Below are 139,941 nucleotides of genomic sequence, written 5' to 3' on the forward strand. Positions count from 1 at the left end.
CGGATGATGATGAGGATGATGACGATGGGGAAGACATGATGGCCGTAATGGCGAGCAAAAAGTCTGCCAAAAAGAAACATCCGAAAAAGGCTGCAAAGAAGACAGCGAAGGTACAGGATTCGGAGGAAGAAAGTGAAGAGGACGAAGATGTGTCGGATGTGGAGCCGGTTGTAAAGAAGGAACCACCCAAAGTGGAGAAACCAAAGGAAGAACCCAACGTGGTTAAAGAACCGGAACCAACACCAACACCAGCAGCAGTCGAACCGGAAAAGAAAAAGGATGAAAAACATACCAAGCAGGAGAAGGTGAAAGTGCCCGAACCGGAAAAGGTAGTTAGTGAAGAAGAAGCCGACACGGAAGTGAATGAAATGGCCGACAAGGTTGCCGATGAGTTGAAGCTGGATGATGATGGCGATGATGACGATGGTACCGGCGAAAAGGAGAAGAAACTAACACACAAGGAAAAGAAGAAGCTTAAAAAACAACAAGAGTTTGAGAAACAACAGGAAGCGATGCTACGGAAGGGTGGTCAAGGACATTCGGATCTGGACAGTAATTTCACGATGTCGCAAGCACTCAAAACGGGCAACCAGAGCAAACACATGGAACATGCGGTGGACATCAAGATCGAAAACTTTACCATCTCCGCCAAGGGTAATGATCTGTTCGTAAACGCCAACTTGCTGATTGCGAACGGGCGCCATTATGGGTTGGTCGGCCCGAACGGACACGGTAAGACGACGCTATTGCGCCACATCGCCAATCGTGCCTTTGCGATTCCGCCCAACATTGATGTGCTGCTGTGCGAGCAGGAAGTCGTTGCGGATGAAACGTCCGCGGTGGACACGGTGCTGAAGGCGGATGTGAAACGGACCGCGCTGTTGAAGGAATGCAAAGAGCTGGAAGAGGCGGTCGAGACGGGGAAGATCGAGTTGCAGGATAAGCTGCAGGAGGTGTACAACGAGCTGAAAGCGATCGGAGCAGATTCGGCGGAACCACGCGCCCGGCGTATTCTTGCCGGTTTGGGATTCTCTCGTGCGATGCAAAATCGACCCACGAATGCATTTTCCGGTGGATGGCGAATGCGTGTGTCCCTTGCAAGGGCACTTTTCATCGAACCTACGCTGCTTCTACTCGATGAACCGACGAACCATCTCGATCTGAACGCCGTCATCTGGTTGGACAATTATCTGCAGGGATGGAAAAAGACGCTACTGATTGTGTCTCACGACCAGTCCTTCCTCGATAACGTTTGTAACGAAATTATCCATCTGGATAACAAGAAGCTGTACTACTACAAGGGTAACTATACGATGTTTAAGAAGATGTACGTCCAAAAACGCAAGGAGATGATCAAGGAGTACGAGAAGCAGGAACGGCGACTGAAGGACATGAAGGCACACGGACAGTCGAAGAAGGCTGCCGAGAAGAAGCAGAAGGAAAATCTGACCCGCAAGCAGGAGAAGGGACGAACGAAGAACCAGAAGCCGGGTGAGGAGGATGATGGACCGGTGGAGCTGTTGTCGAAGCCGAAGGAGTACATCGTAAAGTTCAGCTTCCCGGATCCACCACCGTTACAGCCACCGATTCTTGGTTTGCACAGTAAGTAGAACGAACGGAACGTTCTTCAACACGACGACGAATCCCTTTCCGATCATAGCCGTAGCAATAGCATGCGGCAATGTCCTGGTAGTTTCTTGTGTTGAAAGCAATTAATACTAGTCTGTTTAGTCATAGAACATTATTTCAGCCAAATTCATACAATGATACGTTTAATTTCTTTTTCCAGATTGCCATTTCAACTTCCCGAACCAGAAGCCACTGTTCGTGGGTGCGGATTTCGGTATTGATCTGAACAGTCGTGTTGCCATCGTCGGTCCGAACGGTGTGGGTAAATCCACCTTCCTGAAGCTTCTGGTTGGTGAGCTCGATCCGGTGAAGGGTGAAGCGAAGCGCAACCATCGCCTTCGCATAGGACGTTTCGATCAGCATTCGGGTGAGCATCTGACGGCGGAGGAAACGCCGGCCGAGTACCTGCAGCGATTGTTTAATCTGCCGTACGAAAAGGCTCGCAAACAGCTCGGAACGTTCGGGCTGGCCAGTCATGCGCACACGATCAAGATGAAGGATCTGTCCGGCGGTCAGAAGGCCCGTGTAGCGATGGCCGAGCTCTGCCTGAACGCGCCCGACGTGCTGATTCTGGATGAACCGACCAACAACCTGGACATTGAATCGATCGATGCGCTGGCGGATGCGATCAACGAGTACAAGGGTGGCGTAATTATCGTCTCTCACGACGAGCGGTTAATCCGCGAAACGGACTGCACGCTGTTCGTGATCGAGGACCAAACGATCAACGAGGTGGACGGCGATTTCGACGATTACCGCAAGGAGGTGCTGGACAGTCTGGGCGAGGTTATAAACAATCCTAGCATATCGGCTAACGCTGCCGTCCTGCAGTGAGAACGTGTTTGTTAGGGGGTTGTTTGGCTGGTTATTTTATTGCTATTAAACTTACCGTACGAAGTCATTATTTTCCGGCAACAAACATATCGCTAAGCATGCATGTTTACTCCCCATCACTGTCCCTGGTGGACCGTGGTGGACCTTCTTTCCGATGACGAACACGACGATTCCATTCGCACACGCTCGACACACCACCGCCGGATGCTTCAAGAATGGGCCTGCGGAACGGTTGCACCTTGCAGCCAAATCGTAGCTGCTGTGATTTCTTCCTGCCGCCGAAACCACCCCCTAGGCGACGCGGTTTCCAACCCTCCAGCCGTCGTTCCCATTCCTCATCGACGAGAATCTCCTTCCCGTCGATGCTTACACCGTGCATTCGGTCGATCGCTCGCAGCGCCTCATCTCGACTGCTGTACTCAATGAATGCGTACCCGCGAGGAAGCCCGGTAATGATGTCGGTGACTAACCGAGTGTGAACAATTGTGCCAAAGGGTGTAAACTTAGAACGTAACTGTTCCTGCAATTAGAGAGAAACAAATGAATGAAACTATTCACAACCACACCGCACTGAAAAGAACGGGGCCCACTATTACCTCCGTGACTGAATGTGCCAATCGACCGATGAAGATCGTGTGCATCGGGTTGCCTTTCACCTTCCGATTCGGTCGGTAGTTGGAATTAATGGCGCGTACCAGCGCACGATCGTGCGGAACTTGGTCCGTTCCATCGATCGATCCGACCTGTACCGGGTCGTAAATATCACGCACATACTTTGACCAGCGCTTCGATTTGGAAGAATCTTCTGCAGAGTGCATCGTTCGGTAAGTAGATCACAAAGCCGTTAGTACGGTTTCCTACGTAGACAAACCTCCCGTGTTTGTAGTTCCCGATTTTGATAATTTTTATCCTGTCGCGATTTGTTTGTTTACGTTTTTTTATAGCACATCGTTTGACGTTAACTTTGTGCGCCAAAACGGGCGCTCACTTTTGAATGAGTGCCTCGTGAGTGATTTGCTTTCGCACAGTATTAGCAAAGCTGGTCAGAATTTTAGAAACGGGGAACAAAATAAAATATAAAATTAAATCGTCAAATCTGTTTGTTTTTGGCGTAACAGATCTGCAGAGGTTGCAATAACGGGCTGCAGGACCCTCGGTCCAGGATTATTCTTCTTCATCGCCAAGCTGCATTAAATCTCCGACAGGTGAAAACTCCATCCAGCCAGCCTACTTGATCCAGTCAACTAGCTCGCTATGCTACATTCCTTTTGTGCCGAACGAGTCACTGACGAGCACCTGCCTGGTAGTACATTAGTCCACCATCTTCATTACGTGCTCGATAACATCCTGCCGATCGTGGCCTCCGTCATCCGCCTGTGTAGTCCCAAACGCATGACATTAGTGCACTGCCGGACGTATCAGAGTGTGATGTAAACTGCATATCGTGTCTTGTTGGAGTCGTCTGTATCGTAGGGGTTTTTGGGATCCCATAGTAAATACCATTCCCCATAACAATGTGTCTCCTGATTTTATTGTTTAACTTTAAGAACTCGAAGTACGCCTTCACTACTAAAGACTAAACTAAAGAAAGAAGAAGGTGTATGAGCTAAGAAGGCCAGAAATCGCAGTCCTAAATTTCTTGAGGTTGTAGTGCCACTAAAGAAGAAGAAAAAAATGTGCTAATCAACGAATAAATAGTAGTGTTGTTCCTTTTTTGCCTCAAAATAGTGTTGACTCATAGATTTTACATTGTTGACTTGATTGTTTATCTGTGCTAATGCGTTGTCCCATGACGTCCCAAAAAGAAAAAAGCTCACTTACAAGGTGCAATAACTCAATGATGGATGAATATGCGATCTGATTCGGCCATCTGTTTCCAGCCACTAGCACGCTAGCACGTGCTCTGCTCGTGCGAATGGATAGCGCTTGATTGATCTCCTTTCGACGATTGTTGTCGAGCGATCGGGCGGTTATATGCAGATGCTGTGCAATATCTCATCCAGCGTTCATTGACGCGAAACGATGCATATTAACGAGTGCCGTACCGTTGACAACACCCCGGGTACACGTGTAATTGGAAGGGTGGACAAGATTCCGTCCAAACAATCATTAGTCGAGCGCGCGTACGTATATATGCATATTATAATGGCATTGTTCGGGAGGGAAGCGATTATTCATCTCAGCCCTTTCTGTGGAGCAGACGAATACGTGCCCTAAGATGATGACGAATGTTATCTTGTTGATGCAGCAAGCAGTCTGTCTTGGTACGATATTTGTACAAGTAGTAATCTCCCGCGCTGTTCCTAATGCCGCAGATCAGTAGAATCAATATGTGTATGTAAAGTTCGTTAACGTAAAATGTTTTTTTTTGTAGTACAATGAATGATCGAACTCATAAACACCTGATCAACAGAAGAGTACCACACCAGCGAAGAAAACATGCAGCTTCTTGGGGTTGAGTTGTACACAACTCCGTTTTACCGACGCACCCTTCGCAAAGGTAAACAAGAACAATGTTTACTATATTGATGCAATCGAATCGATCGTTCGTTTCCGTTGGTACAGTTGGTACGACAACCAGATGGAATCTCAAGGGATGGTGCAGAGGAGACCCGTTAAATAATAGCAGTTGTTGTAAAGTGCTTAGTCCACGACGGTCATTGCCTCGAAAGAATATAGTGCTTTCAGCAGATGCTTCAGAGCAGCTGTTTGATCTTTAAAAATATCTAGAATCTCTAGAATTGATCAGATACTCTAGGAGATATCCAGAAGCTCTTGTGTCACACTGTATTTAAATGTGGGAACAAGATCGAGAACAAAGTTGTTGAGTATCAATAAGATGTAGGTCCGAGCCTAATCCAGACTGGCTCTCATCATATCGAGTTCAATTTGGTCAACATACCTCTCGTCCTTTCACCAGCACTTCAGGGGTTCCACAAGGAAGCAATCTGGGACCGCTTCTATTTATTCTGTTTGTCAACGATCTGTGTGCTCTGTTACCCGACGGTTCCTACCTACTGTACGCCGATGACGTGAAACTGTTTATGCCTGTTAAAACTACCGACGACTGTGAGATACTACAGCATGCTGTTACTGTTTTCAACTTATGGTGCGCCCAGAATTTATTGACGGTTTGTACGGAAAAGTGCTTTGTGATGTCTTTCACTCGGACGCGCTCGCCTGTAAGGTACGACTATCAGATAAACGGAGTCAGTGTAGCAAGAACCAAAGAAATGCGTGACCTAGGCGTTTTGATTGACGAAAAGCTGACTTTTAAGCATCACTATGACAACGTTCTCAACCGCGCAAATAGAACATTAGGTTTACTGTTTAAATCGACGAGGGACTTTAATGACCCACATTGTCTAAAATCTCTGTATTGCTTGTTGGTTCGTCCGTTATTAGAATACTGTTCAATTGTGACTTGCCCGTATACTATTATATCTATAAGAAGACTTGAGACAGTGCAGAAAAGGTTTACAAGATACGCCATTAGAAAGCTAGGTTGGGCAGACGGATTCTCGATACCACCCTACAAACAGCGTTGTCTTCTTCTGGGCATAGAATCATTAGAAGTCAGGCGCAATAGAGCTCAGGTTATCTTTATCGCAGGGCTACTATTAGGCACCATAGATGATCCGTCGTTAGTAAGTAGCATTTCGTTTGCTGTCCCGCGATCGGTATCTAGACACCGACAAATGTTGCATGAACCTCGCACTAACACAGTGTACGGTACTAACGCTCCAATTATAGCCATCATTTTTCTGACTGACTGATTCAATCAATGTTCGTGTCAGTTCGATTTTACGATGTCTATGTCCCAATTTAAAAGTTCTTTGCGTTTATTGTAAGTTCCTCGTTAATGTTCTGTACGATCCTCGTTAAAGCGTTTTCGGTGGACGAATTATTTAATAAACATTAAACATTAAACATCATCGATAACCACTTGAAGTTCGCCCTAGCTGTAGCTTGTTTTTACTTTTTCGGTAGACAACATTTGACAAGATGTAATGATGATGTATTAACCTGAAGATCTTCAAGGATCAATCAGAGGATCACGTTTGTTTTGTGTAGATTTTCTTCACTATTTCTCAAAAAAAAAACATAGCTGTAGAGCATCTTTATCCGATTCTTCCAACAAAAAAAAAAAAAGGTGTAGTAACCGCGTCAAGGGAATGTGGAATACTGATCTCCACTGCCGGAAGCATAGACAAAACTGCGAGATCCAAGGCTGCTGCCGGCACGATGCGCAACCTAATAACCGCAAGGTCATTCGTCCTCTGTTATCTCTGGCCCCGGGGGAAACTTTTACGACGAAGGAGCAGATCTTCCGGCGTTATCATGGCAATGCAAACTGCGCGAACTGCCAATAACGACGAAGACGACACCTATCAAACACACCGACGGCTGATACCGGGGATGACTCTGCTACAAAACGACTCCATCGCACGGGGTTTGGACGATTTCCGCAGCAGCAGGAACGACCCGATAAAAAGGGTGCCCGATTACGATCATACACGCGGCAACGGTTGGGCATGCCCGTTTGTAGCGGTAACGTATCGATCGAGTGGCATGTGCGGGAGCGCACAATCGGCTTCCGTGATTGACAACGTACGAAACAGAACGTTGGCCATCTACCGATGGGGCGCATGCGGGTGTGGGCACAGACCACCGCGTTGGCTCGTGATGGAAGGCACGCTCATCACGTGAAGCCCGCTGGCAGCGAGGCATCGACCGAGGGCACGGCAGGCCTGCGCCTTCCGATCTCCCCGATGTTCCGCTCGGTTGCCGTTTGCTTATCAGCGCACAGGTTTTCGCTTGTGGAGCAACGAATACATTGTGTGCAATTAATTGCTGTAGCTGCAGAAGCGTCAGAAAATGGGCTAAGAATAGTCTCAGACACTGTGGGTGGGTGGGTGCGTTAGGAGTCTGAGAAACGATAAGGCCGGAGGGAGATATCTTTCCTGGGTGCCTTCCTTTTTTTCGAGCGTTGCTGGTGCACGATCACTTATCTATATGGTACCAGCCGCAAGATGAGCGCGTAATCATTATAGTAATAATTAGTAATAGATGAACCACGTGCATGATGGACATGGAACCGTGCACCGGGTCGGAGCTGGGAGCAATTATGACGCGAAGGATTGTAAATCAATTAATGTATCAGCGTTTTTAATGCCTCATTGTTCCTTGGGTATGCCGACCGTACGGAAGCGCTGTTGGTGGCACGGCGCTGCGCGAGGTACCTCGGGCAAGGTGATATATGGAATCAGATGGAGCCTTCCCGCCCGACAGCAGGGAGATTTATGACGGAGAACGCGGGTTTTTTTTTTTTGGGAGAGTGGACGAACGACCACCCGCTAATTCCAACCATCGACGGCTGTTTATCCCCCGATGATTGATTAATGGATGTGTGGCAGAGTTGACAGCAGGGCCCTCGGAGTACACTGATTGATTTCCCGCGTCCCATTAGTCGCATCGTGCGCATGATGTAGCAACTCAGGCCCGGGAACAGATTGTAGCAGACTCCGCAAACAAAAGAGCCTAACAGAAGAACCCTTTTTGGAAAGGAGGAAGATGCCGTCTGGGAAAGATAATGAGTGGGTTTAGATGAATTTATTCACTGGCCGATAAAGATCTCCACGGTGGTGAAACATTGTGAAACCATTTTGCAAACAGGCAGGATACGGTAGACTTTCGAGACAGGACACAACGTACGATAGACTTTATGGAGACGTAAATGTTGGGAGACATTTTGAACCAAACGATGGAGGCTAGGGTGATGTACAGTGCAAGACATCTCACTACTCTTATGGTTGCAAGACCAGCACAATCTACAAAACGTGTGGCAGGCGAGCTGTCCTTCACACCATTTTGGGCGAAGTGCGCCATCCAGATTTTGGCACATGCCAACCACCATGCTTTGAAGTGTCGCTCAGCGTGATTTGACACATTGACTGGCATGATCTGTATTTGTCTGCATCCGTCCACAGCACGTGCCTATTTTACAGCATTTAGCGTATCGTATTCGTACGTGGTGTGGAAGTTATCAACAGTGTATGCTCGTCTGGTAAATGATTTTATGATGTTAGTCGTGCGCTTACAAACTGTTATACGGTTTGTTTAGGAAGGTGAGGTTTTTTTTTTCGTTGCTTCGCTTCTCCAGATATCGCACACCGGATCATCTTCGGTATCTTGTCGATTGAAGTTGCCTAGTGTACCTATCATATGGGCAATAAACCACCACCGCCACGTCTCGGCTGCATCGGGGGAAAGCCCATTCACAATGTAAGTGTACACTTCCAGGTCCCATCATTAGCATGTACAGCAGGTGAAAAAGCAAAAATAAAAAGGAAAACAGTGTCATTTGAAACGATCCGAGAGTACAGCTAGAGCTCAGGAACGTGCGCACGTAATGAAAAACGTGGACGGCAATATTGGATGGGATTAGGCAATGGAGTTGGCCGGGCGGTTGTATAGACATCAAAGAGGAGCGCTTTGTGCTCCGGTCCCGAAACGTCAGACAATCACGTGAGTGGACCACCGGCCAAGCGGTCCAATGAAGAAGAGATCTTTATTAGCACCAATTTGGAAGTAACACTCAGTTTCTTAGTGCGTAGTACAGAAAGGGCGTGAGATAGAGCAAGAATGCGTTATATTTAATGTCACCCATGGCTTGTAGATGACGTCTTCAGTTCGTTCTACTAATGTACTAATGTTTACAAGATCCCCAGGAAATGAAATGCAAAATTCATTCCAATTGACCACACATCAACCGATGGTTTACAACTGTTAGTGCACGTCTTGTAGTACACTACGCGTCATTTGTGACGTACCGCTAGTGTTTGCATTGCCATTCAACGTGACCCAGACGCTGTGTCAGTGCAGATGTTTGCCGAGCATCGCGACCCAGGCACAAGAGTTTCTAGTTCGGTGCTAATCCGCGAAGATGATCATGACCCCATTCGTTAGATTTGGAGTACCGCACACGATAAGCCGTGGCTTGATAAAGCTTAATGAGCCGCATTCGCGCAAGGTCGTTTTCGGCATGGTGTAGACCCGTGGGGATTCGCCGCTTGGCACAGCTTGGTGACAGGGGGGGCACCGATTTCTTCAGGGTTGTAAATCGTGCGAATAGTGTGTTCGATACGTGTTGTCGATAAAGGCCTATAAACGGAGCTAAACGATCGGGAGTTTTCCCGCTGTGTGCGATGTAGAAGGTGTTTCAGGGGAGGACATCTAAAAGATAGGAGGGGGAAAGTCATCAATTAGACCTCATAATCAGCGGAGGTGGCAAATAAATCAGATGCTACCGGCCATCCATTCGATCGCCGGTAAAGATAGTTGATCGATTGTGATGCAAGATGTCATCGATGGCCTAACACGAGCTGCCGAGAGCAATTAACCTTGACAGTGATGCCTGTTAGAATTGCTTTTTTTTTGCCCTATTCGCGACGGGATTCACCATATTCCGGATACCGTTCCACAGCTAAACCAGGAATCACTTTGCAGTGTAATGTGCCTTGTAAATCACTAACTCTACACGCGGTACAACCCACTCGAATTACCGCCGGACTGAAGTGGTTCGGGACGGTCGGTGTGCTTCCGTTTGTCATGCGGTCATGTACACGTTTAATCGATTGTTGTTCAAACTCCCGACCGGTTCCGATCGCTGTTGTTCGCAACATTTCTCCACTGTTTTATTGCTGATGTCCTCCTCCTCAACCCGTGATGGCTCTCAAACATTATTTCGCCAATAAAAAAAAAACAGTGCTTGTTTGTTAAGATCTGCTGTTGGCAGTAAATAATCACGCTCAAGGGGCACATCAGGAGTCGCCGCGTCCTATTGATACCGCTGGTTGCTCTGTGATGTCCGAGCGGCATATTAGCTCAGTGTTTGCACGAGTGGCCCGGAGTGGACGCGGAAGGCCTGGCCTTTGAGGTGTTCTGTCGTAGACATCAAAGTGGGTTCGGTGAGGACGCGTGCGAATGGATCGATATGGTCGGGATTTTCAAGACGGATCAGTAAAATCGACGGAGTCCTGCTCGATTGATACAGTTGTACTGATGACTGGGATGTTCTAGACTGACTTTTTGATGATGTTTTAAAGACATTAAGATGTTGATGTATGTTTATCAGAAGAATAAGATACAATGTGAATAGCCACTAAATTCGTTGGTAAAGCGAAGTTATTCACGGTTACTGTTACACTGACGACTATTCCACCGCTTCCAACTCTAGGGAGATCGTGCAGCACACTTGATTGCAGAGGATGAGATACGAGAAGACCGCTTATCACACAATTACAGCGTCTAATGAGTGGAAGGATGTTCAAAGATGATTTTTAAGAGGCACGGAAGGCAAAAAAAAAAACCCTGGCCTGAACCTGGCTGCAGGGTAGTGGACGGGCTCTGAAAGTCGTGTGCGCGTCATGTTCTTATCATCGCACAACCGCAGCTCACTTTCCTCACTTCGTACGCCGTTCAACACACATACACAAGTGCTTTCCCTTTCCGTCGATCCGACGCATCCGTAGCTCTGTTGCAGTCTGGTCGGGATGTGTGTGTGTGCTGGTGGGGTCCGATTGTCTCTTCCGAAAATCCCGAACACAGCTGATAATACCGCACGATTGACACACGATCGGAACGTCATGAGGCGGAGTACGGCCGGTGGACAAATGGTGGTGGGGGGGTGGTGGAGTGCGTGTACTACGCACACCGTCGTTCGTGCCGGTTGCGCGATCGCTGTACGGATTGTTTTGCCCCAGCGGTAGTAGACAACACCGCCCGTCGCAACCGTAGTGTTGGTAGGCGCTAGATTTTATATAAATAATCAACGGCCGCTCGTACGGTCGAGTGAGTTCAAGCGTGTGCGCCAGCAAAGCATCGTCGCAGCACAACCTGCGCGCGGTCCACAGTCCCGCAGCTAGAGAGAGAGAAGATCATCATCCATCAGTGGAGACGATCATTATCGATCAACGGTTTGTTTCTGTTTTTGTCTGACGTTTGTTTTTTGTCCGTTCGTGTACGATCGGGTTTTCCGAGTGAAGCCGGAAAACTGCTGACAAAAAAAAAAAAACATAAAGAAACAAACATCACAACACACCGATACAGAAGGAAAACGATGGCCCATCTCTCCCACGCTACTAGCACAATGGCACTACACACCGACAGCAACGGTGCCGGTTGTCAAGTTTGACAGCGTGCATTTGCCCAGCAGCCGCAAACCGAGCGATTAAGTGTTTAGCGAAGCGACAACATCCGACCGAATCGGAACTCCTTTTCCCCACCCAACAGCCAGGCCAGGTTCGAGTTTCAATCCCACTATCCGCTCGGTTTTTGACCACTCAGTAATTGCGAGCGGGCAATCAGTGTTGGCGGCAGCAACCAATTTTGTGTAAGTAAAATACGTACCATTCGAAAAAACAAACAAACAAACAGCAAGAATGCCTCATCTCTGTGTGTTCGTTCAGTTCATAATGAAGTCCCCCGTGATGTCCTCATTTGTGATCGATTTCACCTGTGTGTGTGTGTGTGTTCGTGCGTGTCGTGAGCTTGTGAAGTGCGAGATTAGTGATCGGTTTAATCATGTCAAAGATAGCTAGGAAAATTATCACTCGATTAGTGACTGGTGGAGACCAGACTAGGAGATCGCTGGCTAGATGACTGGTGGAGGTGTTGCTAATACGCTTTCAGCACTGAAACTGCAATTGAGCATTGGTGAATCGTAACGAATCCATCAAACCATGGCCTCCCTCCAAGTGGCCAGTTCGTAAAGCCACAATTGACCTAGAAATTAGAAAACTCCTCAACAAACCCCACCTGTTTGGCAAAAATTTGGCATCATTAGCTATTTTGTGAGGTGTTGTGTTGGACCGTACGTACCGCTGTTTGTTGGAACAGGTGGTTTGCAGTTTTGCTACCACAACTCCCGCGTACCAGGTTCGTTCGGTAGACTTCATATTGCGCTAGAATTTATTGATGAATTGAACAGCAGAGTGGAGCACCACGACAAAATGTGGAGAAATGCATTGGATCGTTTTTCGGCCACTCCGGTGAGTGAGCCGTGGTAAAGAGAAAGCGACAAGTTGTTGTAATAAACAGCTGCCGAATATCGCGCGTACATTGGAGAGTGCCAAGTGCTGCTTGAAAACCATTGCACGTGTAAGGCTGATAACCGAAAATTGATGTGTTTTTTTTCGTTGCTGTATCAGAGCAATGTTGGAGATTACCCATTGAACATTGAGGCTTATTTGTGTGCAAGATCGTGCGATCTTATATCGCCCTACAAGAAGTCCGTCGTCTTGACACCATTTTCCTTTACGGAATAAATAATTGTACCACAGTTCGAAATTCTTGATCTACTGCAAACCCCATTGTGGCGTCAAACGATCGGCAAAAATGATACAGCCGTACAATATTTTCATCACCTAACGGCCGCTAAATGGCAGTGACGGAGTGAAGGTTATAAAAGCAACGTGTAAGAAACAGAAGCAAAAAAAAAACACATTCACATAGTTTTCATTCATCGGACGCGGTTTCGGATCATCCGAGAGGTCATCGTGCGCGCGTGATCTTCATCTGCTGTGTTTCTTTTGGTTTTTGTGTGTGAAAACAAGTGTGGCGTGCGGCGGAAAACTGTTCGTGCGTGAACATTTTCTTGCCCTTGCGCGGTGTCCGGTGGTGGGAAATGGGGAGCCGGGACAGATGGCGAGGCATCCTCAACCGGTGGTTGTGTTTGGACATTGGACCGTGATTGTTTTCCCCACGGTGTCGATCGCATCCATTTTAAAAGTCCCGATAAAAGTTCACAAATGTCGAGACGTCCAAGCAACCGCTGAGTCTCGCAACCTTGGATCGGCATGTTGGAAAAGCCCTGCATGTTTGTGGTGTTCTCACCCTTCCCTCTATTCGCGGTGCCATAATCGATTCGGAATCGAATCGAAAGCATCTCCGGGGGGCATACATTAATCAAACAGCTGGCCGTAACGCTAGCGCGGTTATTAGCTAAACATATTGTTGTTGCTCCGACGGAAGTTGACCGCTGATGCGATGATGCGCCGGGAATATGGGCTGGGAAAAAAAAACCACCCACGATTGTCTGTGCAAAGGGAAGGCACAGATAACGCTACCGGAATTACCGCATCTGTACAATGGAACGCCCTGCTATACTGCTGCTACTAGTGGTGGGGCCTGTGCGCCAACAGTTAGATTTGAATATTCAACCAAAACCCCCGACATTGATGAATGGGAATCGCGTAAGGTGAACCTGGGATCGGACGAACACACGGATTCCTTCGCCGAGGAGTATGGGAGTTAGAAGGAAGGGTACGTGATTGTGTTTTGTGAAGGTTTTTTTTTTCCCCTATACTATCAGCCGAGCGGCACGAGATGGCAGTTGGAACGAAATCATGAAAACAACTCATCAAAATGGTGCAGATGTACGAAAGTGATAGTCATCGCAAAATGATTGTGAAACATGTGAGGGGTCGTATGTTTAGAGTTAAGCGAGGATAGAATAACAGGTGAGCACCGTGCAGCAAAACTTCCTACTGCAGATATTTGAGGTGTTCTGAAGAATGTGACTTATCATGGAGCATGACAACCGCATGGAAAGTTTGGCACTGGAAAAAGAGCAATAACTAGTTTGAAAAATATGTTGCGACCTTTATAATAAACTCTCCACTCCGATCATGTGAAGGTGTACTAAACATGCTGAAAAAACACAGCGGCATACAATGGGAGAAAAAAAAAATCTTAAACAATCGAATGATTCTCACGTTTTGCCAAAACCAGACGGTGACGCGAATCGAATCGCTAGACAAACAAAAAAGCACACCGCATTAGCACGCCGGTGTCGGAGGTACTGGAATAAGGTCCAAAGTTTCGTGTGTCACAACAACTTTTATTATTGAATCATTGAAACGATGAAACGATGATTATTTAACCTTGTGTTCCGCTAATAACACACATTGGGGATACGAGTATTCCTTATAAGACGTTGTTTGTTTATATTAACTAAAAGTGTAAAATTTTTCTTTAGTAAATAGGTTCGATAGTCATTATTATTTGTAGTTTAATGTGTGGTTCTTTCGCCAGTAAAATCCACTTACTCATTTCTTTATTCTAATTCTTATATTTATTTTTTCTCTTCCTGTTCTAATAGAAATGGTCGCCTAAACAACGGCAACGTGCTGCTTCACTGAGATCGCATTATAGCAACATTATCGTAGCGTCCTGTTTAATATAGTTCGTACATTACAACCAACCATCCATCACGGAACGCACATAGTACGTGGACGCTTACGGACAGAAAAAAAGAACGAGGCTACTAAGAACAACAACAGTATTAGCATTATCCACCACCACCATCGTCATACATCATCTTCCAAATCTGCTGCAAGGCTAGGCAGAAAGCTAGGCTTAAACCAAAGGAGAAAAGTGATCGTCTTGTAAAGGAAGGACCAATTATTATCAACAGAAACCAATCATGACGGTCAGCAAGGAGTATCTGGCTAACGCCGAACTGGAGAAACCGAACCGTAAGTATAAACCGTGCTTAGTATCGAATTTTGACAGCTTGTTCTATCGGCGTCACGAGTGCTAGAAACCTAACCTCACTCTGCTGCCGTGCATCATAACATCGCGGGTTTCGACCGTGGTTCTGGCGCCAGCACCGTCTGGTGTGTTGTTGCGCACCCCGTCCAACAACACCGACCGTGACATTGAGCGCAACTCAACACAAACGCGGCACCTTGCGGGGGGTTTTTTTTTTGTCGTACCACGGCAAGGCAGGTGCGTTCAGTTCGCTGGCCTTTAGGTGTTTGTTTTGCTCGCAAATGTGCGCTGTGATCGGTGTAGTAGAGCTGCTGTTTTGCATACTTTTTAAGGAGAGGAACATGCGACTCGAGCATAATGCTACCGATCTCTAACCTATACCCGACCGTTCAGTAAGCTTTCAACGAAAGGGTTGCTTCCGGGAGGGGAGTTTTTTTATCCCCATACACCGGCACGTTGGATGCGCCGGAGTGTAAGCGGATAGCGGAAGAGCTCGCTCTAGATCCTGTGGCAGAGGTAGCGCCTCTGTAAGGTCGGATGCGCACTGAAGCGTATGTGATAGTAACGCGCCACCACACATGGTCACACCGGCCCCGCGGGTACGTCACGTGGTTCACGGACGCCGGTCTCGGATGTGTGGAATGCGCGAAACGTGTACCGCAGCATGACGCGCGCTGTAGCTCATCGGTAATGCAATGCACGACGTCCCTACTGCGGGGAAGCTGTCTGGAGAAAAGTGTGCGGAGAATGTTTGCGCACGAGTTGTGACAGTTTTTCTTGCAGGTTAGGAATTCTTCCGGTAACCGATGAACAGTTCTGGAACGCTTGGTCCGGTAGTGTATTGTGGTTTTAAATTAACATGCATTTACGACCGGTCACCCTTTAGTGTGACATTTATTGGAGATTTTCCTACCAGGTTGCTCTTTACACTGTTGACAGGCAGCGGTAATTGCGAAATATTTATAGAATTAGGAGCCGTAAAAGACTCGTCTAAGTTGAACGTAATTGGATGGAGTCAAAAACTACCCCGTTGTTGATAAGTTGATGGGCCTGTTAACGTAGCGCATCAACGATAAAACGAGAATAAAATTATGCCCGGTCCAGGAGAGGAGTTTGCATGATATGAAGGAGTAAAAACGCCGCTAAAATTATACCTCATTACGGGTTCCTGTTTTCGAACGCCAGTTTTTATTAATGTCGATGACTGGAATGCGTTCCTAATTGGTCTCAGTTTTTGGTGTATTGCATCATCCACAACACAGGTCTTTCGCATGGAGAGGAAATTCTGCCAATAATTAACACTTATTAGATGTGTGTTTAGAGTTGCCAGGTGTATCATTAGGCAAGGGATCTACAAGATAGACACGATGACTAACTCAAACGTAATCTTGTCAAGGTGGGGACGAAAGAGGAAACCAAAAACAGTACCATTACCACATCCGTCGGAAGTTGACAAAAAAAACAACCTGATGGCATGCAAACACGCTAATGTTTTGTTACTCATCTTCGTTATCTTGCAAACGTTGCTCGGCTAGCTTTTATCTACCCAACGCCGAGACGTTCCAGTCCTGAGGTCTTCACCCTTATTAGCATACATTGCGGTGCGCAATGTGGTCCACTTGCAACTCAGACACATATCTTCCCTTTTTTTTTTATTTGGCCGCTGCTGGCCACCAATAAATCCAACGCATTACGCTGTCAACCGTGGGCGACAAATCGTTCATTTCCTGTACGTGTGTATGCCAATTGTTCAATTATCGCTTCACGGCGGGAACAATGTGAATTTGCCGAATCAAGATAGAGGGCCACACAATTGGGGGGGGGGGGGGGGCATCATGGGAGCGAGAGTGAGATTTCTTGATTTCCTCATTCAAGGCAAAAGATAAAGATGAATAGACAAAATAAAAAAAAAACGTTCATTTAAATGCAGCACGCGCTCTAAATAACAAAATATACAGATAGAAAGCATGCTGTCGATTCGTTTAACAACAGATTGAAACGTTTCAGTTTCAAATGATGAAACACCTTGAAATATTGTTGACATGAAATATTTCACGCAATTCATTTCACTGGTGTGAAATATTCTACATTCAAATTGAAACATTTCGGTTGGTGAAAATGGAGTGAAAAATTCGGAAAACGGTTAAAATGGTGGATTTGTGTAATGGCGGTGCTTGTAAAATTGATGGTTTGTTTCGTATAATATCCTTTTCGTACACTATCTTTGCCTGACCTGATACGTTTGACGTCCTCTTGCGTGTTTTACATACATTTAAAATTAAATTGCTTTTAAATAATCTAAATTATTCACATAAATCAAGCTAGAATGTCGACGGTATTGACGATTTTGCCTACCATGGATGTTGTCAAGTAAAAAACCAGTTTCTTGCCTGAATATGTTATTAAAAGTGTTGTAAAAATGCATTAAATCATTGGTAATATATTAAATTTTCCAATGACGTACTATTATGACCATGACGTACACTAACTTTGTTTAAGTAATCAACAGCTAATTTAGCAAAAATATGCAAAATATCGGCAAGAACATGTAAATCGTAACATTAAATTAAAGTTCCATCGTTGCGAATTCGAATTCAGACTAGGTTGGCTTAACAACTCTTATCCAGATACCTCTAGAACCGGATGTTTGTTAATCCGTTTTATTTGTGTCTTCAAAAACAAGGATGACTAGCCCTCGAATTGCTAGGTTTTATTGCTATGTTGATGACTACTTGCCACCTTGTTGGTGAAACCAAATTTAGACTATTTCAAAAGTGCGCTGCTTATCTGAGGAAGGTTATAAAAGAGTTCGAATCTCTTGGAAGGGAACCTGTTATGTACCCACTATACTGTGGGTGAAGGTGTTGATGTTTGTCCACTGTTATCATCCAATGTTTTTTTCCGCTTGGCAGCACACCCAGTACAGATCTGCTATCCGTTAATGATCGATTGAAGGTGACGCCTTAGTGTGCTGGTAATGATAATGAAGGGCTGATTCACCATTGTTACCACTATCAACGTTGGTCTGAACCGTTTGACAAACCCAGACACTACTGTACCCGCAACGTTGGATCCCAAGCCCTGTTGCCGTGATCACGGTGGAGCAGGTGGCAAGCTTTCGTCTAATAGTTCGCCGTGTGAGCCGTGTCCGCACTTAGTCCGCTCGTCCAAAACGGGCCATTCGGGGGTGTCCGGTGTCTTCAGAATTCCTGAACGTGGGACGCTCCACGAAACGGTTGCCGATCGCACAAGAATGTAGCACACGCGATAGCTAGTGGCGTGGGCGCCACCTGAGGGACGACCTCGGCAGTCGCGACTCGTCTTGTACTCCGTTGTCCAAACGATCAGCAAACGGCAAATGAACATGCCCTTGCGCGAAGGTGGGCTTTTTGCGTGAGCGAAACATGATGCAGCCGTTCCTCCGGCACTGTTGGCCCCACCCGGGGAACACACCATTATGAAGCGATGAAGATTAATTCTACTGAAGGTTCATCCTTCCGGTTGTGCTTAAGGTACAACACACAAAGCAAACCGGATCTGTTGGAGAAATTGTTTGCGTTGCTCGTGACGATCATTGATATCAGAACACGTCAAGGTGCTCACCGCGTTGGCACGGTGTATCTCAACGATTGTTTCGTGGATTACGAGTGGTAGTGGACTATTTTTACCTACAAACACGGCCGAACTCGCATACAAGAGCTGATGGTGTCTTACCTTTCAAGCACGGGCAAGATGCCGGTGTCGGTCATTTACCGTGCGGAGTGAACGGTTTAACGCTTTTTGGATAATATTTGATTGCGTTTCCTTTCCTGCGTCTCTGTAGCACCGCAAGAGTAGTAACCGAGGCCGAGTGTTTGCTTAGAACGCGGCACGAACCGACTGCACCGTCACGTACATTGCGAGGGTCATCAATGGCCGGCTGGGCGGTTTGAGAACTAGGTCATATGCAACACCTCCACCTGCGCCGCTGTGTGACACGCCGGTGACGCGTTGCATTTGCTCACATTCAAACGCCGAAATGTATCTGAGTGTGCGGTTAAAAAATAACCATACACGCACACATTCTTTTATCGTGGAAGACGGTGTAGTAGGCACGCGTTGCGTCTAGCCGGATGATCACCACGGCAACCAACACAGCGCTTCAGTGAGCAACCGTTTCATGTTCTGCTGCTTCTAAGCAGAACCTCCACTGGTTTTGGCATTTTTTTGTTTTCGTACCATTTCGTACCACTGTGTGCGTGCGTGTGTGATTTGAAGTGTGTTAAAATAGTAAAACGTCGTGGTGCCTTCGGGTACCACTTCCGTGAGTTCGAGTGAGTGCGTATTGGTGGCTGGGTAGGGAAGGGGTCCCTCATCACGAACCGGCGAGGTATTTTGCTTTTGATAGTTGTGTGTGATCAGTGTGTGTGTGTGCGGACGCGCGTTATCAGCAAACCGAAACCGGGTCCGGGTTAGAAAGGCGCGTATCGCACCGCACGAGGGATTAGTGATTCCCGCGTGTGAAGAAGACGCAACGAGACCACCGCTTCTTCAAGGTACGGTGCTGGTGTGTGCGTGTCAATAGTGATCGTCACACGCCCGGGTGTAGACTCGGGCCGAGCAATCAGTTTTGAATGAGGCAGACGCACATTCACAGTACAGTGCATCTGCTGGTGACGGTGTGCACCTTGCCGAAGTCTTGCTGCTCCGTGACGTTCCGAGTTCCTTTGCTGCCAGGGTGACATTTGCACACACGAGGCTTAAGTTGATAAGAGAACCGCAATTCAAACCGCCCCGCACGGAATCTCAACCCTCCCGAACCCCTTCGGAGACGATTGTCTCAGGCGAGTCGATCTGGTCAAGAAAAACACGAACAACCCCGCGAGTAACGGGGTAGGCGGGATTGTATTTACATACCCCAATCATCGTCCCGCGTTCGGGTTGGTCGGTTTTCGCTGAAGTCTGTAACAAAACCACCGGTTCGCGCACCGTACCGTTCCCAGTAGATCGGAAGTGAACGAGCTGAACGGTGTGGTTCGGTATCGCTCGCGATCAGCGATTCGGTTGTTGATGCAGCCTGTGCCCACATCTGACCGCGCCGCGACATTCGCACAACCGTGGGATCGGGGTTTTTTTTTCTTGTTGCCGGACCGTGCTACACGTGATCGTGATCTAAAAGGCGCCCACCAAACAAATCCATGAACATAAATCAGCTGTTGTTGTGCGTCACCACATTGCCCATCGGTGCTTCACGTGCATGCCAGGTGTAAACAAGCCTCCGGAGGCGTGTGCGCCTGTTTGACGTCGAGTGTGCGGGTGACCTGCAGGCCGGAGATGCACCGTACGGGATCTGACCGTACGGAGAACCCGCCCCGGTATTGCCGCTGATCCACGCTATCACGGGTTGTAGCATCTCGCGCAAGACTCGCGTGACCAAGTGTGTGGCTCCACTTGACCGACGAAAACCCCACCCAAGGCCACTCGATTGCTTGCGCCATTACGTGGTGTGTGATGATATAGTGCAGAAAACGGATAGCTTAAACGACATTTAGCACCAGGCAGCCGGGAGACTCGATTCTCCGCAATTACACCCCCCTCCGAGTGGTACCGAAAGATCCGAAGCGGTGCGCGCAGTACGCCGGTTTGTGTGTGACATCCAGCGTGTGTTGAACAAGATGGCAGCGAATCGCGAACGGGCGGGCCATGTGCTCGTGTGGGAGCAGGCAGACATGGCCACGGACGAGGGCATCTTGCCGGCAAGTAAGAATAAGCGTTCCATTACCCGTGTGGACGGGTGTAGGTGTCTCGTGGTAGATGAAATTAAGTGACCATTACACTTGGGAGATACCTCGATACCTGCGCATCGCATCTCTGCCGATTGCATTGACCCACGATGGGTCGCACGGTAGTAGCGGCGGAATGTAAGATTTAAGACGCTCCCATCTCGGGACCGGTTTTGTGTAAACAAGTGGGCTTGAAGTATCGCTCCGGGTACAAAGCATATGTGCAATAAGTTGTTGTTCTAATACACCCAACACCTTTTGGACGAGTGTGGCTTTTTTTTTTCTTGTTCGTGACGACGTGGTACCACACATGCCGATTGTTTGCCTATCGGTCGAAACTCTAATCTGCATGATTTATTGTTGAGCGCAAAGGGAACGTCCTCTACACGCGTTCCGCGAAGCCTACGGGTGTAAGGATCAATCATACAATTAATCAATAAAAAGGCGCCTAACGCTTCGTTGTTCTGCGTTGGGCAGATAATGTGGAAGTATGTCCATTGAGCGCTGTTCTGCGGCGTGCTGATACACGATTAGATTAGAAGCAGGAAGACTAACCGTAATGACTTCGACTCCTTGCGCCCCGGTACATCATCGTTAGCACACTGATCGATTGGGTGGGATCAAGCGGGATCCAAGCTCGATAACGATAATGTTTGGAAGATATTTTAACCATATAGGTCAATTCCGCACATTCAGCTGATGGGTGAGGTTAGCTAGATCAGAGTCACGCTCAATCAGACCCATCGCCCCCGTGATAAGTGGGTGACAGTGGACGTGTTTTGTAATCTTGATATCGGACGTATCGCGAGCCCCAACACGTGCGGGTGAGACGTTGCAGGTCCAGCTGAAGGATTAGAATGGAGTGTGCTGAACAGTGATTTATAAGTGGTCGTCCCCGGGGTTTTTGTCACGCGCTTTCGCGTGCAGTGCAGTCCATCGGCTGGGTTTCGAGGTATCTTCCGAAGTAGGTCGTTGGGATAAATCTTGATCAAGCTCGATCGTCCAATTGAATTAAATTTTCTCCAATTTGTTACTCCTGTTACTGTTGCTATGGGACGATGATGATCACATCTGGAGATACTTCTTCTTCTTCTTATCGGCAACAACAACCGCAAGAGGTCTAGGGGTCTGCCATTTCTGGCTTTCTGTGACTTTATTTACCCGTAGCTGGATAGTCAAAAAGAGATAGAGGGATTGGGTCCGGATGGGATTTTGGTCCAGTCCGTTCGTGTGAAGACCGGCGCCGCTGCCATCATGCCTCCGGACCGCCCCAATTAGAGATGACTGGAGATACAGCTAGATCAAATGGAAGGTGTGTTTGCCTGACGACTGCATTGGGCAAGAATGGTGAGCAGCAAGTTAGTAGTGTAGCAGCAACGTGTATTTGTTCGTCATCTGCTCAAACAACACCGGATATGCTTTTGCGCGGGTGTGTTGTACGGGGCATGGCATCGTAATTCTTTGTCAGGTTGGGTTGATAAAGGCGAATCCGTTGACCTCCGCTAGAGTGTTGCATATCTTGCAATGCTGCACATTGCGCTGGTACCTGCTTATAGCTGCAGGATTCTGTAGATCTAACGCAGAGGTTATCTGTTTATCCATACTAAAATCATGCAAAGTAACAGCGGGTGTTTGTGCGAAGACGTATGGTGAACTAATGTCGGTACCATAAATAAATCCGCTTTGTTTCGTTTTCACCGGACCGGTCGGCAAATACATGCAATGTTGCAATTTTGTCCATCGTGTGTTTTTTTCATCCGTACGGTTGGATGATGATGACCACGATGATGGTTGATGGCTGGCACGTGCGCACTGTTGACTGAAGCGCAAAATATAACGTTACCAACATTACGGCGACACATCGGTCCCGAAGCCGATCCTTCTTCCCACGATCGTGGCCTGCCGGTGGACGCCAGTTGTTTTCGTGCAGGTTTTCATTAACGTTTCGACTCGTGCCGCGACACGGTTCGGGTTGAGTTTGGGCATTGGGTGCCGTTGCCAAAAGCAAATCAAACGGCATGCTGCAATTACCAGCATTGACAAATGAGTGTCACTTATGAGGCGAGCCGGATGGTAATGGGTTCTTTGGCGCTTTGTTTGGTTTTGACAGTGAGAGAGGGAGAGTGTTGCATTTCACAGTGGTTTAATTTATATCACGTTTATCAAGTGTTTGCCGGATTGCCAAAATTATATTGCAATACTGCACTTTTTGTATGTTAAATTTTACAATTATTCCACTATGTGGAGCGATGATCCATGGTGATTGGAACGATCGGGTGATCTCTTTCGATCGAAGGTTCTCCAAATGTTCCCTTAATTAATACACAAATAGTCATGATGAATATATTTAGGCGCTCAGATAAATAGGATGGGCCCTGAAGAAACATTTCATACATTTGAATGACTTCACCGTTTAATGATACATAATGGTTAAATTGGTCTTGTGATCACTTATTCACTTCACCACTCTATCATTTATTAAATTGGGACAAATTTACTTCGAAATGTCCCGTAAGGTGCAGATCATTAAAGACGTCTTGAAAAATGATTGCATATCTTCAGGCGTTCAAGAATGCCGAAGTCATTGATGCCTAATTGGAATCTCTTTATACATTTCAATTTCTTCATTGAATGATACATAGTGGTTGAAATAATTACTTATTCATCATCACAAATTCATAATGTTCCATAATTTGTAGACCAACATTTTTAAATAGTGATTGCATATGTTTAGGCGTTTAGAAAACTCAAAGGCATTAATGGCACTATTACGATAGTGTTACTCTTAAATTCCTTCGCTAATAAAAATTATATCTCTCTTTTCATTTCACAGAACGGTTCGGTACTCGACATTACATCGTTTTCATGCTGTTCCTTGGCATGGCGAATGCGTACGTCATGCGAACGAACATGTCCGTCGCGATCGTCGCGATGGTAAACCAGACCGCTATCGAGAAGGATGCCGAAGTGTTCGACGACGAATGCCCCGATACGGACTATGGTGACGATAACAAGGATGACGAAAAGGATGGCGAGTTTATCTGGAGCACCAGCATGCAGGGATACATTTTATCGTCCTTCTTCTACGGCTACGTCATCACGCAGATCCCGTTCGGCCTGCTGGCCAAGCGGTACGGTGCGATGCGTTTCCTTGGCTGGGGAATGCTGATCAACTCGGTGTTTGCGTTCGTGGTGCCGGTAGCCGCCCGACAGGGTGGTGCCGGTTGGCTGATTGCCGTACGCTTCATCCAGGGACTGGGCGAAGGTCCTATCGTGCCGTGCACACATGCCATGCTGGCGAAATGGATTCCACCGAACGAACGGTCACGCGTTGGTTCGATAGTGTACTCCGGCGCACAGTTCGGTACGGTAATATCGATGCCACTGTCTGGGCTGCTGGCCGACCACGGGTTTGACGGTGGCTGGCCATCTATATTCTACGTGTTCGGTATCATCGGTACGGTATGGTCGATCGCATTCCTGTTCACCTGCCACGAGGACCCGGTGTCACATCCCAGAATACGGGAGGATGAGAAGAAGTACATCCAGCAATCGCTTTGGGGCAATGCGTCCGTTCACATTCCGCCGATTCCGTGGATGAACATCGCAAAGTCGCTACCATTCTACGCCATCCTGCTTGCACATCTTGGCCAGAACTATGGCTACGAAACACTGATGACGGAGCTGCCCACTTACATGAAACAAGTCCTACGATTCTCCATCAAGACCGTAAGTAGTCCACCTGCTGCATGGGAAGAACTAAAGGATGGGTAGAGAAATGCTAACCGTACCGTTTCTTTTCAGAATGGTGTTCTGTCCGCCCTGCCCTATCTGGCGATGTGGCTGTTCTCGATCCTGGTCGGTTGGGTTGCGGACTGGATGTTGACGTCGGGTCGCTTCAACCACACCTGGACGCGCAAGATCTCCAACAGCATTGGCCAGTACGGTCCAGCGATCGCACTCATCATCGCCTCGTACACCGGCTGTAGCCGAGCGCTCACCGTCGCCATCCTGACGATCGGCGTCGGTTTGAACGGTGGCATCTATGCCGGGTTTAAGATCAACCATCTGGACATTACGCCCCGGTACGCGGGCGTACTGATGGCATTCACCAACTGTTCGGCCAATTTGGCCGGTTTGCTCGCACCGATCGCCGCCGGTAACATCATCGAGGGCAAACCAACGATCGCGCAGTGGCGCATCGTGTTCGTGATAGCGGCGTGCGTGTACCTGTTCACCGCCACGTTCTACAACGTGTTCGCGTCCGGTGCCCGCCAGTTCTGGGACAATCCGGAGAACGACGAACCACAGAAGTCCTCGATCGAGGCCCCGGTGCACAGTGAGGTGAATGGTAGCAACGCTGGTAGCAATGGTACGGCGACCGCAACACTAACGCACCGGACGCTCAATGAGCAGTCGTCGTAGGGTTAGCACGCGGTTAAACGGAGTCGATATTGAACATATCAGTCCGCGCAAAAAAAAAAAGAAGAAACATATCAGTCCGCACGCGGTCGTATCAGTTAGCGAGTTAGAGAGCTATAGTGCGGAAACCGTTGTATTTATAAGGGGAAAAACGAATATTTCTTTGATAATGTAACGTACGATTGTATTTTTTGTTTTGGTCATCACCGTTAAATGCAAACGGATAGTTGTAAAATGTTGGGTTCCATGCTTTGTGGATTGTTTCTTACCCTTTGTAATTGCGCGTGTTTAAGCTGCAATTGGGCTTGTTATCTTTTTACGTCTTTAATCCGTGTGGAAACTTCCTTTCTTTTTTGTTCATATTTCTCATCAGCAAATTTAGTTTGTTTGATGCTAAACTGATTCTCTTTGATATGTTTCCTTTTGTTTTCTCTTTGCTTATTTCTTCTTCTTATCAGTTTAATTTGCTTTATGAATTTCGTTTTTTTCCATAATTTTTTGTTACAACTTTTGTTTGACGCATGCCTTAGGGTAGGCATGCACATAACTATTGATATTTGTTTATCGCTAACCTGTACGCTCCGTGTGAGAGTGTGCTTGTAAATAGTTTCCCTAGCGACTAATCGAGAACATACTACCACTAATAGGCCATAAATGTCCGGATCGTCCAAATCCGAACCGTTTCCGGTATCCATAGGGTTGTGAGCGTTTGCTTTAGGAGTTTAGGCATGCAGAACCTAACGAAACGCAAACAGAAGCTGTAGCATGTAGAGAGGTGCACGAGAGCGTAAGAATGAGGAATGAGTGTAAGCGATTGGTGTGCAAGAATGTGCGAGCAGAGGAAAAAAAAAAAAACAATGAAATGTGCGAACAAAAGACGCTCATTAATGTTAAATGCAATAAAAAACCCTTCTTACTGAAGGTAAGATATAGCACATCAACACCGGTGCAAACCTAAACGCAAACAAAGATGATAATAAAAACAGAACCGTTAAGGATAATTTTGTTACAATGCGAACAAATGCAAACAAAACAAAACCAAACTGTCTCCATGCCCCCGGCTTAATTGAAGTTATTGCACCGAAAATCCGTTCTTATTGTTGCTGACTGGAAGGGCTGGAAGGCTACCGGTCAGGATGTATCGCGCTGTTAACATAAATTGACGTAATGTGAGTACATAACTCAACCGCCTCACTTGTTTCGTTCTGTCGCCTGGCTGTGAACGCGTCGGTGAGAGATGTTGTTTATTCCTTTTACGGGTACCGCCGGGCTTCCGCATCATCACCGTCATCGAAACCAATCGAAGTCGAACGCGAACGCCAAAGTTCCGGAAGCGAGACATTTACCGATGATGGCAACTACGGTGGCGTAGCACGCGAAAACTTGTTGCTTCCCCCTTCCCGTCACCCGTTGAATGGTGTGGGAATTGATTAAGGAAAGCATGTACAGTTCAATACCCGCATGGCATACACGGTGCTTGCTAGTTTTGTGATTTTACGAGTATGTGTGTGTGTGTGTGTATTGAAGTGTTTCTCTTGCGGGTTAAATTGAATTTGATTTGAAGGGGGTTAATTTTTCGTTCCAGAACCGATAACGAACTGGTACGTAAAATTAATTAATTTGTTTCGATTTTTGAAATTTATTTCTTTTTCGCCTGCAGGTATGCAATCAGCACGACCATTATGACCCCAAAATGTATGCAATACACATGGATCAATACTGTTTACTAGATTGGAATTGATTTTTAATGTTGGTTTTACAGGAAGGAAAGTAATAGAACTTTTTTGGTATAATTTTATAACAAAGTAATGCTTTAATGTTAAATGCAAAACAAAAACATGTTGAGCTTTTGCGAATCACTCCTGAAAGCTTAACACCAAGTGTACATTTAATGAATAGTAGTACTTGGCAGTATTAAGCTTAACACCAAGTGTACATTTAATGAGGTATAATGTATTATAGTACAAATAGGCCTAATAGACACCATCTGTTCAGTGCAATCCCGCCTAACTGAACTGCGAATTGTTAATTGCACAAATTAATTAACAATCAATGTCTCGCTACCTCCCCGTGGCACGGTTTAGCGTCCGCGAGGTGAAACGTGATTCCCACCTTCGATCTCCAGTTGCAGTTGCCCACTTTCCCACTCCCGGGATGCGCCAGTTTTTTTTTTTGCCTTCACTTTGATTCCCTTTGTTTCTTGCACCCGTACCCGGCTTGTACTTTGCTTGTTCGTCATTCTCCTGGCGTTTGGTGCAGGCGGTTTGCGGTGGATTATGCAAACAAAATCGCACCTCGATACGGTTCTGGTCACGTGGTTACGTTAGACGTTTGCGTTGCCCTTGCGTTTGCTAGCGTTACGATAACTGGCACCGGGATGCACCGGCCCGCACGCTGTGTACGAACCGGGGCCGATGGAATTTGAAGCATTTCTTGATGGTCGAGCGGAATCGAGAGGATTGCGAGAGTGGAAATGGTGTTTGGTGCATCGTGCAATGTCTGATTAGTAAGTTGTTGAACAGTTCATTTGGAATTCATTTACATTTGCGAGGCTATTCAATTGTGTAAAAGTGTGTCAAAGTTTAAAAAATAATATATAAAAATTTCAAAGTCTAAAAGTCGAAAACGAAATACCAGTTACAGGCAAGATGGGTGTCTCCCGTGGGAATTCATCTGGTGGGGTGTGATCGATTAGCGTTTCATTTGTCACGTGGTGGTAATAAAATTAGCATCATAATTTTTAACCACCGAGTATTTTACCGTTTCGCTTTATTCTCTCCGGTCCGCAATGACACACACCCGGTGTGGAATTCATTTGGCCACAGAACGCTTTAGCAGATGTTAATATGCGCAAGGGCAGCGAGGGAACTGTGGTGATTTCGGTGAGAAAATGGCCGGCTGACAAAACTCGATCGTTCCCATGCGATCAGCACTGTTTGCTTTTACTTCCTACGAAGATTTACGTTGGCCGACGTGCGGTACACGATTCTTTTCTTTGATGGTTGCATGCAGAGATGTTTACAAAAAATCGGTTTCAACTGTGAATGGCGCGTGTCCGTGAAGTTACGCTTGAAATGCATTCGATACGTCTGGGATTGGATGGGTTTGGAAAGAGTGGCGTGATTTGTGGTATGAATTGATTTGTCCGGTGGTCTTCAGCGGCATGAGTGGCTTTTGTTGTCTTATGGATATCAACTCGAAAGATGGATGAATTCTGGTTGACCCCATCATCCATTTACACCTTGGGCTGTTACCTCAAAGGTTAATCCTCGTATGTCCAGGGTTGTTGAAATACCGCTTAATAAATACGTTGAGATGCATCCCAATTCAACATACCTAACATACCACTAAAAGAAAGCATCACGAATGACAGCCCATTGTTCGACTGTGACAGGCACTGTCAAAACGCCAACTGTCAGTAGATCGGTATACTAACCGACGCCACCGCGTGGATCAACACTCGCGCAGTTGGCAGAAGCAATCAGTGCCAATTATCCATCCGTTCGTGCAACGGGGCGTTCGGTCCTGATTATGGTTTCAGCCGTTGGTTATTGTAACTCCTTATTGGCTTCGAAAACGGTATGTTTTTTTTTTTTATTGCAAAATTATCAACAGTGTCGCACAGTGGGCGCGTGATGGGACGGGTACGAGGAGTGCCCGAGCTGGTGAGGTGAGTGAATTAAGCCGCAATTACGATGGCGGCATATTTGTAGTAGGCGCTGTTTCTGACTCTCCCCCTCCCCCTCCCCTACCTTCTTAACCTCAAAGGTTTGTTGGGTGAGGGTTTACGCTTGCGAATGGGACTTCACGTACAGCTGTGGTGTGTGCTCGCCTTTTGGGTGACCGAGTGCACCACACTCTTTTGACGTTTTCGATGGCAGATTCATTCGGTGCGTGTATTGGATCGGTGGCTATATGGAGTGTGTGCTTTGTGGAGCTAGTGGGAAAAGTATTGGAAATGCTGTGTGGAATGTGAATGTGAATTATTTTCTAATACTAAGCTAGATACTTACATAGGGTGAAGGAACAAAATACCTCATAACAGTATATAAATATGAAGTGTTCTAATATTTTTTCGTAATATCTGGAATCTGCAATACGTAATATTAGCAATATCTGGTAAAAATCTCGTCACGAGATATTTTTCATACAATTTATTGGTACAGTCATTTCCCGAGTTACACGTGAGTTACGCGTATTCGAGTTACGCGAATATCAACATTTTCACAATTCGTGTAATTTTGAATATGGAATAAATTTTTTTAATTGTCAAATTTCAAATTTCCTCACAAAAACTTTATTTTTTAATATTATAAGCAATAATAATGATAAAAATTTACTCTAATTGTCGCAATAACCTTAAATTATTATTGTGAATCGTAACGTGAAAAGAAGAAATCGATCGCAGAATACTAAATTTAAACGATACGATTTAAACGATATAAAGGGAATTCGAGTTACGCGAATTTTTGCTTCGGGCATTATTTGCGTAACGGGGGGAAAAGACTGTACTTGTCTGGAACAGTAACAAATTATTAGCCGAATGTTCGCCCAAGTGTATTGGGGGTTGGTATCTTGATATATTGGGCTATATGAAATGGATTTCTAGTTGTTTTTTTCCTTTTATATAGTAAAATACATCAGTGAAATAGTTGTTCAAATGTTCCTTATTTGCTAAATGTTTCCTTATTTTTAAAGGTAAATTCTAACTTTTGTTTTGGGATCAGTTAAGCTATGAAAAATGATTAATTCACTCTATTTTTACGAAAGTAATTCATTCGTTCTTTTCAAGAACCGCAAATTGATCACGATTCTGATTCTTTTGGTACAGCTCTAGTGCTCTGCTTAATGAATCGTTTGTGAAGAGTCATTCGTACGACTCTTTAGCGTGGAGTCATTCAAATCTGGAGTCTACTCTCACAAGACGTAATAAATTCTCATAAACATAAATTCTCAAAGATTAATGTGTTGCTCAGATTCAGGTTACTTCAATGAATATTTAGTTGAAAGATTCATTACGATTCATGAATCGGAATCAGATTCACCCAACAGTAGTTCGTTTGTATTCCGATCCCTCTAGGGGTTTTGGTCCCTTAAATAAACCGAGGGGCCCGTCATTCGATCAGATTCTCCACTGACCGACACACGCGGGCAGGTTTACCATTTGCCACGCTACATCTTTGGCGCTTTGGCGATTCCATAATTCCGCTGGAACAGCGTTATGAAGCAAAAAAAAAAAAAACAAAGCAAAACCTTACATCTGTGCACGGAGCACACACGGACAGCAAAAAAAGTACTGTTGGCAAGCAAAAAAAAATGAACCGAAAATGCGTACAAAAACAAACGCGCAGCAAACACACCAAATTGACATGAATGACGCTGATGAAGCTGTACTTTTATGCGCAATCATAACCTGCGACCTAACCAAAAGGGATGCGGGTCGGGTGGGTGGTAAGCGCACGGAAAAGGACACGCAACAAGCGAACTGGAAACTAGCAGTTTTACACGATGCAGCGGCAGCGAAGTCGCGACGCTGGGAATGCGGTTTGGCAATTGGCATCAAATGAGCGCGGAGAAGTGCGGACGAAGTGAGCAAAAAAAAAAACAAGAAGCGCTCAACAGAAATGACAAAATATAAGGGCAACCCGATGTCGATCGGATCGGTGCATGCCGTGGAGTTGAGGAGAAGGTGTGTAAGGTTGGATCAGCTTCAGCTTCTGCCCGCTGGGTTTTGGGAGGTTAAAATAACTTGGACGGTGAAGATGGGTTTGCCTTTTAAAAATAAATCTTTCCTGTACAACTGTCACCGGGTTTTTATTTACAGTATCTCCACGCTCTTCGACAGGTGCAAATGATGAGCTAATCAATCTCGGTACATTGAGCATGTCCTCCTAGCGCATGGCTTTAATTATTAGTATATTTTGTTTGTTAACGAACATGTTGCCGGTTGGTCCTTGCCTGTCACACTCCTGGGAACGGTTCGGTACACGTATCCGGCACTGCACTTACCACTGCTGGTACGCTGGCCCTTTCGCTAATTAAAACGCCACACGGGGCCGTCGCCGGTGATCGATTTCGATTTGCGAATGAATTGATTTTAATTGGCCGACTGGTGCGTCGCCGTTGGTAAGTCGAGTTTTATCTTTCTTCATGTGTGTTGTTTGCTTGTTTTTTTTTTGTTTTGTTTTTGTTTTGTTTGTCCGTGTGTGGTATGCTGTGTTGTGTTACTGTACCGTGCGGCTTGTTCCTGTTTTCTTCGTTTGCGAACAAAAAAAAAAAAACAAAACGTTAGCTTTGCAGTTGTGTGCAGTTCAATGCAAACATGCAGCGGATAGCTTCCCGCTGGATAAACCGCATGCAAACATGTTGTTTGCGCCCGATACGGTGTTTATTACTGCTGGCGCTACCATATACGATCGCATTTATCGATGGTTGCGCGGAGGGAAAAAAGGAAATAAACAGAAATGCTAATCCAATCGGGTATTTAGTTAGCGCTTTTTTTGGGATTTTTGTCTCTCCGATGAGTAAGCTTTGTGTGTGGAGCTTTGTATTGAGATAAAATATTTGATTTTTTATAGATGACAAACGTTCATCCTACGTGAAACATTTTTTTATCTAGCTAGATGATTAAGCTAGGGTAAATTTGCATATTTTTTTGTAGAGTTTACACAATATTTTTTATAAGCTGGCAATTGTTGATTTTATTAGGCATAATAATAAACTATCGTGAATTTGACTGGTTCAAATACCGCCTCCCTTTACTTTTTGTATGTATATTTAAGAGAAGAATATTTGATTTTTATTATAGTTTTTTAAATTACGTAATTTTGTTTAAGTAAGCGGAGTACACTTACAACGATCATCCTAAAACAATTAAAACATTCAACTTATAAAAACTCCTAGTGTAGCGAATTGTGTAGGAAGCACTGTATGCTGCGCGAGAGAGCGTTTCATCGAACTCAGAGAGAAATGGGGAGAAAAAAATGCGTAAAATGCAGGGTTCGTATGAAGAAGCGCTGGTTAGTGAGGTTTGTTCCTGTTTTAAACAATTTCAGCATCGTGTGTACGTTGTAGTCAGTGGCGGATCAATCCCCTAGGAGGCACCGAGCGGAAAGATAGTTGGAGCCCTTAAAAAAAAAAAAAGTTCAACCGAGGAAGGGGGTCATGATCAAATTTTGATATTGCTGACGGGTTGGGGGGGGGGGGGGGATTGCTTCGAATCCCTTCAAATGAGACGAAACGAAAAAAAGTTGTCAGATGGGGGTTAACAAGTATAACTGGTGGTACATATATGAATACTGATGACTGAGAGGACTTCCCCTTCCTTACTCCTCCCCTTTCCTGTATACGTATAAGCATTTTTGTCGGAATTTGATAATAGTCTTCAAATGGGCCATGATTTTGACTCCTATGATCACGTAGTAGTACTAAATCAGTTAGAACAGCTCTTTTCGAAATTCGTTTTAAATGACTTATTGGTAAGATTTAACTCACTTATAGAGTATATTTCACTATAGACATAACTATTGACAGGTATTTTTCGCTTAAAAAGTAGCGTAAACAATACTTTTGTGATACTGTTGCATCTAAGGTCTAGTGGAGCGTTGAAAGAGACACTAGGAGAGTACATTACAAATATAAATTTTTTTTTTGTTCAACATCAGGAAAGCGAATCTCTTACTCAATGAAATTAGCAGCAATGCGACCGAAAAACCCTGCATTGGATACCGTACCGAATTCTCCGCTAGTGAGCAGCGAAAAGAGGCAAACTTCACCACAATCAATCTGATTTGTAATGCCGTTCGGTTCGGTTCGCTAGCCAGTGCGAGTCAGCGAGTTGTGCTTTTCCACCAGTTTTTCCCGAGCGTGTGTGTGCGTTGCGCGCGTGTGTGCTGCCGGCTCGTGAAGGTGTGTGCTTTTTGGGGCTGTGCGTGTTTGTGTCGCTATGGTGACCCTGGCGGAAGGCGAAATGTCTCGCGTTGTCCAAACCGATGCGGGGTTGTTGTGTCTTAAGATGTTGATGTTGATGCCTGACCCGAACCCAGCCAACTTTGACCTAGAAATGCTCCGGTGTTGTGTTGTGCTCTCCGGGCGGTTGCCTCGGTGTTTGCGTGTGTGTTGCGGGTGTTTTTTTTTCTGTCACCGGAATGAAGAAACGTTTTCGGAGTTTGGAGGAGTCGCAGGTGGTAGGCAGAACAGAACTCAAGCAAAACTTTGCGTCCGCATTCTGTCGCAGGCAGCCCAAACCAGGCAGAAACAAAAAGCGCACACAATAAAGCTCAGAAAAATCTCCATTTCAAATGTCAAACGGTGCGCCGAACTGAGAGCGAGCTGTCGCAACAAAACACGGTGCTCTGTTGTTGGGCGGGAGGGGAGGGGTACGGCCCAGAGAACGAATCTAATTTGCGAGCGGAAATGGGGAAAACGCGTTATCGACCGGCAGAGCAAAAGGGGAGGCTGTATAGTTGAGTAGTTTGTTTTTTTTTTTTGGCTGAGAATATCGTGCACCCGCGCATTTACGCGACATTTGTGTCCGCCAAAATCCCCTTAAAAAAGTCCTCGCCTTTTGCTAACGTTGTTGTGTATTTTTGACTTCCGGAGATCCAAGAGAACACACAATGAGGAAAAGAAAACAATACTTACATTTTAAAACAAAAATAAAAGTACGTTGTCCAGTTTCACAGCACAACCCAACCACGAGAGAACCCCCGTAAAACGGGCTGACCGATATCGAGAACCGTACGACGTTCGCACGTTGTGCTATGCTGGCCAACTCTCCACACTGCGAGGCGAGAAGTGTAGCAGCGAAGAAACGCATTATTGAATTGTGAAGACACGCGGTGAAGCGCATGTGGAGACGGGCGACCACTTCGCCTTCAAGTGTGGAGAGCGAGTAACGAAAAAAAAAAAAATTACAGAAACGGTGGATGAGAGCCGCATATCAGGGGAAGGCAACGAAAAAGGAAGGAAGAAAAATCTCATGCTCATGATTGTTGTGTGTTCGTTTTGTTTGCTGTTCCATCCCGTCCGATATTAGTTTGTTGCTGGCGTTGTGCAGCCGTTCAATTCCCGCGCAGCATCTCCCGATACTGATCTTGCTCGGCTCTCATGGAGGAGACCCTCCAAATACCGTATTGAGCACAGTTGACAAGTGAGAGTGATGCCGTGAGAGTAATGTAAAGCGAGCGAGCGTGAGAGAAAGTGAGACAACAATGCGAGAAATGTGGGAGACTTCCAAGAGCAGTGGGATGCTGGTGAAGATGCTTCGTGCTACTTCGTTGACTACTTCGTACTTTATTATCAGTCGTGTTCAAGAATTCAACAGTTTTAATTAAAGTTTTAATTTTTAATGCGTAAATTGCTAGTGATTGGGGTGTTTGTTTACGCTAATTAGTTTACAATAAGGGGAGCTTTATGGCCTTCAAAAAATGTTTCCATTTAACTATTCTTGAAACTTAATTTACTGAGGATTTTAGGCAAGGCGACGAATTTTAAACACTTTTGTTCATTCGACTTTACTTTGCTGTAGTTCAAAACAGCAACAAAGGTTCATAAACCATTCATATTCTTGCTGAGCTCCAGCGATTTATTCAGTTTCTCACGATTGTCACGGGATCTTTAAAACGCAATCCAAAACTCCTTCTCGATTCAAATGATTTATCTATAACACTTGTTTATTATATGCTTGCAAATTGCTTTACACCTATTGCTAATTAAAGCGACTACCATGAGGCATCCAATTAGCATCTGTATGCGAGCTGGACTTGAAGATGGCACTGTACATTTGGACTGCCATTACGCTTCTTGGTGACTTCGCTATATCTTCTCCTCTACTTGCTGTAAAGTACAGATGTGGTGATCAGTTGTAAATGAATCTCCTCATCCACGACCACCGCTTCGGCATTAATTTGTGCGCTAATTTTGATCTCGAAACGCACCGCTAAAGCGTGAGAGCTATTGAGAGGATACTGGCGTGTATGGGTGGGTGTATGTCAGCTAAGTATCAGCTAATTGTGCCGGGAACTTGCGACAAGCGTGAATTCTACACTACGAGCAACCTCTGTGTGTGTGTTGGCGGTTGCAGATTATTAAATTGATAGAAACGCTGGAAACGTTCACGTCTAATTTTATTCCGGGTAACGCGCTCAGAACGGAAGTTGGTTGGTTGGTTCGAGAGCGGTAAGTGCGGTTAAGTGTCAGAGTGCAATTTCTTTGCTAAAAGTGTCATCCATTGTGACGTACCTTGACGTGCCGTTAATTGATTTTGAGTGTAAAGAATGCGGATTGGCGATGGATTGTGGGTGCATCCAATGGCCCCGTTCCCTGGCCGGGCCTGGAACCTTCAACCTCGGGAAGGAAGCCTTGGAAATCCGACCGTCCGTGGAGGAAGCCACGCAATGGTGGTTTTAATTCGACCTGGGCTCTCGCTGTCGTTGTAAAAAAGAGGCCTTAAAAATTGTGCCCATACTCCTACACGGGTCCACCATTTTGCCTGCAAATTTGCCCTTCTCGCAATGGCGTCAATCGGTGCTGACAGGGTGGCATGACGCGACACACACGCGTCCTTTAATTGAATTAGTTGTCCACGTTTGTGAAAACGGCTCTCGTGCAAGGTGGCCGCGCTACCTGTACGCTGTTTGGTCTAAACATACTCGAACTTGTCAGAACCCGGTACTTTGCTCGCCCGCACACACTCTGAAACGGCAGTCATTTGACCGAAAGTGGACGGTGAGGAATCCGTAGTAATATTTTTCGGGCTCCGGGCTTCCTGGCAGACTGACCATGGCAGAAGTTTTCCAATTAAAACTCCATCCAAGTGGCACACGGGGAGTGGACGGCATCTGTGTCTTCTCCAGCGCCCAGTCACCGTGCAGGAGACGTCCAAGGACTCTAACAGCACAAACAAGAAGCAAAGGATTAGCAACCGATCCCACACTCCGCCCGGTTTGGTACATTTATCTTGCAAGTTAGTTTGTGTTAGTATTGCTTTTGTTGGGAAGAAAAATTGAAAAATAATTGAATCGATCCATAATACAATGCGGGACTGTTTTCCTTATAAATAGATATATTTTCTGCACCGAATCGTCTTATCTTGCCAGTAGAAATGGGGTTCAATTGGGAGTTTCCTTCATGCCACCAGGCAATTAAACTTTTGACATTCGCGTAATCGATTTCTCATTACGCTGCTGTTTTGTTCCCACGTAGAATAACAAGAACTAATTAAGAATAATTAATTATTGGAAAGATTCGAGAGCCCTGCAATGAGAAGGTGATGATGCCACAAAATGGAGTTTGTGAGGCAGCTTCTGTAAATTACCTCCAACGGTATCGGTGCGTACTGGTACTAGTAGTCGTCGTAGTAATAGTAGTAGTATACAGCAATGTACTGTTGCGCTTCAGGCAAAAAGCACACCGTTAACGGTTTGTTTTCCTTGGCTCCACAAGTTTACCGATAAGCTATTCCGCATGTAAGAGCGAACACCGAAACACTTCGGTTTCGGTTCTCTCGGGTTTAATACCATTTTTCTCGCTTTGTGGAGACATTTTCTCTAGCAATGGTGGAAAGAATTTCGATAGGAGTCTCCTGTGTGTGCGAGTGAGAGATTGAGAGTGCTAGGATGAAAAGCAGGAGACGAAGGATAAATCAAGCAGTGGTTGATGAGCGTTGCGTTAGGCGGACATTAATGCCGAAATAAATCTCCCCATGCGAATGTCCTGCTCCAACACAGCAGTACACTTGTTCGCTCTCCAGCCCCGACTACAGCTGTATGGGAGCAGAGCTCCAAAACAGTGCGTGTCAATTTCAATACACTCTCAAACACACACTCTCTCTCTCTCCCTGCTTTTTTTTTTCTTGCTATCCACAGCGAAGAGAGCGTGCCCCGTCGTTCGGATCGTTAGCAAGGCCTGCTGAGTCGCGTCAGTGTTTTGGTGCGTGTTAGTATCCAGCTAGTGTCCTGTCAGGTTCGTTCTCGTCTTCCCGAGCGGTGTACAACCCGGAGCAAAAACACCTGCTGGGTGCAAGCAAAAAAAAAATCAAGCATACCATAGAAACCAGTGTGTGTTAGTGCGTGTGTGTGTGTGTGTGGATGTGTGGTTGAGTGCGCCACTCGCAAAGGGTGTGCAAAGGAGAAGGTAGTGACGGGGTAGTAACGCAAGAGTAGAGTAAAACGCGAGTACCGCGCCAAGTTAGAGTGGTGCGTGTCGTTTGATTTTTATCCTGTCGGTGCAGAAAGCGATAGTGCGAAAAGGAAAGAAAGAGAGAGAGAGAGAGCAAGAGTGTGCAAAAAGGGTGCAATTACGGGCCAGAGATATACGGGTTGCGTTACAGGGGAAGCGTTACGCGCGAAGCGTTACTCACATCCATTACTGTTTGCCACAGCCTACTGTGTGTGTTCCGTGTGGTGAGTGAATTTGGCAAAAGAAGTAGTGCTTTTGTGTGCCCTCAGCACACAGTGGACCAAAACAAAACCGTCGACTCGGTGGTGAAAGAGATGGCGGACGACGATAACACGCTGGAGGAGATCCCGGAGGCGGAGAACAAGAATGCGCTCCGGAACCGTGGACGCAAGGGTGCGCTCAAGAAGAAGAACGTCTACAATGTCAAGGATCATCGGTTCATACCGCGCTTTTTCAAGCAGCCAACGTTCTGTTCCCATTGCAAGGACTTCATTTGGTAAGTGAATAGCGTAACGCATCGTAACGGGTTATCTGGGGTTTATACTTCTGGCATGTGCCGTGGGGAGGGTAAGGCGATTTAGTGTCAATTATGGCTAGCGGTTTACTGGAACTTCTTGTGTTCTTCAGTAAGCGTACGCTCCAGTGTGCAGCAGCGGTGTGACTTTCCACATCACGTTGCTCACGTTCCATGCGAGTTGTTAAGGGTCTGTTCCGCCGTGTGTTATGATTCATATGCAAAACTCTGAAGGGCACTAGCGGTGATGGTGGGGCAAAACATGTACACACGCGGTCCAAACCCACACTGGCCACTCTGGACGAGGTCTCCGCCTGTTTGTGATTGTCTCAGTCGGCGCAACACAGCACAATCAGCTACCGGGGACGGATGCCGGGATTTGGATGTCGGGTTTTGGTAAGGGTGGAGTCCCCCGGTACGGGGCCAGTAATAATTACTGTTGCGAGTCGTGTTAGTACGTTTTTTGTTTGTGTGAGACCCGATCCCCAACAACTGGAACATTTTCTTCATCATGGTTTAGTGCCACTCGGGCCGGAGGTAATGAGCGCGTCTGGTCGGTATGAGATTGTTTTAGGTCATGGTACTAACGTTGCCTGACGGTGATGTGTGATTTCTAGCATGTAGAACAGCATCGGACGTTAGGAACAATAAGGGGGGAAAAACGGGAAAACGGAAAGTCGGCGGGATGTCAGTGTTACAGCTGTTTGAAGCAGGCGGACACGCATTTCTGGATCGTTTTAATCAGTTACTCAAAAGTCATTAACCAACGCCCGCTTAACGACACTTTTAATAGTCCTCCATAATGGTGTGCCATAAAATCCCGAATTTCCAATCCAAAAAGTGTGCTCCAAAGAAAATCTGATACACGTCAACTTTTAAACTTCAGTCGCAAAAAGTCAATCAAAGTACAGCGGGACTTCCGTTGCTGTCTTCGGGATAGATCATACCGAAAATATGACACTTTAATTTACAGCTTGATTGAAATGGAGGTCGTGGTGGTCGTAAAAAAAATGTGCCATAAGCGAACGCACTGAATGAGATGGCCGTAAAGCCATAAACTGACACTTGTCACCTTATGGAGAGGCGGAAAATCGATTTCGGGTTTAATTGCCTATTGCTCCTTTCCTGCCCAAAGCGGGCGGTTGCCAGTGGGAAATGTGTCTTTCCATTGCGAGAAGATCCCGCATCCTAACGCGTACCGTTGGCCGTTCCGTTATCAGCTAATGAGTGGGAATGTATTTGATGGGTGGCCTTAGTGTTCAGTGAAGTGGGAAAAGTGTCACCACCCACCTACCGCGGGCAGTGTCGGGTCTGTTCACCCCCCGTGCTGTGGCTCGTGCTTCTCGTCCCGGCAGATTTCAGGTCGGAAGATAATAAATCACTTCGGGAGCGTTTTGGGGGCATAGCAGCAGGTTGCAAACAGGCGCTGGTCTCCCGTAGAGCCGACGCATGCTGTTGATTTCTCGGCGTTACACGGCGGGCAGGTTGAAGGTTTTTGGGGATAGGGTAATGGTGGCAGAACGGTGGTGTTAAATGTGTTGCTTACTGTGTGGGAAACAGGCTGGCACCCTTGGCAGGACATAACCATCAAGCACTTGGTGGCGACGGTTTTGGACGTTTGAAGCTTACCTTTTTTTTATAAAAAAAAGTTTGTGACTATAATGAGGGAAGAAGGTTCTCGGTTCGGGTTGCCGCGAAATGGAATAAATGAGGCATATTAATTGTCGTGAGTTTATTAGCACAAATCAACAATCTTGTGCTCGAGTCTATTCAAATGTAGCTGCTTTGCGGGGGACGATGAATAATGGTGTGAGATTAAAATTTAAGCTGCGTGTTATTCTATTCATCGCTGATGAATTATTTGCTCACCGAGTGAACAATTAGACATGGAACTCACGGTGGTTATTCAAACACACGCAGCGTTTGCTCCTTTTTTTAACCATTCTGCCCTGCATAGCGTTGTTAAATTTTGAATTCAAGCCCACGCCTACGATTATTATCGAATTAGTGGTTTTCTAATCATCGTTGCTGCTGTTTTTTTTTTGTTGCTGTGTGCTCCGCTTCTTCGCCCACTAGTGTCGAAGCCGTAGACAAGCAGCAGAAGCAGCAAACCAAAGCTATTAGGGAGCCTGGTAGCCGGTATCGACCAGAACGAAACGATCCCCCGAGTCACGCTGATCCGATAATGGGCAAATCGGAAGCCATGCAACGTAAAAACGAATGGCTTAGATATTGCAGAGGGTTTGCCTTTCGGAGGTTACCTTCTTGGTCACGTCAGCGGGACGGAAAACAAATTGGGAAGAGCTTTTAATTGACCTAAAAGCCCTCAACCAATCGAAATTGTTGTGCATGAGAGTACAATTTCGCTTTGCAGAATTATATATTTAATGTTTATTTATTTTAATTATGACAGTTCTTCTTGTTGAAGCGAAAACGAGATGCGTATAATCGAGAAAATCATTAGGACATATTAAATCATATATAATTTTACTACATATTGGAAGTGGCCGCCTGAAGGTATGCAATATTAATATCTTTTTTTGCCATAAATTCATCGAAAATGTAGGAGTGCTACTGAAGGTCGTAACGCAACTTGGAAGAATATGTCACCGAAAGGTCATCAAGTTCTCCGTACACCATCAAAAGTGATATTAATATCAGAGATTGCATACTTGCAGGCGTTTCGTGCTAAAGCAGCTACTCGCAAGATTTTTCTCGATAAGCGCACCATATTTTGTGTCCGTTTGTGTCCATTTTACGACCAATAGCTATTGCACGAACTGTTACCACGCATCTCGTTCGCTGTTCGTCAGCAACTGTTAACAGCTCATTTTTGTTTTCTTTGTTGCTGGACATCAATTCTGACAAAATGAGCTCGATCGTATAATCGATGACATGTTCTTGTTAATATCGCATGAGAACGGACAACGCATCTCCTCCGATGGGTGTTCTGCTTAATGAGCGAATCAAACATTTGCCCACCAGAGAAAAAAAACCGAGTTTGGGCCAAACAAGAGATGACAGTGGGTGATTATCACCTTAATGATGCCGACAAGCGGCCGAACCCGAAAGCACAGCAAATAATCAAATTGTGCTTTACGGTGTTCGGCTGTCGCTTGTTTTTTTGGTACCCCGAATCATGCTTCCTTGTATTCGATTTTGGACACAGCACAGATTGTTGTTTCTTTTTCTGTGTATTTGTGTAGCAGAAAGATGTAATTAAAAATATCGATTTTCTCGCCCCAAAGCACCCGATAAAAAGGGTGCAAGAACACAGGTAGGCGTTGGGTACCCGTCTGTGACATGGTCAGAATGCTTTTCGCAGCTTCTAAAAAAGGGGTTTGCGAATCGCACTCAACACACGCACACGTGCACGGTACACACAAACGAACGGAGCGAAAAAGCAGCAAGGTCCTCGTTTGTGCATCCCGTGCAGCCAGCGTAGCGTCCACCAGACTTTTCCCATTGTGCGCTTTCCCATCAACGACAATCGATTGAATTAAGCTCGCGTGTCACGTCCCCGTGTGCCGGTAATTGCTTCATTAATTAGCACATAATTGTTTCAGCTCAGCGCGTCCCGAGCTGCAGCTGAACGAAAGAATTGACGAATATTATTCGGTACGGTAAAGTATGGCCGGGTATTGGTCTTGTGGCACAGGCGACAAAAAAGATAACAAACCATTGCATAGCTTTAGGCGTTTACTATCATCTGTCAAAGTGACAGCTGACGTTGGAGCGATAGCGGGCTAGTAGCATAACGCCTAGTGCCGGACGGGAGACGGTTCGTAACGCAGGGTGTCCAAACGCAAATCCACCCCCAAAACCGGGGGTGCGCACACGTGAAGAGGAAGAACGGCCAGTAAATAAATTAATGATGGCCATTCGGGGTAGTTTCGCGTACGGCACGTATGTGTTGGTATGTGTAAATAAGTTCCTGCTTTCCGCCCGTTACAGCACACCCGTTACACACCGCTATTGGCGTACGGTGAAATTACCGTGTACATACACATATATTGTTATGCCCGTTTGGTTCATTATTCAAAAGGGATTTGAGGCGTAGTGGAGTGGATTTTTTTCTTCCCTCTTTTGCCACCGTTGCATGCCACGAGCACATTAGCCAACGTTCTGCGTTTTTGTTTGTGTGTGTGTGTGCAGTTGTACGTGTTTCTTCTGCACATTTTGCATATTGATTGCTTTTGTTCGCCTATTGATGGCGTGAAGGGTGTAAATATGTTGTATATAATTGTGGAGGATGTTTGTAACTCTTGTTGGGTGAATGGCTCAAGAATTGTTCGAATGTTGCGAATGTCTCGAGTCTGCCCTATTTCCCAATGCTTATTCTTCTTGGAGAGCGTGCAGTAAATCGCTTTTCCCGCTCACAGCTAGCGATCCACGTCCATGGTTGTGTGATCAAGCATCACTTTACGTATACAGTGTTCGTCTACGGGCACAAGACACTCCAGTGTCCCGTGTTAATTCGAATGATTTAATTCATTTTTCACCTTATCACGATGGTTTGGCATCGCACCGGCACCATTCTGGACACACGCTTGGTGGGCGTTTTATTGTCCCCCTGTCAGGTTGGTCTTTATTGCCGATTGCACCGTGCGCGACCTCCGGTGCGGGGTGGGAATTTGTTCGGTTTTCGACGATTTCTTGATGCGGCGCGCTTGTAAGGAGGCTTTTGCCGGGTGAACAATATCAACAAGTGCACGACAAAACTCATTACAATTCACCGTCATCTGGCGGTTTGGTTGGACAGTTTTGGAAATGAATTAAAAGCACACAATAAAAGCGTGCTTGACTAGCGTTGGGCAGTGCTGGATCTGCTTGCATGAAGGTTTATTTTTGTTTTGCTGCAAATGTTTCGTTTTACGATCCATTTAAACGTGTGACATGCCGGGGGAAAACCATTCGCTTGTAAAAGGTTTACAGGCACAACTTGTGATTGAAAAGTAGTTTAATGTGCAGATAAAGAAAAAAAAAACGGTCCCATCTCCCCAAAAAAGGGACTGTGGAAGCGCTAATGCAAAAACCGCATCGAAAGGGCTCGAGTTGGGTGACGTTCGTCACGAACCGTGGTCCGTAAAAGGGGGCCAAAAATTGCAAGAATGATTTAACAGCATGTAAACGGCGGGTTATAAACCGACGCGAAACGGTGCACTGCAATGAAACAAGTTGAATGGTCAAGCTGCAAGTTGCAAATTGGACATACGAAAAAAAAAAAAAATGAAAAAGCAATCGAAGACGCTAAATGAAAGTAAGCATCGCAACGAGCGAAATGATTTGAATAAAATGTCAGCCTCATGCTTAAACGGACGACATTTAAAAGGAAAAAGGTTGCCCCGGTCCGGATGCTAAGTGACAAGACAAGATGCTACCGAAGCGGGAGGGGAGAAGGGGCGCAAGGGGTGGTTATTGTGAAGCAAAGCGAATGAAATTATCGCTGGGCATGGGCAACGCAAAGACAAAGGCCAACCAAAAAGGGCTCAACAGTGGCCCTGCTACTCGGGGATGTTTTCTGTGCCGCTGTAAAGAAGGAGATGAGTATTTCTGATGTTACTTTCTGTTGGATGCTTACTGTTCGGACGAAAAACCATGTGAATTATATTGCTGTTTTCTTGGGGACTGTTTCAATTGCCAGTGATTTCTCGTGCTTCAAGTTGGCTTTATTTGGGGACATTCGCAATGGAATGAGTTTGTGGTAGGAATTCAAAGAATTTTCGAGTATTTCTCGGGAAAACAGGTGATAATTGGGAAGTGCGTTTGAAGTTTGTAGACATACGGCTTGGCCGTCTTTCTTGAATAAAATTTGAGAAAAATCGATCAAAGTTACGAAAGTTAACTTTAAATTCAATTCATTTGAAACAATATCTAAATCTGATTATAAAAATACAGGCAGTCCCAGAGATACGCGGTTCCTCTTATTCGTGGATTAGGAGATACGCGGTGTTTAGAAATTTGACAGCTGAATTAATTTATAGCACAAAATCTAAACAAAACGTGTAAAACTGGTCTAAAATACTTTACTTTGTCATATAAAACATTTGATTTTAATGTTTCTTTGTTTGTTTCTTTGTTTTAACTTTTGTCGAGTATCTGGCCGAAGCTTTCATTAGGAAAACAATATACACCTTTTGTCCTAGGCTTAACTTGCCATTTGTATGGGGAGCTGTGAGCGGATAAGCCTGGAACTGGCTTAGTGTATGATTCCGGCTAATGTTGTCAGTTTTACCAACAAATGCTCGCTTTAAAATTTGCAAGGTGTAAACTTTCTGTCAATTGTTGTTCTTTCCGAGGGATCATCACAAAGAGGTAGAAGGTTAAATTTTCCTTGTTTAGAGCGGGAGTCTAGCGTTTCGTTTTTCCGGACGAGATACTGTTTGTGCTACAGCAGCCACATGATGCCAAAGACTTAGTCTCTAATTAAAATAGGTGAGAAATGTCATGAAGTTGGCCCATTTGCACTCTGCCCAATTAAAATTTAGTAGTCGAATGTATATGGTGGGAGCGGCAGAAAATCCTTTATTATGAGCTAAACTCAAATATCTTTTCTCACATGAATTCGAGTGCCAAAATAGTCTCAAAAAATAATGATTAGTAAATACTCCCAACTGTTTGTTATTAACATTATTAAATGAATGGGAGGAAAATTTAACTAATTCACGAGAAGTAGTTCGATAAAGCTCGTTTTACCATCCTGAAAAGTTGAAATTCTATGGTTTGCATGAATGAAAAGATGTTTTTCCATTTTTTTTAATAAATGGAAAATGTCTTGAAGTTAACCCATTTTGGTCACCCCACCTCTGCACAATCGAAATTTAGTAGTCGAAAGTATTTGGTGGGAGCGGTTGGAGATCCAGTATTATGAGTAAAATTTAAAGCAGTCTATCTTCTCATATGGGTTCGATGGATGAAGAAGTCTAAAAAATAATAATTAGTAGACAAACTTGATGATTTTTTTTACACCAATCAACAACAATGAATGGGAGAAAAACTTAACTAATTCACGAGAAGTAGTTTAATACAGCTCGTTTTACCATCCTGAAAAGTTGAAATTCTGTGGCTTGCATAAATGAACAGATGCCTTTCCATTGTTATCTTTTTTTTTTCGCCATAAAGAGAATACACTGTTGCACTACCCTGACCACCGTTACAAGCTGAACAAAGAAAAATACGTCCGTTTCTGAAACTGTGAAAACATTACAGCTGCCTGTCGCATTCAGCAGAAGGGATAGAGTATTGACAGCAAAAAGCTCGCAGCGTCAATATTTCGTTGGTGGCCGTACGTGCTCCAGTAAGCGACGTGGATGGGTGGCAAACCGGCCACAATACACATTCTACCGATGCTGTCCGTTACGCCCGAAAACGTGAAGAAGTGGAAGTGGATCATGTCTCACGATGGTGCTTTATCAGGCCAGATGACACAAAAAAAAAAAAACAGGATCGGACGTTAAAGAAAGGAGTAAAAGGCGTCCTCTAAACGGGCCGAAAGCTGGGCCCCGTGCTGGGCATTTATAATGGCATAGACGGCAAACAGCCACCAGCCAACTACACAACCGACCCCAACGAACTGACAGTGAAGCATCAAATCAATTTTCCGAAAACAAAAGTGTAGCAGTGTTTCCCTTTGGTTCGGTGATTTCTGCACGGTACGTGTGATGTCCACACGAGGGTTTTTTTTTTGTTGTTGCTTCTCTCTTGCAAACCCGGGATGGACCCCGGGGCTTGGGAACCATTATCCGGACCATCGTCATCTCTGGCGGTGGCGTAGTATGTAGCACAGTAGCACATTGTGGTCGCTTTTGTGGCGTACCGCAAGGGCGAACCTTGCCCCGTCGGTTCGAGCGTACCCGGAACTGAAGGAATTTTCTGCACGGGAGCAAGGTTTTTCCCGGCTTCTCGGCGCTCCCGCCCGTTTGCTTTCATCGCATCGCTGGTTAGAAGTTCTTCTTGCTAAATGGCCTTTCAATGAATGCGGTGTCCTGTTTGTGGAGCTTGTACGACACACAGACACACACACACACACATACAAGGTACAAAATTGCAGCCGGTCATATGTGCGCTACACGGCTTCGAAGAAGCGAGAAGCGTTATGTTCTCCATCGTTGAATGTCCTTTTCCATGGAAACTCTCCCGCTGCGGAAGAGCCGAAACAAACAGATGGGTTGTTGGATTGAGGAAGACACGCTAGCGTACAGTAAAGCGGAAATGGACAGTGCAACATGATGACTATTGCTACGTATGTGGTCGTGTGTGTGTGTGCCCGTGTGAACCTTCCAACAGTGGATGCAACGCTCTTGTTTCATTCGCTTTGTTTGTTTTTGTTTTGGAAGGCCCATGGTCGGGAAGCGGGGTCGTACTTGAAGTCTGCCGCGCAGGCAATCGATATCCCCATTTTCCATCGACACTGTAGCACGCTTTCGGTCAGCCGTTTTTCATCGTGCTTCGTGAGGCCAGTCGGAGGCATATCAAACCGTTGGTAGAATATTTCATGCTAGAGCTAGCGGTTCCTGAAAGATGGTGAGAAAGCATAAGTGCTACCGCAAGCAAATTATGTTTTATTGCGCCACAAGGTAGGCAATTAAACGAATTCTAAGGTCAGCAAATGTTTGTTTTTTTATAGTGCGCCTAAAAGTATGCTATGTACGTTACAAAAGGAACGTGTTTAAGTACGTTCGTTGGAGATTGATTTATTTGGGACACAATAAAAATGAATAGATAATGAAAACAGTGAGTTTACACATTATAAAAGTATCAACATTCAACAACACTAAAGTAAAGGTGTGGTAATTCGAAACGAGTAGCTAACGTTTGCCTTGCCAAAGCAAAAACCATCATCAATCGATAAGCAGACACACACACCTTTTGTTCGGGCGTTTGTTGGGTTGTGGCAAAAGTTTTAATAACTTTCCACTCCCCGCACTGCCCGTCGCTCTGGGGATAAGTTCATTAAAACCTGAGCTAACAGTTTGGTTTTTGTGGCACGCCCGGCCTCGGGGAAAGTTTTATCAAACCTCTTTTGGGGCGATAAACGGGAAACGACGGAAATGGTCTGGCGAGTTTTACACAGTTTCTATCGTGGTTCGTCTGCTCGGTGTGTTGTGAGTACGGTGCAGTACGATGCAGCACAATGCCACCGTGCTGACCTCAATTTTAATGTGCAAGCCCGTCGTCGGGCAAAAAAAAAGGGTGTCGTCGGAGAAGGGTGGATTCGTTGTCCTTGTTTCCAGAACAACTGGTGCTGGTTTCTGCCGTACCGGAACTTCCCGTGTGTCGACGTGGCTAAATGGTGGATTGTTGTTGTGCCGCACCGTATGTGCATCTGCGCTGTCTTTCGGTTGAGATGAGATTGTGCCTCCGCTTCCGGTTACGCCGTGAATCCGATGACCTCAACCTTGCCGAGCAGGCAAATTAAACTGTTGAACATGGTGATTGCCAACCGGCGGGATATGTTCCGTGGGTAAGCGGTGCAGCCGTCGAGGAGGACGCTGCTCGCAATCTAAATCTAGCGAACAAGCACTTGAGTTGCGGTGCTACCTTGCGCTTCGATCGTTCGATACACATTAAGAGGCGTGATTATGGGAGATATTTTGTTGTTGTTGTTTGCTCCTCGACACGGGCATCCATTTCTTCGCGTGCGGGATAGTGTGCATCCTTGTTGCGAGTTGCATTTCCGCACGAGTGTATCGGTCTGACGTCAGCGACGTGTTGCGCTAACGCTGCGCTGGCATAACCGCTGGAAGACATTTACCCGAAATCGGTTCCATCTACCCCGGGGATGACATTGCGGTCGTGTTCATGATTGACGACCCTCGCTGGTTGTCGCTGGAAATCGATGGACAGGCTCTGCGGTATCTGCTGAAGAAGACATTAGCGGGAGTCGCTTGGATGCTCAGTAGTCCAATGCTCAGTAGGAGGGAAAAGACTTGGCCAGGCACCACCAGCCAACCTGTCAACCGTTGTGAAATCTCGCACCCATACCCGGCAGAACGATCTATCTTGCTATCTTATCTCCGTGCACTGGCGAGGTTTTCCATGCTGCACGAGGAAAGCACCATTAGCACCTGCACCGGTTTTTTTTTTACAGGAGGCAACGAGAAGAATAAAAAAAAACCACCACCAAGGGGTCGATAAGTCTCGTGGCCACACTCACTTGCCGTCGTTTGTGGCCTCGGCCGGCAGGGTACACGCTCGGCCGGGGATATTAATCAATGTCGGATCTTATTTCATTATACATTATCCATTCCCGAGATGAAAGTAGCGCACACCGGCTGGATCTGCGGGTTTCACTGCGGTACCTTGTGCGAATACGTTCTCGGCAATGCCGTGTGGGTGTGTCCTACGGCCAGGACTATAAATAGCGTCAAGCGGAGTAACATCTTCCATCAATTAACCCCGCACGACCAGTAGGTGTAGCGCAAGTCAATCGTTGATTGGTGGTTTGTTTGCCGTCGATGAGGGCAAATATTATTACTAGCGAATGTTTGTTTCCTTTTTGCAAGATTATTTGCATAATAAGCACGCACATTAATATATTTGGGACATGGATATAAATTAGTTAGATTAAATTAAAAAAAGAAAGAAAGGAGACCCCATTCATACGTTGACCGTTAAGGAATTTTTAGAGTGATCCTGGTGGTGTTGTGTTTAAGGAATCTTTTGAAGGGATTTAGTTCAAGTGTAACTTTTGTTGAAGAGCATTTTGAATCAGGAAACGATTCTTGAAAGATTCTTGAACAACTAAGGAATCTTAACTTGCTTAAAATCATTAAATATTTAAAGTTTCGTTAGTTTTTAAACTGAGATCATTGAATATCTCTGAAGAATTAAAAATTGAACTGGACTAGTCAATATATTCATAAACCTTTTTAAGGAATTATTAATCTTAGGAAATACACGACAAACTTCTCCAGACTCTCCGATGTTCTAGAATGTATCTTTATTCTTGAAAGATTTCTGATTCTTCTTAGCAGAGGTAAAGAGTCATTGATGTATTTGAAAGATTCAATATAGAGTCATTGATGTATTTCAAAGATTAATTTTAACTCTGAACGGATTTGATTCATAGTGACTCAACACTAGATAGCAAGATAGATAGATTATTCATCAGGGCCTCAAGTAATGCAGTAATGAATGTTCAAACTTCAAAAGTCTCAAAAGAACCTCCGAAATTCTATAAATCCTGGGTGTATCTTTATTCTTGGAAGATTTGTGATTCTTCATAGTAGCTCACTAGATCCCTAGAACGGAATTATTAATTGGGGTATTATGAATTCAACTAATGTAGCAATGAAGCTTGAAGTTTACGGAGTTCTGAAATAAAATCTAGTGGATACAGTGTCTAAACGATGCTCTCATTACCTTTTCACATCGCCTCACAACTCAGACATCTGGAAGTTTAATTTCATTCAAAATTTTCCGCAAATCCGCAAAGTTCTCATCCAAAATATTGTACACAAATTCGATTTCAATAACCGTAGATTGCGGCATGCTTATTAGGTGTGCCGAATGTTGTGTGCCTCGCTGATAGATTGATAATCATCAGCACGGATGGGTGAGCTTTCGATTGAGTTCGAAGCGATTGGAGCAAGTAAAAAAAAAAAGGCAACCCAACCAGAAGTCATGTGGTTGATCCTAAAATTAACTTTATTACCGTAGCGCTCATCGTTCACCAGCACTCTTATCGGGTACCGTGCAGTAGCCTGAACGGTAAAGTTGAACGGTAATGAAAATGCCTCGCCAACTTCTTCCCGCTCTTCCGCCTTATCTGGCGCGAAGGTGCGGTGCGGGTCACCAAAAATTGCGACGCGGCCAGGGTTGGTAGGGTCCTATCGATCGAAAAGCCAAATATCTTCCAACCGCAAATGCTTCCCTCGTCGTGTACCATCTTGGCGCACAGGATCATTACATCTCCCTCCTAGCCCTCCTCGAACCTTCGCCCCTTCGAAAACCCCTCAAGGAAAAGGTAAAGATGATCCTGCAACGCTAGCGGCACTGCTGTTCGCTGGCTTTTAACGATAAACGGTTAAAGCTGGGACCGTTTAGGTTGCATGGAGGTTGGGCGACGGCACCTGAAGCAGATCCGAAAAACCCCGGCACGGTGATTTCCTCCAGGGGAAGCTTACTGGTTTTACTACCATCTCGAAACCATATTCTTGGAGGGCGCATTTTTTACGCCCGACTGGGCGCCTCCATTTACGAGGGCGAAAGCCTTTTACCGTGCCGAGATCGATACCGTTCGCCCGGGCCCATAGGCTTTACCTTTACCGCGGCCTGTTGTTGTGTGTGCTCCTGCAGTGCCATTCGTGACCGGGGCACTAACACACCGCTGACGACCACGTCTGATACCGTGATCTGATTTTCTCGTGCATGGGTCTCGTCCCTGCCCACATACGCAGCTGCTAGGCCCTGTGGCTTTAGGGGATAGTTACCCCAGGATCAGGTTAACCGGAAGCAGTGCTACCAACCGAAATTTCAGGGCCAAATTGCCTCATCCCATGAGGGTATGCTCGTACGTGTGTGTGTGTCGATAGCTCCCACCAACGATGGCAGACAAAGCCACAGAGCACACCGATCGATTCCCATTGAACTTGCGGTAGCGCAAGTGCAAGGAAGGAGGAAAGCTTAGAGCACCGTAATGATGGTTACAACAAAATGGCCATCACACCGCAAAGCAGGATGGCAGGAAGCGTCCACCGTGACCGCGCACCGTTTAACCGCTGGACAGGTGGGTAGGGAAGGGCCGAAAATGTACCGGGTTGTACGGGTTGCAAACGGAGCCAAGCAGAAGGTCAGAAACCTTAATCACCGAAATGTCCAACAATCTGTACAGCCCGGTACAACCGGACCGGTGGTTTGAGCACGCTACACTATCTGTCTATCCGCTCTGGTGGTCTGGTTTTTTAGCTGACAACCGATAATAACGACGGTAACAACAAGCCGACAGAGCCGAAAAAAAAAACATGATGGTTGGGAAATGTTGAAAAGGTGACCCACCGGGGAACTGACCACATGCGTAAATTTTTCGGAAAAATGGGGAAATATATTCACTTTTAGGGTGTTCGGCCCCATTGCCCATGGTCGGTAGCGGAAAAACGAAGGCTTTACCGATGGTTTTTTGGACAGGTTGGAGAGGCCGTTAGGACTTGAACCAAAAAAAAAAAACATAATGGCTCATAATGTGTGTGGTTTAGCTGAACTGTCTATTTTAGTGAGTTTGGATTTTTGAAGTTCAAGGATTTTCAACAACAAAAAAAAATGTAACAGCGAATAACATACAGGTTTCGGTATTATTTATTTTTGTGGTAATGTTTTGTTTATTTGCCCCTTTTAATAATACTCGCATAGATTTTTTGGTGAGAATTTCGGTACTGTTTGGTGGTTTAATTCATCATACATGTTTACTGAGTATACTGAGAGAAAACAATGGAGAAATCACCACCGACCACTACCTTCATAAGCTGTAGAATAGCCAAACTGTAAGATCTTTGAGGATTTTGGTTCGGAATCTACACAGTAAAGGCAAACTGTTGGCAATAATCGGGCAGATTTAGTGCTCTGAGATGATTTTCGGGGTCCATTATCCTGACGACAGTGTTTGTTTTCAGCTCTAGAACACTGGAAACATAACCTCATCAACGTCGGACATCTTATTAAAATGCTTCATTTTGATATTTGTCAATCAGCGTGGAATCCTGCCAGCGTTTTAACCTCATAATGTCATTCTCCAGACTTCGGTGGTTGAGTCACCTAATGAGACAGACGGATCTCGTCAACCCTGGTCTGTTTATGGCGTTTTAAAGACGGTACGGAAAGGGATGAATTGCAATCAAAACGAACAAATGAAGTCACCGAACCGAGAGCTTCCCACAATTTTCTTCATTTCTCCAGCAGGGTCAATATTTTCGCTTCATTCAACAGCGTTACATAGGTAACGGTGGCTCAACAGCACACTCTGAACTCTAAAGCACGTGAGGAATTAATCATTCAACAGTTTGAAAAGAAGATACAAGAATGCGCAAAACACGCAAAATATGAAAGACAATCGATAACGTAACGTACGTTTGCTGCAATCGCAGCAACAACAGGTTTCTTTCGCCTGACACCGCCGCACACAGGGGCACTCAATCAAACTGCACGCCAAATCCATTCCACCGTGAGCGTAGGAGGCCGTTGCTTTTAGTTGCTTGTTTTTTTTTCTCTGTGCTGTTATTTCCCTGCGCGCTGTGCGAAGTTGTACAATCCGTGAAGGTTGTGCACACAGATTTATTGCAGCGAAAGTGTGGTCTAGTGCGAAATCCCGACCCGAGCGGGTGGCAACCATGGGAGTGGTGTGGGAGCAAGATGGTATATATGTATTGGGTGAGTTGAAGCTGAGATCAAGCCGAACTACAGAGTTCGGTGTTGGCAAATAGTGACGTCATCACCCAGCAGGACATCTTTTCAATCTGTCGGTTGACCTTTCGCAGGGCAAGGAACATCATGACGTACCAGAGAGTTGCGTCTGTGTGTGTCTGTGTGTTTCGCTACATAACCAAACAAAAACAGTAAATAAGCAAGCATGCGGAATGACAAAACCTTCTCGAACAGATATTTATCCGAAAGCGGCGCGCGGTAGCTTGCCATTTTTCCTACTCAAAGCTTTCCCCACGGGTCGTCACGGGTCTGGGTAATGCGCCCCACCGAGAGGGTGGGAAATATGGATGGCTTTGTTTCAACTAGCTGCATGTGTACTTGAGTTGTGTGTAGGCCACGCAGCGGCAGCCGAAGCATGACACAAAACCCGGACAAACCGGGCATCACATTAGGATGAATGTGGGCAATAACATTTTTCTTCATAAACGAAGGATTTTATGATGATGTTTTTTTTTTTTTTTGTTGCGTTTGTGTGGTGGTGGTGTATGTTTTTTGTGCTGCCACCATCTTCCAGCATCTAGGGAAAAGCTTCATTTCTTTTCGCTTTTATATGTTTGCCGTTTGTTGTGACATGTTGTTTCCATCTTCCATGCTTTCTCTTTTCACTCTCTACTGCCATTTTCGGCACGCTGTTGATTTGATTGTATTACAAACACATTAATTCAATCGACGTGCCCTGAAGGAGTTGTTTTCATTTTCGGGCATAAAGCAACAGACGAATAGGGACCTAACTGCTCTGCTTTGATTCATTTTGGTTCGCGGAGATTGTGGGGTCAAAGCAAAAAAAAAAGCCGAGTTGATGGTGAGCATCCTTTTTATTTATGTTTACCCCATTTATTTATCTTAATCTTTTGCGTTCCTGCTGTTCCGCGATTTGTGGAGGTGTTTTTCGGGTTTGCCTTGCTGGGTGGGGACCGACAACACTCCCTGTTCTTGCTCGTCTTTCGGTGCTGTTGTTTTAGTTGTTGCGCCGTCTCCAGTACCTTCTCGAGCGGGGCAAATTTTTGTTTTTGTTTTAGCTCATCCGCTCATCAGTAAATGTCAAATTTAAATGCAATAACGGCACAACATTTCTCGGAAAATATTGGTCCGCAACGAGCATAAAGGTCATCGAGGATGTCGCAAACCGAGCGCCTAGCAGTGTTTTCGGGAGAGTGGGCCCACGATTGTGCGCCGGTAGTTTTCCTTTCGCGAGTAGGTTTCGGTTTTCCAGCGCACGTGCATGTTGCGTGTGGGTTCACAACACAATTTTGGGGACGGTGCGGGGGACGATCGAGCGGTGCTATCGGGCCGAATGAAACCAGAAAAGACGTCCCATGTGGCGGTGGGGTTTTGTCCGCAGGCATACAGATGAGGACATTTTCTCCTCCGTTGCGGCAACAGATGGATTGTGGTGGAGCGGTGCGTGAGAGATGACCTTTATATTTCGGGGAAGAAAAAAAAAACACTGATACCTTTACTCATTAGTGGTTGAAGTAGATGTGTCTGTGTATGGAAAGGAGAACACCTCACCTTACAATCGGACGTGCATCAGATTCCTCTCCGGCCCGATTTTGCTTCGGTTTGCTTGGGCAACCTGTTGTGCTCGTTCGGTGGAACTGCTATCGGCTGACTATCTAGCTGGTGGACTGAACAAGATTTTTTGCTCCGCTCCACTGCTCGGCACTCCCGTCAGCATGTTACAAACGGCACAGATAAATCTCGCGAACGTTCCCAGCCGGTACACTCTGCTTCGCATCGGGCGCTTCGTTCCATCTGCCGGAAAAGGATAAGGCAGCAGCAAAATAGCACGTTGATGGAAAATTCCAAACAACATTCTCTCGTACTGTACGGCAGGGATTGAACGACTGACCGTCGTGCGGGCCTTTCTTCGGACGCACACAAACGGTGCATGGGAACGCAAATTCCTCAAGCTCATTGCCGAACGGTTTGCTTCTTGGGTGACCGAGCCGGGCAAGATGTTTGCCTCGGTAAATGAGTCCGTTCCGGTATATTCTGGAATACCGATGATAATGAAATGTTTACCGTTCCTTGAAGAAAAAAAAAACAAGGAGAGCGTCCTTGTTCCTTGAAGACCGTTCCTTGAAGAAAAAAAAGAGGACACACAAACACCATTCAATGGGTATCTTCCAATTCTTGACCGTGCAGGATGAGAGATACTGGTGGAAAATTGGTACCACCTACGATGGGATGCTGCCTTTCGTCAACCACCATCAAACCATCATTCATGTGCTGAAAGTTTCGTTTATTTACGAGCGTACGAGCGTGCCATTGCTCACTACGGGGATGGATACGAGCATTGCTCCAACAGCACGATCCCATTGTCCGAGTTGCAGAAGAAGCCGGTGACTTGTTAGGAATTCATTAGAATTATCTTGAATCGTTTTTTCACCTACTCCACTGGTGCACCGTTGGCAGACTTCCCTCCTTGGCTGGAACTGCTCCGGATTCCGCGAGTGAGGGCTTCCGGCAGGAAAAGCGAGCAGTTGCGGAGAATTCGATATCATGTGACGCTTTTTTCCCGCACCCTCTACCGCCAGCCCATCGGGTGTGGAGGTGTGTATTTGATTTGGCATGGTTCAGCCAGCTTCAGCATCGGTGATTGTGGAATCGAGCCGCGTTCAAGTACTGCAGCCCACTCGAAACCCACTTGGAGGATGTCACCCGATTTTGCACAAAAACCGGTAAATCAAGAAAGTGCTTGAGATTTAGATTACGTACCCGGTTAGTGGTGGGTTCGGATATTGTGCCGTGATTGTGGAGTGGAGTGGAGTTTGCCGGCTGGGAAATCATAGCTATCGAGTACCCGAAATCGAGTCGGGAACCGTCCTACTGAAGATCGGTATCAGTAATCAATTTGGTTGAATGTGCCCCTCCCCAGGCCCGTTGGGTGGCGGTGTGGCGGGGAAGAGATGCGGGAAACGCTCTGGGCGAGATGATCGGAGCTCGAATTGTGCCAGTAATGGCTAGAGTAATCGAAACCGATTTAGAAGCTAGGTGTGCCACCGTTGTGGGTTTGCAATTACAGTGCTACAACGAGAATCGGTCGGCTTGTTGCTGGGGGTCAATCAGTTGGGAAACGGAGTTCCAGCATTTCTTGTAGGGGTGGAGAAATGGTAGGTATTTTTTCATATTCCAAGCAACAAATGGAAGAGTTGAAGTGATATTAAGTTATTACTACTAACATACCATTTTGTTCTGCCTGTCGAGCCCTTTCCCGTGCTCCGTGTCGTGTTGCTCCATGATTTAAGACATGGTTTTGTGTCGTGCCTTCTATTTTTAGCCCCTTTGATCTCGAATGCCCTTGGATGTTGGACTGCTCTCCTGCCACGGCTCATGCGATGGAAGGAGCTGACATGACGGGGGTGGTTGGTGGAGCCTTAAATGGCAAACACGATGGTGGAGCGATATGGAAATAGCTTGTGCTCAGTCACAGGAATGAAATAACGCTGCTGGATTGGATATCATGTTCTGGTGGCACAGCAAAAAAAAAAAACAAACTCACACACACAGAGGCAAACTTCTCATCACAAGGACAGCACTGGTTTTTGCTGCGGATCTAACCCGGTTCATTGGTGAGGACCGGTTCCCATAAGTCGAAAAAGCGCGGGGCAGATATTCTATTTCCATCGTGCTCTGGGTGCCCTGGTTGGATGGTCATGGTCCTGGTTCGACAAGCTTTTCATCCCATTCCTCCCAGAGCGGCAGGGCTTTTCATCTCATCTGTTTTGCCCTCTGCGTATTGGTGTTTTTTGTTTGTTGTGTGAGTTTGAGGTTGGATTTTGATGAGCGGATCTGATCAGAAAATGACCGTGTGCTGGTTGGTGCTGATGTTTCCCCCCCCCCCCTTTTGGTTCCGGGGATTGTTTAGTGAACATCCAGCCCATCGAACACTGTGTACAGTGGATGTGTTTTGGAGCCACGTTTTTGATCTGAAACAATCACCTGACATACTTTGCTGCTCGGGTGTACCCCATTCCATCTTCCACCTGTGCATCGGTTTTGAGGTAGGCCATGTTTATGTCGAATGGAAGAGAAAAAAAAACCAACACAGTTTCAACTCCCCAAAAACCTCAAAGTATCGAGTTGCCTTTCATCTCATCGAAACTGTGGTCGGTTTTATGCTACCTCGTTACATTAAGAACCCAAAGAAGTGGACGAGGTTTTGCATACTATCGTCCAGCTTTCCTCCTTCCGAACGCTTCTTCCAAGATGGACGTTGGGCAAAAAAGAAGGGGATTTCGGTACGGTTTGTGGCTTGGCCACCACAGAGCCAACTTCCACAACGCAAATGAGATTCTGATCGTCGTGGTTCGGGGTTTTTCGGGTGGCCGGAACGGTGTTACGGAGCATACGCAACCGTGTACAGCAACAGTTTGTCGGCTTCTGTCGGCAAAAGGGCGACGCCTGAACGGTTCAGTGGTGGCGTACACCCTACGCCATCAGCTGGGTTCGGGTAGGTCTGAGTGGAAGTTTACGTAACATGTAGCACACAAACGATAGGTGGGGGAGAAAAATAGCAACAAAAAAAAAACACACACACACACACAACCTAAGTTCCTGTGACATGACGTGTTGTAGTCGTGTCACGGTTTCGTATACAAATGCACGAGTCGACAGGTCGTTAATGGGAAAGCTTTTGGAAGCCCATGGCTCGACATCGGATATCCACAGCGTAGCAATCCACATTGTATAGCCAAATGACATTTGTTCCACGCCAGTTTGTCATGTCACGAAATCTAGCGGGAAATTCAGCTGGAACATGTTAAAGAGTTGCTGCTAAGCATGACGACTCAATACAGCGCTCGCACCATTTGCGGAACACGTGATTTTTCCACCTAGCAGAAGACAGCAAGCAATTCGTTCTAGTTTTGGTTCGCAATAAAGACACGCCTTCGTTGGAGTTGAAGTCAAAGTATGGGAAGGTCTTCAACATGTTGCCAAAAACCAACACATCACTGGCACTGGTCCCTGGAAAGAGTTTTCCACACGCGTTTTCCCACTAGATAAAGGTGAAAATTAAATAAAGCGACAAATTTGAACTTCATCTTCCGTAGACCATTGTCGTCCGGAAGTGGTCCCAAATTGTCGTACCGTATGGGTAAAAGAGAGAAACCATCACTGACACAAACCCGTTGTCAGCGTGTGCTGGCCGGTGGCATTAGTGAAACTTTTTCACGTGCTCAATTTTCCCTGGCTGGTTCGTCGTTCTAACGGTGCTCGGACCCGAAAGCTTGCTTTCCCGCTTGCTACCTTATTTAATAATAAATGCAATGGCACACGTTTCGAAAAGAAATGAATTTTCAACATCTCGTAACTGTCCTTCCGGTGCCGGTATTTCTGTGTGCCCTAGCGTTCGTTAAGCGGTATAGCGAACCGTGCGACCGGTGAGCTACTTTCTCGTGGGAGTTGTCGCAAATCGACATGGGTGTCTTCGGTTGTGGCGTCGTTTGCAAACGAAAATCCTATTACCAGCCCGTGTGGCGTTTTTTCTTTTGGGGAGTTTTATGTTTTCCCAACCATTACCATCAAACAGTCGCTTCCACTTCCCCCTCCCCCTCTCCCCCACCGCTCGAAACGTTAGAGTGACTTGGAGTGTAAATTATTCTGGCTTCCCTTTGCAGCCCGTGAGTAAATTCCACACCGCAGCAGCGACACGCGATCGGTGCCGGGCGACTGGTGACTGACGGCTTCTTGAAGAAGCTAGCCAGAAGGGATTGCGATGGGCTAAGGTGCAAATTCAATCATACTCGGTGTCGCGCTTTCGCAAACGTCGGTGACACTTGAGCTCGCGATGGGTGAACTTGATGAAATTTATCAACATTCCAAGGTGGATATTGAAGCGGTTTTAATTTAGCTGAAATGAGGCACGTTGCCAAAGAATGGTGTTGGAAGTAGGAACGTTTTATAAGTCGATAAGCATTTGGAAGGTGGAATTGAAAAATGCGCAATGAAAAGCGTGTATGTATGTTTCCTGACTTCGCATAGCACACATTAATGCGCCAGTTACTAAACGCCTGAAATTATGCAATGTACAAGACATATATTGTTTTTTTTTTATGGCAAATTGGAATTTGGACTGGTCTAATCTGCAAAATAGCTTTATTTTAGTGTTTAGATGAGATATACAATTTTCAACAATAACAGAAAAATACAGACATAAAGGAATAGAAAATGTAATTGAGATAATTCACACCATGTCCCACTAAGTAGCAAAAGCTAGGAGTCCGTTTTCTGTTCTGACTTTGTATAGTATACATGCAGGCGCGAATAAAATACACCTTTCAAGGCAAATTACAGCTTTCTCGGGTAAAACGACTATTTTTTTTATATTTAAATGAGAAAAAAACAATATTATGCACTACTGAACATTCTTCTAAAACTGTTGAAAGGCTACAAAAATATGTTTTAATAAGAAATTGTATATAAACATAATCCCTTTAAACGATGTAAACCTGGGGAGTAGCTTTTACAAATTGAAAAGGATATTTTATAGTACCGACTATCCAACCAATCCCCTCTGGGGAAGGTTCTTAAAGACATATTCCCCGGCGAAGGTACAAAAAGGAGAAAGTTTTATCCTGATCTGACATCGGTCATTCATCACGTCAACGCCTAAATGTTCTCAACCAGCCTTTCTTGTCCGTACGCTGCTGTTGGCCATGCAGAAGCGAGCGATCCAATTCGGGGACAACGATAAGAAATGCGGGGAAATGTGACTAAAAAAATATTCTGGGCATGGGTTTTGGTTAAGAAGTCCCTCACCCGAGACTAGGAAGAGAGTAGAAGGACGAAGAAAAAACGGATCCAAACTTTATCACAACGATAACCCGCCGAGGTAGAACGAGGTGACTAGCACCTTCTGGACATCAGCACAATCTTTCGTTTATGGATTTACGTGTTATTGAAAAGAGGGAAGAAAAAATGTGCACACTTTTTACGAACATAAGAAAATGACCAATCTTGATGGAAGCGACGGAACAAAAAATAACTCGGCTTTCTAAATTAATATTTGTCAGGCACGATAAGAAGTCAGCCCAACGAGTACAAGGGTGTCGAGGTGGAAGGCCGCACGTTACGGATAGGAATTTGCGGCACTGTTTAGCGAACGAAGCACACACATATATACGCACACTGCATACAGCTTTTCCCAGAAATGTTGATCTTGCTGAAGGGTGTTACAGGCAATGTTTCGTATATAGGCGCAACCTCCAAGTTTTCATCCCTCTCCGCAAGGCTGCAGTTATCTGCTACTGTTTTCAACGTAGTTTTCTTCATTTCGTTGGAGTTTTCACCTTCCCCGGTGATCGTGAAGCTTTTTAAAGGGGCATAGGAGAAGCGGATGAGGAAATAATAGCATAAAACACGAAAAACTCCAGAACCGGGCATCAACGTCGTCCCGAGCGGCCATTTTGTGTGTGTGTGTGCCTGGAACATACCGGGAACCTAAGGGGGTGACGCAAGTGTTTGTACTGAGGTTTTCCAAAACTTTGTCCAACCTTAACTTCTTCTTCGATCTCTCTCTCTCTCACTCGTTTTTGGTGGGTGACACTCGAGGGCATACCATACACACACACACAAGCACGCACTCAAACATATACAATGTGGTAGCCTGCAGAAGGAAAACTTTACGTGGAACGAAACCTCACAGACCTTCAGAATGGGAAGAATAACTTCAGTCAGCACAAAAAAAGAGAAAAGAAAAACACAGCAACATAAAATTGGAAAAGTATTTGGGAAGATTCACACAATGTTGCAGCAGGCAGCAAAAGCTAGAAACCAGTTTTCTGGACGGTTTGGTACCGGAAAGGTGATACGCGGAACCAATTTCTTTGCTGTTGCTGTCCTACGGCAAAATGTAACAGGTCGTTTCACCACTCTACGTTTGTTCATTTAATTGTTGGGCCATTGATTCTTGTGATTGGTTGTGTGATAACCATTAGCAAGGTACATGAATGCTACACAAGCGAATATTTTGGGCGAAAAATAAGCTAGTTATTATCATTACTGACTAACAAGCAAACTTGACTTTAAACAAAATAGGCAATAAAATCAACATAATTTACGAAATATTTTTGCTTGCTTGTCAGGTTCAATTGCTGCTAATTATTCTTGTTTAATAAATACTATTTTCTTTATTGCTTATTATCGTTTAATATTGTTCTGTTTTGTAACAACTTGTTCTATGCTTTTTTTTCTTTTTCTACTTGAAAGTTAGGTTTTTATGCCTTTTTTCTTGTTTTTCTAAAATTCTGGTGACAGTTTTTTTGTGTATTGTTTGAATGCATTGATTAATATTTTTGAATTTAACAAAAATATTACCAATATGTTAATGATGTTTATTAATTTTACAGCTCTTTTTTTTATTGTTGTATTTTTATACATAAGTTGAACTTCATGTTTAACTTTAATATTGTTGTTTTTGTTTTCCTACCCCTGTGGTTATGTATGCTTGTTGATTTCTTCTGTTTTCTTGTACATAGTTTTGTATCTTTTTAACAACAACTTTTTGGTTTTGCTGAAATTTTTCGTGTTAATGCTGACGTGTTGACTATACATAAGTTATTTTTATGAAGTATAATTTATTTATCGTTTTTTCAATTATCGTTTTCGGTTGTTTTTGATTTCTTTTTCATCTTTTACCTTTTAGTTAATCATAATGTTAAACTCTTTTGAAATTGGAAAATGTTTGCTTTTGTTACGCTACTGTTCTTGTTTAGTGTCCTTGTTTTTCATAACGGTTTTAAACAACATTAGTTATTTATTATATTATGACATTCATTCATTTACTAAGTTCTTTTATCACCTTGATTTGGTTACTTTAAATTATTCCCAACGCGTGTATAAATCTGCTTGCATTTAGCTTAATTTAATTTATTCGTTGTTGTTCTCCCTATTTGATTATGTTTGTTTCTTTCGCTTTCCATGTTCTTATCGCCCGCCATGTCTGAAATGAAAGAAGAAGTCACCACCCATTCGGTTGGTCCGTGTGAAAGCCGTTTCCTATTAAGCGTTTTCGCAATTTCCCACAATCTGTTCTTCGCTTCGGTCGCCCAACGAGTTTGTCCGGCTTTTTGGGGCTTCTTTCTGTTGCATTGGACTTCCCCGGAGGGCCACACTTTTCCACGACGGCTTGCAAAACTGCTGCCAGCTAACTTCCCGCTCCACTTTGGGTTACTTTCTTTTCGCTATCTCGTCGTGCATGGTCTTAGTTTCTTTTTTGTTCTCGGTTTGTGGTTGGTTTCTGAGATATTGCATTTTTCTTCCTTCGCAAGCGTTTGCCAGAGGGTGACAAAAGGACATTGGAGGTGCTTGTGCGCTAGCTTTTTTGACGTCTTAAAGGGGCAGGGCTGGCAGTACTGGCAGCAGGTTCAATTTCAACCACATCCACAACAGTATCATCGGTACAATGCTTTCGGGGTTGTATCTTTCTTTTTCTTTTCCCGGTTGTTTGGAAGTTTGGGAACCGATCCAAATTTCCTATGGCATTTGTTCGCGGGGCAACAACGTTTTTTTTTGTCCGTTGCTCTTACGCCGAGTTTCGGTTGATTTCCGCTGGGTAATGGATTTACCAATAGCCGTAGATGCTGAAAGCACGGATTGTGGGTGCGCACGTGGGAGGTGGGAGGTACCAATGGGTGGATTTTTGGTTTTTCTTTTTCCTCCTCAATAGCAGCAACAGTAGCAGCTGGTTGGTGGCCGCCGGCTGTAGCAAAATGTTTCGGTCCCGTCCCGTTGGCCGTGTTTGCGCTGTTTGTCGGTGGTGATTGTTTCTTGTTTTTTTTTCGTTTGGTTGCTTTCCTCGGTTCGGGAATGAAATTTGACTTCTCTACTTTGGTGGACGCAAAAAAGCCACCATTATACAGTAGCGAATTTTCTTCTATTCTTTCACGCGGGTGTATGGATCAAAGCCTTTGTTGCGGTACAGCAAGTGTAATAATTGTCGTCAGTGGTGGCAGTTGAAGGTGAAGGCAAGAAAACAAGCTTTAATTGGATGCTTTTCTTTTGGGCAAACGTATCTTGAAGCTTTAATACTTTAAGAACAAGTTACGTAATAGGTAGATATACATTCAATAACACGAATTAAAGATATTTTTCTTGAAGTTGGTTGAAGAGAGATATTTTCCACCAATTACACTAAAAAATCTATTTCTCAGAAATGTTTAACGCGACGCCTTGCTACTTGCTGGTCAGAGGTTTTGACCGAGCTATGGTACGCCAGGCACAATTATTCCTTCGGATAGCTACCTGAGCAGCAAAACCTGGACGCGCTTTGATATTGGAAATCATGATAATCGTACTATGGGCTTTACCAAGATTTAAAATGCAGAACATATTGAATCCTGATAAGTCCGGTAAACCTCGATGGCTACGAGTTCTATTTTGAACCGTACCATGTTTCACAAATACAGAACAGAAGATGAAAGAATGAACTACGAGTCAGTATGGTCTTGGCGTCATACGAGTTGTAGAGCGAAGCAAATATCCTGTTGGTGGCGAAGGTCTTAACGATGCGATTGTTGGGGTACATGACCTGTATCCCGTACTCATCTCATCCTCCTCAGCTCAGCGAGCTTATTAGCAGGATCAAATGGAGCTAAGCTCACTAGCTAACTCCTATACTAACTTGTTGAAGTTACTATGGTTGAGGTACGTGATCAGTATGCTGGACTCATTCCCTCACAGGAAGTTCAGTGATCCGTACGGCACGAGGCAGATACGAGCACCGTGAGCTAGTTTGCTAGCTCAAGTAGAGCTAAACACATTCATTCACTCTGATCTTAAGGAAGTCCTCACTCAATTGGTTGGGTGGTTGGGGCACATGATCAGTATGCTGGATTCATGTCCTACCAGGAAGATGCACGGGGCATAACGGAGAACAACGAGCTCGTTCCCTGGTTCAAGTAAAGCTCACTTTGACTATGAACGAGCCATCATTATTTTAGGAACTTCAATAAACTTTTTGTAGAGAAAATTATAATAATGTTGGTTAATGTAGAATAAGAATGGCTTGGTAATATTATTCTGAGCTATTATAGTTTAAAAAAAAAACTGGCATTAAAATTACTCCGAGTTGCTAGTCACCTTAGAAAATGGCACCCTTATCTGATATATTTATCTTTTTGTCATTTGGTAGTTCTCAAACTCCTTGTGGAGATAGGAACTAACTCACTTATTTATTCTCATTGAATATACCCATCACTAGCTTGATTGTGAATGTAAATCTCATCTTAAAACGAGTAACAACACCATAATTTTACTAATTTAATTTACGGTGTGGTTTGTTGCACTGAATTCCATTAAAAAACGCCACCTAATAAGCGTATTGTTTACACCGGGATGAACCTGCTGTTAAACAAGATTTCGTCGACACTGAGTAAAACAAAATGTAAATCGATGACAACGATGGTTCCGTTCGTTAGAATACCTAAATGGGTGGAAGAACCATCAAGCAAATGGACGGAAGGTAGAAGAAATAAATCAACCTTCGCTGCGATGGGCTTGCAAGAACTCCCTCAAGGGAAGGTTGCGATAGAGCAAGTGAAAATCCCGCGCACAAGCGTGCGGAACAGCACCGAAGGGTAGTGTTTAATTTACGTCGAACTCGATATCCTTCGTATCGGACCATCATCCATCATTCGGGGGGAAAAAAAATGGGACGAGAGCTTTTCCCTTTTTGCCCCGGTCCAGGCCCGGTCAGGTTCACGCGTACGTACCGGACGGTACCCGATTGCCATTATCACCATTTTCCGTGCGGTACCATTACGTACGAGATGGCCGTTCGAAGGGTTTTCGCACGAAGGTCGCGTCAACCGAGAGTTAATGGGTTTCGACGATGATGAACCCCGCGGACACGGTTCGGGTGGGTCGTGGGCCGTGGTAGATAAGTGCGTGAGAATATTCTTCCATTCCTTCGGGGGCGGGTGGTTTGATGGGTGGATGAATTGTTAGGCAAGTGAAACCGAATAAATTACACGATTAAATATTCATTTCGAATTTCGATCCTTACTGCTCATCTCGGGCCTGGGCTCGGGAAAGCAATTCCTTCCGCTGTCGTTAGGAATATTGATGCGCATAGCTTTCGGGACAAATCTCTCTCTCTCTCTCTCTTTTTCTGTCTCTTGGCAATTTTTATACTAATGGGAGGAAATGGAGACGGGGACAGACCATTGGGAGCTGGCCCTCTTCACGTTGCTTGCATTAATTCCTTCCTACGCAGCGTATACGGTTTTATCTCGGTCTATCGTCTAACAACATACCAAGATACCGGGGCCATGATTCGCTTCGCAATAGAACCTGCCGGATATTGCCGTGCCGAAATCAGCTGGAAAAGTGCACCACTGCCAGCAGTTTGGGAAGTGGGTGGAATTTATGCGTGTAAATTATTGAACGAAACACAAGACTCCCGGGCGCCCGGGCTAGGAACGGGATTTCACGGGCGACACAGAACGACACCGCTTCCATATGCTGCCCAAAAATCCGTTCTGCTGCTGTCGGAAGCTGTTGCTTTATGGATGATGGGTTTTGATAGGCTTTTTGACGAACTTCACCATCCGCCACGTGGCGGACCTCGCTGCGAGAAGTGGAGAAGCTCATTTAATTTTCACGCCATAATAAATAAAGAGCCATCCGGGCTTCGTGCGAGCACGGGTGGAAATCGTTGTGCCCGAATTACCTTGCGTCACCTTTCGAGCGCTGGTTTGATGCCCCCGGGTTTGGAGGTTTTGGGAGCGTAGGAAATTATGTAGAAGCTATTTTGATTTGCTTTAAAATTCAATCTAAAACGGGAGCCTTTCATGTTGGCCGGTTAGAATGGTGCGGTAGAACAGGGGGGGGGGGGCTTAAGGCTTTTGCACATTAGATGAAGATCAAATGAGGGAAAATATTTTGCTAATACTCGATCCCAGCTCACTGCCGGGGTCGATAGAGGACGGGCAAGTGGAGATTCAAAGCAAGGATTACTCTTTGAGCGCAAAATGTGTTTGTTTTGTCTGTTTATTTATGTTCAATGCGTTCAGCTCGCCCGTATACAGGCATTTACGCTTCATCAAACACGGCACGGAAAATCGGGCGGTTCCCGTGCTTGCACAAGTGGGCGGCCTCGAGCACTGAATGGGCGAACGGAACAATCAAAGCGAAACCGGAAACAGAATTTATACGGTTTATTTTACGGCATCTGTCACGGTTTCGGTGTAGCGATTCGGCTGCTGATCAATTACGAGCCAACGCGGAGCCGCGGGTGAATTAAATATGAATTTAATTATGTGGTGAATGTGATGTTTGGGCAGACATTGATGGAAAAATACACCAAAATGGAAGAGGTTGTGATGTAATGGGATAAGTGGAGGTGGGAAGGGAGGAATGAAAAAAAGGCGTTTTAGTTTGCGTGTTGTCACAGGAGAGGCGATTGATATTTGCATAAAGTTTAACATATTAGTTATTGATTTGTTTTCTTCTGGGATTTTTGTTATTTCTATGTTTTACTAGGAAAGTAGCATGGAAAGGTTGGGAAACTGATTGAACACTATTTTCATTCACTTCTTTTGAAGGAAATAGTTATCATAACATTATTAAACCGGCCAATTGTTTCTTGAGAATTAAAGAAATAGTTCCAAAGAGAGATAAATATGAAGTTCTGTGAAGAAATCAAAAACGAAAAAAGAAAAAAAAAGAAAGCAAAAGAAAACATTTTCTTCAATATTGTTTGTACATTTTTGCTCGCCCTCATTACAAAGTAAGCCAACACTTAAAACGAGACTTTTTTCTTCAATATGCACAATTGTTTAACACACGCTGTACCACGTCACCCAAAATATGGGTGACGCGGAATATTTCCACGTGCCCGCGTCACCCAAACATGGTGGACTTGAAACAAAATATTGTGGTACATCGTTTATCTCTGATATCTATTCTCCTGAATCAGCAGTGGGTTATGAAATTATGGTGTTCATAAGTTTCTGATTCTTAATATAAGCAACATTACTGACTCACAAATGAAACCTCAAGCAGTATACACTTAATCCTCGCCTCGAAGATATTTTAGATCATTGACATTCAGAAAGTAGTGAATAAGAGAAGCGCTCTGACCAGAAGACACTTTTCCCAAAATGGAAAGCAATCAGCCCTCCAACACGTTAGCCGATTACAGCGTTAAAATAATCTCCCATACTTTATGCAGTGAACGAGAATTGAATTACCGCGCTGTTGTTTCGGTTTCGTGGTCACTGTTCGGCAAAGCTGTTACCGATTGATGGACGAGACTGTAACAAATGAAGCCAAAGTATAAGCAGGCAGAAACAAACGCAAGATAAAAAAAAAACACATTACAACCAGCTGGGTCGGGCAGTGTACGGAAAAATTTAATTATTATGACAAACGGCGCGACACTCGGCCAACACACAAACATTCGCCCGTTCCGTCGCTTACATAATATCACTTCATCAATTTCACCCAAATGAAGGAGAGAAACAAAATTTGCCTGCAGCAAAAATCCCGACGTGCGTGCGGTTTTGTCATGATGGTTTGTAGTGGAACCCCTCGAACCGTTCCTTTCCCAACGGAATCGAGGTGATACTTTAAGGGGACGTTGTGCCGGACCGGAACAGGAGTTGAAGATTTTATTTAAATTTGTTTATTGATTGGATTGTGTTCCGGGGGGAAAGGAGGTAGCGGGGTGAGGGGCCGAGTTTACATGCGACACTTTGCTGGGAGGTATATTTTTATAGGATCAATTTGGGTAAGGGTAAAATGTTTACCAAGCCCAAACGAGCTGAAACCAGCCTGACATAAAGCTAAACGTGAAGATGAAATTCATAGGAAATGGAGGCTTAAACTCACCTGTTGGTGCGTCTGCTTCGTTAATCCTATCAGTTTGTCAAGCAATTACATTTTCTTCTCTTTGTCTCTTTCCATGTCACATTGTCATGCGATACTTCAATGGGCGCGCCTGATTGCTGCAAATTGTTTATCAATACCCAAAACAGGGGCTTTGGCAAGCAAGGATTCCAATGTCAAGGTAGGTTTGCCATTCTTTTTCGCTCATTTAATTATCATTTTATGACTTTCCTTATATTTTTTCGTTTCCATTTAATGTTTCAACTCTTGTTGTTTGTCTTGTCTTTGTTTTGTTTTTAAAATCATTAATATTTAATTTGTACAATAGTTTTTTAAAAATTTCTTTTTGATTATTTCAATTTGGTTTTATAGTTTAACACTTTTTTCTTTAGTTTCCGTACAACATTCTAATCTTGTGTGTTTGAAATTTTCTTTTTGAATTTGTTATTCCAAATTCTCCACTTTCCTGAATGTTTCGAATAACTTACCATGTTATATGTTTTCTTTCCAGTTTGTTCCTTTGTCGTGCACAAAAGATGTCACGAGTACGTTACCTTCAAGTGTCCGGGTGCGGATAAGGGAGCAGATTCCGATGTAAGTACAATCGTTTTACACTAGATTTATGCAAAAATCGAGTGTTTTGTTGCAGCAATAGTGAAACAATGTTATCCATTTTTGTTTTGTTCGAAAATATGCTTTTGTGAATTAGAAAACAATACGTATGCAAAATTATTTTACGCGTAAAACTGTAAGCTTGTAAGCGAAAACAAAAAATTGTCTTTAATATTTCTTAGTTTAATGCATTGGCAGGATAACTTTAGTTTGTTGTTTTCATAATCAGACTGTATTCATTATTACGAAGTGTTGGATAGATTTTACTAAATTATTTATCGGATCGCGGCTTACTTTTTTTTTGCTTCGAAGCGAATTCGCGCAGCACGTTCCATATTTTTTCCTGCCTAACGTTTAGAACCCGTCCTGTCCCGTTTTCCCCTGTTTCCGGGCTCGGAATAAAAATAGCTTCATCCAAAGGTCGATCTTACCCGGTGCTTCCAGTGCGGTAAAATCTCGCGCTACCTCTCGCAGATGCTTGCGGTTTGTTTTGTTTTGTTTGTTTTACTCATTTAATTTTGCCGGTGACTATTCCTTAAACACTTTGCACTTTGTTTTACGATCCCTTTTTTGCATGGGACCGGGTCTTCTGGGTGTTTTCGTGAAAGTGTAATTTATGTTTTATTTTGACTATCCCTCCCCCGGCCGGGTCCACACCACCGGTATGCATACCGGATGGTTTTGCATTTTATGTAACAAATCATCTCCCGCACCGATGTGGTGTGCGTAATGATTTGAGTGTTGTTTTCGTGCTGCCGCTTCGGATCGTTTGCGTTCGCTAATTGAATGAAAACGGTTAACTGGGCGTTAAATTAAATCGCTGCGGTAAGGAAATGTAATGCAAATGAAGCGTTCGGCGAGCACGTTACGATGACATCTGGAATGAAACATTGCTTTATCATTTCTTTATTTCTTTACGGATTATCGACCATAACGGATGTGGAGGAGTTGGAATTTTCCGACAATCTCGTATGATATTTTAAAATCTCTTCTACATTAAAATTACAATGTTTTCCGAGGATTATATTGACATCATAAGCAAAACTGTATATATATTATATACAGCCAAATGAAGTGGCTTGCCTCGAAAACCCTATAAACTTCATGAAAAACTCCTATATTTGTTTTATTCCGAGCCTTTTCCGTCAAGAATTACTTATTTTTGTCCGATAAGATATGTTTAATTCAAGCAGGTGTGAAATGTTTAAATAAATCAATATTTTATTGTTACTGTTACTGCTTTTCGTTCAATTTTTAAATAACTGCTCTATATTATTTTTCGCAACAAAGCTATCATTCAGTAAAAAAATAGAGTTTCGAAAGGTTTAGTATAGGTAGTAATAGGTCAAATCCTGCTATTTGTAAAAAACTTGAACATATGGCACATGGTTACTGCAATTGTCACACCTGTTACTATTACATTACGCGAGTGTGTGTGTGTGCATGAGATAAGCGTGAGGATATATTAAATTAAATCTCTTATAGTCTAGCAAAACCAAATAGTAGCATTGCGTTCCGAGCAAATACTCTTAGTTAGATAGGTCGAGTTAACGATAGTGTTTTGTGCTTAGTGGAGTGAGTTTTACCTGCGATTGAGTGGTCTTCAGTGGTGCTTTAGAATAGAGGGGCACACCTTGCTGGCTAGATGCATCGTGCCAAATGTTTGGTTGTATGTAACTCTTTTGCTGCTGCTGTTGCTGCTGAAGGCCAATCGGTTCTCCTCTGGTACCGGATACTGAATTTATAATCCACTTGAATAAATTGCGCTTGATAGAACATAAAGTAAAATAAGTTAAACATAATTGGAATACTATTAAATTTAACTGCAAGTAAGCTACGTGCAAAAAAAAAAAAATAAACATCAGAAAGTGGTTCCGGAGGATGTTACGATTTGCTACGTCTAAATGTGTGTGTGCTATAGAATAGACAAAAATAGAATAGAATTCGCTGATTATCGCTTCACGTTACTTTAAGATAAACTCCATGCACCAATCATGATTGCTTTCCCGAAGTCATTTGAGAAGCGTACTGAATTACTTTTGGTTTATTTGTTATCCAAAATAAGATGAATATCAAATTGAAAATTTACAGTAAAATAAAAAATTGACATTTAAAAAATAAAACGTCACTTTAGCTTTTTCCGCAAGCTTCTTACTTGCTATTGTAATTAATTTTAGATTAATTCATAGGAACCGTTTAGCTGTTAAGTTATGTTACGTCAAACTGTTTCTAATGGTTATACTATTTTTTTTAATTTTCTTTATTTCATGATTTTTCATTGAATTCCACCAAATCCACTTGATCATCGACACTACCACCGTCATCAAAACTTCCCAATTTCTACCGATTCAACAAAAACCAACAAATACCACTGTGCGGTTTTATTTAAATCCGTCCACGACCTTAAAATCGTTCAATATGATACCTGTTGATCCAAAAAAAAAAACAAATAAATTTAAAAAAAACATGAACCTACATGATCTTCCTTTTACCTTCACGTTTTCACCATGGCGGCCAATTTGGAAAATGTGGAACAAAATCGAACGCATGTGTAAAAAAAAACATACATGCAAACCCTGTACTTAAACATGAACCAAAAAAAAACCCAACCTCACTCCGGACCACACACAAACCACACCATAACCAAATAGGACACCCGTACCAAGCATGAGTTTAAAGTGTGGACCTATTCGAGTCCAACGTTTTGCGATCACTGTGGTTCGCTGTTGTACGGTTTGATCCACCAGGGGCTTAAGTGTACAGGTAAAGATCAACACCATCTCAGTTTTTTGACGTTCGTTTTTGTTTTAATTTGTGTTTGTTTTGCTGTAACAGATCTGTCACTGTGTTTCTCCTTCTTTTATCACTCGAACCACTATTTTGTTTCTTTTCTTTCTTCCCTGAATTTCACTTCCCGTTCTGCCCAGTGTGGCGCTAGCTTACACTTGCTACACTCCCCACAGAACCTGCTATTCTGGCCCCACTCTTTCTTACTATCTATTTAAGATTTGTTTTATCTCTTACACAAACACATTGCTTCGGTGCGTAACACCGACGCAACATTAGCGTAAAAAAACCACTAAAGGTGTTCTACTGCAGCAAGCTAAACTACCAACTCATCCCATTCCATCGACAACATAATCAGCATCACATTGCATCTAGGCACCCATATTGTTCACCATAAGGCATTCGAGTTTCTCTGTTTAGCAAACGGAGAAACTTGGTTCGTGTTCTATATTTCACTTCTTGCAATCTGTCATCTTCTGCTTTATGCGTCGTGTGTTTCTTTGTCGTTCGTTTTCTCTAGTTGGCGCTTTTTTTCCGAACATTTCAACGATTGGGTATCTCAATCGATAAGATAGTAAACTGTTTTGCATGCCATTTTCTTCTTCTTGTTATTTCTATTTTTCGACTTCTTCTTCCTTCTTTTCTATTAATTAAATGTTATATCTTCAAAACGGTTCTTTCGTAAGTAGAGTTTGCGGTTTACTCTACATGCTTTGTAGGTAGTAGCAATTTTAGTAATTAAATTAAAACTCTTAAATGTTTTGACAAGAAGTGAGCAATGTGTGAACGTGGAAAGTGTGAATGATTGTTTTTTGTACTACAGGGTTTCTCTTCACATTACAGTGAGATAATTATTTGTTTGTTTAGTTGTCTATTAGTTGAGTTCGTTTGTATTGATATAATTTAAATTAACATTTTACAATTGTTTTTTTTTTAATTTTATCGTCCAAAAGTCGACATTTTGAAGAATCAAATCGAACTGTTTACAATGGGGAATATTTCTACAGTATGTTATCAACTTACATAAGCAGATGGAAAGCATCGAATGAAAGCTATACAAACATATCACACATTATTGATTTCCATTTCAAACACGATGCCTGTTGATAAGACATACGGCGACTGAGTAACATAAAAAAATGGACTCGTGCACGGTCAGGCGGTAGAAGAAACACTTCAAGGGCACGAACGAAACGCCTCGCGAGAAAGACGACTGCTGGTGATAAAGTTTTCACTTCCGGTCCACCGTTCACCGCTGGGAACAGCTTAATCTAAAATCCATTTTGTGGAGGCCAAGTTTAAGGCGAAAACAAGGCGAAATTTGATTCCGGCTTTGCAGTATGTTAACGTCTGAAGCATATTAAGGTGAATGGTTGTGGTGGTTGCAAACAATAGTTTGGGCGGCTCGGGGATGAATGGTCGGTATCGGATGTGGAAAGCATTTCGTTCAAAATCGATCGATGCCCCGTCTTCGAACGATAAGATCCAACCAATGGTTTGAAGCAATTTTTCATTACGCTCATATTCATTTGCACACCTCAAAAGAATCATCGCTGGTCCTCAAGACTCCCATGGCTTCAAGAAAAATAAAATAAGTTCGGATCTCATCTCAGAAAACGCACCGCGTGTCCGCGTGACAGGGTTAAGGTACCATCTCTGCAGTTTTCCCGTACGCAATGTTTATCTAGACGCTCGGTCATCCATTTCCGACAGCTGACAGGTCAGCGGGAAGAGAAGGTGTCATCTGGGGATGAGGTAAATATGGCGATTTGCAGACGATAGAAGACGACCCACATCATGAACGATCGCCACGTTGGTCTTCTTTGAACTCGTGGCCGACAGACCGGTGTAAGTTATGCGGTGTGACCATCTGTCACCGGGATGAAATTTTTCCTCGCTTCCGATACTTCTCTGTGCGCCAGAGTGTGAGCGAGTATGTTTACGCATCACAGCGTGCCCAGTCATTGGCCGGGGTATTGCACAAAAAAAAAAAAAAGAGAACGCCGACTCTAAATACCATCGTGCAAAAAGGTATTTACAATCTGCTGTAAACACGCTGTTACCTATTGAGTGGTAACACTCGTACCCTCCGACCAACTATTTCTGATATATCTGTATCGTCGGAACCGTTCAGTAGGAAAGCGGAAAAGAAGGTACAAACAGGAAAATAGAGAGAAAAAGAAAGAAACGTCCAAATGCCAATGGATTTAGATAGGTATGCTCCTTCACTAGGTAAACTAAATAAGGGCGACAGTATTCTAGGACCACGTTCACGCCTTGTGATCTCTCACACTGCCAGCAACAAGAGTCAATGATGTATGAAAAGATGTTCAAAACGATGTTAAACAAAATGTTTACCGATTACCATCGGTGGTGAAAATCGGTGGTATCGAAGGCTAGGAGAGTTTGTTTCCCGGTGCGCCGGTGTACAGATGCGACCAAGTGTCGTCTGCTTGGACACGACCGTAGCATGACTGCGTGCGACTTACGTCGCTTTGCTCGACGCCCGGACCGGGATCGCTAATTAATGGCGTCTATGGCTGTGGCCATGATTTACCCGTAACCCGTGTTCCGGGTCGGGGTTGTGTAAACAACACGGTGCGGAATGGTTCCGGTGGAAATGTAAATCAGCACAGCCCGCCGACACGATGAGATGAATGATGTTGCTTGGTGGTTGTGCAGCACGGTTGTGGATCGTTTCTTGAGATATTTGATCATTTGTCACTTGATTAAATGGTGGGGACCCCCATCCCCATTTCTCCACAAATGGCTTCTGTTTGGAGGTTTGAATTTTATCTCAATTAAAATAAATGTTGTACAATGGTTGTATCAAATTTTCTTGCACGATTGGTTAAATTTAATGCGTTTAAAGATGTCCCGGTCAATTATGAATTCAAAATCCGATTAAAGAAAAGCCGTCGAAAAGATCATTTGGAGTGCGGAATGCATACCTTTAGGCGATTTTATTTTACTGCCAAAATAATGTGCTTATAGCGAGCGCCTGAAAATGTCGATTCCAATGTCATTTTTTTGCTTTCAAAAGCTAGAATTTTAAAAGAAGCCATTTACGGAATTAAACCTTCCGCCCTATACCCTACTCACTTATTGACCGTTTCGTGCTATTTGCCAAATTTGAGTCAATATATTAATGTCAACAGCCACGATCTTATCGGCCGTGAGTCATTAGTGGAGCGACGGTTTCGTAGCAACGGAAAGAAAGATAAGAACTCGTTCTGCCCTTTCCGTCACTGTTTGTGCGCTTCTTCCTACTCCGACACGGTTTGGGCGTTCGATAAGAAGCGTTAAAGAAGTGTAACATCTTCGATAAGCTCATCGGTTTTGGTTGATGTTTGCCGTTCTCATTTTCGAGCCTCGTTACAGCTGTCGTGTGTCGTAGATCTGCGTCATCGGCAATAGTTTGGAAGTTTGAGCACGTTTTGTAGCAGTGCCGCACAACGTGAGACACCGCAAAACCATATGTGTGTGTGTGTTCCCTCAGTGATGCGTGTAGTTTTGCTTGTAATCACGTTGTCGTGATCGACTGCTGAAGTAGGAAGAATGTGACATGGTACTGAAAAAAATAAAAGGAAACATACGTTAACTGATATGGATAGCTAACCAAAAAAAAAACTAGCAAAGAATCTTTGCTCGAGTGGGAGACGGTTTGGGGTTTGGAAAAGAACAAACATAATGGTAGCGATACATGGAAAAAAAAGTGGAACAGAAGCAAGAAATTAGGTAACCCAGCTGCCACCCTCGAATACGTTACGCAACAGAGACCAGCAGAACTTTCAAGCTGATTAGCTTCCGGGGGCACTTTGCTGAAGGTCAAATCGTAGAAACACCAGAAGAAAATGGCAATGGGAGAGTGTTGTGAAAGGTGAAAGGTTCATGTTCGATAATCGGACTCCTCCGGAACCTTTGACAGTTTGTGGACCGTTAGTTTGTTACGTCTACTTTATGGCTTCAACAACACCAAGGTCACGAAGCTGTTTGGGTTTTATAGTAAAAACACATTTCCAGAGACTATTTCGTTCAGCATTCCATCACCATTTTGGTATTGTTTCTTTCTGTTAGGTATCAGTTCGCTAAAGATAAAGAACTTTCCTTCCAGTGCAACCTGGACTTTCATCCAAAGTTCTGTGACGCAACGGATGGGAAGAAAAAAAAAACCCCCGGAAAAAACTAAACTCAGCAACAATGACTCAAATTACGACGAAATTGAAACCGGAGAAAACTTTTCCCCGACTGCAAATGGCCAAGAGCGGGAAATCGGTGATGGTGATGGCGTGTGTCCCGATTTGGATTGCTGCTGTCAGAGAGAGAGGGGGGGCTTGTGGGGTGTAGAGATGTCAACAGTGTCAACCCGGGCCTGACAGGTGACAGAACAATCCGTAAAGCTTTCGATGCCACTAATGTGAGCTTAGACTGTGTGCAGAAGGTCGCTTCGGATGACTTCTTTTATATTTATTTCGATCTTCAATTGCTTCTATCCATCCCGAAAGGAGGAGGGTTAACTTGGTATCTGGAGGGATGGAGCTTACGATAGAAATGCTTTTAACTCAGGCAGGTTGAGTTAGATGTTGCATACCATTTCTCCATCCTTTTTCGCGATGTATTTGAGCTGTGGATTATCTGCAGCATGGATGGTTCGGGCGATAGTGCAGGCAAGCGATCCTGCTGAAATAAAAGTCAATGTATTGTACCGTCATCGTTACGGGATTGAGAGAGGACCAGAGTGATCAATCAGCTTCAGCATGCAGCTACAGCTTATCAACAAACGATGTAATCCTATAACGGATGCGAACAAAGAATTTGTAGCAACAGGATCGACTGATATAAATTCTTGATTTATTTAATTTTACAATTATTTTGTTTTAAAATTTAGGTTCACTTTTTTACATTTAATTTGAAGTTCGAAATATTATCAAAGTGAAAAGAATTATTACTAGTATTGTTGAAGGAGTGAATGTGTTGCAATGAATAGTTCTTCTGAGAGCGTTTGTTTGCGAGAGTGAGTGGCTTTAATGATATCTTAAACAACTCGTTTAGACACAATTATTCACACCAGCATCTATTTCTGCTGCAACGGAAATAGAGGTCGTTAAACTTAAGCGGAAAAGCATAAATAATATTTAAAAAAATATGCCATTTAGTTGTGTATAACCAAAGCATCCGTATGCAACTGTTATGTTTCTTCGACTTCTGTTGGCATTTTGTTTCAAACGAAATTTTACAGCTTAACTCAGCCGATTTCTGCAGTCGCCGCCTCTTTACCCTGTTTTGTTTCATCTTATAAGTTTAGCACAATGAATAATTGTTGCAATTTATTACGTCAATTTCTTTTACCACGCCGGCAAATCTTATACCCGTAATTTTTGTTACGGAAAAGAGCAGCAACAGAACGGAACTTAACTGAATAAACGCAATTAATGTTTTCCGCAAGCAAAGCAGAAATAAAAAAAAAACGCAACAGTGTAAAACACACCCCTCACTTCTTGCGCACCTGCTCCATTTTTTTCTCTACTTTCTTTCCACCATCTCTCTCTCTCTCTCTCTTCTACCCGTTTTCTCTACTTTTCTCTAGGCACAAAATCCGCACAAATGGCAAGGATACACTTTCATAACACCAACCTTTTGCGATCACTGCGGTTCGATGCTGCACGGGATTGCGCATCAGGGTTTAAAGTGTCAAGGTACTACCGATGTCTGACCGGGTCCGTACTGGTCCGTTCCATCTTAACTAGAATAGAATAGCGCGTACCGTACAGTCATGCCGTGTTTGAGTTGTATTTTGTTCAGTTTTAGTTTACTCTACACTCGACACCTTCACTTTGCTGCTCGTGACCGAAACAGAAACAGAAACCAGGGCAAAATAGTATGAAATAGTTCCACTACTCTTGACACGGATGGTAGACATATAGTCTCGTTTGCGTGCTATCCACCATTACACGTTGTGCTCTGGGCACAATAATCGGTTGGTGCAGGGTTTGTTTTATTGTTTTCAACCATTTGATTTGACTTTCATTCGGTATGCAGGGCACTTTAACCCATTTCCTTTTGGTTTCGAATTAATTTTTTTATACTGGGTGCAAACTAGTGTTTCTTCAGTTTTCGATTCACACACCATCAGAGACTATCGTTTTGCAGAACTCATTAGCTAAATTTCTTCGGAACAGTCCATCGGAATAGGGTGTATTAACAGCACACTGAATATGTATACCAAACATCCCCTAACACAACTTCACGAAACACAGCAAGTTGTTTCACACTCTAAACAACACACACACACACAAGAGGAATTAACTTCCCAGGCGACAAATTTGATTACGGTAGCTAACAACAAACCGGTGCTGGCATAATTGAAAACAAATTGCTCTATTTTGTCATGTGCATTGCATACCTTTAGGCGAGCGGGATCACTCGGGTGAAGACAGTTGCGCCTAAAGTTATGCAACTTGTGTGACAAAGCTGTAAGCTTGTTAGTTACCTGTATTAAGACAGAGTTGCCGAGTTGGGTGGGTTAAAAAACATTCGACTGTCCCTTGCACACGGCCATCCTTCTACGTATGTACTTCCACAAGCGCACCCGCACTCGAAATGTCTGCTTACGTACGTGATATGGATGTTTCTCTGTAAAAGCTTGCACAGATATCACAAAACCCCCGCACCCAGGGATGGTGTGTTTGGGTGTTTGGGATGTACCATTAGCCGGTCAATACACTCACATGCATTTTCGTACCCACTGTGGAATGTGATGAAACTCCTTCGTTTATTTGCACACACACACCTGTTTTAGAATAGATGGTACAGAGCAAGGAATGCGTACTAGCAGCACAGTAGATGCAAACCTAGAATAGAACATAAATTGAGTATTAAACGGGCGATTCGGTACACCTTGTACAAGAGTTTATTGGCCTGGAATTTTCTCGTTCCTATTAGCAACTTCTCCAAATCATCATAAAACATTTAAAATCTTCGCAGAAAAAAGAAAAGGAATCTTCTGTACCGAGAGCGCAAACTTTCGAGCCGAAGGGTTTTACGAAGATCTTTACTGCGACCCAACAAGAACGTCTCGCGCTCAGGTGGTACTTTGACATTTTTAGCGATGACATTTGGTGAATATTGGAGGGTCGTCTACCTACGCAACCAAACTTTGCCGAAAGGGTGCATAAACCGTACCGAATGATTATGCAAATAACCGTACCGTATGAAGGCACGTGCTGCAAGGTGCGTGGGAAATTTATTGGATCCGACCGACACTCCGCAACGCATCCGATGTTGTCCTTAAAAAAGGTAAAATGGAGCTTTAAATTTGTCGATGGGGATTTTTTCGATGGGGAGGGAGATTATTTTCTACACCGTTACGACTTTTTGCACACGCCCGCAAGGGTTCGTGCGTGGTGAAATATGTTTCCTCATTTTACGCTGTGCAACGAGCCGATCCTTCCAGGATCTGTGCTCTTTTCCGTTTGTGTACCAGCGACCATGCGCCTCCATTTGGTATCTCCTTTCCCGGGTGTCGGAATTGGCCACACGTTCACCGGAAGCATGTGAACGATCATAAATCACTGTGTATTAACTCGCTGGCGAAGCGAGCAAGCTCAATCGAGTCACGAGCGCCACCGGGTTTCGAGTGGAGCAAATCCTTCGGGAGGGAGACACGAGCAGCGGCAGGCAAGGATGGTTGTGTGCCATCGCACCAATGCTCGTCGGTCGGAAGTATTCGTTTCGGGAAGACATCTGTAAGACCCCGAAAAAGGGGGCCACGAAGCCGCACGCCGGATTGACAAATTTGCTTCCGTTTCGTTCCGCTGCTTAGAGAGCGAACAACCCGAACGTGGCGTCGCAACATGTGACGGTTGGAACTTTTGGGGAAAATGGGCAAATGAAGGTTTCGCGACGGGGGGAATGGGTACTTTCCCACGGTTCTACCGAAATGATAGATGGCACCGGTGACGACAGCCGTGCGAATGTTATCATAACGCCGCGTAAAGAAGGGCTGGCGAGGCAGGGATGCGCCATGATTGAGGGAATGGATTGCAGAAATGACATGAAATAATTTTTCCCGGGCACCGGCAGTACCTTTGAGTACCCCGCGGAACGCACTGTTTGTGAAGGTGGTAAGATTGTATTTTTGGTCGCGTTCTCTTCCTTCGGCGGGATTCTGTAATTCCACTAAAACTCACCTCCTCATCCATGGAGACGCCCGGTAGTTCATGGAAGAAAAACGTGATTTTGCTCTGGACGTTTGAGGTAGAGTGCGTTCCACTGGGTCTATGATTTATGAACGTTAGCGGAGCCCTGCCATTGTCTCAAGTGTTGCTACAAGCCCTTTTGTTGTAGCGCTTTTTGCTTTTGTTTCGGGTCGGTTGGACTTTGCGGGGCGTGGGTCAGCAGTTGTGTTAAATGTTCTCACCTTCGTCAGATGTGAAGCACCGAACGGGGCTTCGGTTGAACAGCTTTCGGTAAAGTATTTTTTTTTGTGTCGGTTGGTGATTGTGAATTGTCATGGCATTTTTTTACGGAATTGAAAATGAGAAAAGTTTTTGCTTAGCAGGGAGTTTTTTGTTGTTGTTGTGAGACGTCAAATATTTTTATGCGGAGTTAGATAGAAAAGCGGTTTGTTACAGAAGAGAATAAATTAAAATAAATGAATTTTAAATCATGCTTTTCATATCGATGTTTTAATTTGATGTTTATGTTGATGATGATAAAGATGTGTTGTGAAATTGTCAGTTTTTTTTTTTTTGAACAATTGAACATAACAACAATTAGTTACAGTTTAGAATCAATAAAAATAATTGAATTGAGAGTTCAAATGCTTCCCAAATGTTCTAATTTGATATTGTTGTTGTGAGACGTAAGATATTTTCGAAGATGAGTTAGTTAGATCAACAATTTTTTACAGTGCACAATCAATGCAAAAAGATGAGTTGAGAATAGAAATGCGTTTAAATTAAATGTTAGAATTTTAAGAATTGTTTTAGACACTCAATTTTGCATATGACAGATGATAGGCCGAGAATGAAGATCTGAGGGTCCTCAGATAACGTAATCATAGAAACGATAATCTTTCAATCAAACTTTTGCCACATGAAAAGTGTGCCCGCAGCACAGTGTTTCGTCGTGAAGAGAAACTAGACCGACGGACGTAGAATTATGAAACGCCCCAAAATGGAAATGTGAAGTCAGCTCCCATCACGAAGCGCCCGATGAGTTTGTTTGCTTTTGGACGCCGTAAAGGACACAAACAGACAGAAAATATAACTCCATCAGTGTGCACGGTAAAAGGAAGTTGGAGAAATTCGGGACACATACACGATCCAGCCTTTTGGGGATAAATCTTGCGGCAAAGCCATTCCAGTTTATAACGATGGCCAAACAAAACGGGAATATTTGGTGACGGCACGGCAGTCGATAAATGTACCATCTTTCTGCAACAAAAAAGAAGGTTGTAACCATTCCAAATGGAGATCCAAGATGGGTTTAGGCAAGATGGGACCAATTTGTACGGGCCGTACCGTAGAGCCGAGAACAGCTTAATATTCTGTGCCGTTTCTGTACAAATGTGTGCAAATCCTTCATCGGGAGTGGAAGATTTTATGCAAAGCTCGGCAATCCACTCGGTGGTTGAAGTTTTGTCTCGTGCCGCACTCGGTTAGGAGAAGTCCCGAAATGTTTCAATACCGTTTGGTGCCCCAACAAGCAAGGGCCAGCTCAACCCAGCACGGTTCTAAATCCGGCAGCTTTCGGGTTTGTGTTTGTTGGCGTGCGAAACGTGTATGGAGGCAGACCGTGTACAGCAGCGCAACCCTGAAAAGTTGGAGCGGGCTTGATTGAAATTGATCAGTTTAATTTAAACAATTTCCGAGCCGGCGCTTCAGTGGATGGCGCTCGCGCATCTACATGGCGCGCGTGTTGCGTCGTCTGCTGCCGACAGCCGTCTACGGGCCGTATCCTATGTCCATCAAATTTGGAACGCTTATTGACTACCAGCAGTAAAGGCGTAACCGCAGCACTCGGTAGTAGGCTCTTTACTACTCGATCCCTCTCTCTCTCTCTCTCTCTCTCTCTCTCTCTCTCTCTCTCTCTCTCTCTCTGTTCCACTCTATGTTCTTGGGGGTACCCTGTTTCCTCGTTTAGGGCAACTGAACCGTTAAATTTGCCCACAGACCGGGCTTGCCAAAGGGTTTTGTGTCTCGGGAGCGTATTTCATAACCGCGCAGAACCGCGTTGATGGTGTTCCGTTTTGACAGGTCGCACGGCAGGTACACAGGGACAGGTACGGCAGGGACCCGGCAACAATTGCCGAAGAGGTTGTTGAATACATCTTCCCGCCGGCAGTTCAATAGCTGGAGACACTATCAGCGGTCTCGGTGCACCCTCACTCTGTAGCCATCGGGATGGGTGGTGCGAACGATTAGCGTAGCCGGTTTGGCGCTACGCTAATAGAAGGCGCTTTTATTTATCGACAAACAACTGTCATCAATGCCAACCGTGGTTCGAGTGGGTGGTACGTTCGTTTGCACGTGACGGAAGTGCGAACTGCTGGTAACCAGTGTGTGCCAACCAACCAGCAATACAGCAACAAGAACAACAGCTCGACAAATATTGCAGGCAAGCGCAAACAGGCAAGTGGAGCCGTTGGAGCTCGTTAGCGGTTTTACTGAGGGCAGCTGTAGATATTCATGCGAGCGGATGGCCCACATTAGATTGGTTTGTAGCGATCATTCTTAGCACCTTTCAATTGTATGTTTAGTTTGTGTGTTTTTTTTTGCTAATAGAAAAATACAGCCGCATTAGATATCGGGAGAATATTTTGAAGCACTTAAAATTAGTGTAAAACCTTGAAGAGCAATTTAGTCTTATTTGGCATTATTTAATAGGAGATTTGGATTTGGAAAACGACAGAAGAACATCTATTTTTGCGACTTGTCTATGGCCGGATTAGCGGACAACACAGATAAACGACAATATATAATAGTGTATATTGGTATAATGATGACAAATCGTCGATTATTCACGGCTTGATGAAACGGTGATCGGACTATCCTTGTGTCCTAAAATGACCCCTTCTAAACATGTTGAAGTATTGTAACTTATATCAGATTAATTTAAAAAAAAAGTATTTCATTCAAATGTTACGCAAGTAAAATAAAGAAATTGCTCTCTTCTCTTATATTTTATACTCGATTTAAATTGTGTAATGATAGTAATAATAAAAGACAATAACCTAACAAACCAACAAAATAACCTAAGTGGCTTCAGAATGAGCCATTTCAATCGGACGGGAGCAAATGTCAAAATGTACTTGTCAAATTTGAGCACGGATATGTTTGGAATTTCACGCAACCAGACGTAACTTAGAGTGTTGTTAACATAAAACTCTGACTGATTTGCATAGTAATACTTTGAAAAACTATAAAAATATTCAGTATGTACCATAAGTTACTAATTTTTTTGCATTTTACTAGAAAATTTTGAAAAATTGTTGATTTTCCTGTAACTCACACTGCTAAATTGCCATTAAATTATCCCTAAACTTAAGAGTTATTTAAGGGTAAATGAGTTAAACTTTTCCCTGGCTTGGTATTTTCAACTCAAAAATAATAAATATAAATAGAAAAAATATTTATTTTACAAAATGTAAGCAATGTTAAAATAATTTTACCTATATTAGTTTTAAAATGCAAACGTAGTCAAAAGGATTTGAGTTGAGGACATAAAACACATCATATTTCTTCTCCAAAATTAATTGCCCATACAACACTGTGGTACTGTGAACCTTGTTCAGTTAACCGGGGAACTTTATTAACGAAGTCCTATTGTGGTCCATATTAGTGAATCGTTGTATGCAACGAGTTAAGTCATTTTTTAAATGATGAATGATGCAAAGTTTGTAGGAATCTTGTAGTATAAGTATTATAATAATATTGTTAACTTTAATATGATCTCTTAAAAATATTGCATCATTCTCAAAAGTCAAATTGGTTTTGGAACTGAAGTTTCCGGGTGCCAAGGTTAAACCAACACCCAGCTAAAGAAGGTTCTCAAGTAACTGGCGTTCCACAGTGAATATTAAAAATGTTTGAGAATATTCAACATTAAACCTTGTGCTGAAACATTTTGAAGCCAGTAAAGAAGCAAAGTAAAATATTTCTGCAAGAAACTGTTGTAAACCGATTACTACAAACCACTATCGATACCCCACAGCACGCAAAACAAAAAACACATACACACAAACAAAGAGATCGGAATATAAAACGGCGAAATTCCCATTACGCACAACTGGCGACGGGAGTTTATTTAAATGCGTTCAAGTGGTGCACAAAACTTTCCTAGCACAATGTGGATAGCATAGCATCACAAAAACAAATCCCGATGCTGTTTTCTACTGCTGCTGCTGATGATTGGAGCGGGTGTTTTATCTGGGTGTTTTGCAAGTGTTCCAAAATGGCCGCTGATGTACGAGTTCCAAGCACTTTAGTTGTTGAGTGGGATTTTTTTTTTAAGGACTGTTCAGTGATTCCAGTGAGTCGGTAGCATTATCCAATAACGGAGGAACATTATCATCGAATTAGGCGTTCTAGTAGCCTTGTTTACAAGTGTGATAAAATCATATTTCGGCAGCAGTAGCCAAACATCTCACAACCCTAAAATGGGTCCTTGTTTTTGTTAAGGTTTGTTATAGAGCGAGGACATTTCTACAACGTCCACAATCGCTAGTGTGTTTGTGTTGCGATGTTTTCACAGGAAGAACGGAAATTTACATACCCGAGCGGTACGGGAAAACCATTTTCCAGGCAGGCGGGGAGAAAGAAAATGCTGTAATGGCGTATCGTATTTGGCATTTTATCGCACACTAAAGCTATGCATTGTGTGTTTAGGGGCATGCATCTTAAATGTCATACAGTGATGGACAAAAACGTGACGCTGCGCTAGAGGAATTTTATTTTGAACAAAATGTTTTGAAAAAGCTTTATTTTATGGGACTTTGTGTCCAATTTGAAGACTGGATGACGATCGGAAACAAGAAATATTATTAACCATTTTTAGAAGGAAATATTACTCCTGCGCTAGATGTGTGAAACACTGTAAAAGTGAACTGAAGAAGCATAAGATTTTCAACTTTTATTTCTGCCCCCAAAAAGTATGTCGCTTGTAAATTCAAACCGCATACGTGCTCCAATTTTCGAATGTCTTGATCTCGGCGGGCTTAGGGAAGTGTACAAAGCGCTGTGGGGGAGATACTATCGCCTAACGTAAACCATTACCTTCCCACAGGAAAGCAAACTGTGCACCACAAAACGGCAACACGTACCAAATGCACACGCAGCACAGCAAATGGCACGAAGTAACATAACGCTTCAAGCCATTCCCCGAAACTGGGGAATCGAAATGCCGTAACTTTTGCCATAACGATGGTAATAATTGGACTCGTTGATGCTCACAATGGGTCCAGGGAGGGCTTGTTTTTTTTCCTCTTCTTGTGCTGTATTTGCTCTTATTTTTCCCTCATTCGAAGTGCAAAATTCTTCCCAACCCCAAACCCGTATCCTTTGGCCGGGATGATTTTCTGCCTGTGAAGAAGGATTTCCGGGGCTTCTGCAGGTTAGGAGAGCAATCCTCATCCTTCGTACTTCCGGCAAATTTACACAACGCAGCGCGCGCATTTTGCCCACCGACCTCGGTTCCGATGCAGTTTGCCTTTTTTTTTTCTGGTGGGGTTTTGTTCCATTCTCTCGTCCGTTTCGCGCTGTGCAACACTGTAATCAGTGTGATTACATTTCATTGCACTGTTCGTTGCCGGCAGGCAGGGCAAGTACATGCTGCTCGATCGTACGGAAAATCCCGCCGTTGTAAGCAGCGGGGTTAGTAGTGGGTCTTGAGGGGCGGGAAAACTAAACGAAAAATCCATCCGAGTTGACGCCAAGTCGTTAAAATGCCAACGATAATAGCGCACTCCGCTCCTCGGGATTCCAACGCTGCAATCGCATTCGAGTGGGATTAGGCGCACCTTGAGATGAAGGGTACTATGCAGTAAACTGCTAACGCTTCTTTATGTCCTCGCTCCATAGCGAGCGAAAATTGTACGAAACAAATAAAAACTGAGATCGAAAAAGGAAGATGCTAAGAACGCGACCAACTCCATCCCCAAATGTTCAATTCCAATTGAAAGTCATTAGTTTTCGAATGCAAATGGCAGCGAAATGAGTGGCAAGATAAATAATTTCTTTCCCCTTCCGGGCACCCCTTAGCGTTATAGCACCCCCGACGGTATAACACGAAGGACAAACACATTATCATCCAATTTTGAGATGGAAGCGCGCCGAAAGGCGGTTGTTTTTTCTCGACCTTTTTGGGGTAATGAGATGATAATATTGCTTTTGTTCGTGTTTTTGAGTCCCATTACCAGTTGACACAGTTGACTGTGAGGATGGACATAATTTTACCGCACAAAATTGGATAAATTATGGTAAAATTATTGCAAAACGCCTAAAGTTATGCAATTTGCAAGGAATAAATGTTTTTTTTACAGTGCTTTAGGGGAATGAAATGTTCTAATCAATTTTTCAATGCAATTTAAACTGTATTAAACGTTATTAGTACGTACTTTTTTGTACAAAATAGTATTACATCGTTCACAGAACATTGGTCCATTAGTGAGGTCCATGACCCGGAGTACGTTAAAAATGGAATGTAATATCATGTTTAGTCCTCTTTCGTGCTTTTCCTGCATGAAATGAGACACTCTTCGTCTCATGATACCGGGTACCGTGGTCCATTTTTCAAAGAATATTTTTCAAACCAGGAAAGTTTCTTACCCAAACCTTCCCTATCTTTGTCGGTGGAGCGTGTTTCTTTTCTTATGCTCTCACATTATGCTTGTAAAGTTTCCCCTCAACTAGCTGTCATTCGTTCGTGACAGTTTCCGGTGTGCCCACAAATGAAACCAGTGAAAGAACCTTGTGCCAGGGGAATAGGGGCAAAAAAAAACGGGAAATTGGGTGAAATTTGTAGCCCAAACGTTGGCGTTACTATCACCATCAAGACATCGAAGTTGAAAGTAGCCAGCCCATGTAGCAGTTCTATTCAGCAAATGAACACTTTCTTGCAAATTGGGACTTTTACACACAGGATATGTTTTTTTCTCCCTCTCGCTCTATCTGGTGTGCGTGAATGTTTCATCTCATTTAGGTACGAGTTGGCTGGGCAAAGGCATTCGGGCAGAATTTCCCTTCCGCACTACAATACGGCCGGTTAGGTGTGCGAAAGGAAGCGACCGGCGGTGAAGATAATTAAATTTTCCAGTAATGGTAGGCCACTCTGGACTTCACGCCCGTGAAGATGATGACTCCCACCGAAACAACGCAAAAAGCGGGTGCGGAGACTGAAATTGAAACTCAAAGCTCGGGCTAAAGTAGTGTTTATTTTTTGCTCTCACTCTCCCAGTGTCATCCTGTTCAGAATGCTTCGGTCGCGATCGTATAACGGTTCGGGATGGCATTAAACGGAAGCGCCCCGGTAGCTGCCACCAGAAGCGGCGCGCACAGTCCCCGAGAAAGGCTCACCTTCGTTTTAACGACTGTGGGTGTCACTTTTTTTTTGTTGGTACTCATTCTTCTTAAATTACCATCGCGTTTCGTTTTGTGACAATGGAGAGAGTGGGAAGACAAAAGGTGACGTTTCATAGCCCGAACGTGTGGAGTCACTGGTTGGGGTCGTAAAAATCGTACTTTTAAAGCGATAAGTTCCACCAGAAGGTTACAACAGATGGAGAAAGAGAGACGAACAAGACAACACTTAAGTTCTGGGCTGGTTGCATTTTCCTTTTTGGAGCATGGTGTTCTGGGCGCGCTGCTAGAAGTGCGAGCGAAGGCTCTGGAGAACTTTATCGTACCCGGCGGTGCATTACCGGTTTGATGGATTTTCATTCGATTGGAACCACCCGACGTGGGATGCATTTTATATGTTCCCGTGCTGTAGAACAAAGCAGTATCTCGGTTTTATAACAACAGTGCTAAAACACAGCCGGTGGATGATTGCACGGTTCAACAGCAGATTCCGAAGATGATGATGTGCTTATGGTACGGTTTGGCGTATGATGAACTGGTGCGATCAGCATTATTGTAGCGAATGAAATTTGCATAACTGTAGGCGTTTGTTTTCGTATTTAAACCAATTGCAAATAGAGCGATGCCAATGCACAATTACAAAACGCCTAAAGCTATGCAATTTGTTATACATAAGCACTTTATTGTACGTACCTGTCACTCAAGGGAATGGAGTCTGTGTTTAGATGGACTTGCTCGTGAATGCGTGCCTGCGTGAGTGTGTGATTGGGTCGTAAATTTCCATGCAATAATTACTTTTAGATCGTCCTGTAAAACAATTTATCACTATGTACACCGTCTCTAGTTGTCTACCTGTAAGCTCTTGCACAATATCCTAGCTCCTTCTAACGTCTAGTACTCCTCTTCCCAATCTACTTTGTCGAATTGAATCTTTCACGATGTGCTTAACTAGTTGTCTCCTGAAGTAACACAATCCGTTACAGAAATCACTGTCAACAAACTAACTCCAAAAAATCCTGCTCGTATGCCAATAAGTGTCTTCTCTATCACTTGTGTTACTTTCCTGTGGCAGAAATACAAATAGATCTATCTCTATCAACCCTTGTGGGCGCACGTATGGATATAGCTGTTCTTTTGTTTTCTACTAATCCCATGCACTCCCCTTTCGATAGATGTAAAAGCTTCTTCTGTACTAAACACATAAAGGAAATACTAAACATAATTAACAACATCTGGGTTCGGGATTCATCGGCACCGGATGTAAACTAGCACCTCTGCTGTAAACAAATAACTGCTACGACACTAAAGCTTCATCAAACCAATACTAAACAGTTGTCTTAAATGTCACCATCAAGCACAATGTTAAGTTTGTGTTTCATCTTGATCTCTTTTGTGTTTTTTTTTTGGTGTGAAATATTAAATCTATAAAATAGGTTTCATTAAGAAGCTTTTAAAAAATCACACACACATACACACTACTTTCCAGAGAACTATCACAATTGTGTCACGTGTATCTTCTATCACCGTCTACTTTCTGCTATTTTCTCTGTGTTTCAAACTTCACTATCTACATCATTCTGTTTAGAAAAGATTCATGTCATCTCAAACTAATCTGTCTTAAAATTGATTCATTAAACAAAACAGTACTGTCGACAAGAAATAATACAAAACAATAATTAAATTAGGTCAAAACACATTTACTCATTTCGTTCATACTCTCTAAAACGGAAGCCTTGCATCAGGATCACATTGCTAATTGCCTTTTTTTTCATACGTTTGCATCGGCTGTTAATCCCGTCGGGCACTGGTTGATTGGTCGACTCGCTTTGCGGCGCAGCATGTGATATGAACGTACACAAACGGTGCGAGGAAAGCGTACCGAACCTCTGCGGATGTGATCATACCGAGCGTCGAGGGCGTATACAGCTGACGATCACGTACTCGGCTGGCAAGCTCAACATTGAAGGTAAGTCTTTTTTTACAAATCGATATACTACTTACTTGTCTCGCTACTTTTTTTACGGTCTTGCGTTTGCTGTATCAATCGGTCGAGTGCCACTGTAGACCATTAGCGTCACGATCGATCTTCCTGACGAACGCTTGAACGGCATAACTCCATCTTAGTTTGTGTCTGTCCATGTTGACTTAGAAAGACTTCACGATGTTAGGTTGTTCGGTATCATTCTATCTACATGACCTTCAACCATAGTCAGTAGATAAGCCGCAGCTGTTTGTTGGATGTCGTCAACTTTAGTTAAGGGGTAATATCTCAGACGCTTCCTCAAGCTACAAATTGACCGGAATACCTGACAATACTTTTGTGTTGACTTTGAGCTTAAGCAGGTGACTTTTAAACCAAGGTTGGGAGAATATTTATCTGCGTAGTATAGGCTTTTGCTGATAGAAAAGGGCCCTAAGGGATTTCGATTTACTTGGCATTTTATTTGAATTCATATGACACTTGACGTTGAACAGTGTCTTTTTTATACGTCTGGTAAGCTTGAACAGAATTCCAAAAGAGCTCATTGCGCCTCATAGCCTTAACCTGGCTACGCAATCGTATGCAACATTGCGATTGATGAAATGATGGTAGGAGTGAAGTTGTTGATCCGCCATCTCAGCCTTCGCAGTCTGAAGATCTGATCAGTGGTTGTTATTCCGTTGTAGAATCGTGTCTGATAGCATCCAGCTATCATGTAGTATTAGGATTAATATATTCTAAATAGTATTCAACATCACACTACTCTTGTATTGGTTTTACTATGCCAAGGCTCCAATCGCAAGGTTTCTATTTGCATGAACTCAGTAATATTTTGTTTTACTCCAGTGTCAAGGCATTGAGGAACATATTAGTTTTGAATTGAAGAATTTCGTCCTTATCGTGGTGCATGTTGTCTTGTTGCTCTTGAACTCATCGAGGATTTTTGACGGATTTCATCAAAGATTGCACAAACAAACGATTGCAGTAATGTGACTTCGTTTGTTACCAGAGCTGTTAGTTAAATTGATCGCTTGTGAGTTGATCAAATATACAAAATCTCTCATCCCATCTAGCCGAGCAGATATCCATCCTACTAACTCGTTATCATTACGCTCCTTAAAGTGGAGTTTTGATTTTTTAACTTTTTTATTATGCTCTGTTTAAAAAACTTATATTATCCATCTAGATCTAATGGAACGACTTTTAGTCTTTACCGGATATGGAGCTCTCAGACGACAAGAAATACTGTTAACATATTATCAATCAGAAGTGCTTTCTGGAATTACCTTCCTCATCTAAGAAAATTGTTCTGTCCGGTAAAGAATGATCCTTTTTTTTTACCAAAACGTATCCTATCCACACCACTCCACTTACTGAAACGAGGTTGTATATTTATTATGCCAAAATTCACGCACATCACCCATAACAACCTTTTACGGGCGGGCATATTAGAAAACAACGAGCATTTCGATCGTGCGGGCACTGATGCGTGGAAAATAAGCCTCACCTTTTACAGTCCCAGCGTGTGTGTGTGTGTGTTTTATGTATTTGAATATGCGATGGAAAGAACGGTGCAAACAAAAGGTCGTTTGAAGAAAATAAACATAGCTGAATCGGTTAATGGTATGCTGAGTGCGTACCAGTTGGGTAGCAACGCGGCGTAAGCTATGAGGGAAGCGATGTGGTTTAAGAAACATCAACTTCAAGCTGGATAACAATTTTAACGTGCCGGAAGTAGAAGCAATTCAAGTGCTGCTCCGTTTCTGAGGCACCCATCAGAAGCCCAGCATTGGATTACGGTTTCTTTTAGCAGAGCGAAAAAACAAAAGAACAAAATGAAAAGGGACGTTGGATTTTCTTCACAGCGATGAAAAGGATAAAGTAATGCGAGAAAAGAGAACGCTATAATTCAGCATCCTTTTTTAAAAAAAAAGGTGGAGAACAGAACGATTCAGCATCCGGATGCGGTTCAGTTTCAATGGTGGTGCTGTTTCAATTGCAGAAAGGATTAATTCGATCTGGGAGAACAAGTTTCGTGTTATTGAATCGATTTAACTCACGGTCTGTGGGGGAATGCGATGAACGGAGGACCTTTTTCGCTTCGGGGATTGCTTTTATTTTGCCATCCGTTACCCTGACGGTCCCTACGCCACACGGGTCAGTGTGATGGATAGTGCATCAAATGTAATACGATAATTTCGAGTGATAGCAACAGGACACGAGGTGGATGTGTGTTTGTGTAGGGTCGGCAACAGCTACAAGAGCGTATTAGCACAAATGAATCGATCAGGGAAATGGAATTGAGCGCATTTGTCAGCGGATGAAACTGGAAGGTCTTTTCTAATACCTTTGAAAGGGGATAAATTGAAGCTTTTATAACTTTGATGTATAATAAACCAAGGTGAAAATACGGAGAGAAGCTGCAATACTAATAAGAAATAAAAACAAAACAAAAATGCCTTTAAAACTGTAAATGTAAACATATCTAATTTGGTTATTAAGGTTAAAGTGTAAAATTAGATAAATTATATTAAATCATTTGATAATGTTAAATATAATGCTTTTTATACAACCCTGATCATCATCCCAGTTACGAAGGAAATACGCACGATGGGATTATGGACATTTATATGACGCGCTAGTATCGCTTACGGCCTGCTGCAGAAGTTCTAAAACTTGTCAGCCAACCCATAATGTCGACCTTTCTGGTGGACGCATAAACGCCATCATTCCATCTCAATTTGAGCCTGCTACGCCTCCACTATTCATGTGGACAACCTAAAATGACTTTGCTGGGCTAGGTTGTCCGGTGTCATTCTCATGACGTGACCAACCCACTAGAGCTTGATGAATCTCATACGCTATATGACAGTGAGCTCGTCATTGTAGCGGCTCCTCTATCATGCTTCCATACACATAGAGGGTCCAAAAGCCTTTCTGAGCATCTTCTTCTCGATCGCGGCTAAGAGGGTTTCGTCAACTTTGGACAATGTCCATGTCTCAGAGGCATATGTGAGTGGAACTACAGACGACTGTAATAATAACGTTTAAACTCTTCAATGCTTCGTAGTCTGACATAGTTCAAAACATTCAATAGTGTACATTAAAGTGAAAAATTAAATTATTTACATTCTATTGAACCAAACAATTGACAGAAAAATGTAAATATAAAGTACAAGGAATCCCTCGTAATATACTGTTATAGTGGATCGGGGAACAGCAACCAATGTATATAATCATGAATTTTCTAGAAACATGACCTGGTCGATTTCATGGAACTAAAAAAAATTAGGATTTTAAACACAACTTCCGATAGTTTTCCTGTTGACTGATCCATGGCTGAACTCCAGCCGCATCTGAACTACCGCATCTGTTTATGGTGCCTAACCGTACGCAATTGTTATTGCCTAGTGTTTGTAGGTGTTGGCAAAACAAACTTACCCCACATTATGCCCGTTTCAACTTTGTCCTGGCGCAATGTTGGCCCGTACGCTCGTCCCAAAACTCACATTCATTTTCATGACTGCACCGCTCCGACACCTTTTGTGAATCAAGCCCAAGAGCGACCTGGGGGTGGAAAAGCATTGTCCATAGTGTGGGAAAGAAAACATAGCAAAGAAATGTGTTTTCTTTTTTATGATCACCTTCGGTACAACCACCCAGAAATATGCTTGAAATAAAAAAAGAACCGAAACCGAGACAACAATAGTGTACGGTTAGTTGGACGGCTCAACACCTCGGCACCTAAATTACACCGCAGTACAAATCATCACGCGATAACAAACGAACCCGACAAAACCGCATAAAGATCTCACTCAGAACCGGGGGAGGAAATAAAAACGGGAAAGCAACCAACCGTTAACGGAGACACATCCTTACCTGGGTGTGTTGGGTTCTTGCCGTTGTTTTGGTGCCCTATTTCACCAGCTGCAGCCGGTTTGTGGTTAAGAAACTGATGCTATCTGCCGAAGGCGCTGTGGAGACGCCTTTTTGAAGAGGCTGATAAAATGATCGGACAGATCCATACCACTCCCGCACCCGGGAACGGTGTGGGAATGACAACCCTGGGACGGCTTTATTCTTTATTCGCAGGGCGTTTGTTTTGCTGGGCTGGGCGCATTTCGTAAATTGTTCTTATCACGGTTTCTGTTGCGGGCAGAGCATCCACTATTGTTCGCCGCTCTGACAGCTCAGGTGTGTCGCGCTGGTTCCGTTGATTTGCATCCGAAACTGCTTGAACGTGGTACCTCTAGTAGAGCACTTGTGGAGTGATTCCATTTTGAGCACAATGGGATGGTGATCCTTTTTAAAGGACGGGCCGTCGTTCAGTTCGTTGTAGTGGAAGTAAAGTGGACGGGAAAGTTATTTGGGATACAATATTTTGGTTCTCTCGCTACAGCGACGCAACTTTTCTTATTTGAATAAAATAAATTATTAATTTTTCAACATTATTTTTATCAGAATAGGTTAATGTTTTTGGTTTTTTAAAGTGAAATATTAAGTAAAAATGTGATTTAATGTAGATAATCCATTTCCCCCACCATTCCTACTGTAATGGAGACGCCCAGTACTTCATAGATTTGTTGCCTGTTCTGCTTCAGTTGAGGTGGTTCGGTTGAAATTTGTTCCCAGTGTGCTTTAACACAGCGGTACGCAGTAATCCCCAGCAATCGTATCAACTGTTGATTGCAGCACCAACAGCTTTCGACGATGGCCGTGTGTGTGTGTGTGTAGAAGGCATGCGCTGCACAGCGAAATAAAAGCACCGAGAGCCATGTAACACCGAAAAGCTCTTGCACGTCGTTTTCAATTATGATTACAGTGGAGCCTGCAACGAGGCGGAGTGATACAACGAAACAAAGAAACCACGATAGAGAGAAACATTATGCCAGCGACAAAAATGGTTCTCTGTTCATTTTTTTTTTATTATTCTTGCTGCCTAAGGGAAAGGTTTTGAAGTGTATGGAACGACTGATTGTGTGGTACTGTTGGGCCTACGTGTATGCTGCAAGAGATGCTCAACCCATCTGTTGGAGAAAAACACGCAAAAAAAAAAATCCTTCCAGCCAGCTCTTCACCACTGTTGGTGTATTTTTGTGCTGCAAAAAAATCGAAATATTCAAGCAAAAGGAGCGAAAAAACGACACCACAGGGGCTTTCGGGCCGAAACAGTTGAGGTTTAGCAATAACTACGGCAAGCATAATGTTGCATCATTAGAACGTCGTTTCGGAGACACGAAACAAACATCGCTCTTTACACACACACACACACACACCGTTACATACCGGTTGGCCGGGTTGGTAATGTAGGGCGGGTGAGCTTTAATCATGAGCACAATGGAAAAGATGAAACGATGAACCATCTCCATGAGCACGCTAATGAATAGCTTGAAACAATAACTGGGTTGGCATGGATAGGATGCAACCCATATGCCTGTGGTTGTCGTCCACAAGGCTTACACAATCCCCAAGGCCGCTTCGAATGTAATTTAACGCCAGTAAGCCGTAAAATATGCTTTTATTGCTCAACTTTGGAGGGATTATTTTAGTCATCATTGTTTCAAATACATTTGCAAATGAAAAACTAAATAACATTAAACAACACAACACAAGCTTCAGAGTGAGACAGTTGCGCTGTTAATTTGCCCATTCCAGTAGCTCGCTTCTTTAGGCTGTATCATTCGCTCCTGTGTGTTGTGGAGGCAGTATGATGGCGTCCGAGAATGCATGCAAACAACACAGTGTTTTGATGCTTTTCATGCTTTTAAAACGGTTTTAAATCATTTGACAACACTTACTCTACCCGTTGTGCATGCTCAGTGAAAGATTTGCCCTTAATTTAGCGTTCAATTAAACGGTAAATAAAGGGCCTCAAATACCAAATGTAATCATGTCGAATCTGCTCGAAAGGGTAAATTAAGGACTGCTAATTTTCCCAGTAAACTGGCAGTAAACCGTAAGGGTATTTAACGAAATTTGTCTCAATGGGTTGTGTCAAATATTAGAAATCGCTTTCCACGTGCTGGTGCTGGTTGCATACATGTAGGCGTTTAAAGCGGGTTTGGACCAAATCTTTAAATTGGGCAACAATTTAGGGCGACGTGAATTAATTTTAATTGTTTTGATTGTTAACTAATTGGGTGAACAGACGAAATTATGTAAACAATAAACAGGCATTATTTTTAAGAGAAATTCATTAACTGAATCATGATATCGAATAAATGAATTATCATTACCTAAGTAGAATAATTTTTCGTACAACACATTTTTAGATATTTTCATGTAAATAAAATTAAAATCGATGATTTTGGCTATGTTTTCTTGTGCCATGAATTAATTGAATCAAACAATAATTTTTAATATCAATCTAGTAAATGACCACGAAGGCTCATAATGCACACAGCTTAAAACAGCTCCCACCTTATCTTAAACACTATGACATCCTTCCGTTGATGTACGTATTGTTTTAATTCCAAAGTACTTTATTCCTTTTATGTCTTTCGTTTCCAGTGAAACAGGGCCGTAACCTTATTCCGATGGATCCCAACGGTTCCAGCGATCCGTACGTCAAGATCAAACTGATCCCGGACGCGGACAATGTGAAGAAGAAAACCAAAACCATTCGCGCCTCGCTGAACCCGGTGTGGAACGAAACGCTTACATTGTGAGTATTATGAGTGCGGTACCGGTGCAAACAATTGTCTCTGACCAGTGGGTTTTGTGGTTCGGAACAGTGATCTCAAGCCGGAAGATAAGGATCGTCGGCTGCTGATCGAGGTGTGGGATTGGGATCGTACCTCGCGGAACGATTTCATGGGATCACTTTCGTTTGGCATCTCGGAAATCCTCAAGAACCCGGTCGACGGATGGTTCAAACTGCTCACGCAGGAGGAAGGCGAGTACTACAACGTACCGGTGCCGGAGGAGGGTGCCGATCTCGTGCAGCTCAAGAGCCAAATGAGGGTAAGAGAGTGGATCGTGGTGGATCGCGCAACTAGAGCAGAAGTGCTGATCTTTATCTCCAACTTGTGCTACAGAAAACATCCATCACGAAGAAGATTCCAATGATGGGTGACAAGGATGTGCCGCATAACATGACGAAGAAGGACGTCATTCGGGCGACCGACTTCAACTTCCTGATGGTACTCGGCAAAGGTTCGTTCGGTAAGGTAATGCTGGCCGAGCGCAAGGGTACGGATGAGCTGTACGCGATCAAGATACTGAAAAAGGACATCATCATCCAGGACGATGATGTTGAGTGCACGATGGTGGAGAAGCGCGTGCTGGCATTGTCGAGTAAGCCACCATTCTTGGTGCAGTTACATTCCTGTTTCCAAACCATGGTAAGCCAAAGTGCCTAAATGTATGCAATAACTGACCACCGAGAGCCTAACTACCCGTTATTAAGGTTCTCCATTACAATTAATATTTCTCTTCCATTGCAGGATCGTTTGTACTTCGTCATGGAATACGTCAACGGTGGTGATCTCATGTTCCAGATTCAGCAGTGCGGCAAGTTCAAGGAGCCAGTTGCTGTGTAAGTAGTCCTCGTGCTCATTCACCTGTACCGGGCTATATATTCGTGAGGAAATGATATTATTACCGGCATCGTTAGTCAGCAATGACGCAGAAGAATGCGATAGCCAAATGTGCGTTAATCGCGAATGGTTTGCCCGTGCACGTGCGAGAGAAATTGGGAAGCAAAAGTCATGTTTGTAGCGACTAATTACCGTTTCGGTAATTCAGTTAACGCATTCCGTCACCGGGGTACGCTTTCTGCTCCCGTTACGAAGCTGTTAGAATGAGGTCATCGGCTTCGCCGGACACAAATACGGATGGGCGATCGATTCGTTCAGCAGTTAATTGAGTGAAGTTGTATTAGCGGATTGGCGTCGGTTTACTTTCCGTTCTCGGCCTGGTCTTTTCTTCTTTGTTACACCTTGTTCCCTTTGTCAAAGCATCCTCTTACGCACTTGCCTCTCCTTAACACGCACAGGTTCTACGCATCGGAGATTGCCATCGGATTGTTCTACTTGCACGCACGCGGCATCGTGTATCGCGATCTGAAGCTGGATAACGTGCTGCTGGACATGGACGGTCACATTAAGATTGCGGATTTCGGCATGTGCAAGGAGGGCATCATGGGCGATAAGACGACGAAAACGTTCTGCGGCACGCCGGACTACATTGCGCCGGAGGTAGGTCGCACCGTTAGCCGCTAATTATATCTATAATGTCGGGGAGTTTTGTGTTTAATGTTTCGTTTTCGCGTTCGTGCCCCGGTGAAATGGTGGCTTTAGATCATTCTATACCAACCGTACGGCAAATCGGTTGACTGGTGGGCCTACGGAGTGCTGCTGTACGAGATGCTCGTCGGTCAACCACCGTTCGACGGTGAGGATGAGGAGGAACTGTTCGCGGCCATCACGGATCATAACGTTTCGTACCCGAAGAGCTTGAGCAAGGAGGCCAAAGATGTTTGCAAGGGGGTAAGTTTTGTTGAAAAGTATGGTTAACTATGTCCGTGCCGTAATAACAGCAAGTCGTTTCGAATTTACGAGCGGTTAAGAATGTTGCTGCTTCTCGAGGACATTCTGTTTACCTTTATTGTTTATTATACCCCGGAAAGTATGCAATTATAAATCAAACTCTTACTTTTAACACCAAACCTACATAAAAAGCGGATCTAAATTAACTTCAACAATAACAATTTCGCTAATAATTCTGTTTAATGTTTGCGTTTTGTAGCTACTCACCAAGAACCCACAGAAACGCTTGGGCTGTGGTGCACGTGGTGAAGAGGACGTTCGTGCGCATGCATTCTTCCGTCGGATCGATTGGGAAAAGATTGAAAATCGCGAGGTGCAACCACCGTTCAAGCCAAAGATTGTAAGCAAACTACTTAACAAATACATACACTGCTGAAGACTGTTGTTGTAACTATTTTTTTCTCTGTTATACAGAAACATCGCAAGGATGTGTCGAACTTCGATCGCCAGTTTACGTCCGAGAAGACGGATCTGACACCGACCGATAAGCTGTTCATGATGAATCTGGACCAGACGGAGTTTAACGGCTTCTCGTATCTCAACCCGGAGTTTGTGCAGTACGTCTAAGTTGCGCGGAAATTCAGCAATCCCCGTTGATGGCACATGCTCAAGCTTGCCATTTTGTTGTGTGTATTGTTTTTGTTTTGGTAGAATGTTTTAATTTGTTAAAATAATTGATAATTTTAGTGTTTCCCCATTATCTGTTGTTATTTCGCGCTCATCCAAAGAGATTGTCATGTTGTAAGTAGTAGAGTTGTGATTTTTTTTATATCGCAAGAGGAGTTGTTGCGTTTGAGTTTATGTTTGCCAGTATTTTCTACCACTCCATCGCAATTCGTCGCAAATATTGGCAGCAAAAAAGAAAAAAGGGGATATCTTGTGGAAAGTTTCAATTGCCATACGCTCTCTCACTCCCAAATCTCTATCGTCTTCCCTTCGCGCGTGGGATATTTTTTCCTGTTATGTTGTTAGTAAGCGATAAATAGGCACCGCGAGCTTGGCTTGCCATACAACTTAAGCCAGTGAAAACAGAAAAAATGCCCTTTAAAGCGAATTATGTTAAAAAAAAACTAGTTTTCTTGCCTCTAAATAAGTGATTTGTTTTTGCTAGCGGAAACTCGTACTTCAAATCGTTTATAAGACATAATAGGGTACTGTCGTATTATTGTCCCTGTACATGTTTAGCTAGTAAATAAGGAAGGCATCGAGGATTTGTCGCGTACGTTACGATCCATCTGTACCGGCCTTAGGTGACGGGGGAATCTAATTGCCAAAAGAAAAAAAAAGAAAACACTTTTATCTACTAATACCACTTTTACACTCATTACCGTGGCCCAACCATCGTTGCAGGCGGCGTTTCGGTGGCAGCGTACCACTCGCCTAGCTTTGGGTGGTGTTGCGAACAACCACCGAACGCGGGCTGGAACGATTCCGGTTGGTGTACACCTTAAAACATCTGCACCTTGTTAAAATCTACACACTTTTATACTATATAAGCGTATAAATATGATATGCGTGCGCAAACGGGCTCATGAAAAAAAGAGGGACGGATCAGATCCTTGCAAGTTACATTATTCTATCTAGGTACGAACGCAACTACAAGTTCAAGAATTCTTTTCAATTCGTGCATCCTTTTAAATATGTTCTAGCAATCTAGCTGATTGCGTTTGTGTTGCATACTAAATTAGATTGATGCAGACACATTTTTTTTTTGTTGAAAATGGTAGTAAAACAAAAAAAAACAGTAACATTAACTAGCAAGCAAACAACCAAGTAAAATGCTCCATTTGGCTGTGTGCACAGATCATGTTTTAATTGACCGATGTGGTCAAGTGTTTAAATGCCCTATTTACTCAGCATTTCCGCATAGAAAAAATACGGGGAGTAGTAAAAGAAAACAAAAAAACACACATACACACACATGAATCTCTCTTATCAAAAAGGGATTGGGTTTTTAGATAACAAACAAAAAAAAAAGCTAAGGCAAAAACCACTACACACTAGCATAGCAGCACCTAAACCATTCGTCTGTCATCCGTGCTGCCGTGCACGGATGTGGACGGCAAACAAGGGCAGCGTAGGAGGACACAAATATACAAATTAACCAATTAAAGAACAATGCAACACGTAAGACAGGATCAAACCATGTGTAGGTCTCGTGTGTACTAAGAAAACACCACTTTTTCACTATTATAGCGCGGTAAATTGTGAAGCGAACAAGCTAATGAAGGTTCCAAAACGAAAAAGGGCATATAGGCACATTAATTCTCATTCTACATTAAAACAAAAAAAAAACACTGCGAGCGCAGGTGATGCGTTTCTTGATGTTGTAGATTAGCTCGCGAGCTCCTTGCTCGCCCCCGGGCTCTTGGCCATCCCAGCAGTAGTACGAGCAATGCCAAACCCCGTGATTAATTGATCGCACACTCGAAGCATGGATGTTGCGCTGGCGAAGAAAACATTGGAAGAGGGACAGTGTAGTAACTCACGTGCCACAGAAACAACACAATCAATCAGCATGAGAATTTTTGCACCAAAAGCAGCACAACATCCAGTGCACGCGTTCGCGATTCATCGGTAGCAATTGTCGAATACATACTCGTTTTTAGTAGCAATAATAGTAATTACCGTATAATAATCACAACTGACAGATGACGAATGAGAGATGGGGAATGCTATTAACCAATCCAACAAATACTGTGCCATCTTGACTGTTCTGTTTCGGTGCGCCACCCCTCGCCGGGGTATGGCAACACATCCAGTGTGGAAGAATTGTTTACAGATACTGAGGACAGATAAAACACATACACACACTTACGCCACAAACTACTGTTGATCATACCTAAATTGTATGAACCACTGGAAAAGCGCTTCTTCGAGAGTTCTTTCCCAGTGTACGATTCAACAAGATTTTAGAACAAAACAAAATGTAAATCGACCTTCCCTTATGCCTAATCTTACACACTTACACGCCCTCTTACTCTTTCTCACTCTCACTCTCTCTCTCACTCTCTCTCTCGAAACCTGTTTATGAACAACCAAAAGGAGCTTTAATCTTGCACTTTACTGATATATTTATATATATGTATCGAATAAAGCGAAACAATGTGAGGTAAAATAAAGGGAGTACACTAGCAAAGATACGCAGGGTGGGCGATATATTTCCAGCAGGAAAAAAAAGAAACGCATTATATGACTATTACTAGTAAAGAAGAAAACACATAACAATATTGATAGAGTACATATACATGAACCATCACACCGGGCTTACAAATGGCAAAAAGACACCGGAGTACAAGTTACGCTAGCAGAATGTCACCATACCGATAATGGCACGCAATGGAGCAGGGAGCTAGATGGGCACGTTTAGAAACCGTTTAGCACCGGCAGAGCAATTCAATGGCACAGGGACACAGAATAATTGAAGATATTTAAGATAAATATTTCAACACATGCAACACAACACTTTGCATTTTGCTAAAACAGAGCAGCAAAAAAGGACAGACATCACATTGCACATGCAACCGAAACCTGATGGTGGTGAAAATAATTGTGCAATCGGTGAAACAATCTAACAGAGATCTATTTATTGTGTACTGCAAAGGAGTTTGCAAAATTGTCTCACAAGCGGATAACGATAACGTGGAAAGCATATTCGGGAAGATAAAATCTTCATCGGAATCCACTTCAAGTGAGAAGTTCTTGGAAGTAATAGCAAGAGGAAAAAAGCAATTTATTCACAAAATATATATATATACATATACATATACATACAGATACATATACACAGTCACTTACTTAAGCAAGAATAATAAAAAAAACTCACACGCAAATCACACAAAAGAATGCGATATTTTCAAGACAACAAATGATGCGCAATCGTATGCTCTTCTAGTGGCGAGCGAAACATTGTGACAGAGAAAGATGTAGAAAAAGGAATAGAAGAGTAAAAGGGCAAACGGAACGTGCAAACTAAGCAAAGGCAAGGTACTAGGACTGAGCGGAAAGACAAACATTGAGCAGAAGAAGAACACTTGCATGACAGATCTAGTAGATCATATCAGAAAGCTAGAAGGGGGGAAACTATACATGGCAACACAAATGGAGAAAGATGATGCAAAGATAATGGAACGCATTTCGATGTGATTGGATTGAGGGTCGGGTAGATATGGGTTAGGTGGAACCGTTCGAAGCGTATGTAAACGAAAAATGACAATCTATATAAACGATATAAAACAGACAGACAACATGATGTCGCAACAGTGTGCAAATGGAAGCAAAACAGTAAAACAAACCAAGTTAGTTTCAATGTGACAAGAATACTGCAAGAAAAAAACAAACACAAATACTGACTAGAGGTTATATAAATGACACAAAACAAAACATAAACAAGAAAAGAAAAAAAAGATATGTAACATTAAGTAGATGAACGTGGGATGACATAACAGAAGCTAATCACATTGGATTGGTGTTCGCACTTTTCTCAAATACACATACAAAACATACTCTGCGCCTACACCCTCTATGAGATAAAGGAGTGATGAGATGAGACGGGTCCCCACCCCGATGCTCTTACTTCCGTGCAAACCTGTATAGTCTGTAAACATTCCAGAGTACTGTCTAAAGAGCAAAACAAAAGAGAGAGAGCGAGCGAAAAAAAAAGAAAAAAAGATGGCTACTCAGCAAAAGACGGCGGAATTGAGTCAGTAAATGGGTCGCTTTAGTGAGGATGGAACAGTGAGAACGTTGGTGGTCAAAAAGAGGATCTTTTCTATTGTTTTTTTTTTTTTATTTTGTCTGTTTATTTCCTTCTATATGCAATACTAGACGTCACTAATTAACGTTTGAAATTAAAAAAATACTAATGTAATTAAATTCTATAGCTATTTATAAAGGTTATGAACGAGTTTTGTTTGGTTTAGAAAAGTATAATTACTCGTATCTTATGATTACTCTTTAGCTAATTGCGAAACGCTATAAACTATGCAATGTTTTTAACTAATCAATTCGGTTAACCTTAGGCTAGCATTAAACTGTGAGCATATACTGTGAGCAATGTGAGCAAGCATTCATTAGCATCTATGTACTACGAGCTACTAGTAACGTTTTAAACTATAAATCCCCTTTTCATATCATGCATTTACGTTTAAAACCTATTTCTAAAACTTAAAATTCCAGCCAAAAGCGACTAAAACAATTCGTTACTGCGCGTGTAAGAGAGTTCGGCGAGCGAAGGGCGAAATTCTAGTGTAGAATACAACAATAAAAACCAAATACATCATTGGGCACTCACACAGAAAGAGAGAGAGAGAGAGAGCGGAAATAATAGTATACATAACGAACGAAAGGGGCAAATAAAAAACACAAGCAAATAAATAAATATTCCTAAAACGGACGGTAAAAGGGTAACCGAATACGAGAGTAAATGCATCGCGAACCTGATAGGAACACGTCTTACAAAACCGTACGGCAATCAGAAAATGGCGGACGGAGCCATTTTGCTAACAATCATCAACACTACTAGAGAACGGGTCGATGAGCAGGCATTATGAAGCCGTGGTGAATTAAACGAAGCGAAGAAAAACAAACTGTACTGGCACCTACAAATTTACATTATACACTATTAATCTATTTAAAACCAAAACCAAGGAAAACCCACCGTGTGGTTTTGTTAACGTTGACAGTAGCCTTTCGAGTAGAACGATCTAGAAGAGAGAAAAACAAAAAAAACTCCCCTCCCAAACACAGTGTTTTCTCTCTCCCTCATTAGCCAGGTTTCTCTGAGCTGCTCAGAACTTACAAACAACTAGTTTGCTTCGTTTTGTCATCCGCCGTTAGTTAGTTGTGAGATTTTACGAAAATAAGGTCAAAATTCGGTGAACGAGAAATTTGAGACAAACAATTTTTACATTAAATCCCACCCTTATTCTGCCCACCAAATCCCGGCTCCCTGACGCTTACTATCAGGTGCGGGTTAGTGTGAACCAATGCCCACCACCCCAGGGAAGCATTACGAACATACGCAGCGTGATTTAAAAGCTTAACAAAAAAAACAAACCATACCAGGGGTGAAACGATAAATAAAACAAAAAAGTGTATAAAAAAGTGACAATTAATATAAAGCAGACAAAAGTAATATATAACAACCAAGAAGGTATGGGTTTACACCCAGTTAAAAAGGATAAAAGAAATAAAATAAAAAAAAACACATTAAATAAAACAAGAAAAAAAGGGATAAGAGCCGCCCAAAGCAGGAAAACGATAGCGCTAACCGAAATCGAACGTCAGAGGCTCTGGTGTGGGCTCACATGGGGTAAAGTACATGGTATAATGCAGGATACAATTTCTATTTCACCACTGCCTTAATTTTTAACAAATCTATAGCAAATCGAAACGTTGTACGAACAGGCATAAACGGCGCGGCAAGAGATCGGCTACAGAACGGAATCATTGAAGGCGCCGCAGGGAAACAGCAATTGCTACCGTACCCGAAACTGACAGTAACCGAGCGGACTCTCGTAGTAGTAAAATAAAGGAAAACTAAACCCAGTGAGAACAGACTTTACAATTTAACCGATGTAACAAAACACGAGTGGACGCGAAACGCGCAACCCGACACCTTCTAGCATAGACACGCCTATTGGAGTGACGGTGACAACGGAAACGGTTCGGGAAATAAACGATGAGAGATGAATGAACAAAACAAAGCCCAACCTAAAAGTGAGATAATTCCATAAAGTAAAACACTTAACGATACCGTGGACGAGGACTAAGAGAATAAGTGAGCAAGTGGTAAAGGACGGTTGGACAAAGCGTATATTTCATCGATTGATGTACTCTTCTCGAAAAGATGTCTTCTTCCTCTAGCTCTATATTTCCTTTTATTAAATGACACACACAAAACCACTCGAAAGAGCACGGGACGAATGGAATCATGGGCAAAAAAGATTCAACTAGTGTCCCACCACACTAGCATTTGGATGCAGAGAAGGAACTATATTAAGAGATAGTGTATTGCGAGCATGCGAGAGATTATGGCCACGCGCCCCTATATGCCATAAAATCGAGTCTCATAAAATGAACGCGACAGACGCAAAACCATCTGGATGTTGATATCGTAAGGAGATTTTAAGATAACCTTCCTCTCAATCACACCGTCACCATCAAATGGAACCCGTTTACGGACACACACATACACACACACATACACAAACTCTTTGTGCAACTTGAACCAAAATTTACTTTTTACGTGTACCACGAAATTTTCGAATAGGAATACGCACGTGTAATCTTATTGGAGCGAGAGTATGTGCGCTGGTGCGTGTGGCGATGGTGGAAAGTATGTAGAAGATCGCGAAACGATCCACTAGTGTAGTGCATGAGTGGAGTAGAAATGTATGTGAAACATAGGAGACGGAACGGCTGCGGAAGGTTCTATGAGGAATGTAAAAGAGAAGAGGGGAAGGGAGGGAGAAAGGGAGAAAAGGATGGATGGAAAAAGAAGAAAAAAAGAACGAAAACAAAACACGCGAAGCGCATATTATTACGAACCTTTCAGTGTTTCTGTTTCCATACAATTCAAAACACTTCTCATTGTTGTGATTCGATTTTGAATGCTAATATAGAGTGCTACATCAAGCTGTATAAGGATATAAAGAGAGTAAAAACAACAAAAAAAAACGAATGAAAAATCATCATCAAAATATACCAAAACAGTGCGTTGTTGTTTCTATTGTTTCGAAATATGTTTCACGCTTGATGACTGTTCGGTTTAACATTGTATTGCAATTGGAAGAATGGTGTAAAACGGACTACTGCGATACAGTTTGTTGAAATTGGATTTAAAGATACAGATCGATTAACCCAGAACAATGGTTTAAAAGGTGTTCAATTGGCCACTCACGTGGTAGGCTACTGAAAGAGCACTAGTAAATTGTTATTGCATACTTTCCGGTGTCGCCTAATCGTGCGTTGAATTATAGCATGAGCTGCAGCAACAGAATAGGTAGTGTAAACGGAAGCATGGCGATCGCTCGTACTGACAGCTCAGTGTAAACCTTCTGGAAGTTTTGAATGTAGTTGAAGACAGTGTTGTTTACAGCGTGCTAAAATATTGTGTTCTCTATTGCTTCGGTAGTATTGTGTACAGTTTTTTCGCTTTATTTCGTAGTGTATTACGAGTGGAAAGTTGCTAGGAGTGCTATAAATGGTTCAACGTGTGTACTGGGTATGAAAATGTCTGAGTGACCCGTAGCGGCCACTTTCACGGTGCTTCCGGGGCAACCTCCATTAGCATTTAGCTTTTGGTCCGCGCTGCTGATCAGATCACAGTATAGACCTCCCTGCAGGCACGTGTACATGTTTGCCTTGAGTGTCAGTGAAATCTCCGCATTGAATGCCACAAATCCAACACGATCACGACAGAACCCTATCTGGTTCTGGCCATTATCAACCCACGCATGAACACCCGTGCCGTTGGTGGCATGCCGGAAGTAAACCATCTTCCTCACAACGGGCCATCGATGTTCACAGATCCATGGTAAGCGGCAGGCCCCGTCTGGATCGATCTGAACAGGCGCAATCTTACCTTGCGCATCGCTCGGAGGACCTTCGAAAGTCGTGGTAAAGTAGTACGAACTTGTAATACGCGTCATTCCATACCGATGTGCAAGCATAAAGGCAAGCCCGATTTGGTACGCTCTTCGGTTGTGTGCCGGCACGACCAATGGATTACCATCCTTGTCCTGTATTCGTTGAAGCTGGGGATTGTTGACGTATATTAGTGCCTTCTCCCGTGGTACATACCCAAGTCGGGTGCCCAAGTTGACGAAGTAATGGAAGGGTTTTCTTTTTAGCAACACATCTCCAATGTCGTACGCAAAACGGTCTTGTGCGATCACTCCGAGTTCGGCGTAATCTTTCCATCTGGCCAGCAGCGATTTCTCGGCTCCGGTTAAGCCGTGGTAAGATAGATCGAGACAGATGAACGGTCGACTACCTGCCGGAAAGATTTGGCCCGTCGTGCTCAGGTTGTGCAGCTTGGTAAATATAGCCTGCAGATCGTGTGGCCACATATAAAGCGCCGAATCGACTAAGAATCCCGCTACACCGAACGTCAACAGTTGGTTGAGGAAGCCCACTATACGATCACGAACACGCAGCAGACTGTGGTTTAGATCGGGTCGGTCTTCCTTCCAACAGTTGCGCAATTCGTGTGGATCGTTCGGGTTCACGATACGGCAGCGATCGTTAAAATCTGTCGAACTGTACGGTACACCTGGATAATCACGTGCGGTAGGATTCACGGTAGAGCCAGCCGTTCCACGGGTTTGTGTTAGGGATCCATTTTCCGGCCGTGCCATATGGTTCAGCACCACCTCTACTATCACTCGAACACCGGCCTTGTTGCAGGCCTCTATTGCCGACCGCAATTCTGACTCGTTTCCCGAGCGACTTGTCAGCTTGTACGAAACAGGTTCATAACGATCTGCCCAACTAGCAGACTTACCTCCATCGCGCACCTCGTTCACCGGGGATAGCTGAACCGCACCGAATCCGTTCGGACCGAGGTATGTGCGGCACTCGCGCTCGACATCTTCGTAACGCCACTCAAACAGCTGCACTATCGTGTGGCGTCCGGTTTTAAAGTGTGGATTAAACTGAGCCGACACCAGCGAGAAGCAAAACAGTCCCAGTGCAAACAACATGTCGCCCGGCTGGTCCATCAAACCAATCATAAATAAATTGACTCCGCAGCGGGCTTTGAAGATGGGTTTGACGTGATGCAGTGAATGTCATCGGAAGTGTTGCATCGGTGCGATTAACGAGCACGATTTCATCCGGCATATCATCAGAACGCGGCTCTAACAGGTAATTATAAACAAGGTGAAGGCCATTGTTGGGAAAAAGGTGTGGGAAATGTAATGAATGATGTGTTTGTTTAGGTGCGTGAGTATGGCGAATGCAATTTCTCAGGCAAATAACGCATCAGAGTCAAATGTACATGTATGGTGGTTTGCATAACTTTAGGTGTTTTTAGTTTGTTGCTGTATATTGAATAATTCTCGTGTGTTGAATGCTTACTTATAATTCGCTTGTAATCAATAATATCGAAAGATTGAAGCATCTAGCTTTACAAAAGTAACCAACCATTTCTGACGTCGATCGGCCTGATTGCAACGTTCCATTGTAATCAATTTTCCTCCGTCGCGTACTGCTAGACATTTACCGAGCTTTTCACTCCTGATCTGTCCACTGTTAACCACATATTGCCAGCGTTGGGTGCGCGTTTTCTCGTTCCTATGGCATCGCCTCACAACCGGCTTGTATCTATCGGAATTGATTGTTTCTATACAGGTCGAGTAGTTGTTTAGTTCGCGATAGAAATTGTGTGTCCAGTACTGTTGCTTTTCTCGTCCATCGCACACTGCCATCGTTAGCGAATGGTTCGCCCAACTGTGTGTTAGGCAGTGCTTAGATGCGAGGGCGGCATTGTGCATTTCTCCACGGAAGGCACCCGGTACGAGTGGGTTCATCATCTCCGGGAAGGCATTGAGCACGTAGTCCCGAAAGCTTCCACAGCCAGCCCTAGCACGAAGGGCTTTCCGATCATCCACTGGCCCAAAGTACTGCGGGAAATAGCGAGGCACACCGTAGACATCGAACAGCACTTGCTTGTACTCATCCATCCACACCTCAGCTAGCCGCAGCGAGTTCTTTATTACCACGTCTTTACCAGCTGCTAGTAGATAGGGATGACTTTGCTTGCGTATGTGCGCAACTCGTGAGCAGGGCACAATTACCATTTTGCCACCGCACATCCAGCTCTTCAGGGACAGTTCGATATTTTCCATTCCATACATCTCGAACCCTTTGTCGTACCAGCCGAGCCGCTCAAAGAAGGTACGTTCGATCGCGAACAGTCCTCCAGCCATGGCGGGTGTGTCGAAGGGAACGTATGGGTTCGGATAGCGCTTCTTCATGGCTGCCCGACCCCACCAACCAAAGTTCAGATCCCACCGGTAGGCCCCAACGAGCGGTGGGGCGAAGTCTTTATCCAACTGCATCGTATTGCCGTCTATCTGATCGATCGTTGGTATAGCGATCGTGGTGGAATTGCTCATTATCTCTATCAGCAATGGCTCAAGCCAACCTGTGAAGAATGAGTCATGCTTAGAGTTGCACATCTCATGGCAAAACCTTGAGGTTTACTTACCCACAGTACATTCAACATGTGCATCCAAAAACGTGATGATCTTGGCTGTCGTTGCCTTAGCACCAAACATTTTCGCTACAATCAAACCTAGTCTTGAGGGCGCCCGTAGAATACGTACCTTAGAAAAGTGCTCAAAATAGTCGTCTAATCGAGTTTTCAAGTAAGCTGATGAGGTAGAACAATTTCCATTTAGTGCTCCAAATGCTAGATCACGCTAAAACGACTCACCCGCAGTAGAGTAGTCGTCCACGAGCACTATTTCGTGTATCAAATGTTCCGGTGTTCGATCTAGGATGGAGTGCACGGTTCTTAGTAGCACGGACCACGCCTCATTGTAGAACACGATCACGATCGATGTCGGTGGAAGATGAACGGCTGTTAGATCTTGTTGCCGACACCATGCAGCTCTTATATCCGGTAAACGTCTCCTAATAGACATCAGATCGGAAGCGTACGCATTATACCCGAACATCTCCAAACCCTGTTTAATCATCTTCAAAGTGGCGTTGTCTTTCAAGTCCATCTCCACAGGGCGTCCAAGATCTCCTGGAGGTGCCTCACGATCGGACGGTAGTGTCCGCGTAGTGTAACAGTTCGTTTGCTGTGTAGGTTTATCAGCTGATCGCCATTTTTTATCTGAAGTAAGACGGCTGTTGCCTAACAGCTCTCTGTCCATACAAACTTTGATGAGGTAGGTCTTGTACAAGAACCATGCTACACCAAACACTGCCAGATACATGCACACCGTAAACAGATGGCGCATGCTCCTGCTTTTCACCATCTGGTAGAGTTGGTTCTGGTCTACTGACCGACCAGTTTGAAGCATCGTTGAGGGTGTCGAAACATCCCATCTCTTAGCTTTGTTGATAGAGTGTTTTCTTGTTCAGCTACGAATTACCAACGAACAGTGAGCTCTATTGAATAGACACATATGGTTCCAGTTCCAAAAAAAAGAGAAATTCAAGTAAGTGTTTTTTTTCCTAGAAAAACAAAATGAAGGTCGTAGTCATCTATGAGCTGAATGTTAAGAACTGTGAATAAGGCTTGTAACGTCTTTCATATATGTTTAACGGTTTGTTGATCCAGTTGGTTTATTTCAGTCAAGTTCAATTATTCTAAGAAACTGTACGTAACGAGATTAACTGACCAGTTTTGCTTCTCCTTTGTGGCGTCACAATTTTCTAATGTCAACGTGAAGTTGGAATTTTCACTTATCGATAAGCATCTGCTGTGCGCCATGCTAACAATTTGTTTCGTTTCACTCACATACATCCAACTTTGATTGCCCCGATGTCGGTGACACATAGCAGTGGTCAGTGTGGATCCGTTAAAAGCGAGACAAGCTTTGTAGGAGTTGATGTCCTGATAGTAGCTATGACTCCAATATTGCGTCCTTTCTAGACCATTGCAAGGCGCCATGTACGGAGCGGTACCCTTTTTATTCACCGTCAGGCACAACCGAACACCCAATGCAAGATTGCGTACTTCTCCACGAAACTGTCCCTGGATGGATGGTTTGTGAAGTTCTGGAAACGCATGCTTAAGGTAATAGCGGAACGGTTTACATTTGGCACGTTCCCTTGCGCGCTTCCGTTTCTCAACCGACCCAAACAGAGCTTCGGAATAACGAGGGAATCCGTTCACGTCAAACACGACCTGCTTGTACTCATCCATCCATACCTCTGCCAACCGGGCCGTATTATGGAACGCCAAATCCTTCTGCACAGCAAACAGATAGGGATGGGAGTGCTTTTGTACGTGTCCCACCCGGGAGCAAGGCACAGTGAGTAGTTTGCCTCCACACATCCAACTCTTGATTGACAGTTCAATATTCTCCATGCCGTATAGAATGTAGCCCTCATCGTACCAACCGATCCGCTCGAAGAACGTTCGATTGATGGTGAACAATCCTCCCGCCATGGCGGGCGTATCGAATGGTTCGTACGGATGCGCGTACTTCCGGTGAAGTTGCTTCCTTTCGCACCACCCAAAGTTAAGATCCCACTCGAAGGCACCTGCAAGTAGTAGCGAGATGTTGGTTCGGAGGCTCATGTCCCGCTCGTCGATACGATCGATCGTCGGGAGAGCTATATGCGTAGAGTTACGGACAACCACCTCGAGTAGAGGCTCAAGCCAACCTGGAACGTTAATCGGATTGAGGACGAAATGTAATCGTAGGCACCGGTTTCACATTACCTTCCATACACTCTACATGCGCATCCAAGAAGGTAACAATATCTGAAGAAGCATTCTTGGCCCCTAGCATACGGGCCCGTATCAATCCGAGTCGCTCCGTCGCACGAATGAACCTTACAACCGGGTACGCATCGAAATACTCTTCCAGTTGCGTCTTTAAAAAAGCTTAAAAGTACATAAGGAGATTTATAAAGCAGTGATGTTGACTCTCCACTTTGATTACTTACGGAAATTTGAGCAATCGTCCACTAGTATGATCTCCCTAATCAGGTGCGAAGGCGATCGGTCTAAAACCGAGTGCACTGTGCGCGTCAACACTGACCATACTTCATTGTAGAACACGATCACGATAGATGTAGCCGGTAGACGCTCGGACGATAAGCGGTTACTCTTGCTATTACGACACCAAGGGTCTCGTAGATCCGGCAATCGGCGTCTTACCGACACCAGATCCGAAGCATACTCGTTGAGTCCTTGTTGGACCAACGATCGTTTAATCTCTGCAGCTACACCTGGATCGGATTGGTTAAACTGTACAGGCAATCCCATATAACCTGGAGGAGTCGAGTTTTGTAACGTAACTTGCGATGGAGTTGTGCCTGACTGGGGACTTGTGGAAAGTTTTTGAGTGAAGGGTGTCTCATAGTTGAACTGATATAAGGTGATGTTTACTACAAATATGATGGCAATACAGAACACGAACGGAGTTTGATATGGCACTCTGTGGCACATTTCGGTAGATGCCTCTCGAAAGGCTTTTCAATACTGTTCGCTGTTCTTCTGGAAGAAGCGTTGAAACGAGCATGAAACACAATGTGCTTCCTTTGTTTGGAACGCTCACAGTGCACGGTCTGTTTGCCATGCATCCGGTTTATTGAGGCGGTTTCCAGAAATTGTACTCTACCAACGTCACATACCACCTTTGCATCTGTTTACGATCATCACATGGTTCGAGCATCACAACTCCGCTGTGTCTTTCGGTGTCAACTGTTAGGCACACTTCCCGCACGATGCTTTTAAGCTGCTGACGGTTCGTATCGTAGCTCCAGGATTGCGCCCCACGCATTCGATGACAGGCAGCTAGAGTAGGGCTTGTCCCAGCAGGACCTGCGTCAATGCAACGCTTGTAACTGTTAAGTTCTCGGTAAAAATTATGCGTCCAGTACTGGGTTTGGTTACGCTTATCGCACGGTGCCATGTAAAGTATGGGTGCCGGTGATGATCCCACCGTCAAACATGTTCCATTCCCGAGGGCGGCATTATGTACCTCGCCACGAAACTGCCCCACTACGCTTGGGGAAGGCATTTCCGGGTAGGCACGTTCCAGATAGTAGCGGAATGCTTTACAACCGGCTCCCGCCCGGAATGCCTTTCGATCTGTGACGGATCCAAACAAATCATCAGCATAGCCCGGAATGCCGTTCACATCAAACACGACCTGCTTGTACTCGTCCATCCAAACCTCTGCCAGGCGGATGGAGTTCACGAAGATTACATTCTGCTGCCCGTCGTCTATGTACGGGTGGGCACTCTTGCGAATGTGTGCCACATGCGAACATGGCACGGTTAGTATTCTTCCTCCGCACATCCAACATTTGATGGACAGCTCCGCATTTTCCATTCCGTACAGGCGGAACTGCTCATCGTACCATCCGAGACGCTGGAAAAAGTGTCTAGCAATGGCGAAGATCCCACCCGCCATTGCCGGAACTTCGAAGGGTTCGCTAGGCCGCTGTGTGCTCCGATGCGGAAATGTCGAACGATGCCACCAGCCAAAGTTGAGATCCCACTCAAAGGCGCCAAACAAATCGGCAGACACGTTAGTGACCAGATGCATGTCGGTGTCGTCGATGCGGTCGATTAGCGGAACGGATATTGTTTGTTCGTTGTCCCAAATGTGCTCCAGTAAGGGTTCCAACCATCCTGTTGCGTAAGCAAACCATGAGAATAGGGCAAACACTTAATGCGATCGACAAGCCTTACCTTTCGTACATTCTACGTGTGCATCCAGAAATGTAAGCACCGCTGAGGTTGTGTTCTTGCTCCCAAACATTCTTGCCCTTATTAAACCCAGCCGTTCAGGAGCACGCACTATGCGCACCTTGTCGTACGTTCTGAAATACTCTTCGAGTGGAGCGTTCAAGAATGCTGCTGAAGAAATGGAAATGCGTTAATATGCGTGAGGATCTTCGTAAGCTATACTCGACTTACGCAGATTGGAACAATCGTCAACGAGCAGTACCTCATCGAGCAGATGTGCAGGAGAGTTGCTCAGCACAGAATGAACCGTTCGCAACAGGACGGTCCACGGTTCGTTGTAGAACACGATCACTACGGATGTCTTCGGGAGCGTAAGGTTCTTTTGCCGACTGGTGACACATTCCGAAGGGCGTAAATCTGGTAAGGATCGTCTCGTAGACACGAGGGCCGACGCATACTCATTGAAGCCATACTGCTTTATGCTCTCTTGCACAAGTGCTACTATCTCTTGGTCAGAAGAATTCCACTGCACTGGCCTTCCCAAATGTCCTGGTGGTTGAAGTACTGTCCCTGGTGGCTCTATGGTACTGACATTGCTTGTTACGTTTAACCTCCAAATTCGAACTTGCTGCTTTATCTCATCGTTGTATTGGTAAAAGATTAAATTAACACCCAACAGCAATAGCAACGCGATCACTGCATTAAAACGCCATCTTGCGGTCGATAGCATAACTATTATTTCTGATGAAGCTAAACGAAATCGTTCCAACGTTCGAAACGAAGCACTTTAAACTGTCTGTATGCGATAAACGTGTTTATTATGAGCTCCGGTGTATTTCGAGTATAATATTCCCTTTGTGAGACGAAACGAATGGTTTGAGTCTAAAGCAGAACGATGTAAAGAAAACTTACGCAACCGCTCTAGTGTTGCATTCTGAGAAGTCTTTCCTTCCATTTCTATTGGACATTAAAAATGAGTCATGTACATTCATATCGTTGTGCTGTAGACTGCATGAGAAGTTTGAAGCACCAGGAACAATCAGTTTAAGTGTTTCTTATCAATGTTCTCTTAACATCGAAACATCCAAGTGAATGAATGAAACGTTCCACTGTTGGTTCAGCTTGGTGGGGTCACATTGTTCCAAAAGAAGGGTCGTATTTGTCTTCGTGTCCAATGCTAGACACAGCTTCTTCGCCACACTCTCTATCTGACCGCTTGCTACCAAGAATTTCCATGCCTGGTTACCCCGCGACCTGTGACACATGTACACTTCCACCACGGTCGAAACGGCGTCGAGGCAATTCCTGTAACTATTCAGCTCCTGGTAGTAGTTGTGCGTCCAAAATTGGTCCTTCTCGAGGTGATCACACGGTGCCATCCCGATAAAGTGATCATCCGGCCGATACGTCAAACAGCTGCCATTGCCCAGCACCACACTGTGAACCTCGCCCCGGAATGCCCCCGGTACCATCGGGTTGTGCATTTCGGGGAAAGCGTTCTCCAGATAGTACCGGAACGGTTGACATTTGGCAGTCTCGCGGATGGTTTTGCGTGATGCCACGGAACCAAACTCCGCCTCGGAGTATCTTGGAATGCCGTAGATATCGAAAATGATTCCTTTATACTCATCCATCCACACCTCGGCAAGACGAATCGAATTCGCGCGCACAACGTCTTTCGACTGTTTAGCGAGGTACGGATGGCCAGTCTTCTGGATGTGGCCTACACGGGAGCAGGGAACGGTCACCATTTTTCCACCACACATCCAACTCTTCATCGATAGCTCGATGTTCTCGATGCCGTAGATATCGAAACCGTCATCGTACCAACCGAGTCGTTCGAAGAACGTCCGGTTGATGGAGAACAGTCCTCCAGCCATGGCGGGTGTATCAAACGGCACCATCATATTGTCATACTTCTTTTTTAGCGAATATCGACCCCACCAGCCAAAGTTAAGATCCCAATCGTATGCACCTACAAAAGACGGTGATTTATCGCTGCGGTACTTCATGTTGTTCTCGTCAATCCAATCGACAGTTGGTAGAGCGATCGTGGTCCAATTCTCGGCAACCGGTTGTATCAGTGCCTCCAACCATCCTGAGTGAAGCAGAGGAGTGTAGAAATGATAATGACATCATTGGAATCAGTCTAAACTCCCATGTACTTACCGATAGTAACTTCAACGTGCGCATCAAGGAATGTAATTATGTCCGTCTTTGTGCTCTTCCCACCAAGCATCCGGGCTCTGATCAATCCCAATCGTTTCGGGGCCCGAATAATTCGGATCTTTGGGTTACTGGCAAAGTACTCCTCTAGTTGCGTTTTTAGATGAGCTACACATCACCAGAAATTAAGCCGAATTGAAAAGATCGCGCACACTCACAAGATGGCCACACTTACGCAAATAGCTGAAGTCATCCACGAGCACTATTTCGCGCACCAGCTGCTCAGGTGATCGGTCAAGAATGGAGTGCACCGTGCGCACCAACACTGACCACGCTTCGTTGTAGAACACGATCACGATCGAAGTCGGTGGTAAATCGGCCGGATATCGACCCGGTTCACGGCACCAAGCGTTCCGAATTTCGGGCAGTCGTCGCCGAAGGGACATGAGATCCGAGGAGTACTGGTTGAGTCCCTGGTCGAGCAAACCATCTCCCACCAGTTTGTCCACATCGGTATCGTTCAGGTCAATCTCCACCGGTGTTCCCATGTCACCCGGTGGTACCGGAAACCTTGGATCGAGCCCGAGCGTTGTGTACAGGAACTTGAATAGCGTTGTGCCGACTGAGGATGAAGGGGTGGTAGAGGTGATTTCGTGTCGCAGTTGAACCTTCTGCTCGTCGATGTTTCTGCTTCGGTGAAGAGCTAATCGTCTGAGTACATTATCAAACCGTCCGCGACCACCGTCGTAGAACAGCGTCAGGAACAGGTACACCAGCAGTATGAGAATGCTCCCTACCAGCACAAAATTCTTCCTGCAGTTGTTGCGCATGGTGGCACTGTGCCCCGTTCAAGCCGTTAGTGCATACGATGATGGTAGAACGCGTACTGAAGTGTAGTGGAATTTCAAAAAGGTTTTGAAGCTGTAGTGTACGCCTACGATAACATTCCACCACTTGAAAAGTGTAACACCATTTGCACACTGAGATCGGCCAGTTGACTAAAGTGGACAAAACGGTGGAGTTTGCGGTGATAGAATTCTTTATAAATGTCATTTCTATTTTGCTCCTGTAGTGTGTTGTTTTATTATTACTATTCTAACGTAGAGTTACAGTGCTGGTATGCTCTCTAACCTTTGTTAAGTAAAGTAAGTTTTGCTTGTTAATAGTACATCATGAGCTCATTTCGTCGTTTTACACTGTTGAAAAAGATAATGTTGAGAAATGCTGCTTGTTGGAAATTATTTTGTTAGAATTGCCGTAGAGGGCTCACTACCTTTGAAGCTACCACACAGTACATAAATAGGGGAGCTAACTGGTGGAAGGTTTTGTTTTAACTTTTGTAGAATTTCGCGAACCGTTCGTATAGCCCTAAACTTTAATTGGGTTCATTAAAGGTTTATAATCTCCTACCTCAAACGTTCCAAAATTCTGAAGACTGCAGTAATTTCGAGACCCAGAACTACCTTTCTTCCAGATTGCTTTTATTCCAGGATGGTAATGGTAAGGTAATTAATTAATTGCTTTATAAGCGCCATTTTATGGAAGACGAAACACACAAGACGCACCTTCAAATTACGATGTCTACGTATGATATTCTTATCGCCGTGGCATCAAACATCGTACGACAGCTGTCAGATGTTTCTGCACTGATAAACGGTACCGCCCAGGACGGAGACGCTATTTGCACAACACTTGTATGCTGTCTAGGGTATGTGATAACGAGATTGCTGTGACGAGATTGCTGCAATTGGATGCTACTGGTACTGAGTCGATTTGCAATGCAATTTGTAAACAGATGTTGTTAAGGCACTTTGTGGGTGTGAGCTGTTTTGGGGGGGTGAAACATAAAAAAATCCTTTTAGGAAGAAAGCAATTCTTTTAACGAAACCAGCTCTGTCGAACTTATCGCTTTCTTGAATCACTTTTTTTTAACATGAGTGTCATTCGATTATCGACACCACATTTCAAGTATTGCTTTTTTATTGTTGCAAATTACACTACACAATTTAGCACTTTCTTATCATAACCAAACAAAGAAAAAGTGTCATCACCAGTCAAAGATATCGATGTAATACAGCGATTAAAAAGATTAGTCCAGGGTATGTCAAACAAATTCCACCGTACAATATATTGAGGCTCTCATTTGCACCTTCGAGCAGCGTCATCGCAACACACTCAATACACTGCAATGAGAATCAAACGACCTTCTGGACAGATTGTTCGTGATGATTGGTGTGGATGGTAGACAGGAGAGCAGATAACACGGTAGACGAGACTGGATATTGCAATAGCTTGCCTAATCTATTACGCCTAGCTTGAGTCATTATCATACCGATCTGATAAACGAAAGCAATCGATTAGACATATAACGACTAGATTGTAGATGTGAGTGCAAAGTACGACCACTGAGATTAGCTCAAGTAAATGGTGACACGTCTAGTTCGATGTAGCTTACGGTCCACTTTTGGGCGACATTCTTTGGATCACATATTTGCATGGTAAGAGTGACTTTTGTTTGCGTGTTTACCGCGAGACACCGATCGTGCTTGATGCTCTGCAGTTGGTTCGTGTCAGTGAGCACACGCCACGCTTGATTGCCACGTGATCGGTGACAACCGTACAGTGCGAGATCGGTGCCCGTATAGTCCAAACAGTGACGGTAGCTGTTTATCTCCTGGTAGTAGTTATGTGTCCAGTACTGAGTCTTCTGCTTCCCATCACACTGTGCCATTCCGAGGAAATGAGAATCCGGACGATATTCGAGGCAGGTCCCATTTCCCAGCAGTACACTGTGTACTTCCCCGCGGAACGCGCCTGCTATGTAGGGGTTTTTCATTTCTGGAAAGCCGTTCTTGATGTAATAGCGAAAGTCCTTACAACCAGCACGCTCTCGGACCGCTTTCCGTTCCGCAACGGAGCCGAACTCCTCCTCCAGATAGTGTGGAATACCGTGAATGTCGAAGATTACCTGTTTGTACTCATCCATCCACACCTCGGCTAGACGAATGGAGTTCGCACGCACAACGTCCTTCTTTTCGTTACGCATGTAAGGATGACCAATCTTCTGGATGTGAGCGACTCGTGAGCAGGGAACGGTCACCATTTTTCCACCACACATCCAACTCTTCATCGATAGCTCGATGTTCTCGATGCCGTAGATATCGAAACCGTCGTCGTACCAGCCGAGTCGTTCGAAGAACGTCCGGTTGATGGAGAACAGTCCTCCAGCCATGGCGGGTGTATCAAACGGCTCCATTTTGTTCTCGTACTTCTTTTTCAAAGATGTGCGGTGCCACCAGCCAAAGTTAAGATCCCAATCGTATGCACCAACGTAGAGAATCGACTTGTTGGCAACAAGTGCCATACTTTTCTCATCAATCCAATCGATTGTAGGAATGGCAATAGTGGTGGAGTTACGTGCAACAACATCGAGCAGTGCCTCCAACCAACCTGACAGTGTAAGAGTGACGAGTGGACATTGGATTAGCATTGTAAAGTTTGTTTAGCTGCACGCACACCTACCTACGGTACATTCCACGTGCGCATCTAGAAACGTGATCACCTCGGACGTTGTGTTTTTGGCTCCGTATATTCTTGCCCGAATTAACCCCAACCGAGAAGGGGCACGAATGACTCGCACCTTGGGATACGGTCGAAAGTATTCCTCAAGTTGGGTTTTAAGGTTAGCTGCAGGCGATAAGAGAACTGATTTATGGGCTGCTTCCGAACGGCTTCTTCCACACTTACCTAAGGTGGAGCAGTCATCTACCAGCACGATCTCCCGCACCAGGTGTGCCGGCGATCGGTCCAGTATCGAATGTACCGTCCGCAAAACAACCGACCAAGCTTCGTTGAAGAATACGATCACGATCGACGTCACTGGCAGGTTATCTAGAAAGCGTCCCGGTTGTGCACACCAGACATCACGTATCTCGGGCAACCTGCGCCGAACGGACATCAGGTCGGAGAAGTATTGGTTGAAGCCTTGCGTTTGGATTCCTTCCTGTGCCAAGACGGCGATCTGGTCGTTGGACATGTTCACCGTAACCGGCAGTCCCATATCACCCGGCGGTGGCGTTTGATATCGCGGATACAGCCCGATAGTGGTATAAACAAAGCGGAACCCTTGGTTTATCACAACACCCGCGGTACTCGTTTGTTTCGGCTCTGATTCATCGTCAGCTGTATTGCGATACTGCTGCAGGAAATTTCTCTTCGGTGTAAGTGTTAGATTAACGTCGTACACGAGGTACAGTACCATGAGCGCTAGCGTGACAACGACGGTCACCAGTACGACAAGATTGCAGCGCCGCTGGACAGCAGCGGCGCAAACGCGTATAAACGATACGGCATTCCGCATGCTGTCGGTGCCGAAAGCAAACTGACCGATGTCTCGGTTCGATTGCTCGATGGTGGCAATGTGAATGGATGGTTGTGATAAGTGTGCTAAGTGCGCGTATTATACAGGTTGGTCGGGCGCCTACAAACAAGGCGGGAATCGGCACGAAATACGATAGCGGCGTCTGCGTGTAGGTACACCGGTGATAAGACGCAGCGTGAACAGCTCTAATGCTGTGTGCAGTTCTCTGGTGAGACGCCGTGAGATATATAAGGTTAGAATTATGTGCTTCAAGTACGCTTCCTGTATAATGCTCATGAATTCTGTTAGATTTGGGCCAAACGAGTGCGGATCATATAATTTGCTCGACTTTGTGTAGAGGACGATCGCTTATCGGTGTTGAAGAGTAGATAATGTTACAAGTTGCTTTGTGAATTTTACTTCTGTATGTCTGGACGGATTTTCTTGCATATTAGTTACGTTGTGTTCCAAACATCTCTATTCGATTGCCTAATATACATTTGATCAAACAGGTTAATGGTATTTAGTACCGATGTTGGCGACCACGACGAGATCAATTGAGATGATTGAGATGAGTGTATTTATTATTTTCCTGCTGGTCTTTTTATCTACTGTTAATAGAATTAGACCACATTTTTTAATCTACCCTGATATAATCTAATGCTTAGATAATGTGTGATATCTGATATTTTCTGTACCGTGTTAATATTATGCATCCATTTATTTATTGGTTTACTACACATTTGTTCAAACGCTGCCAGTGTTGTGTGGTTTGGAACAACCTATTGGTACAGATGTTTCCGACGGCGCACCGTCCGTGATGGTATTGGGCTGACTTAAGCGCCCGGCGTTACCTTCTGTGTGCGCAATGATGTTTTATTGAAGTATTTTCACAAGCATTTTAATGAGGTGTTTCACTTCGTTTTAGTTTAACCGCGCAAAACGGTGAGCATCGCGATAAGACTTATCGGAAACCATGCTCGTTATTTAGTTGTTTGTCTTGTTTTCTGTCAGAATTGTTGTACTAAATCGATATAAGAAGAAAAGGAATAGAGGCTTGCAATGCTTTAGTGTTCAATGGTGGATATTTTATTTTGTACTTAGTACATATATAATTCTAACGATAGTGTTAGAAGCAGCGTACTCAGTGCCGTACCCAGTGGCAGTGATCTAACGGTGGACGGAGTAGGCGGCCGTCTATGAGGACTGATGGCCCCGAAGAAAGCAGTTATGTAGGAAAGAACATGTGAATTGGTATAGTAAAGAATCCGAAAAGAGCGACACTTTAACCCTCTCCGCATGGTAGAGGAGTCGTACAGGTAGAGAAGGCCACTTGGCACAAGGCCTTTTTAAAATTTTACATTGTGGAGCCCCATCTGCTTTTAACAACTCCTTTTCGAGGGCCTGGAAGTCCCCGCCACCCACATCTCCACATTCCCAGCTCCCCTATAGTTTAACCTTTCAAGGGGCTTAAACTACCAATCCATCCAGTGCCTCGAAGGGGATTGTTCCGTCACTAGATGTACCTTCAAGTATTGTATTTATTTGCAATTCAATTACAGTATCAAAGACTTTAATATCAGTGCCCTAGAATTTCCGGAACAAACCACAGTCAAACTGTCTGGTTGTTAGTAATTAAAAACCGTGGAGGGTCATTAATGGCGGATAAAATTCTCGGAATCTGAGATAGAGTTTCTGTTGGTGCATACCAAATATGTAAAGTTAAGTTTGTATACTTACGCATGCATTTGTCTATAAGTTGGTGCTAATTTCTGTCGTTCAATTTTTATAAAGCAACGTCCAGAGCCAGGCTATAACGCTATTGGTATAGCTATTTGTTTGAGAAAATTTTATCTCGTTCTGAATTTGTAGTCATACCTGCATTATAACTAAACCTAATTTAATCATCAAAATTTTTTAACGAATTGGCAAATCAACGGTGAGGTTAATTCGTTTCAGAGCTGTTCGCGTGTAGTAAGCCCAGTAAGTACATCCCAATGCGCCTGCTAGTATGCAATCAAGCGAAGTGATTAATTGTCCGACGATCGATCATATTGATTTTCAAATTCGATTCGAGATTGATTCTCGCATTCGATCATTCGCCTCAAATGTGTCTCTATTTATCAAACCACTTAAAAATATGAACAAAAACTTACATCATATAATTCAATGGACTCTATACAAAAAAAAACTGTTTGTACCAATTCTGCGATCTAAAACTATGGAATATTATACACAACAAATGTGACACGTTGCCTGGCATTTTTAAATATGTAAACAATTTATTATGTTTTAATAACATATCTTTCAGGAATGGCAGGGGTTGAGTGCTTTGGCTCTTGATCTACACTCTACATCCACTACTCTATGGCCGGATAGTGCCACTTCTGAGATTGTTCATCCAGGACACATGCATTGATACGCACCTTCTTCATCGCTTCGTCGACATCCAAACATTTGCCCTTGTGTTTCTTGTGCTCGAACTGGTACGTGGTAGCATTGTACGTCCATTCTTGATTTCCTCGCGCTTTGTGGCAATGGTACAGCAGCAGCATGCTACCGTCATAGTCTAAACAGTGGTTATCGGTACTAATTTCGCCGTACAAACTGAACACCCACTGTTGCCCAACGTTCCCTTGCTGGCATGGCGCCATATGGACGGTATTCTTCGGCTCAACGTACGTTAAACAGTAGTCGGGTGGCCCAGCCAATGCTTCGTTTCGTACTGGGCCTTGTCCGGGACGCTTGTCGAGTGCTTCAGCCAACTCCGGGAATACGTTCTCGAGGTACCAATGAAAGTCTTTACAATGGAGATCCTTCCGCAGCTGCTTGCGGGCGGAAACATCTCCATAGTTACCGCGAAACTGTGGTCCACCAAACATTCCGTACAGAACGAGTGCGTACTCATCCAGCCACACTTCCGCCACGCGAACCGAGTTAATGCGTACGACGTCGGTGGTTACACCCTAAAATATAGCCATACAAGAAGCATTAGAATGCAGTCGATCAACACTTGTATTGAGGTTTCCCAAAAGTACTCACATTTAGATAGGGATGTCCAGTTTTCTGGATGTGAGCAACACGGGCACACGGGACAGTCATTAGTCTCCCGCCGCACATCCATGCCTTCAGCGAAAGCTCAATGTTTTCACCGCCGTAAACATCCAAGCCCTCATCGTACCATCCGAGCCACTCGAAGAATTTCCGATGGATCGTAAACAATCCGCCCGCCATCACCGGTGTGCTGAACGGTTCCATCTTGTTGGCTGGTTTGTTTACACGATCCCACCGGCCACGCCACTGGAAGTCCAAACCCCATCCCATTGCGCCGTAGTATACCGGTGCCTTGTCACTCACTAGCTTCATGTTGTTCTCGTCGATCCAGTCGATCGTCGGTAGGGCGATGGTGTGCGGGTCTCGCACCACCAAATCCAGCTGACCCTCGAGCCAACCGTTCATACACTCACAGTGTGCATCGAGAAACGTGAGAAAGTCGGACGATGCATTCCGGGCACCGTACAACCGAGCGCGTATCAGTCCAAGCCGCTTGGGAACTCGCAGGATGCGCACGAGCGGATAGCTGCTGAAGTACTCGTCGAGCTGTGTGCGCAGATGCGCTGCGGATAGCAGAAGTTGCCCATCAGTACCGGTAACAGACCGCAAAGGCTTATTTAAAGCTTACCCAGATTAGAATAATCGTCCACCAGGATGATCTCGCGGATGAGCGCCTTTGGACTCCGGTCAAGGATGGAGTGAACAGTGCGTACCAACACCGACCACGCCTCATTGTAGAACACGATCACAATCGATGCCTGTGGCAGAGCGGTATGAAGTCGTTGTTCCGCCGTACACCAAGGGTCCCGTAGATCGGGTAACCGTCGCCGTACCGGTATAAGATCACTAACGTACTGATTCAGACCCTGTTTGTCGTAACCCTGCTGGACTAGCTCACGAACATCGGCGGTTACGTTGTCGGGCAGTATCACCGCTTTACCCATATCGCCCGGGAGCTTTTCGATCCACCCGTCATCCGGCACCGGCGTGTAGTGTGCATCGTACTGCACCACTTGATACTGCGGCACAATAAAATCTGTCCCGCCTCGTAACACTGTCCGCTGGTGTTCCTCCTGGTGCGTTCGCTTAAACTCCTCCAATGTGGCGAGTCGATCTGACAGCTGATTGTGGTAGAGATAAAGGGCCAGAATGCAGCCAAACACCACCAGCGCCCAAACGATGTCACGTTTGGTGGAGAAAAATTTCTGCAACAAGAAGCAGAGAGATGTTTTAAGATATGAGAGCCCGAATCGCTATTCGCTGTCAATGCCTTACTCCGTACATGGTAGAACTGATCCACGCGGCACTGCACCATTCACCGGCCAGTATTGGTTAATCACTAGCGAGACACATCTTCGGGTTCGGGTTTCTCTTTGCGCACGCAGTGCCGAAGTAAGCTGTGTTATCAATCAGTTTAATTTATCAGTTCGTCGAGGGTGTTTACTGTCACTTCAAACGTGTCGCACATCTACACTGACGGTTCGGGTACCTTATGCGGCCTGGCTACAAAGGTAACTCACTGTTCGATAAACAGACAAGATCGGTGCCACTGTTTCGGCCCCGGTGATTCGGTTCGTGCGAAGGTGCCACGAGGTCGTGTTTCTTTTGTCGTAGCTTCGTGCTAGCTGAAAGTAATGTTCTGAGGAAAGGAAAATAATTGGAGCAACTGGTTCGATTTGTTCTTCTCGACACAAGCTGCCAGTTGTCGTCACGTCTTTTTGCCAGTCACACATTTCGTTCATCTCACCTCATTTGTTTGTTTTGTTGCTGTTGGAGTTCGCAAGTGTTTTTTTTTTTGTTGTATCGTGCAGCATCGTGGCAATAACCGGCCGGAAACATGGGCTGAACCTCACAGATTGTTTGGTTGAAAGTTTTGCATCAGCCACTGCTGATTCGGCACGTTCGGATCGCAAACTTCCAGCGTAAAAGTTCGATTCCACTGCAGGCAACGGTCGTAGGTGAGTTTTTTCAGCAACTTACTCTCCGAATCCCAACTCCACGCCTGATTGCCTCCCATACCGTGACACCGGTACATTGCCACCGTCGTACCATCATAGTCCAGACAGTGGTCTTCGCGCGTCACCTCACCTTGCTTGGTAAGATACCACAGCTGGTGACCGCCGGTACCGTGACACCCAACCAAAAACAGGTGCGTCGGCCAATCGAGACAGGTGGGATACTGTGTCGTCCCGCCAAAGCGTATCTCACCGCGCGCCACCGCTTTACTCGGATCGAACTGTTCCGGGAAGACGTGTTCGAGGTACCACCGAAACGGCTTACACTGGAGCCGTTGGCGTAACTCTTTCCGTGCCGTTACATCTCCATAGTCACCTCGCCTGGTGCGCCCTCCGAAGGTTTCGTAGTAGTAGTCGGCGTATTCATCCAACCACACCTCCGCCAGCCGGACCGAGTTGCGCTTGATTATCGATAACCCGCCGGCAATCTCGCGCAAATAAGGATGGCCACGCTTCTGTATGTGTGCTACGCGGGAGCACGCCACTATCTGCAGCTTGCCACCGCACATCCATGCCTTGAATGAGAGTTCCATGTTTTCACCACCGTAGATTTGCATCCCCTCATCGTACCAGCCGAGCCGCTCGAAGAACGTACGGTGTATGGTGAAAAGTCCTCCGGCCATGGTTGGTGTGTCGTACGGTGCCGCCGGATGTACGGTGGACGTACCGTTCTTGGATGCGGCCTTGATCCTTTGATCTCTACCGCGCCACTGGAAGTTCAGTGACCAATCGAAGGAACCGAAGTACTTTACCGAGTTCTGTGCGTTCAATTCGAGCGTGTTCTCGTGGATCCAATCGATGGCCGGTATGGCGATCATCGTTTCATCTGATGCTACGTGGGCAATAAGTGCTTCTAGCCAACCTGAAGAAGAGGCAGTAATGGGTGTAAATTAGTGTTGGGTAAATTTGGATGAATATTTGAACTTAATTTAGATGAATCTGATTTCTTCAGCTTCAAGATTTATGAATCCCCAAATATCAATTCTCCCAACTGTTAGGCGAAAGGACCCCAACTGTCATTTCACTTAGGGTTTGATGTGCCTGGATTCATTGTTGTTTTGGGAGTCGATACGGTATTTGTATGACTCCTCACTTGAGATTCATATGAAAGACATCTTCTCAAAAGATTCACAACGCACAACACTAAACCGCTGGAACCGCCTGCTTTCTGTAGTTTTCAGACGTTTACTCACCTTCAATTACCTCACAGTGAGCATCGAGAAAGGTGATGATGTTGGCTGTGGTCAATTTCGCACCAAACAACCTCGCTCTAATAAGACCCAACCGTTCGGTGGAACGCACCAAGCGAACCTTCTCAAGTGCGGCAATATAATTATCCAGTTCGTCTTTTAGGTGATTCATCGTCGAACAGTCGTCCACGAGCACAATCTCGTCGATAAGCTCGGTTGGCGTCCGGTCCAGAACGGAGTGCACGGTACGCAGCAGTACGGACCAGGCCTCGTTGTAGAACACAATCACTATTACCGAACGTGGCAGCGTGCCGGGTTGGATGTGACGCTCGCGCCTCGCCTGCTCCTCACTCCGACACCAACCATCCCGCACGTCCGGCAGTCTTCGGCGCAGCGGAATCATGTCCGAAACGAACTGATTGAGTCCCTGTTCATCCCACCCTTTTCGGACGAGTTCCTGCACCTCGGGGGACAGTTTTTCCGGCAGTATCACCGGCAGTCCCATATCGCCCGGAGTTCCACTGGGGTCGAATGCTCCGCCTGGAACTTTTGGACGGTTCAGCACAAGATGAAGTTCCTCTTGCAAGTCATCGTTGGGAGAATCACGTTCCACTGACACTATCCAATAGGTAAGGGCAATCAGCGAGAGTACCAGCACAAAGAACAGATGCTTCGCGGTAAGCAACGGAACCATTGCTGTCAATGGACAAAAGCTGGTGTTACTTTAGACCCGGAACGATGAACGATGTGATCGTTCGCATAGCTCCCACCAGACTAGACCCGAACGGTTCACCACGATAAGCGCTAGGTGCTACTACGTGTGTGCCTTGCACCAGAATGGCACTCAACCTAACTGAGGCCCAGTGGGAAGGCTTTCGCCACGTTGTATGTTTGTTTTTTATTTCTTAATTCCGACTACTGCACATTGATGAACGAGCGCAAAACGTCATCGGCAGTACGTATGGAGACCTCGCACCCGACATCACCACTGTTTACTGTTGACAGGTCATAACTGACTGGGGGAAGTATGAGGATGACCTAATGTAGTCGGGGCGGTTTAGTTGTAAATGATGTTATACCATTGGAGTGGTAGCTGATAAGACGCTGATAACAACTTAACGTTGTGTTTGTTAGAGCGTCGGTAATGAGAATGTGTCCGATAAAACTGCTATCTACCAGTGGTGAGCTGTCCTCAGAAAGCGTAATAGGCGAGATACACTAAACGTAGTCATTTGGTACTGGTTAATTTTTTACACAATGCGATATTTTTGTCTAGCGATTTTTACACTGGATGTGTTTATATTCTTTTCCTTCATCATGTAAGGTAGGAACTTTTAAGCTCTTCTCATTGTTCAAATAAGAATTGGCGTCTTAATCTTACAGTTCTGTTAATTCGTTGACTTCGTCAGGTCTACAGGACATCTTGATTTCTAAATGAGCGTTGTTGCATGAGTTATGTTACAAGCTATTGTAGTACTTCTTCTCCGCACTGTTGTTGTTCAACCGGTTATTAATTGATATGAAGCAATGTTAAATGAGCTACCTTATCAAGGACCAACCCTAAGAGTTACGTCCACGAACGACACAAAGTTGACAGAGGCGCTTTGGTTTATATCATTCAAGTCAGAGAAAGTACAGAGTGTCGAACAGAAACTAAAATTCAGACCGCCAGACAGCTGACATGACTGTACAGTACATCAGAATCTAAAGATGAAGTTCGAGGACGCAATGACCTTATCGTTTCGTCGGGATGTCGGAGTAGCTGGCCAAAATGGCAAAGAAGTGCCTATACAAGAACAACACTGCTAAGGGAAAGTGGAAGTTAATTCTACCCATATCTGAAGAATCAAAGGCACTTGATTACCCTTTACTATTTTGTGATTATGTGACAGATGCAACTATTTTGGACAAACTTCACATAAAGTATCGAAATATCAACCAAATGCAGTTCTATGCCATGACTGATGCAGATGTTAACATTTATTGTTTTACACAGCCGCTTCGCTCAACACCGCTTCGATGCTACGCGATGCTCCACCAGTTTCAATCCACAAACAAACGCATCGTTATCATTTGGAGTTGCGTGTGAACTCCGCTTTGGATATATTTTGAGCGTTACATTGAGCGTTATAATGAAGCAAAACAAATCACATTTTCTCCTTGTGGTGAAAAAGCATAATAGTTCGTAAATTTACAAAAAAAAACTTATAATATATTAATGAAGTTAAAAAAAATACACTCGCTTTACAAGTACTCGACAGTTCCGGGCTGTCTAGTCATATGTTGAAAACAGCGATTTTGTAAATAAAACCAAAAGAAGAGTACCAAAACATGCACGATTAAGAGATAAGAAGTGGTTTGTAAACACGTTGACGCAAAGTGGATGCCACCATGCCCACGCTGTTTATCGAAGGTGGTTTAAGTCAGATGTTTTCCACCTCGTGTGATAACACATTTGCTTTACTCACCCCTTTCATCCGTTGCCTTTCTTTCCATTGCTAACAATAAACAATTGGGAGCTTTTTTTTCATCAATATATATTTTGCTTGTCTGGCATTATTTTTTATGTCAATCAACATACACCGATTAAATGGATGTAGACAAATGGATTCTTTCACCTTGATTGTGTCACAATCTGTGCTGTTGGATGGGTAAAGGATGCTTTAGCCATATTTGTATGAGTCGTTATATTGTTCAGAGAGTTCCATTTGGTGGATGTATGTGTAGCAGCGTGTGTAAAGGTGTGGCAAAAGTCTATACAGATTCCCGTCTGCTACGTCACCTTACGATGTACTGTCGGAATTTCCGACAATACGACAATGTTCGGTAGAGGGCATTACGTGTTAAAGAGTTGGTGGGTATTCTGCTGTAATTGGCACACAGAATGAGAGCATAAGAGCAATACAGGTGTAAAAGGAACAATCGAAGTTTATCTCACTAAGGATTAGTAAGCAATTCGTTTAGTAACTGATTAGACTTTCAGTGAACATCCAGTATCTTGACAGAATTCTCGCTATAATGGTTAAACTCCAGTGCAGTATCGCCTATAAGTATGCAATATTGTTTACTATTTGCTGTTGTAGAGATCCTGACTACCCCAATAAAACCACATTGCATACCTTTAGGCGTTCCTCTACCAAAACACATCATAACGGTGATCTGTCCAGACGAACAGTGCAATTATAATGAAGTAGCCAATATTTATGTATGTTTGCATTATCGGGACGAGGATCGGGATGGATTCGAGCTTTAAATACTTTATAGACGTCCGACATTCAAGAAGACACTGACACACACACAAATACACCTACGAACATGTGAGACTCGCTGGATAATACTTTCAGGCATTAAAGGTATATAATCTCCTGCCTCAAACGTTTCCAAACTCTGAAGACTGCAGTAATGTCGAGTCATTTAAAAAAAGTGTCATCACCAGTCAAAGATATCGATGTAATACAGCGATTAAAAAGATTAGTCCAGGGTATGTCAAACAAATTCCACCGTACAATATATTGAGGCTCTTATTTGCACCTTCGAGCAGCGTCATCGCAACACACTCAATACACTGCAATGAGAATCAAACGACCTTCTGGATAGATTGTTCGTGATGATTGGTGTGGATGGTAGACAGGAGAGCAGATAACACGGTAGACGAGACTGGATATTGCATTAGCTTGTCTAATCTATTACGCCTAGCTTGAGCCATTATCATACCGATCTGATAAACGAAAGCAATCGATTAGACATATAACGACTAGATTGTAGATGTGAGTGCAGAGTACGACCACTGAGATTAGCTCAAGTAAATGGCGTCACGTCTAGTTCGATGTAGCTTACGGTCCACTTTTGGGCGACATTATTTGGATCACATACTTGCATGGTAAGAGTGACTTTTGTTTGCGTGTTTACCGCGAGACACCGATCGTGCTTGATGCTCTGCAGTTGGTTCGTGTCAGTGAGCACACGCCACGCTTGATTGCCACGTGATCGGTGACAACCGTACAGTGCGAGATCAGTGCCAGCATAGTCCAAACAGTGTTGGTTGCTGTTTATCTCCTGGTAGTAGTTATGTGTCCAGTACTGAGTCTTCTGCTTCCCATCACACTGTGTCATTCCGAGAAAAAGAGTATCCGGACGATATTCGAGGCAGGTCCCATTTCCCAGCAGTACACTGTGTACTTCCCCGCGGAACGCGCCTGCTATGTAGGGGTTTTTCATTTCCGGAAAGCCGTTCTTGATGTAATAGCGAAAGTCCTTACAACCAGCACGCTCTCGGACCGCTTTCCGTTCCGCAACGGAGCCGAACTCCTCCTCCAGATAGTGTGGAATACCGTGAATGTCGAAGATTACCTGTTTGTACTCATCCATCCACACCTCGGCTAGACGAATGGAGTTCGCACGCACAACGTCCTTCTTTTCGTTACGCATGTAAGGATGACCAATCTTCTGGATGTGAGCGACTCGTGAGCAGGGAACGGTCACCATTTTTCCACCACACATCCAACTCTTCATCGATAGCTCGATGTTCTCGATGCCGTAGATATCGAAACCGTCGTCGTACCAGCCGAGTCGTTCGAAGAACGTCCGGTTGATGGAGAACAGTCCTCCAGCCATGGCGGGTGTATCAAACGGCTCCATTTTGTTCTCGTACTTCTTCTTTAAAGATGTGCGGTACCACCAGCCAAAGTTAAGATCCCAATCGTATGCACCAACGTAGAGAATCGACTTGTTGGCAACAAGTGCCATACTTTTCTCATCAATCCAATCGATTGTAGGAATGGCAATAGTGGTGGAGTTACGTGCAACAACATCGAGCAGTGCCTCCAACCAACCTGACAGTGTAAGAGTGACGAGTGGACATTGGATTAGCATTGTAAAGTTTGTTTAGCTGCACGCACACCTACCTACGGTACATTCCACGTGCGCATCTAGAAACGTGATCACCTCGGACGTTGTGTTTTTGGCTCCGTATATTCTTGCCCGAATTAACCCCAACCGAGAAGGGGCACGAATGACTCGCACCTTGGGATACGGTCGAAAGTATTCCTCAAGTTGGGTTTTAAGGTTAGCTGCAGGCGATAAGAGAACTGATTTATGGGCTGCTTCCGAATGGCTTCTTCCACACTTACCTAAGGTGGAGCAGTCATCTACCAGCACGATCTCCCGCACCAGGTGTGCCGGCGATCGGTCCAGTATCGAATGTACCGTCCGTAATACAACTGACCAAGCTTCGTTGAAGAATACGATCACGATCGACGTCACTGGCAGGTTATCTAGAAAGCGTCCCGGTTGTGCACACCAGGCATCACGTATCTCGGGCAACCTGCGCCGAACGGACATCAGGTCGGAGAAGTATTGGTTGAAGCCTTGCGTTTGGATTCCTTCCTGTGCCAAGATGGCGATCTGATCGTTGGACATGTTCACCGTAACCGGTTGACCCATATCACCCGGAGTTCCATTGAGGTCGAATGTTGCGCCTGGAACTTTTGGACGGTTCAGCACAAGATGACGTTCCTCTTGCAAGTCTTCCGTATCGTTGGGAGAATCATGTTCCACTGACACTATCCAGTAGGTAAGGACAATCAGCGAGAGTACCAGCACAAAGAACAGATGCTTCGCGGTAAGCAACGGAACCATTGCTGTCAATGGACAGGAGCTGGTGCTACTTTAGACCCGGAACGATGAACGATGTGATCGTTCGCATAGCTCCCACCAGACTAGACCCGAACGGTTCACCACGATAAGCGCTAGGTGCTACTACGTGTGTGCCTTGCACCAGAATGGCACTCAACCTAACTGAGGCCCAGTGGGAAGGCTTTCGCCACGTTGTATGTTTGTTTTTTATTTCTTAATTCCGACCAACACACCCACTGTTCGATAAACAGACAAGATCGGTGCCACTGTTTCGGCCCCGGTGATTTAGTTGGTGCGAAGGTGCCACGAGGTCGAGTTTCTTTTGTCGTAGCTTCGTGCTAGCTGAAAGTAATGTTCTGAGGAAAGGAAAACAATTGGAGCAACTGGTTCGATCTGTTCTTTTCGACACAAGCTGCCAGTTGTTGTCACGTCTTTTTGCCAGTCACACATTTCGTTCATCTCACCTCATTTGTTTGTTTTGTTGCTGTTGGAGTTCGCAAGTGTTTTTTTTGTATCGTGCAGCATCGTGGCAATAACCGGCCGGAAACATGGGCTGAACCTCACAGATTGTTTGGTTGAAAGTTTTGCATCAGCCACTGCTGATTCGGCTCGTTCGGATCGCAAACTTCCAGCGTAAAAGTTCGATTCCACTGCAGGCAACGGTCGTAGGTGAGTTTTTTCAGCAACTTACTCTCCGAATCCCAACTCCACGCCTGATTGCCTCCCATACCGTGACACCGGTGCATTGCCACCGTCGTACCATCATAGTCCAGACAGTGGTCTTCGCGCGTCACCTCACCTTGCTTGGTAAGATACCACAGCTGGTGACCGCCGGTACCGTGACACCCAACCAAAAACAGGTGCGTCGGCCAATCGAGACAGGTGGGATACTGTGTCGTCCCGCCAAAGCGTATCTCACCGCGCGCCACCGCTTTACTCGGATCGAACTGTTCCGGGAAGACGTGTTCGAGGTACCACCGAAACGGCTTACATTGGAGTCGTTGGCGTAACTCTTTCCGTGTCGTTACATCTCCATAGTCACCTCGCCTGGTGCGCCCTCCGAAGGTTTCGTAGTAGAAGTCGGCGTATTCATCCAACCACACCTCCGCCAGACGGACCGAGTTGCGCTTGATTATCGATAACCCGCCGGCAATCTCGCGCAAATAAGGATGGCCACGCTTCTGTATGTGTGCTACGCGGGAGCACGCCACTATCTGCAGCTTGCCACCGCACATCCATGCCTTGAATGAGAGTTCCATGTTGTCACCACCATAGATTTGCATCCCCTCATCGTACCAGCCGAGCCGCTCGAAGAACGTACGGTGTATGGTGAAAAGTCCTCCGGCCATGGTTGGTGTGTCGTACGGTGCCGCCGGATGTACGGTGGACGTACCGTTCTTGGATGCGGCTTTGATCCTTTGATCTCTACCGCGCCACTGGAAGTTCAGTGACCAATCGAAGGAACCGAAGTACTTTACCGAGTTCTGTGCGTTCAATTCGAGCGTGTTCTCGTGGATCCAATCGATGGCCGGTATGGCGATCATCGTTTCATCTGATGCTACGTGGGCAATAAGTGCTTCTAGCCAACCTGAAGAAGAGGCAGTAATGGGTGTAAATTAGTGTTGGGTAAATTTGGATGAATATTTGAACTTAATTTAGATGAATCTGATTTCTTCAGCTTCAAGATTTATGAATCCCCAAATATCAATTCTCCCAACTGTTAGGCGAAAGGACCCCAACTGTCATTTCACTTAGGGTTTGATGTGACTGGATTCATTGTTGTTTTGGGAGTCGATACGGTATTTGTATGACTCCTCACTTGAGATTCATATGAAAGACATCTTCTCAAAAGATTCACAACGCACAACACTAAACCGCTGGAACCGCCTGCTTTCTGTAGTTTTCAGACGTTTACTCACCTTCAATTACCTCACAGTGAGCATCGAGAAAGGTGATGATGTTGGCTGTGGTCGATTTCGCACCAAACAACCTCGCTCTAATAAGACCCAACCGTTCGGTGGAACGCACCAAGCGAACCTTCTCAAGTGCGGCAATATAATTATCCAGTTCGTCTTTTAGGTGATTCATCGTCGAACAGTCGTCCACGAGCACAATCTCGTCGATAAGCTCGGTTGGCGTCCGGTCCAGAACGGAGTGCACGGTACGCAGCAGTACGGACCAGGCCTCGTTGTAGAACACAATCACTATTACCGAACGTGGCAGCGTGCCGGGTTGGATGTGACGCTCGCGCCTCGCCTGCTCCTCACTCCGACACCAACCATCCCGCACGTCCGGCAGTCTTCGGCGCAGCGGAATCATGTCCGAAACGAACTGATTGAGTCCCTGTTCATCCCACCCTTTTCGGACGAGTTCCTGCACCTCGGGGGACAGTTTTTCCGGCAGTATCACCGGCAGTCCCATATCGCCCGGAGTTCCACTGGGGTCGAATGCTCCGCCTGGAACTTTTGGACGGTTCAGCACAAGATGAAGTTCCTCTTGCAAGTCATCGTTGGGAGAATCACGTTCCACTGACACTATCCAATAGGTAAGGGCAATCAGCGAGAGTACCAGCACAAAGAACAGATGCTTCGCGGTAAGCAACGGAACCATTGCTGTCAATGGACAAAAGCTGGTGTTACTTTAGACCCGGAACGATGAACGATGTGATCGTTCGCATAGCTCCCACCAGACTAGACCCGAACGGTTCACCACGATAAGCGCTAGGTGCTACTACGTGTGCCTTGCAATGGCACTCAACCTAACTGAGGCCCAGTGGGAAGGCTTTCGCCACGTTGTATGTTTGTTTTTTATTTCTTAATTCCGACTACTGCACATTGATGAACGAGCGCAAAACGTCATCGGCAGTACGTATGGAGACCTCGCACCCGACATCACCACTGTTTACTGTTGACAGGTCATAACTGACTGGGGGAAGTATGAGGATGACCTAATGTAGTCGAGGCGGTTTAGTTGTAAATGATGTTATACCATTGGAGTGGTAGCTGATAAGACGCTGATAACAACTTAACGTTGTGTTTGTTAGAGCGTCGGTAATGAGAATGTGTCCGATAAAACTGCTATCTACCAGTGGTGAGCTGTCCTCAGAAAGCGTAATAGGCGAGATACACTAAACGTAGCCAATTGGTACTGGTTAATTTTTTACACAATGCGATATTTTTGTCTAGCGATTTTTACACTGGATGTGTTTATATTCTTTTCCTTCATCATGTAAGGTAGGAACTTTTAAGCTCTTCTCATTGTTCAAATAAGAATTGGCGTCTTAATCTTACAGTTCTGTTAATTCGTTGACTTCCTCAGGTCTACAGGACATCTTGATTTCTAAATGAGCGTTGTTGCATGAGTTATGTTACAAGCTATTGTAGTACTTCTTCTCCGCACTGTTGTTGTTCAACCGGTTATTAATTGATATGAAGCAATGTTAAATGAGCTACCTTATCAAGGACCAACCCTAAGAGTTACGTCCACGAACGACACAAAGTTGACAGAGGCGCTTTGGTTTATATCAATCAAGTCAGAGAAAGTACAGAGTGTCGAACAGAAACTAAAATTCAGACCGCCAGACAGCTGACATGACTGTACAGTACATCAGAATCTAAAGATGAAGTTCGAGGACGCAAAGACCTTATCGTTCCGTGGGATGACGGAGTAGCTGGCCAAAATGGCAAAGAAGTGCCTATACAAGAACAACACTGCTAAGGGAAAGTGGAAGTTAATTCTACCCATATCTGAAGAATCAAAGGCACTTGATTACCCTTTACTATTTTGTGATTATGTGACAGATGCAACTATTTTGGACAAACTTCACATAAAGTATCGAAATATCAACCAAATGCAGTTCTATGCCATGACTGATGCAGATGTTAACATTTATTGTTTTACACAGCCGCTTCGCTCAACACCGCTTCGATGCTACGCGATGCTCCACCAGTTTCAATCCACAAACAAACGCATCGTTATCATTTGGAGTTGCGTGTGAACTCCGCTTTGGATATATTTTGAGCGTTACATTGAGCGTTATAATGAAGCAAAACAAATCACATTTTCTCCTTGTGGTGAAAAAGCATAATAGTTCGTAAATTTACAAAAAAAAACTTATAATATATTAATGAAGTTAAAAAAAATACACTCGCTTTACAAGTACTCGACAGTTCCGGGCTGTCTAGTCATATGTTGAAAACAGCGATTTTGTAAATAAAACCAAAAGAAGAGTACCAAAACATGCACGATTAAGAGATAAGAAGTGGTTTGTAAACACGTTGACGCAAAGTGGATGCCACCATGCCCACGCTGTTTATCGAAGGTGGTTTAAGTCAGATGTTTTCCACCTCGTGTGATAACACATTTGCTTTACTCACCCCTTTCATCCGTTGCCTTTCTTTCCATTGCTAACAATAAACAATTGGGAGCTTTTTTTTCATCAATATATATTTTGCTTGTCTGGCATTATTTTTTATGTCAATCAACATACACCGATTAAATGGATGTAGACAAATGGATTCTTTCACCTTGATTGTGTCACAATCTGTGCTGTTGGATGGGTAAAGGATGCTTTAGCCATATTTGTATGAGTCGTTATATTGTTCAGAGAGTTCCATTTGGTGGATGTATGTGGCAAACGTCTTTGCAGATTCCCGTCTACTACGTCACCTTACGGTGTGCTGTGGGAATTTCCGACAATACGACAATGTTCGGTAGAGGGCATTACGTGTTAAAGGTTGGTGGGTTTCCTGCTGTAATTGGCACACAGAATGAGAGCATAAGAGCAATACAGGTGTAAAAGGAACGGTCGAAGTTTGTCTCACTAAGGATTAGTAAGCAATTCGTTTAGTAACTGATTAGACTTTCAGTGAACATCAAGTATCTTGACAGAATTCTCGCTATAATGGTTAAATTCCAGTGCAGTATCGCCTAAAAGTATGCAATATTTTTTACTATTTGCTATTGTAGAGATCCTGACTACCCCAATAAAACCACATTGCATACCTTTAGGCGTTCCTCTACCAAAACACATCCTAACGGTGATCTGTCCAGACGAACAGTGCAATTATAATGAAGTAGCCAATATTTATGTATGTTTGCATTATCGGGACCAGGATCGGGATGGATTCGGGCTTTAAATACTTTATAGACGTCCGACATTCAAGAACACACTCACACACACACACAAATACACCTACGAACATGTGAGACTCGCTTGTTGATCCTTTCAGGCACACTCTGTGCGTCTCGACTATGACGGCAAACGGTGTGATCGTTAGCACAATATCGTTTGGGATTTACATCTAACATAGCAAGGTGTTGGGAAAAATGGTTGGGAGGGGAAAACATTGGCATACCACAGTGAGACACGGCCCTCCAGAGAGTCTCTGCTGTTTTGTGTCGTTCGGTCGTGTTTGGTTCTTCCCCGCATGGTAGCGGCTCATGGCTTGATTGTTATGATCGTACCGATCGTGTGTGTCTCTGTCCCAGATCGTGTTTGATTTTTGTATTTCTACGTGTGGTCGAATCCATAGTGTATCCTCCAGTATCCTACCCTAATCCTGTACTAGCTACTAGAAACCAGCTGTGAGACCCTTCGTCCGTTACACGAGAAAGAGAGCCAGAGAATGAGTGTTAGTAAGTTAGATGATTTGATCCCGGAAAGTCTTATCGCTTCGATAGTTATAACCAGTGCATGATGTGTCCAGAATATCCCACCAAATCGCTGGGTAAAAATGTGTCTTTGCGCTTCTATCGTACCTGTCTCAATGCATCAACCACATCCGCCCAGTAACGATCGCGTCTGGAGCCTTGGAAATTTAAACTGTATTGCGAATAAGTGTCGTCAGTCGGTTGTTTTTTCTTTGGCTATGCTTATCCTGTTCATACGTTAAAGTTTTGCATTCTATCCTTCCCAACACCCCATGGATCGGTGTGTCGATCGGTCCGATTAACGATTATCTTCTCTACGACTCGGAGTAACATTTGATAAATTTACGAATGAGTGAAAAATGTAACATTTTTACTACTGGTTTCATATACATATTTTACTCGCGTTCAGCGATACTCTATCGAAATGGTTGATAATTGTAGTTCAACATCACGATGTCTCTTTGTAAGGGCGGGAAAAAGGCACGGACGGGAAATGAACAACGGAAACGAGAGCTCGTGCCTGTGCCGGAAATAGAATGGATCCATCCGGAAGATTGATATCCATTGAAAAAAGGAAAGAGTGATGGAGTTTTCTCGTTACGTTACATTGCATTATAACAACGGTGACAGTTTGCTAGCCTTCTGCCCGATACCCTACACGATTATCAATTACACCTGAGGAGGAACGGTAACGGTACAGCTTAGTTCTCTTACACAATTCGTTTCCTTTTTAAGTATGTTTCAGCTTGTTGTAATATTACTTGAACACTTTTCGTTTGTAAGGAGTGCGCGCGTGTGCGTGTCGTCAAGACACAAGATGGAGATTTTAAAAAACGTTCTTCGCATCCGGGAAGTGGTTCTTGAAATTGTGAATTATTACATGATGGAGGTTCACACGGGTTACTGCAATTGCTATTCGCATGTTCAAAATTGGAATCGATTGATTATTGATATGGTTGAATCTGACTGTAAAGACATGCAAAAAACGACGGCTAGAGTGTATTAAATGTATGCAAAATGTAATTACTTTCCTGTCTTATTGACTTACTGAGTTGCCACTGTTGAAGTACCTCCGATAATGTGTCATAAAGTGATAAAGTGTCAATCAATCGGAAGCATTTAAACTGTCTGTAAAGTCGAGTTCCGACAGGCACTGCGCGAACAGTGCAGCGGCTCCAAATTGTAACACTTCCTTTCCGGTCCCATAAACCGAAACGCAAATGAAACGCAGTGCTTCAAACGCAATTCCTTCGTGGAGATTGAGATCCAACCCGCTGGTTCTGATGATCTCGGTTACGTGCTCCGCTTAGAAACTTTTCCCTATTTCGAGCAGCTTCTTCCGGCGGCTGTCGCGCCGTTTGTGGCGGCTTTCGGCCTTTTCCCGCAGCTGGCGCCGTTCGGCGGACGGACAGATCGCGTCCGGCGAGCTGTCCACCTTCTTCAGCACGATCCGGAAGGTGAAGGTGTGCTTGGGTGAGGCACTGGCGGCACGGCGCGGTGACGGTGGTTCAAACTCGCTGCCGCTCGAGGTGTCCAGGTAGCAGGATGACAGCCGACCGGACGCCGTCCCCGCCATAACCGTACCGACCGGCCCGATCGAACCGACCGATGGACGCGGTTCGAAGATGGCGGCACAACGCTTGTCGGTGCAGAGGAACCGGGGCGACTCGTTCGACGATTTGCGCGGTGGCAGAGGAAAGTGTTGCTTCGGGTCGGATGACGAGTAGGGACTCCTCTGCTGGGAGTGGTAGTGAGGCGGTGGACCGGTAGACTCAAAGATCGAGTCGTAGCTGTCGCGCGAGCTGAAGTTGGACGAGGTCTGGTTGGAGAGCGGTGACTTGGCACGATGAGGTGCCGAATAGTGCGTTTTCATGCCGGTGCTGGTAGATGGCCCAGTACCCGATCTTGGCAGTGAGTCCCGACAGCGTCCCGGTTCGGAGATCTGCTTGCGGGTGGGAGCCCGCGAGCTTGAGATGACGGAAAACGCCGATCGGGGACTAGCGGAGCGTTGCTGGTGATGCTGTTGATAGCTGTCGGCCAGATCGAAGTGCGTTTCGAGCGAAGATTTGCGACCTTCGGGGTAGCCGGAACGTTGGAAGGTTTCTGCATCGACCAGCTCGATCGACGATTTGCGAATGTCGAACGGGGAGAGAGTTTTGTCACCGCGCTGGGAGTTGTCCAGCTCTACCAGCTCGAAGCTGGAGTTCTGATCCTCGTAGCTGGTTGATTGATAGCGTGAGATATCGAAGCTGGTGTCCATCGACGAGTGACGATCACCGGAAACACTCGAGCCCGGCATTCGATCCGTGGTGTCGATCATTTCGAAACTATCTCCACCCGAATCCAGCCGGCTATGATGCGTTCCCTCGTGATCGGTATCACTGAGACTACGCAGATTCTCTAGGAACGGTGATCGAGGTGGATCGAACGAGGCCCTTCTCGAGGGTGGTTCAATTTCAAACGTCGGACACTGGATAGCGTCCGGTTCCCGGCCCATCCCTATCTCACCCGCCTCATCAATGGGTTCCTGGCGCGTAAAAAGAGCCTCCAGAGACTTTTTGATCTCACTGACAGCCGTCACCCTGAGACGACCACTGTCCGCGCCATTGCGCCCCTCATCATCACTACCGGCCGCACTATCCTGGGAGCCTCGGGGGCTTTCCTCCTCCCGTATCTGATCGTGCTTGATGTACGCTTCGCCGACCTTCTCAAAATGAACGCTCTCGAGCACTTCAAACACGGCATCCGGCCCACCAGCAATGCCGGCTGAGGTGGTGGCCGCTGTTCCATCGCTACTCTCGACATCGCTCACCTCATCACCGCTGGAACGCTTATCCCGCGAGCGCCCGTCCGAGGTAACGCTCATACCTTGGGATAGCTTTTTGAGCGATTTCAGCGACATCTTGGATCCGACATTCTTCCACTTGAGCGACGACATGATCGGTTCGAACGCAATCTCCGACATCTGTTTCGTGATCGCATTCCGTCCCGCGCAGCTGGATGAGTTCTGAATGCTGGAGAACGTGCTCTGACGCAACAGAGGCGCGCCGGTGGTAGATTCGGTGCGCGTGAAGGCGGCTGCAAATTTGCTCGTGCGTGTGGTTACCTTCTTCGAGGGTTTGCGCACGAACGCTAGTATCTCCTTCATGACGCTCGTTTTCTCTTTTTTTTCCGGCGCCGACCCAACCGCACCCGGGTCGGGTTTCATAGGGCTTTTGGGGCTCTTGGGACTTTTGGGGCTGCGCTGCTGTTGGTTCGTTTCGATAGACTTCTGTACGATCTCGTACGTCTCCGAGGGATTGGAGATGGTGATCGGCGGAATGGTACCGAGGGTGGTGGGGCTGGTGCGGGACGAGCGAGACTCCGATCCTGGCCCGTACAGGCTGCCTCCGAGCCGGGACCCGAACCCGACCGGACTGCGACTACGCTCTGGAGGTAGATGGATGGTTGGGCTCGTACGCCGATCCGGTCCACTCGCCGACTGGTGGCTGCTGAGCGAGTTGGGGCTGAATCGTTCCTGCTGGCTTTGCAGCAGATCCGAGTACTCCGACTGCAGGTTGAAGCCGAGTGGGCTACGACGTCCGGAAGGCGACCGCAGACCACCGGAAGGTGACCGTAGACCAGATGGACTGCGGCGTCCCGAGAAGGACATCGCCGTCGGTGACCGTCGATCGAAGCTGGACGCATACGCTTGATCGGTAATGAGCAGGTTGGGACTTTTTGGACGTCCGGATGGACTTCGATCGTTCAGCATGCTGCTCGGACTTCGGCGACCCTGGCTCAGGTTGAGCGATGCGCCGAGACTGCTCTTCCGCCGGTGCGA

The 139,941-nt window shown here is 44.6% G+C and overlaps 15 protein-coding genes across 15 annotated transcripts in view; 3 read left to right on the forward strand and 12 right to left on the reverse strand.

The window, feature by feature from the left end:
- The window catches only part of LOC128718884 (ATP-binding cassette sub-family F member 1), a 2,928-nt gene extending 465 nt beyond the window's left edge, over nucleotides 1-2,463 (forward strand). The window contains exons 1-2 of the mRNA XM_053812499.1: nucleotides 1-1,602; nucleotides 1,790-2,463. The exon at nucleotides 1-1,602 is cut by the window's left edge and continues 465 nt beyond it. Coding sequence (XP_053668474.1) covers nucleotides 1-1,602; nucleotides 1,790-2,463 — 2,276 coding nt within the window. The remainder of the gene's footprint in view (nucleotides 1,603-1,789) is intronic.
- Nucleotides 2,464-2,569: 106 nt separating this feature from the next.
- Nucleotides 2,570-3,281, reverse strand: LOC128709060 (U11/U12 small nuclear ribonucleoprotein 35 kDa protein-like). The gene is made up of 2 exons (XM_053804046.1): nucleotides 3,060-3,281; nucleotides 2,570-2,983 (listed from the first exon to the last, which is right to left on the reverse strand). The coding sequence occupies exons 1-2, from the start codon at nucleotides 3,279-3,281 to the stop codon at nucleotides 2,570-2,572; spliced, it is 636 nt and encodes a 211-aa protein (XP_053660021.1).
- A 17,391-nt stretch (nucleotides 3,282-20,672) lies between these two features.
- LOC128719975 (putative inorganic phosphate cotransporter) lies at nucleotides 20,673-25,205 on the forward strand. Its single transcript, XM_053813617.1, has 3 exons — nucleotides 20,673-20,757; nucleotides 23,614-24,509; nucleotides 24,585-25,205. Exons 1-3 carry the CDS (start codon nucleotides 20,673-20,675, stop codon nucleotides 25,203-25,205), a joined length of 1,602 nt encoding a protein of 533 aa, XP_053669592.1.
- A 12,491-nt stretch (nucleotides 25,206-37,696) lies between these two features.
- On the forward strand, nucleotides 37,697-97,223 carry LOC128706686 (protein kinase C, brain isozyme-like). The gene is made up of 13 exons (XM_053801625.1): nucleotides 37,697-37,878; nucleotides 67,299-67,330; nucleotides 67,661-67,743; nucleotides 70,413-70,524; nucleotides 87,964-88,092; nucleotides 94,618-94,771; nucleotides 94,842-95,070; nucleotides 95,145-95,450; nucleotides 95,553-95,644; nucleotides 96,104-96,305; nucleotides 96,408-96,596; nucleotides 96,856-96,996; nucleotides 97,071-97,223. Exons 1-13 carry the CDS (start codon nucleotides 37,697-37,699, stop codon nucleotides 97,221-97,223), a joined length of 2,004 nt encoding a protein of 667 aa, XP_053657600.1.
- Nucleotides 97,224-104,830: 7,607 nt separating this feature from the next.
- On the reverse strand, nucleotides 104,831-106,363 carry LOC128718619 (alpha-amylase A-like). The gene has a single exon (XM_053812241.1). It carries the CDS (start codon nucleotides 106,361-106,363, stop codon nucleotides 104,831-104,833), a length of 1,533 nt encoding a protein of 510 aa, XP_053668216.1.
- Nucleotides 106,364-106,756: 393 nt separating this feature from the next.
- LOC128706790 (putative polypeptide N-acetylgalactosaminyltransferase 9) lies at nucleotides 106,757-108,673 on the reverse strand. The gene is made up of 3 exons (XM_053801732.1): nucleotides 108,100-108,673; nucleotides 107,872-108,036; nucleotides 106,757-107,808 (listed from the first exon to the last, which is right to left on the reverse strand). Exons 1-3 carry the CDS (start codon nucleotides 108,650-108,652, stop codon nucleotides 106,757-106,759), a joined length of 1,770 nt encoding a protein of 589 aa, XP_053657707.1. The 5' UTR covers nucleotides 108,653-108,673.
- A 308-nt stretch (nucleotides 108,674-108,981) lies between these two features.
- Nucleotides 108,982-110,799, reverse strand: LOC128718620 (putative polypeptide N-acetylgalactosaminyltransferase 9). Its single transcript, XM_053812242.1, has 3 exons — nucleotides 110,295-110,799; nucleotides 110,068-110,232; nucleotides 108,982-110,009 (listed from the first exon to the last, which is right to left on the reverse strand). Exons 1-3 carry the CDS (start codon nucleotides 110,797-110,799, stop codon nucleotides 108,982-108,984), a joined length of 1,698 nt encoding a protein of 565 aa, XP_053668217.1.
- Nucleotides 110,800-110,938: 139 nt separating this feature from the next.
- On the reverse strand, nucleotides 110,939-112,777 carry LOC128708650 (putative polypeptide N-acetylgalactosaminyltransferase 9). The gene is made up of 3 exons (XM_053803629.1): nucleotides 112,279-112,777; nucleotides 112,051-112,215; nucleotides 110,939-111,990 (listed from the first exon to the last, which is right to left on the reverse strand). The coding sequence occupies exons 1-3, from the start codon at nucleotides 112,775-112,777 to the stop codon at nucleotides 110,939-110,941; spliced, it is 1,716 nt and encodes a 571-aa protein (XP_053659604.1).
- A 328-nt stretch (nucleotides 112,778-113,105) lies between these two features.
- LOC128719401 (putative polypeptide N-acetylgalactosaminyltransferase 9) lies at nucleotides 113,106-115,043 on the reverse strand. The gene is made up of 3 exons (XM_053813026.1): nucleotides 114,449-115,043; nucleotides 114,217-114,381; nucleotides 113,106-114,145 (listed from the first exon to the last, which is right to left on the reverse strand). The coding sequence occupies exons 1-3, from the start codon at nucleotides 115,041-115,043 to the stop codon at nucleotides 113,106-113,108; spliced, it is 1,800 nt and encodes a 599-aa protein (XP_053669001.1).
- Nucleotides 115,044-116,629: 1,586 nt separating this feature from the next.
- On the reverse strand, nucleotides 116,630-118,573 carry LOC128719632 (putative polypeptide N-acetylgalactosaminyltransferase 9). Its single transcript, XM_053813260.1, has 3 exons — nucleotides 117,961-118,573; nucleotides 117,736-117,900; nucleotides 116,630-117,663 (listed from the first exon to the last, which is right to left on the reverse strand). Exons 1-3 carry the CDS (start codon nucleotides 118,571-118,573, stop codon nucleotides 116,630-116,632), a joined length of 1,812 nt encoding a protein of 603 aa, XP_053669235.1.
- Nucleotides 118,574-120,933: 2,360 nt separating this feature from the next.
- LOC128707958 (putative polypeptide N-acetylgalactosaminyltransferase 9) lies at nucleotides 120,934-122,911 on the reverse strand. Its single transcript, XM_053802916.1, has 4 exons — nucleotides 122,903-122,911; nucleotides 122,256-122,832; nucleotides 121,616-122,190; nucleotides 120,934-121,539 (listed from the first exon to the last, which is right to left on the reverse strand). Exons 1-4 carry the CDS (start codon nucleotides 122,909-122,911, stop codon nucleotides 120,934-120,936), a joined length of 1,767 nt encoding a protein of 588 aa, XP_053658891.1.
- A 565-nt stretch (nucleotides 122,912-123,476) lies between these two features.
- Nucleotides 123,477-125,526, reverse strand: LOC128707191 (putative polypeptide N-acetylgalactosaminyltransferase 9). Its single transcript, XM_053802140.1, has 2 exons — nucleotides 124,836-125,526; nucleotides 123,477-124,504 (listed from the first exon to the last, which is right to left on the reverse strand). The coding sequence occupies exons 1-2, from the start codon at nucleotides 125,524-125,526 to the stop codon at nucleotides 123,477-123,479; spliced, it is 1,719 nt and encodes a 572-aa protein (XP_053658115.1).
- Nucleotides 125,527-128,630: 3,104 nt separating this feature from the next.
- On the reverse strand, nucleotides 128,631-130,469 carry LOC128718621 (putative polypeptide N-acetylgalactosaminyltransferase 9). The gene is made up of 3 exons (XM_053812243.1): nucleotides 129,962-130,469; nucleotides 129,737-129,901; nucleotides 128,631-129,664 (listed from the first exon to the last, which is right to left on the reverse strand). Exons 1-3 carry the CDS (start codon nucleotides 130,467-130,469, stop codon nucleotides 128,631-128,633), a joined length of 1,707 nt encoding a protein of 568 aa, XP_053668218.1.
- A 557-nt stretch (nucleotides 130,470-131,026) lies between these two features.
- Nucleotides 131,027-133,076, reverse strand: LOC128707445 (putative polypeptide N-acetylgalactosaminyltransferase 9). The gene is made up of 2 exons (XM_053802397.1): nucleotides 132,386-133,076; nucleotides 131,027-132,054 (listed from the first exon to the last, which is right to left on the reverse strand). Exons 1-2 carry the CDS (start codon nucleotides 133,074-133,076, stop codon nucleotides 131,027-131,029), a joined length of 1,719 nt encoding a protein of 572 aa, XP_053658372.1.
- A 4,348-nt stretch (nucleotides 133,077-137,424) lies between these two features.
- The window catches only part of LOC128718622 (serine-enriched protein-like), a 2,598-nt gene continuing 81 nt past the window's right edge, over nucleotides 137,425-139,941 (reverse strand). The window contains exon 1 of the mRNA XM_053812244.1: nucleotides 137,425-139,941. This exon is cut by the window's right edge and continues 81 nt beyond it. Coding sequence (XP_053668219.1) covers nucleotides 137,425-139,941 — 2,517 coding nt within the window.

This window comes from Anopheles marshallii, chromosome 2 (assembly GCF_943734725.1).
Source record: "Anopheles marshallii chromosome 2, idAnoMarsDA_429_01, whole genome shotgun sequence".
Classification (NCBI taxonomy): Eukaryota; Metazoa; Arthropoda; class Insecta; order Diptera; family Culicidae; genus Anopheles; species Anopheles marshallii.

Excerpts from the sequence above, each read along its gene's own strand:
- LOC128709060 (XM_053804046.1), bottom strand. The coding sequence starts at position 3,281 with ATGCACTCTGCAGAAGATTCTTCCAAATCGAAGCGCTGGTCAAAGTAT. Across the intron at positions 2,984-3,059 it reads TGGCACATTCAGTCACGGAG|GAACAGTTACGTTCTAAGTT; the intron begins GTAATAGTGGGC and ends CTCTAATTGCAG.
- LOC128719975 (XM_053813617.1), top strand. The coding sequence starts at position 20,673 with ATGGCAGCGAATCGCGAACGGGCGGGCCATGTGCTCGTGTGGGAGCAG. Across the intron at positions 20,758-23,613 it reads CGAGGGCATCTTGCCGGCAA|AACGGTTCGGTACTCGACAT; the intron begins GTAAGAATAAGC and ends TTCATTTCACAG. Across the intron at positions 24,510-24,584 it reads TACGATTCTCCATCAAGACC|AATGGTGTTCTGTCCGCCCT; the intron begins GTAAGTAGTCCA and ends GTTTCTTTTCAG.
- LOC128706686 (XM_053801625.1), top strand. The coding sequence starts at position 37,697 with ATGGCGGACGACGATAACACGCTGGAGGAGATCCCGGAGGCGGAGAAC. Across the intron at positions 67,744-70,412 it reads ATAAGGGAGCAGATTCCGAT|GACACCCGTACCAAGCATGA; the intron begins GTAAGTACAATC and ends ATAACCAAATAG. Across the intron at positions 94,772-94,841 it reads TGGAACGAAACGCTTACATT|TGATCTCAAGCCGGAAGATA; the intron begins GTGAGTATTATG and ends GGTTCGGAACAG.
- LOC128718619 (XM_053812241.1), bottom strand. The coding sequence starts at position 106,363 with ATGTTGTTTGCACTGGGACTGTTTTGCTTCTCGCTGGTGTCGGCTCAG.
- LOC128706790 (XM_053801732.1), bottom strand. The coding sequence starts at position 108,652 with ATGGTGAAAAGCAGGAGCATGCGCCATCTGTTTACGGTGTGCATGTAT. Across the intron at positions 108,037-108,099 it reads GGACGACTACTCTACTGCGG|CTTACTTGAAAACTCGATTA; the intron begins GTGAGTCGTTTT and ends CTACCTCATCAG. Across the intron at positions 107,809-107,871 it reads ACATGTTGAATGTACTGTGG|GTTGGCTTGAGCCATTGCTG; the intron begins GTAAGTAAACCT and ends CATTCTTCACAG.
- LOC128718620 (XM_053812242.1), bottom strand. The coding sequence starts at position 110,799 with ATGTGCCACAGAGTGCCATATCAAACTCCGTTCGTGTTCTGTATTGCC. Across the intron at positions 110,233-110,294 it reads GGACGATTGCTCAAATTTCC|CTTTTTTAAAGACGCAACTG; the intron begins GTAAGTAATCAA and ends TGTACTTTTAAG. Across the intron at positions 110,010-110,067 it reads GCATGTAGAGTGTATGGAAG|GTTGGCTTGAGCCTCTACTC; the intron begins GTAATGTGAAAC and ends TTAACGTTCCAG.
- LOC128708650 (XM_053803629.1), bottom strand. The coding sequence starts at position 112,777 with ATGCTATCGACCGCAAGATGGCGTTTTAATGCAGTGATCGCGTTGCTA. Across the intron at positions 112,216-112,278 it reads TGACGATTGTTCCAATCTGC|CATTCTTGAACGCTCCACTC; the intron begins GTAAGTCGAGTA and ends TTTCTTCAGCAG. Across the intron at positions 111,991-112,050 it reads ACACGTAGAATGTACGAAAG|GATGGTTGGAACCCTTACTG; the intron begins GTAAGGCTTGTC and ends CTTACGCAACAG.
- LOC128719401 (XM_053813026.1), bottom strand. The coding sequence starts at position 115,043 with ATGCGCAACAACTGCAGGAAGAATTTTGTGCTGGTAGGGAGCATTCTC. Across the intron at positions 114,382-114,448 it reads GGATGACTTCAGCTATTTGC|CTCATCTAAAAACGCAACTA; the intron begins GTAAGTGTGGCC and ends GGTGATGTGTAG. Across the intron at positions 114,146-114,216 it reads GCACGTTGAAGTTACTATCG|GATGGTTGGAGGCACTGATA; the intron begins GTAAGTACATGG and ends TGCTTCACTCAG.
- LOC128719632 (XM_053813260.1), bottom strand. The coding sequence starts at position 118,573 with ATGCGGAATGCCGTATCGTTTATACGCGTTTGCGCCGCTGCTGTCCAG. Across the intron at positions 117,901-117,960 it reads AGATGACTGCTCCACCTTAG|CTAACCTTAAAACCCAACTT; the intron begins GTAAGTGTGGAA and ends TATCGCCTGCAG. Across the intron at positions 117,664-117,735 it reads GCACGTGGAATGTACCGTAG|GTTGGTTGGAGGCACTGCTC; the intron begins GTAGGTGTGCGT and ends TTACACTGTCAG.
- LOC128707958 (XM_053802916.1), bottom strand. Across the intron at positions 122,191-122,255 it reads GGACGATTATTCTAATCTGG|CGCATCTGCGCACACAGCTC; the intron begins GTAAGCTTTAAA and ends TGCTATCCGCAG. Across the intron at positions 121,540-121,615 it reads CTGGACATCCCTATCTAAAT|GGTGTAACCACCGACGTCGT; the intron begins GTGAGTACTTTT and ends GCTATATTTTAG.
- LOC128707191 (XM_053802140.1), bottom strand. The coding sequence starts at position 125,526 with ATGGTTCCGTTGCTTACCGCGAAGCATCTGTTCTTTGTGCTGGTACTC. Across the intron at positions 124,505-124,835 it reads TCACTGTGAGGTAATTGAAG|GTTGGCTAGAAGCACTTATT; the intron begins GTGAGTAAACGT and ends CCTCTTCTTCAG.
- LOC128718621 (XM_053812243.1), bottom strand. The coding sequence starts at position 130,469 with ATGGTTCCGTTGCTTACCGCGAAGCATCTGTTCTTTGTGCTGGTACTC. Across the intron at positions 129,902-129,961 it reads AGATGACTGCTCCACCTTAG|CTAACCTTAAAACCCAACTT; the intron begins GTAAGTGTGGAA and ends TATCGCCTGCAG. Across the intron at positions 129,665-129,736 it reads GCACGTGGAATGTACCGTAG|GTTGGTTGGAGGCACTGCTC; the intron begins GTAGGTGTGCGT and ends TTACACTGTCAG.
- LOC128707445 (XM_053802397.1), bottom strand. The coding sequence starts at position 133,076 with ATGGTTCCGTTGCTTACCGCGAAGCATCTGTTCTTTGTGCTGGTACTC. Across the intron at positions 132,055-132,385 it reads TCACTGTGAGGTAATTGAAG|GTTGGCTAGAAGCACTTATT; the intron begins GTGAGTAAACGT and ends CCTCTTCTTCAG.